Source organism: Clarias gariepinus, chromosome 22 (assembly GCF_024256425.1).
Source record: "Clarias gariepinus isolate MV-2021 ecotype Netherlands chromosome 22, CGAR_prim_01v2, whole genome shotgun sequence".
In the NCBI taxonomy this organism is placed as follows: Eukaryota; Metazoa; Chordata; class Actinopteri; order Siluriformes; family Clariidae; genus Clarias; species Clarias gariepinus.
The window spans coordinates 14,119,847-14,264,025 of record NC_071121.1 but is presented as its reverse complement, the minus strand read 5'-3'; the positions used below and the strand labels follow the sequence as shown (position 1 = coordinate 14,264,025).

The 144,179-nt window shown below is 36.3% G+C and overlaps 3 protein-coding genes across 5 annotated transcripts; 1 reads left to right on the top strand and 2 right to left on the bottom strand.

Annotated features, from left to right (window-relative positions):
• The first annotated feature begins 39,009 nt into the window (after window positions 1-39,009).
• snphb (syntaphilin b) lies at window positions 39,010-63,717 on the top strand. Of its 3 annotated transcripts, XM_053482164.1 has the most exons (7): window positions 39,010-39,147; window positions 50,307-50,447; window positions 53,533-53,607; window positions 56,603-56,719; window positions 57,245-57,352; window positions 57,528-57,677; window positions 59,643-63,717. In XM_053482164.1, exons 2-7 carry the CDS (start codon window positions 50,404-50,406, stop codon window positions 61,255-61,257), a joined length of 2,109 nt encoding a protein of 702 aa, XP_053338139.1. In that variant the 5' UTR covers window positions 39,010-39,147; window positions 50,307-50,403; the 3' UTR covers window positions 61,258-63,717. The 3 variants fall into 3 exon arrangements, with proteins under 3 accessions (XP_053338139.1, XP_053338140.1, XP_053338141.1); XM_053482165.1 differs by lacking the exon at window positions 53,533-53,607; XM_053482166.1 differs by lacking the exons at window positions 53,533-53,607; window positions 56,603-56,719.
• Window positions 63,718-64,060: 343 nt separating this feature from the next.
• On the bottom strand, window positions 64,061-86,031 carry sdcbp2 (syndecan binding protein (syntenin) 2). Its single transcript, XM_053482167.1, has 9 exons — window positions 85,873-86,031; window positions 75,575-75,626; window positions 75,309-75,399; window positions 73,628-73,728; window positions 69,996-70,154; window positions 69,372-69,547; window positions 67,201-67,372; window positions 65,407-65,498; window positions 64,061-64,789 (listed from the first exon to the last, which is right to left on the bottom strand). Exons 2-9 carry the CDS (start codon window positions 75,623-75,625, stop codon window positions 64,735-64,737), a joined length of 897 nt encoding a protein of 298 aa, XP_053338142.1. The 5' UTR covers window position 75,626; window positions 85,873-86,031; the 3' UTR covers window positions 64,061-64,734.
• A 10,935-nt stretch (window positions 86,032-96,966) lies between these two features.
• On the bottom strand, window positions 96,967-121,734 carry LOC128510283 (sodium-dependent lysophosphatidylcholine symporter 1). Its single transcript, XM_053482463.1, has 14 exons — window positions 121,168-121,734; window positions 120,458-120,577; window positions 119,006-119,130; window positions 117,527-117,659; window positions 115,895-115,973; window positions 114,306-114,493; window positions 106,810-106,900; window positions 106,560-106,681; window positions 104,595-104,678; window positions 99,416-99,499; window positions 99,170-99,282; window positions 98,496-98,639; window positions 97,716-97,892; window positions 96,967-97,449 (listed from the first exon to the last, which is right to left on the bottom strand). Exons 1-14 carry the CDS (start codon window positions 121,234-121,236, stop codon window positions 97,410-97,412), a joined length of 1,569 nt encoding a protein of 522 aa, XP_053338438.1. The 5' UTR covers window positions 121,237-121,734; the 3' UTR covers window positions 96,967-97,409.
• Between the last annotated feature and the right edge of the window lie 22,445 nt (window positions 121,735-144,179).

Genomic DNA, 144,179 nt, shown 5'->3' with positions numbered 1-144,179 from the left:
AATGTAATAATACTGTATGCCTGAACAAACCAAAGAGTATTTTGTATATATACAATGCATGTGTTCTGGTAGATATCTCAAAAAAAAAAAAAAAAATTCCCATAGTGGAACATCACACATACAATCACTTTGTCTTTTTTGCCATTCCTGTTATCTGTTTTTTAATGCAATAGCAAGTACCATGGAAGAGAAATGAGCAGTCACAGTAGTACAATTCCTGCAGTCTGGAAAAATACAATATCAGATGATGGCAAAAAGTGACTAAAGGAGACATCTCTTGTTGGTAGCAATTGTAAAGATAATAGCTGTCCTACAAACCCTGGACATATTTGTAGACATTTGAATTGTGTCAAATTAGTCTCTCTCTCTCTCTCTTTCTCTCTCTCTCTCTATTTCTCTTTCCCTGATGTTTAAGACCTGAACAAAACATATTCTTAGCTTTTATTATTACAATGAATACTGTAAATACCTGATCTGAATGTTGTTGGACTGCAGGAGGAAGAAGTACCCAGAGGAAAACCACCAAGTACAGACAAAACATGCACAGATTTGTGGCGCTAATTGAACCCCTGACCCTGGAGGTGTCAGGCCACAGTGCTAACCTCTACACCACCATGCCACTGTGTATTATTATTATTATTATTATACAGGCAGCTACTTAAAGCATGTTTATTCAATTCTCACTGCAAGCAATAAAAAGCAATGCTGGGATTCTGTAAAGGCTATGCCGAATAGGCAACTTTTTTCTGCTTCTCTGAGTTGCATCAAAATATTTTTACACTACAAATGTTGGTGGTCATTTGCATCAAAAATTTTAAGTGATCTAATCACAATGTTTTGTAAAAAGGTGAATTTCCCAACTGTAGATAACCACATCTTGAACTGAATATACTCAAGCATCCACGGAGCATACAAAGTCTCATCACCACTTCTCAGTTTATCTAATTACGTCTTATTTTATAATTATTCCAACTTACAAACAAGCAATCTGAAAAAGAACAGCAATTAAAAACATCTAACTTTGAAGAAAAATCGCCACCAATGCCTGTCTTTGCCTACATACACTTCTGCACTGAGCCTGTACCAACCACAAAAACCACCAAGGTGTTTTTAGATCATAAGCCAAGGCTGGATGGAAAAATCAAAAAAATCTTATTAGTCTGTGGAAAAAATCATGACAGACTTTCAAAACAGCACCCCACAGGTCATTGGCGCTCCCTGATCCTCTGAATAATTCTTTCTATTTTTTGATGACCAAAACTTCACAGTTGAAACGCTCATTAAAAGACCCATGCAGAAGGAGACTCTTGCACTACACACTACAGCCACGTACAGTAAGGTGAGATGAATTTGGAAAGACTGACATCACCAAAGCAACAGGACCAGACAGGCTGTCAGGCATGTCATATTCACTTAAACCCCTTTCCTGTTATATTGAACTTACAGCCTCATAACACATACTATGACTGCAAATTAATCCCTGCTACCTGATATCACTCAAATAAGGATGGGTTCCTTTTTGAGTCTGGTTCGTTTTAAGGTTTCTTTCAATCGCCATCTTCGGGGTTTTTTTTTCCCAACTGAATTCAATTCACTACACACATCTTTGACCCACCTGGAGCACCCGATATTATAATGCTATTTTTTTTTCATTTAAGTTTTGCTTTTGACACAATAACCCCTGAAGGCAAACTTGGCAATCTGTGTCTAAGCACCTCCTTCCTCTCATATATTATGGATGTCATATCCAATAGACAAACTTTGAGAAAGCACATTCATGCCTCAAAAACTACAGTAAAATTGCTGATGACACCACTATAATGAGACATTATTTATTTATTTTACATTGTCTAACATATTTATTCATTTATTTCACGTTGTCCCACTCCACCATCCAAACCATAAATAGGAATTGTCATGAAGTAGTTATACTACAAATGTTATAGTTCTTAGTAGTTCTGACAAGAAAAAACCTAAAGTGTGACTTTTAAAAATTTTAAACTCAGATTGGGTTGAATGTGCCTTATACCTTGTGAGTTCAAAAAACAATTAAAAAGATAATGCAAACAAACAACAGAGGTGATTTATATGACTGCAACGGCCTGTAGCACTGATTCGATGTCTCTGACCTTTAACTCCTACCAATCGGCTGCATATATTGACCTTCACTTGGAAAATCATTCATTTGCTAATATGCCAAAAAGGGGCATCACTGGCATTCAGAGACTGACTAAACCAAAGACAGATCCACGTGTGCATAAAGCTGAAAGGCCATCAGATATCAAATGTGGACTCCCATTTCTCTTGTGGGGAACCCACATACTGTAGATATGTAAAATCTACAACAGTACTAAGACCAAGCTGCTCTATTCAATTTACTCAAATTTGGATATTTTATAAATGAATATGGATTAACTTACACTGTACTAACACACTATGCCAAAAAACATAGACATTCTAAAGGCATGCTTATTGTTTTGCACGCAAGGGATGTTTAGCATTTTCACATCATTCATTTATCATTCAATATATAAATGATCTACAAAATTGGTTGTCCAAGGGCACTTCACAACTTCAGAGAATCTGGTGTAATTGTAAGCTTTTGCTCTTGCCTCTGGTGTTTTGCATAAACTGCCCATGTCATCTAAGATTTTTTTTCCAAACGTATACAGTTTTTTTTCAATCTCCCAAAAACATGCCAACACAATGATAAACAAAAAATACAAAAACAATTAATATCTGTCTCTTTAAATTCATTAGATTCTGTTATCTTTTTTAAAATATGACCTTTAATTTTTTTTTAAATAGGCCTTTCATAATATTGTGCAGGAGTGCATACAGTATACTGTACAAGACTTATACAATTCTAATATAAGCTTTATGAATGTAATAGTGCTCAAATCAAGTCTTACTGTATATTTTCCGTCAATGTAGAATGTTTCAAATGAAATATTTTTGTGAATGCATGGACATTTTAAGTACAGTACAAGTAATCATGGTGTTTTGGAAAAGAAAATCATCTCAGTATTTAGAAAACATTGAACTTTAAAGTGAATGTGCTACAGCAGCAGAACAGAGAAGAGGAGAAGAGACTATTATGGACACAGACTTACCAAAATCGGAAAATTAAAGAGTACAAGGTACTGTAAGTAACTTGAGTTTAATCCTCTTGTGGACCTTGAGAAAAGCTAACCTGTTACATGCACATTAAGACAGGAACATTTCTGGCTTGTAGTCTGACTCAAAACAGATTTTTGGAACTTTTAGATTTGTTTTATGTACTGTATATACTAAAATGTTTTTATATACTGCATTCTTAATGCTTCATTTGAGTTTCTAAACAGTTTTTGGCATTTATTATGGAAAAGACTGGTTGACTGGTTTCTGTTTTTTTTAGTTAAACTATTGTCAACTAATTACTAAAAACATTTTTTTTTAAAAAAAAAAAAATCATTCACCCCTTAGTGGCTAATACTTTAATCAGGGTTTGGATCTCATTATCACTCTAAGGGTATATCCATCCCTTTCACTTTCACTGATCATCAAAGGGTGATGTTTGGGATGTTTGGTTCCCCATATGAAATTATGTTGTCTTTTTTGTTATACATTTGAAACTGAATTACCTATCCAAGTAAAGGTTTCAGCATGGCATTAAAGATGTATTACTATATGTAATACAGAATGACCAGAAATTACCGTAAAATGTGTTTCTTGTATGTATGATCTACACTATTCCACAGACCATTACACAGCCAGACACATTTTCTGACACTGCATATGATTCCTCTGCTCTAAATAACCTTGAAGCCTAAGCTATAACATGCTCAATGCTGCATCAGTGCTGGAGAAGTGCATTTAGAGTACCAGCCTAAGAAATAAGCAATTGATTGCACACCAGTAGCAGACAGATCTCAATTTAGAAACTGTTCAGAAGAGATTATTGCATATTTTAGATAGCTTCAGCATTGTTTTACAATGTAGAAAGAAAAAAAAATTAGGAAAGATCATTGAATTAGAATGTGTCCAAACTTTTGACAGTCACTACATACAGTATATATAAAGTAGTGTATATGTTGTGACAGTGTATAAGGTTGTTGAAACCAAACCTAAAGGTGGTCCATCAAACCTTAACTCGATCTGTGATTTTTTTTTGTTTTGTCTAGGTTTTAATTCCTAGAAACACACCTGAAGATATGCTAATGCTTAATTGCTTTAGATTGTAATTGAGCATGCAAATTTCTGTGCATAGTTCCAAATGATAGACTGGCATTCCAAACAGGGACGCTTATTAATGCTCTTCTGCCCACCTAGACTTCTCAGATTAATTGTAGTGACTATGAATTCTCTATTCAGCAAATCCAGCATATTCAGCAAATCCAACTTGAGAATAATGATGAGAATATTTTTTTATCCAATCTGTGGCCTCATTAAATAATCATCAATAATCATCCTGGTGTCCAGCAGTGCCCGGAGTGGAAAAGGTTCTATGAGGTCCAAAACGGTTGATGGACACACTGTATTTTTACAGTGGGAATGGCAGAGAACATTATGGTGTAACCATCTGGAGTAATAAAAGAGTGGTGACAAGCTTACAACAAAGCAACACTATTAATAGGCATGCTTTGGGCAGCTACAGTACAGTCTCACATTAGATAAAAGCAAAAAGTAAAGAATTCTTTAGCAGGTTGAGTTCTTTGAATCTTGAATTTTAATACTGTATGGAGATTTTAACAGTAGAGTTGGAGGAAGTGCTTTAGTGATTGATGTTCTTGAGTTCGGATATGAAAACCGTAAAGATGCAGCACAAGTCCAAATATATTTTAATGCAGAACACAATTTAGTCATTTTCTCATCAATAAGATATGTTAACAGCATGATTGTCATAGATACTGTATATCTGATTATTTTAATTATATGGTCAGTCCTGTCAAAATGAAAAAATAAATTAATATTTTTAAAAAACTTTTGATTCAGAAGGATCTAATTAAAATTATATAATCTTTGCAAAATTATTTAATCTTACAATTGTTGGAATTCGGTTCAGAATTGTCTAACACATTATTAAGACCTGAAAGAATAGTGTTGAATTGTCAACTTTGCTAAAGTGTATTCAGGGAAAAAGCATGTCTGACCATGATTGGAGATCACTTAAAACATTTGCTGAAGTTGCATTAAGAAACATCAACTTAAGAAAGAACAGCTGGGTTTAACAGTAAAAGTAAGAACATTTCCACACACTTAATGTGACAAGCACTCATAATGTAGGATCGTTAGTCAGGCTAATCAAGAAAAGTGTTAATTTGCTTGGAAGCAAGAAACATATGTCATGCAGTCTAATGAGTCCAGATTGACCCCATTCCAAAGAGATGTGCATGTCATGATAAGAATGGAAGAGCATAAAGCGATGTACCCATCATGCATAGTGTCTGAGGCGAATTTATGATTTGGGGTTGCAACAACAACAATCTTTGTTCATTCAGCAACATTACTTAAATGTGCTGAATGAACAGGTTATTCCATCAATGGATTTTTCTCTTCCCTGAAGGAATGGACATTTTATAGAACTCAAATTGTGATAAAATGGTCCTGTGAGCATGAGGAATCACTGATGCATGTGAATTGCCCACGCATGGTAATAAAAGCTCAATATTCAAATAAAAAATTTAAATAAAAGATTAAATGAAATATTAGAGTGTATGGCCTGTGTCACTTCTTTCCAAAAGCTCAGAATATTTTGACATCCTCAAAGAATATGCTTGAGGCTATCAAACTCGGTTTTACCTTCCAAACAGAGAGAAGAATATGGACACAGCCTACTAGTAGCATAGGAGTACGATGCGACCCGTGCAATATTTTAAACTACAACTCTCTATCAGCATTGAAATTAGAGTCTTCCGATAGACATATCATTCTTGTATATTTGTTGTCGAAGAACCTACTGCCACCGTCTTCTAATATGCTTGTCATGATTGGGGTGTTGTGGCAAGGTGTTGAACGCCGTGGGCGGAAGGAGCAGGCATAGAGGCGGAGGGGGGTGTTAACCAAAAAAGAGTCTTTAATAAAGGTTAAACAAAGTATAAATAAAGATACAAACAAAGGAACAAACAAACTTAAACCATACTTAACTTTGTGCTAACAGGGGCTCTCTGGCAAGACACAGACAGGGGAACAAACACACGTCCTGTGACGAGACACAGGCAGGAGGAAACACGAAACACGTCCTGTGGCGAGACACAGGCAGGAGGAAACACGAAACACGTCCTGTGGCGAGACACAGGCAGGGGGACAAACGTAACAAGACACAAACGAGGCGTGGAGCTGAAACTGGACACTAGAGAGGACGGGAGACACTAGAGAGGACGGGAGACACTAGAGAGGACGGGAGACACTAGAGAGGACGGGAGACACTAGAGAGGACGGGAGACACGTAAAGACGAGACGAGAGACCAGGAGAGGGACAGGACAAGGGCTAAAGACATGGCAATCAGCTAGGCATGGCTTTTAGCTAAACATGGTTAAGCATTGCTTAACCATGGCAGTTAGCTACACATACACCTAGCTAAGCATGTCTTTAGCCCCAACATGCACTAAGCTATACTTACCTAATAGCTTAAACACACTAGGGAATAGGGGCACAGAAACACAGACAAAGACTACCCAGTGGCTAGGCGAGGCAGCCCTCCAAGACTAAGCGAGGCAGCACTCACAAGCTAGTCGTTACTCCAAAGCCCGGAGGGACCGCACTCTAAACCTAGGCACACTGAGACGCTAGGGGGAGAGGACACACAGACAAGGGATACCCAGTGGCTAGGCTAAGGGACCCATCAAAGGCTAGGCTCAGGACCCATCAAAGGCTAGGCTCAGGACCCATCAAAGGCTAGGCTCAGGACCCATCAAAGGCTAGGCTCAGGACCCATCAAAGGCTAGGCTCAGGACCCATCAAAGGCTAGGCTCAGGACACATCAAAGGCTAGGCTCAGGACACATCAAAGGCTAGGCTCAGGACACATCAAAGGCTAGGCTCAGGACACATCAAAGGCTAGGCTCAGGACACATCAAAGGCTAGGCTCAGGACACATCAAAGGCTAGGCTCAGGACACATCAAAGGCTAGGCTCAGGACACATCAAAGGCTAGGCTCAGGACACATCAAAGGCTAGGCTCAGGACACATCAAAGGCTAGGCTCACTGGGCAACTCGGGGGAGAGGAAACACAGGATAGCTAGAGACACAGAGGGGCTATGGCTAGAAGCATGCTAGTACTGTAACTGTACTATAAACTCAACATAGCATTTAGCTAATCATGCTCCTAGCCACACATACACCTAACTGCTTACCTGCTCTAGCTAACCACAAGAACACAGGAGGACAGGACTGAATCAGCTCCACTAACACAGACACACAAAACATACACAGAGACATTGCCAATAAGAGAGCCCAAGTCAACACAACTAAAATCAAAGTACAAATTAAACAGATAACAAAAACAAACCAAAATGCCCACATAACTGACAGTGGTATTCCCAAAAATGCTCGAACCAGTTTCCCAGTCTAAACAGCTATTTATAGATTAATTGATGGCTACCTCGGTTCAGGTGTGCACTGCATCACCTGACCGAGGTGCCTGCTGGGAAACTGAGTCGGCCAACAAAAACTACAAAATAAAAACAGTGACCTCTAGTGGAGGACCCTTACAATGCTTCATGGACCAAGTCTGTTTAAAATTAAATATCTGGTAAGCATTAGCATAGGTTGTGTGAGGATCTTTTCTAAGAAAGGCATATTTAATTCCTTTATGTTCTTGGGAAAAAATTGCCTTAATTCATCATCTGCATAAAGGGAGATTTTATTATCTTTATTCTTTGTATTAAAACCCTTTATCACAGCATGGGGTCGTGTTTGCACAGCAACAAGTTAAATAGCCAAAGCAAGCAGGCTCAGTGGGCAGCCCTGGCATGTACCACTCATAGAACAAGGGAACGCAAAAGTAATGTGTTAAAAAAATTGTCAACTCCACTCTGTCAACAGCTTTAAGCGAGTAAAGTGGAATCACTACTCCCTACAGTACCTGCACTTCTTTGTCACCAGGTGTATTATATTAAAGAGTATTCTAACAAAAAATAATTAAGTTTGTCTGCTTTGGTTTCACTAGTCTAGTTAAAAGGCTCTAGCTTTTGTGACACACTCGTCACCAGGTTGATTGCATATACTGTAAATTAAGTTTTAAAGTAAATGACATCCAAATTCAAAGCTGTAGTTATAAATTTTCCCTGGTTATAAGAAAAGTCTAAAAGTTCTAAAACTGTTATGTTACTGTATATTAAAAGGACCGAAACTTCCGAAAATTATCCACAACACTTTGGAGGACAACAACATACATTTCTTCACTTTTCTACTGTCTTATTTCTTCACTCAAAAATTTTCCTTAAATATCCTCTTTCTTATTCTTTCACCTTTATTTCTTAACACATTTTTTCTCTCCACTTTATGCTTGTGTTTTTTCTATCAATGTACTTTTTCTCAGGCTTTATTGTATGACTGGCCCTATACCGGAGTGACATGGATTCACTGGAACCAAGATCTGCACACCGAATAAAGCGTTTGACAGGCTCATGTAGATGCACATACAGGTGCCATACATTTTACCTCGCTGCCTTACTGGCAGCATTGCCTAGCAACCAGTGGTGTAGGTGCCTATGGATTTGCCTGACCAGCTATCCATTATTATAAAACCATTGTAAAATGAACCCACCTTTTTATATACCGTATGTTAATGCTACTGCATTTTTTTTTCTTCTGAATGGTTCTCCTAACACTCTCTGATCATCTTATTTAAATGTGTGAAGGGGAATTTTAGAGTACACCTTCAGGTTCTCTTTTGTACTATATCTATTTGAAGTATACAGTGTTCAAAGAAAGAGGTAATTCCCTTACTGTTCTTAGTATCAAATTATACCCCCCCCCCCCCCCCAACCCCACCACCACCACCACCACCTTCCTTTATAGTTGCAACTGATACAGTACTTTGCTCTAACATAAATTAAATAAATAAGCCAAAAATTTACTTGGTTTGTTTACCGTTTTTGTTAGCACAAATTTAAATGCCTTCTCCTGTAAAACAATAGTTTTTAATACTAAAATTGAACAATAGAGTTCAATACTAACCACATAGATAATCAGATTTGATCTTCTTGCATTAGTTTTGTAAAGTGCTTCTGCCAACTTTAGTTCCCTTTCCAATTCTTGCTGTCTGAGAAGTAAAATCTCCTGTGAGACAAAAAATGAGATTACTAAGCCTCACAAATATCTTTGTGGTCCTCCATAGACATTTCCAGACATTTTTACACAATTTTATACACAAACTTCTCTGCTGCTATAATCTATGCCCCTTACATTGTGCTTTCCCACACAAGGAGCTAATTTCCCCTATCTGCCTCAGGACAGATGTCTTCACCTTATCATAGCGGTGGTGGCTACAATCAGTTTGTTCCCATTCTATCTTGCTCTAGGTACATATACGTTGTCCTTTCACTATTTAACAGGCTTGTCAGCTAGTATTTCAGATCCTTCACTTGATGGCGAGAGCATCAGAATCTGTGGCTGCAGAATGGTGTTAGCTTTCTGCTCACGTACAGGATAAGATGTTCTTCATCACTAAAAACTTAAAATGGCACAGTGCCCAAACCTGTCTCTGATGTGTTGGTGTACACCAGGAAAGGCCGATTAAAATTGGGGTTACTGAGGCCTGGAAAGCTGGTAAGCTGCACTTTTAGCTTTTGGAATGCCTCTTCTTCACATGTGTGCATGCACAGTAAAGCATTTTTTAAATTTTGTGTCCAAATATAAGGACTGTTCTTTAGTAGCTGTACTGCAGGCCCCTGTTTAATGACAATACAACATCACATTTCCAAAAAATCCTCAAAAGGTGGCAAAAGCAAGTGTCATTAGAAAGGGTTCCTTGTTAAAGAAGTTTTTCAGCAGAGGCTCTCAGTCAGAGAAGAGTGATTCTGTGTGTGTGTGTGTGTGTGTGTGTGTGTGTGTGGGAGAGAGAGAGAGAGAGAGAGAGAGAGAGAAATTCAAACTACACAGTAGCCCCCCTCCTCCTCCTCTCCTCTCGCAACTTACTACAGCCATAATTCTTTTCGAGGGTAAAGTTCAGGTTAGTTTGTTTTATTTTTACTTTGTATTTTGTATCAATCATTTTTTAGGGTTTTAGGGTTGAAAAAATCATCCTTGTTCCATTTTTCCATTATTTCGCAATTCAAGGTTTAACTATACCTGTATTTTTGTTAGTGGGTAAAATCAAACTTCTTCAGTCTTCTTCTTATGAGGATTTAGCAAGCCAAGGTCAGTCTGACACCCCAGGGACTTTGCTTTGATCTACTCCAGGTGGCATTTTTTCATGTTTGTTTTTAGGGTGATTCATCAAAACTCTTCCAACACTTTTTCCAAGTGTTGCCGATGGTCGTCACAACATCACCTAAGCCACAGCATACTGTAAGAGTGATGATGGCAGAGGACAGTGTCTATTAGGCACTGGAACATAGCAAGACCTCCATGCAGACCAAAAGGGAGGACTCAATACTGCGAATGACCTCAGTCTGTACTGAAAGCAATTTTTTTTTCTTTGGCCTAGCTTTTAGTTGAACCGCCCTCTCCCCATGCAATTGACAGGGTCATTTACTCGAGAATAGGCAAAGGATAGGGAACAAACTCAGATATCTGATTGAGGCACTGGAAGTCCTTGCAAAGCCGAATATACCAATCCAGTTTGGGATCCACAACCATGAAGTTGGACCAGGATCTACTGAACTAATGTCTGATACCATTGTGGAACATTTTGACCATCTTCACCTCAATGGCATGACAGCAGGCTTCCAGTGCTTTTTAAGGTTGCTGTCATATAAAGACACAGTGGAAAAGATTAAAAGTGGGGGAGTTTAATATCATTTGATATCAACAGTAATGTTCTAAGAATATTAAAATCTGTAGGAGCACAAAACTAATAATTGGCACTATTAGTTACAGTACATGCAGTATGTCTTACTCAACTGTCAGCAGTCCTGGCAGCCTTTTATAATTGAGCTCGAGGAGAATTTCCCAGCTTTGCTCCTTGTCAGTGCACTGTGGAACTGGCCGTGGTGCTGAACATACACTTTATTTTCTGATTAGGACCAGAGTGAGTGTGAAGAGCTTTATTCATTGGCTCCTCCTCTCCTGATATCATGTAACTCAAGGACAAGGCTAGCTCTTTGCTTGTAGATATTAGCTAATGTTATGTGAAAAATTGAAGTAAACACACTAACTAAGATTGTTTGTTATATGAAACTCAACAAAAAATGATTCACAAACTCAGAATCTGGGAACCTGCAGGTTTGGACTTACATTATTTTAAAAAATTAAAAGATTGTACATTTAAAACATGGATCACGAGTCAGTTTGGATCATGGATTTATTTAAAGAAAATGAAACGTTAGAATAATACAGTAGTAAAGATAAAGATTTGTTTCAGCTTTTATTTCTTTTATCACATTCCCAGTGTTTCAGATGTAAACAGGCCTAGTTTGTAATTGGAAATATTGCCTTTAAATGGTTTAACTAGTATTAAACATTTTAGGTAGCATTCCTTAAGGTTCTTATTAAGTTGCTAGAATTTTAGCCCATTCCTCCTAATAGAACTGCTGTAACCAGTAAGCCTCCTCGCTTGCATATGATCTTTCCGTTCAGCCTACAAATTTTCTAATGGATTGTGGCTTTGCGCTGGCCACTCTAGTACCTCAACCTTATGGTCCTTAAGCCATTTTGCCACAAGATTGAAAGTACTCTTAAAGTCATTGTCATTTGGAAGACCCCTTGGTGACCAACTTCCTACTTGATATCTTGAGATGTTGCTTGAGACAATGCCTGAAAAGTAAAGAAAACACATTTGGAATAATTAAGGAAGAGTTTAAAGTAGTTTAAGAAAGTACGAGCAGAAAGAATTTAATCAGATTTACACCACAATTGAAGGGAATTTACAAAAAAGAAACAATTGTTCTAAATTATCTATAAATTAACTAACACATTAAAACCCAGGGCAAATGCAGTATAGGGCAAATGATGAAATGAACCTACTTGTCCGCAACAACTATTATTTTTAGCTAGAAAGAATATTGTGAAAAGTTTAATGATATGTTCTGAATGTTGGGTACTGTAGACCTTGCAATAGTTGAACAAAAATTGACAGCCAGGAAACAGCTGGCCTTATGCTCTGTTGCAGACAGAACAACCTGGAGCCGAAAACACTCCACAAAACCGAGGATGACAGTGGATTTTACAAGACACACTTCAGAACTGTTCCCCCTCACAATATCCCACCCACAATGACTTGTACTCTACAAGTATGACTCCTTACACCCTGGACACAACTTATTTAATCTCCTCCCAGATGGCAGGTGCTTAAAAAACCCGGTTTACTAAAACTGCCAAGCGCAGAAAACATTTCTGTCCTCATGGAATCAACTTTATAAATAACTGATCAACAATACCTGCCATCTGCTGTGCAAACATTAACATGCTCTTCACAAACGTGTCACATCCTACTTCGCCTTTACTGTACATATACTTTGCTGTATTGCAAGAACAATTACACATCAGTTGATTTCCATATGAGACAGATTATTGTTGTCCCCTGCATCTTGTACTACTGTATATTGATTATTGTACATTCATACACCCCATCTTCTTTATTACAGTATATGCAGTGCATAGTACTGGTAATTGTATGCTTTATGTAAATTTTTGCTCTCTTTAGATGTTCTGTATATTATTGTTTTTATTTAATCTGTATAATGCTTACAGTAAATGCTGTGTATTTTCTGTGTATTGTGTACTGTCTCTAAAAATACATGTCAAAACATGCTTAACAGCAAACTTTGAGGTGATCGTGCCTTTTCAGTAGCTGCTCCTCAATTATGGAATGAGTTACCCTTACTCATTCGACAAGCTCCATCAGTGGCTTTTTTTAAATCACGGTTAAAAACTAATTTTTACTCTCTGGCCTTCAACTCAGTGTGAAGCATTTTGAGATGTTTTGTGTTTTATATCTTGTTTCTCTTTTGATTATTATTATTATTTTATTATGACTATTATTAGTAGTAGATTATTGTGTCGCTATGTTTTTAGGTGTTTCCTTTTCTTGTTACGATCATTCAAAATTTTAATTTAAATTTTTTTATTCATCAAATTTAACTTTTTATTATAAAACACCCTACTGTTTATGTCCTGATTGTTGACTTTTGTACAGCACTTTGGTCAGCTTTGTTGTTGTTTTAAACGGCTTTAGAAATAAAGTGGTATGGTATGGTATGGTATGTCTTTATTTGTGTCCATACAATTTGAGAGTCACCAATGACCAGAACCAAATTACTTGCGTGTGTTAATATACCTTGCCAATAAATCTGTGTTTTTGATGGCAATTAGACTGTTCTTCATAAATTACATAAAATCTGTAGGAACATTTTGGAAATAAGATTGGGGCCAACAACCAGAACGAGTCTGTTTTTATTTCACAGCCTAAGAATAGACAAATACTCCAATATAAAAGCCATAAACCAATAGAATTAGTGTCTCCTGCAAATAAAATTCTTGTATAATTGATCTTAATGTAAATACAAAATAAACAACATTGAATTTGCATGTGCGGTAGGGGTGGCTTAGAGGTTGGCACTGTCACCTTACACTTTCAGAATCCGGGTTTGATTCCTGCCTGGGTTTGGTTCTCGCCTCTGTGTGAATGGAATTTGCATATTGTTTCTGTGCTTGGTGGGTTTCCTGCCACAGTCCAAAGATATGCAGATTAGGCTAATTGGCTTTCCCCAAATTGTCCATACTGTGTAAATGACTATGTGATTGTGTATATGTGTATCATGATATGGATTTGCTTCCATCTACAGTGTATAGACTCATGTATACAGGATAAATTTACATGTGAACAAGCAGGTATTGGACCTATCAGATCAGATCAACAACATCTGAATCATCCTTGAAATAGCCAGAGAGCACAATCACCCCTCATGTCCCTGCTTTATCAATTTCACAAAAGCTTTTGATATGATACAGCATGACAAATTATGATTCAGTATGCTGGACATGATCTTTGCACTATACCTTCTTCAGCTACTCAGTAGTTTTTACAAGCAGCAACATAGACTAGAAGGGGATATTTATTTAGAATTAAAAGGGCATTCATTAAGATTGCAATCTGTCTCAGAGAATTGAGGAAAATGAAAATGAATACAACATGCAAATAAATCTCAGCACAACTAAGGTGATGGCAAAAGCAACAGATACTGTATAGAGTAAAATCCGGAGTTTCAGCAAACAGTAAAGCTATTTGCACATAGGATATTAAGTAGGACTGGTAATGATCATACATTTCATTACAAAGTTAAACAAGATAAAATAAAAACTTGGCTGTTTTTTTCTGAGACGTGCGGAATGGACTATGTTACACACAACTGTAGATGTGATGGCCCTCAGTCAAGAGCATTGACTGATTTCCTTTTATAACAATTCAGGAGGCTAAAGGATGAAATCAACAATTCCCCTACATTAGTCAATGAAATAGGCCAACAAATAAATAATAAATTCAGCAGTTACATCAATGTCTGTAAGTAAACTTTTGAACAAATTCCTATACCAGGAACATTTTAGTTGTATTATGTAGTTGTAACTGCTCATAGTGGATACTAACTTCATGGATAAGTTGCAGAAGTCATTTACTTAGATTGTTTTGTCTACATTGATAAACAATATTAATGCATCAACAAATTTATGTTAAAGGCAGAATTTCCAGACAAACAAAATATATACAATTAATGTAAATAAATAATGGTAAAACAAAATCTGTTTTATGTGAATCATATTGACTAGACTTAAGTAGATTTATGAAAAATGTAATTTATTTTTAGTAAAAATATCAAATGAATAGTATATTTGCAAAAGCTAAAAATTTATGCCAACATTGAAATTTTCAGTGTAGCTCCTCTCAGAGGACATAGTGCCTGCATGCCACTATTGCGTATTAATGACCACACATACTACAATCACAAAAAAACACAATTATCTTTCTAGATTATTTTATTTGGGGGATTTACTAAAAAGTAAATGTATATTTCCAGTGTCAGAAAAAGCTAAGGCGCAGAGAATGCATTTTCATTAAAGCATTATAGTGTTTATGACTGTGTTTTTTTTATTTCACCTTTATTTTGGCTTTTGATTTGGCTTGTACCAAAGAGGATAATGCTTGGGAGAATCTTGCTCAATTATTGTTCCAATAGTAACTACTTCTTGCAAGACTAGGTTACAAATGTGTAATGATTCTTAGTCCAACATCTTAAAATTCCTTTTCATCTCACACAAAGGACCTGAGATACACTGCTTCTGTGCTGTTGCTATGTGTTACTAAGGATGATTATTTATTTGATAAGGATTAAGTAATACATAAACTATGACCTTGAGTCACGGAGAAGAAAGGAGAAGAGAGGAGAAGAGAGGAAGCGGAAAGGAGATAAAAAGAAGAGGAGAGGAGAGGAAGAGATGATAGTTGTTGGAATTAAGGTGTTTAATGACTGAACATGTGAAGCTTAAAAAAAACATCTTCATTTTTTAGTGTTTTGTGTCTTCTTTCTTAACATTTTCATAACTATATTCTGCTGTTTCTTTAAATAGAAATAGAAAAATAATATGCTGGTTACTATTGTAGTTAATTTTGCAGCGCAAGCTTTATCCCTCTGTCAAATAATACTTACATTTAATTAAACATAGTGTTAATACTCATTCGGGAAAAGCTAAAAGCCAGTAAAAATGAGTGAAGCTGTAGAATTTCTTTTTATTTTCCTACAATTCTATGTAATCATTGAGTATGCTTAATGCTAATATAATTATTTGTCAATGTTTGTTGATATGAATATCTATGTTCTTGAAGATGGTTTCTTCTCCTGGTCTTGGGCATATGGGGTCGGCATACCTCATCATAAAACTGATATAAGCACCAGTAGTTTTACAAATTGTGCTAGAATAGAGGCCCTAATTGGGTTAAGAGATACCGGGATACTGTAGCTCAATGGTTCAGAAATTGGACTATGGTTCAGCAAGACACAGGCTCAAATCCCAACACCACCAAATTGACACTGTTGGGCCCTTGAGCAAGGCCCTTAACCCTCAACTGCTCAGATGTATAATGAGATGAAAATGTAAATTGCTTTGAAAATCATGTCTGCCAAATGCCTAAATAATAATGCATTTTATTTATATAAGCGCCTTTCTGGTCACCCAAGGTCACCTTCCAGATCAAGTAAGAATAAGTTAAACAATAAAACAAGATAACATTCATAACAGAGGTAACACTGAGATGTTACAAAAAATGAAATATAAAAGGAAAGTCATAATTTATGACATTTAAAACAATGACAATTCAAAAGTTAAAGGAGTTAAAATTTTGTGTGCACACAATAAATCATATTTATCTTTGTTGTACTCTGGCCTCTGTCTCCTGATTTCTGTTCAGCTTATTCTCTGGTCAGCTGGTACTTTCCTGGTCAGAAAGATTTAAAAATTTTGAATTGAGCAAAAACAAACTAACGCTGCCAACTGATTCTTTTGATTTTAAACAATAGACAGGTACATTAAACAACATTACTTACAGAAAACTACAGATGTTATATTACTGCAATTTAAATAATTTGAAATATTATTAAACTTTGAGTGCACAAGGAAAAAATGCTACTGTGCAGGAACCTGAGGGAAAGAATGTCTTTCACATATGTTATCCACCACACCACCGAATGGAGAATGCAATAAGGAGCAGGCTTGCACTATGATAATATCTCATCTTTTTCTGGCTATTTTCTGATATTATTACACATTTTCCAAAACAATATCTAGATGCATAGCTACATAAAATGACACAAAAGAACCTAAGAAAAAACAGAGGTTGGTTTTCTCTGAAACATCAGATTGAAATAAATACAAAATAATATGGAACTACAATTATACAGTTACCCTGTTGATCAGAATGTAAAAATAGATTGTTATTAAACTTATTTTTCCACTAAACACAATTATAAAATATGGCAATTTTATTGAACATCATTACATGACATTATTATTATTATTTTTATTATTATTATTATTATTATTATTATTACACAGTATGGTGCAAAAGTCTTCACATTAAATTATGTAGATTGAATTAAAGAAATGGGAACAAGTGTGTTTTGTGACAGACTGCAAAGAGCCTAAATTTAACAATGGAGTGTTTATGCAAGGACTTTAGCAGCAACCTCATTTCTCTCTCATCTGTTTCAACCACGCAGCAATCACCAATATATTAATCACCAACCTAAACATCTGTCTTCATCTGCACCTGTTTCACACTGGTTCATGCCTTACATTAGGTGTTATTTTAATGCTTAAAATAATCATAGGCCACTTTGTGACTTAACAAAGAAAAAAAATCCTTTAAAATTGGTCAGGTACAGGGACTGCCCTGAAAACCTGTCAAAAATTACAAAAGTCCTTTTTGTAAATATTTAAAAGTCCTTCAAAAGAAAGCATGGATCTCCACAAGCAAACTGTGAAGAAATGATGGGTAACTCAAGCACAGTAGGGATAAATTCATAAATTTAACCTGAATGTACACATGTCTAAAAAGCAACTTTGTGACCAAAGTATTATATTAATAACATTTTATTAAATTTAATTCTTCATCTGATAACAAACATCTGCTCAATTATTCAATGCTGATTTCTAATTCTCTGCATAGCTGAATGTAATTATTATAATGTAAATAATTTATTTTGTTCTTTTGTCAGCCATATAAGAAGTGTCCCCTTTGTGTCATGATTGTTTCTTTATGTAGGAAAACCTTAAAGGGCTTGTGGCTCATTATATATCATTGATTTACAACCAAACAGTGCTTTGTATTGTTACAATGCACAAAGAAAACCCAAATACTAATGCAAATAATTATATATGTGCTGAAAAGATTTAGAATGCTAGGTGTGGGCATATTGGATTGAGAGTCTCTTCATCAGCATAAGATATAGATTTCAACAACATGTTATCAGTTTTTAATTAGGATTATTCATTACACCTTCAGATCAATGACACCACAAAAGACACTCACAAGCCACTTCATTAGGTGTGCATTGCTAGTCCTGAGTTGGACAACCATTTCCATTAAGAACTGCCTTTATTCTTTATGGCATAGATTCAACAAGGTGCAGGAAAAAACCTTTAGAATGTTTCCTTGGTCCATATTGACATTATAGTAACAAACAATTGCCAGATGCACATATATGATGCAAATCTCCTGTTCCACCACATTCCAAAGGTGATCTATGGGGTTGAGATCTGGTGACTATGGACCATTTGTGTACAGAGAGCTCATTGTCATGTTTAAGAAACCAATTTAATATGCTTTTAGCTTCTGTGGTCATAAAGGGATGTACATTATCAGGAACAATACTCAGGTAAGCTGTGGCAATTTTTTGGGGGGGATTTTTTCCAGATTTTCTCCCTAATTTAGTCGTGTCCAATTCCTCCCCATCACTAGGGGGCACCCACATTAAGGCTACTACTAGCATTCAGCCGGGAGGGCCGAAGACTATCACGTGTTGCCTCGGAACCGCCTGACGCTTCTTTTCGAACACAGTTGGAGGAAAGCGCTAGCCGCTCCTTCCGCGGGCGCAAGCTCACAGACGCCCCCTAATTGGCTGTAGAGCCGTGATTAATGTGGGAGCACAAAGTACCTCTCATCCCTCCCCTCTGAGAGAGCTCGGCCAATCAGCTCTCTCTCCGGCTGTGAGAGGTAACAGCATCACCCGGGGATCGAACCAGTGATCTCCGGATGATAGGACGAGCACTTTACCACTGCGACACTCGGAGGCGTAGGCTGTGGCATTTAAACGATGCTCAATTGGTACTTGAGCCCAAAGTGTGATAAGAAAATGTCCCCCACACCATTACATCACCAGCAGCTGAAAACATTGATACTATACAAGGCAATATAGATCCATGCTTTCATGTTGTTTATGTCAAATTCTGACTCTACTATCGAAATGTCTCAAGACTCCTCAGACCATGTTTCCATTCTTCTGTTGTACAATTCTTGAAACAAAATTTAAATAAAATTTTTATTAATCACCTGTAAATAGCCATAAGAAGTGTTTGAAAAGCACCAAGTGTAAGCTCGGCCGTGATCACTTGACTGCTGCTTAATTAGAAGATCAGATCGATCTGGTCTAAGCTCTTTAACATATCAATCACTATTTAATACTTTACCTAACAATCTGCTGTTAATATCACATGAGCCCAAAAAAAAAAAACTGTTGAAATCACATGAGCCCAAATATTTAAAAACAATATTAATTCGCTAAGAACAGGTGGAGGGTTTGAAGCGCACAGCGCTGTACACCAAGGATGATTTTTTAAAAATCCAAATAGAGCTCAGCGTCAAATCACACTCAAATCTACATAGACACTTTGTCCGGCGCCCCATGTACACAAACACAAATGAACGTAATACAGTTTAGATTTTTTTTTTATTGTAAATGAATTATATTAAGAAATACAGCAGAATATTGTGACTTAATGGCTTTATTTTATTATTAAAATAAATAATTATTATGCTAAATAATTACATGTTAAAGCAGCACTCTTTTCTGCCTAACTTTAAGGGGGCACCCCTGCGCCCCTTATTGACCATCCACCACTGTGTTTTAATGTACTAATATAATATATTATTCCGTATATTGTGAATATATTTTTAAATATGAATATCTTTTTTTCTGATAATTATTAGTTAATATCAATTAGTGTAGCATCGAGGAATATTAATATTGTAAAATCTTTTTAATTGATTAGTAGATTAACGGTTAATATATAGAGAAATATATTTTCTTTGTGTAAGAGTAGCCTTGGTTTCCTGCTCCTAGCTGAAAGCAGTGTGGTCTTCTTCTGCTGTAGCTCTTTAGCATACTTGTTGTAAAGAGATGTTGATTTACTGTTGCCCCTCTATCAGCTCAAACCAGTATGGCGATTTTCCTCAGAGCTCTGGCATCAACAAGACATTTTTGGTCAGATAGCTGATGCTCACTTGATATTTTCCCCTTTTGCAACCATTCTTTGTAAAATCCCAGTTAATCAGCAGTTTCAAAAATACTCAGACCAACCCATCTGTCACCAACAGCCATGCCACGTTGCCATGTCTAAATGCATTGGGGTGCTGCCATGTGATTGGCTGATTAGATATTTGCAAGAAAATGCTGTTGAGCAGGTGTACCTAATGGAGTGGCCTGTAAGTCTATAAGTATGTAAATCTGTTGTGGAGCAAAGTTTATAGTGGGATATGAAATGTGCTCATTTAATATATCAAAACATGCAGTTTACTCACTTAACATCTGCCATTAATTTTACAACCTTCTGCAGTTCCTAAACAGTTCAGTCATCATGTGAGAAAAACACATATATTTTAATAAAAGATGATCAAAGCCAGAGCAGCCTATGAAGAGCGGTAACAGGCAGCAAAAATCTTTTCATCTGTCAAAGCACTCAGCTGTCACAGCACACTGAAAAAGGAGAGTGAGCTTTTTAAGGCCATGCATTAAAGGAAATGCCATTATGCAGTGGACAAGAATACCAGAAATTTCATTTTAGATTCAGATGGCACTTAAAGCTGGTTCAAGGTTTGTTGAAACTTCTTCTGTGAAGTATCCACAGGAAGTCCATTAAACAATGATTTCTAGGTAGTGAAGAAGAATGAGCTATATGCTTTATACATTTTGGAAATAAATCCAATAGCCTCTTATCAAAAGTTCTATCCTTTTATTTAAGGTCTTTGTAACCACTGCAGGGGAATAAAATAAAATTTTCATTCAAATCTCTTTATTTTATGCACAGGCCACACAATGTTAGTAGTTATTAGTAATAATTAGATTTATCCCTTTGATATGTTACCTACGGTATTTACATTTAGCCATTTGGCCATAAGATGCCCTTATCCAGAGCGATTTATTATAATTTTTTTTATCCCATTATAGGGATTAAAAGGGCCCAACAGGATATCTCGGTGGTCATGAAGTTTGAATCTAGGACCTTCCACACTTTCCAATGCCTTAACCACTGAGCTACCCCTAACCCTAAATTATGCATAAAATGTAGCAAATTTAAATGGGATATTTGAAAATTTCTAATTTCACAAATGACTAAATGTGTCAGATTATGATCCATAGGAAAAAATACACCAAATAAAATAAAACCACCACACTGACTATAATTTAAACAGTATTATGGTAGAATAAATCGCTTTCCATCTGAAGAAAAATAATCTAAACCCAAATAGAATAAGGTATTTCTGCAAAAAAATTAATATATGTTCCTCTAGCACAGTAAACAGTGTCATGGGAAGGTCATGAAGCTCACAACTACATATTGTGTGAAATACTCATTTCAAATTGCAGCACGACAGTTCAGTGATACAATATCTTGGCTTCCCCATCTCATTTTAACATTACCTTTAAGTGCAGCTGGAGGCCCACAAAAAAAGCCTGGCATCCCACACACACACACACACACACACACACACGTACAGACAATTCTGACTAATGATGCCATTAGGGCCAGAGTACTAAGTGGTAGAAATGCCTGTGTGGAGAGCTGGGGGAAGGAAAGAGAGAGGTGGACAGGCCAGTTGTGTGAATGCCCTCTTTTTAATCTAATTATCTTTCTAAAAGAAAGCTGCAGACACTAATCAAAGTTCATCAACATACTGCCCTAGTCTCCTACTTAAAATAAAAAGTGCCTTGAAACATGACAAATTAGAACATTGTTCAATACGGTGTAATTTTAAAAGAAGAGGATTTGCTAGCGTGGAATAGTTATATTGATAGTAAAGCATACAGCATATTCTGAATAATTGAAATAGTGGGATTTAACAGTATGCTAATTTATTATTTATTGTTGAAATATTTTTAGACTTTATTTTTCAAATTGCAGAATAATTGAACATTTTTATTATTATTATTATTATTATTATTATTATTATATTATTATTACATGTGATTTCTGTAATAATATAACAATATGTAATTTTTGAACAAAAAACATAATTTTCCACTTTTTCACTCCTGAAAATCAACAGTAAGAAAGTATGACAAATGCATGCCATAAGTTAGACCCAGTTTATATTTAAACAAATATACCATGAATAAATATACCACGAACAAATATACCACGCACCCTGCGGCTGCACCCTCACCCATCACAACTGTGCTGATATTCATTAAACCAGCACTCCCTCGCCCTCTTATGTAATATTGCTTAAATATACACCAGGTTATAATCTATGTAATACATTTCTTATGGCATAAGATTGATCACATGAGCAACAACCTAATAATTCTTTATTCTCACTATTAACCATATATCTAAATGAGGATGGGTTCCCTGTTGAGTCTGGTTCCTCTCAAGGTTTCTTCCTATTATCATCTCAGGGAGTTTTTCCTTGCCACTGTCGCCCTCGGCTTGCTCACCAGGGACAAACTGACCATTTTGATTCATACAAATTCACATTTCATTAAGTTTCAAACTTAAATAATTCTTTTGACTGTGTAAAGCTGCTTTGCGGCAATGAAAATTGCTAAAAGCGCTATACAAATAAAATTGAATTGAATTGAATTAAATATCTAAGTAATTTTAGTAATTAGTTGGAAACACTTTAAAGTACACAAAGAGCAAAACACAGAGTGTTGCTATTATGAGAAATTAATAAGAAGCACAGTGGTGCAATCCATCTTAATTCAACTAATTACAGTACAATGTTGCCCCTGTTGCTTTACAACATATTTCCTACTATTTGAGCTAGAAAACAAAAGTATGTTTTAAAATCATGTACTATAAATGGTGTAGAATTAATAAATTAATGTATAAATTTTAAACAGTGACTAAGGCATAGATTATTAGGCATTTCCATACTATTTTTGCATGTAAGGGCACATATTTTTTGTGACGGTCTAGTAGAAGCAGTCAACAGTGGTCAGAAATGTTTTGCACATATTTTTCCCCTAAAGGGAAAATGCCTCAGACATAAACAGGATGTGGACTGCATTTAAATATTCCGCTCCAACTGCTCTAAAAACTGAGCCACCTCAGCTGTGATTTCAGCCATTTTTAAATATTTGCACCTTTTACTGTCTCATCAATGTAATTTGCATGAAGTTTTGCTTTAACAATTAATGACTATCTAATAACTAACTCACATGAAACACATGTGCAACCAAAAAAAAACCCTTCTCAATTGCATATTCTAACATTTTTGATAATTAACAAATAGGTTCACACAAAAGTTGCCATAAGTTTGTTACACAAAAGTTTCCTATTTTTTTTATTTACTGTAAATGGAATTATCAGGAATTGAAGCTGATTTATTTCACATGTCATAGTTTAATCTTCCATGTAGCAAAAGATTTGGCCTTGCTCTACAGTATCTTTTGTTAAATGTATATAAGGTAAGGGGTACGTGTGCTGCTACTATGAATGAAAACAACTCACTGTTAAATATGTCACATTTGAAAAATTACCTAACCGCGTTCAGCAAATTTTTTTGTCTTCCTCAACAATGTGGACACTGGTCATCTGTAACTTGTGTATAATTTCCAAACTTAATACATACCATCTCACCATCTGTCACTTGTCAACCTTGAGCTCATCATGGACAACCAATTATGCTTTTCATCGCATATCACTAAACCGGCTGTCATTCAGATTCCTTCTTTATAACATCAAAATGATCCAGCCATTGCTATCCGCAGGGGCCAATCAACTGGCTGTTTAGTCTATTGTCATTTCAAGATTACTGCAATTTGCTCTTGGCAGGTATGACACTGCAAACCATCCAACCCCTGCATCCAATCCGGAATTTCTGCTATTGCTACACTTTCTCTGAAGATATTGTGCAGTTTTGTTAGACCCATGCTTGTACCCATCACTCTTGGTACAAAGACACCATGTATGTGTGCTCCTCTCTGTTCCAGCATCTATTCCGTGGAATGAACTTCCAGCCTATCTTTGGCTGATATATATATATATAATATTTTTTTCTTAGAATTACTATAAATACTGAGTATACATATACTTTATTAATAAATATATATACAGTGGCAAGAAAAAATAAAAAAGTTTGTGAACTTAAATCAAAAGCATTGACAAATATAATGTGCCTAAAATAATACCATAATGACCTCAAAAAAGCTAATTGGAGTCAATGTTTGGCAGAAGTTTCCTGGGATAGGTTCCATAATATACTGTAGAGAGTAGAGAATATATTTTTGGAGTCTTGATAAGAAAATGAGTTTGGGGGTGTGGACTAGAGCCACTTTGACTGATTATAAACCACTCAAACTTTTTAAGTTTGCTCCGCACAAGAAGAATATGTTAATGTGAGCCATGTCTTACCAACAACAGCGTTCAGAGGATCTATGATCAAGAATTGTTGATTTACATAAAGCTAAAAAGGGTTACAAAGTGATTTTAAAGATTTTGGTAATTCATCAGTCTACAGTTAGGCAAATGGAGATACTTTGGGACAAAGTTAAATCTTTTGCTTTGGGACAAAAGATTTAACTAAACATAATTGTTGTTTTGAAAGTCTTAGTGAAAACGTTAAATATGAAAACACACACACACACACACACACGCACACACACACTAAAATCTGACTAAAAACTTAAGTTTATAAAATATATAAGTGGATAGATGGTTTAGTTACACTAATGCATCCTTGGGGTGAAGGCTAAAGTGTAAATTGAAAAGAAAGCTTTGAGAGAGAGAAAGAGAAAGAGAGAGAGAGAGAGAGAGAGAGATGGGGAAATTGAAAAGACTTGAGTTAAAGCATCACTATGGAAACCAAACCAAACGGTACTTGCGAGAAATGTTTTTTTTTTACAGGGTGTTGAAAAGCACAAAGTCCAAAATATTTTGTCAATGTTGTCTTGGTTATACAGTAGTGTGCCATTTTGTGTGATTTAAAAAAAAAAACTATAACTCCAACGGTTTTGTCACAATCAACCTGCAGTTGTGTTTGTGGTCTTTTAAATGTACAATTTAGATTCAGTAACATGTTGGTTGAGTTTTAATTTAAAAACAATTATTTGATTGTGATTAAATTAATTTATTAATTCATCATTAATTTACTTTATTCTGACAAGAGACCCACTAGGCAACAATTCTTTTTTTTTTTTTTTTTTTTTGTCCTTAGCTCCAGGTAAGATGCCTCTGAAGGCTTTGTTCAAAAGTGGCTTGACACAAGGAATGCAACAGTTGTAGCCCATGTCCTGGATATGTGAGTGCATGGTAGCTCTTGAAGCACTGACTCATGCTGCAGTCTACTCCTTGTGAACCTATTTCTACCACATTTTTTTTTCATTCAACTTTTCAATAATATGCTTGGATGCAGCACTCTGTGAACAGCTAGCTTCTTTACCAATGACCTTTTGTGTCTTACCCTCCATGTGCAGGGTGTCAGTGATCGGCTCCTGGAAAACTGTCAAATCAGCAGTCTTCCCCATAATTATGTAGTTTACTGAACCAGACTAAGAGACTATTTAAAGGCTCTGCAAACCTGCTGTTAGGCAGGGGACATTATGCTGCTTAAAGATACCACTAACCAACACCAACGACACCAACTGCATCTGCCAGCTTCCCATAGTGCATCCTACTGCCAGTTCTTTCCCAAGTAAATGATGCACACACCCATCCATCCCCAGGATTAATATAAAAACATGATTCGTCAGACCTGACAACCTTCTTACATTACTCTATGGTCCAGTTTTTGCTGTTTATGTAATAATTGTAAGTGCTTTCGCCAATGAACAAAGGTCAGCACAGGCACTAAACACACGAGGTAGCCTTTAATCTCCACACACATTAATGAGCCCTAGGCAAAAATGACCCTGCCATAAGCATTATCATTTTGACAATGTTTTGACCCATTTGTCTAGCCATCATAATTCAGTGCTTGACAAAGTTATTCAGCTCATTATACAGTCCCCTGCGTCAAACACGTGGACTTTAAAAACTGACTTCATTTGCTGCCTAAAATGTCCCACCTTTTTGTTGTTACTAATTGATAAGTATGTTTGACCTGGAAGACATAAAATATTTTGAATAAACATTTGTGGCCTATTTTAATGTTAATCTTTCTTTTTTATCAGAATGGTATATTTTGGAATCGTGAAATACTTGTGAACAGATTCAAATGTCATTTTATCCAGATAAAAGAAATATCATCTGATCAGCATTCTGATTTTTTTATTTGAACATTAAGTGAAGCTCTTGGCCTGTTTACATATCATAGTTTTGCTGCCACATACAGTAATTGACTAATTAGATAAATGTACAAATGTACAGGTGCACAGTTGTTCCTAATAAAGTGAAGAGTGAATGTATATTATGACTAACATATATTTTCAGTGTAATGATCAGAGGCCCACTATGATAAAAACTAATTTAGTTTAACTCATATTTACATTTTTGGGGAAACACAAGAGTACCATCATAAATAATTATAAATACTAGATACTAATACCTCCTTGGTCAATTCTGTAGGATCAGTGTTTTGTGTATACAGTGAAATTACGAGTAATGCGGTATGCGAGTGTGTCGGAAAATGAGCAAAGATTTTTAGTAAATTTTGATTTGGAAAGTGAACAAGTCTTGGTTTACGAGTACCATGTATTATGTATCATGCATGCGCTTCTTGTTTTGACGCCGCACATCACAACTGAGCCAACAGCTTTTCTCTTTCTTGCGCTACAGAATTGTGGGTAATAATGGGGCTTAGTTCATGTCTCTTACTGGTATAATCAACATCCATGCACGTGTGTACTGTTTACTACAGTATAACACTGTGACAACAAAATATTTGATTTTGTGTTTGTATGCATGTGTGTACAAAAAATTTAAAAACCATTTTCTCTCTCTGTATCAGCCTGCTTTTTGTGTCTGTGTGAGCGTGCGTCATTAGACACCATGCCACACACACACACACACACACACACACACACACACACACAGACTTCTCTTACTTTTACCTTTACAGACACACACACACACACACACATTTTATTTTTCTCTAGGGATCTACACAGAAACACTGCTCTGCCGTGATTCTTTTCACATGATCACAACTGAGCCAATGGGTCTTTTCTCTCACATGCTCAGTCTCAGTGCGTGTGCAGCACTCGTATAGTCAAAATTTATTTGTATAACGTTTATTGTAACATTGTAACCACCTAACGGAAACAATGTTCTGTCTGACTTCTTTTCAAAGGTAAAGTGCAGGTTAATATGTTATTAAGGAGAAATTCTCTTATGGAGAAATTGGCTTTGATATATGAGTGTTTTGATATACAAGCACACTTCCAGAAGAAAAAAAAATTGCTCGCAACCCAAGGTTTAACTGTATAATTTGTAAAGTAATTTTGAGGAATAGATATTCAGGCTGCTTCCAGAAGGACTTTTCTGCCTCTCATTCTTCGCCATTTTATTGTTCTCATTCTCGGTCAAGTCCATGTACAGTACAGCACATGACCAGTTTCAGAGGAATGTTTTTGTTTGCTAAGTAACACAGTGACCTATGAACCATTAGCAAACATCTAATTTAAGACATAAAACTGTGAACAGGTGCAGATGATGACAGATGATCAATTCAGTGATTAGTATAATGGCGATGCTAAATGCTGAGTGGTTGCTGATGAGGTTCTTACATAAACAACCATTTTTTTTATAAACAAGCACTTTGCAGCCTTTCACAGTAAACCGGTTGTTCCAATTTTTTTTGTTAAAGTTGTGTTTATCTTGTTGAATATAATTTAAAAAGGAAATGACAGTTGGCTTAAGACTGTACATGAACCAGTTACATTAAAACTTTTACAGGTGATGTGAAAAAAGTTGTTTATCTTATTACAATGACACCTCTTAAAAGATGGGACAGTTCTTTCAAAAAAAATCTGTTGCAGTTTGCAAGAAACTGGGACAGAAGTTCACATTCTAACAGGACAACAACTCTAAGCCTACTGCCGAAGCTACACATAAATAATGCAAATACAAGAAACTGACTGTTTTATAATGTCCCACTAAAAGCATGTAACTCAAGGCACTGAATCTGTATCAAGAAATAAAAATTGCTTTTCACCACTGGTCCCCATATACAGTATTTTTTCCAAGAAAATGGGCAAAAATATTAGACATCATATGTGCAATGGTGATAGAGACATATCCTAGAAGATTTTCAGGTGTAATTGCAGGCATAGGTGGTTCTGCTAAGGCCTGGCCCAGTGGGTAAAAAGCAAATGTCTGTTTTATTGCCTATTTAATTAATAATAAAATGCTCCTTGTGACAATCATATGGTAAAAATTAAGTCAATTTTAATTTTAATTTGTAATCATTATTATTTATGGTAAAATATTAATGTTTTTTCTTTTTTTTATCCATGTAACTTTTACACAGGATTAGATGAGCCACACTATGTGGATGGGATAGAAGTCACTCCAATAATATAACACACTCTAATGGCAAGTACATAACAGTGAATATTCTCGCATATTAGATTTAAACACAATTTGCATCCATGTCAAACTCTAGTATGCAATACAAATTTAGTAATGTTAAAGGGTATGTAAATTAATTCCAGCCCACAGCATTCGCTGAAGAGTCATGACGTGGTAGTATAGTGCCTTTCAATTGAATTCAATGCCTCTCAAAACAATGACACTAGGGTGCTAAGGCTACATAATAAACTCTCCAGACACTGCTTCAGGCTGTAAACAAACCATGTTCAGATAAGGTTCCAATCTCCTTGAACCAAACAACATCTTTGTTTATGACTAGAAGTTCACACTGTGTGTCAGAGCTTGGTACGATTATCAGATTAAATTTTTGCACCAAATCATTGGTATTCATTTTATTTATATATACTAAACTATAGTCACTATAGAGCTTCTTGTGTTTTTTTTATTCTTATTATTCTTTTTTTTAGACTGAGGTGAGTGAGATTTGCTTAAATAAAAGATAAGGTGTGTGTGAATTGACAAGGAGTGAAACATGATAATCAACAAGCAAAAGGCAGTTTTGTTTTTCAGTGTGTGGATCTTCTTAGGTTTTATGTGCTCCAATTAAGTTTTTATTTATCTTTTGTGTGACAACCTGACACTTATAGATGTTCCTATTTGGATGTGATCAGTTAAAGGCATAATGTCTAATTAGCATTGCTATTTAGGTTCTGTCTTTGGTGGCGCTCTGTTTTAGTGTTTGTCACACTTATTTATGTATTCGTGTTCTTATTTGTCTAGCTGACATTCATAGTTTTTGTTTTTGTGTGACATAACTCTATTATGGATTCAGCAAATGTGTTTTGGTGAAGACCAAGCAACTCTGGCAACCTCTCCAACCCAGCCAACACCATAGGCCAGTGGGGCCACCTCTTCAAGGCAGCTAAAGCCAGAGGCCAAAGGGATGGCCAGAGATTGATCAGACAGCTGCCTAAGAAATGGCCATGCCAGGCCACAACAAGGAAGCCTACATTAACCATCAACCCCAGTGCATTATGAGATCACATGCACCTGACCCATGTTAATGTTTAGTGAGCACTGGTATTTTATATTATTGCAGCATAATTGCACTATTTATAGTGATTGTTTTTTAATTATGTTCCATTTGTTTTTGATTAAAATGTTATTTGCTATCATAATTCTTTTTTTGATGTGTTGGTAGTGTTTTCAACCTTTTGGACCAAATTTGGTCTATGGCTTGGTGTTTGGTTATTTATATGAATAAACTGGTTTGTCTGAATGTACCAATTTACTATTTCATTGATAACTTTGCGTTTCATACATGGGGGAACCCAAAACCAGTCTCCGAATGTATTCTGTCTGTATGCCTGTATGTCCGTCTAGCCAGATTTTGTCAGATCATCTCAAAAAACTATTTTAATTAAAACTATTATCAAAACATTGTGTAGACATGAGGTTATGAGCAGTTATGTGCAGGGAAAATTGTTAAATTATAGTTTTTAAATATTTAGGGGTTCATCTTTGTTGCAGGCAGACATGTGGGCTTAAATGTAAATAATAATATAACTGAGTAAATTAAAGCTGAACAGACTCTTTACTTGTCAATGATAGGTACTTCACCTTGTTTCTAATAGGGGCCTGCAGTAGTTTTTTTATGCTCCTGCAACTATCATGGAAATTAAAATCTTATTTATTATTAGAATCCCATTATTTATAACTGTGCTTATTTATTTTATTATTCGACAAGGTCTGGAAAAGTAACAGACATTACTTTAACAGACTTTTCAACACTTTGACAGACGTTCAACAAACTTTTCAACAGCTTTTATAACAGTCATTTTATAATGCTTCTTTAGAATCTACTTTTTTTTTAGTGTACAGAAAGAACACCAGCTTATCAGGACCCCATGTTCTCAAAACTGTTTATTTTATATAGATACTTTTTATATTTCTTATTTTTAATAAATTTACAATTTTTATATTTAAAAAATATCATGCCTATAGTTTACATCACAAATGTGCTTCCTACATTTCAAATAAATTCATGTTATTGATATTTTTTGCTGTATAAAATGGAATGGATGAAGAGTAAGATCTTCTACTACCATCTGCTGGTGGTAGGAAGACAAGTCTTATCCTGTACCCAAGAACCTATATTGGCTACAATTTGGGACTTAGCTGGGGTGCTTAGTTCTTCTACTTCAGCCTTAGCCAACTGTGTCTTCATCGACCTCACTTTTGTTTATATAGTTCTTATATACAGCCTCTGTATTAAATTCCCAGACATTTTCAACATCATGCTAGAAGTCTGTGATTGGCCATTAGCATTGTAGGCTAAATACCATCCTACTTTTCTGCACCTAAAATGTGTTACCACTGTGTAAATTAAATAATGTTTCTAAAACAACAAAATAAGTTTAGTAGATGCAAAATTGAATGTACTGTACGCAAGCTTTTTTTAAATTGGCGCTGATTACAATGCCTAGCTTTTAAGTTTAGAAGTATAGCTCAAGATGGAGCATCATGACAACTAGTCTGTGTTTACACACCCAAATGCCTAAATGTAAATGTAAATCCATCTCAGGACACACACTTACACACTTATACACTACAGGCATTTTGGGAAAGCCAATTAGCCTAATCTACATTTCTTTGGACTGTGGGAGGAAACCCTCAAAACAGGGGGAAAACATGCAAACTCCATGCATGCAGAGGTGAGAATCAAACCTGGCCAGGAATCGAACCCAGACCCTGGAGGTTCTATGTTTGTCTGACTGATATCTTGGTTGATATGGACAATCATGGCAAACTGAGCAAGGGTCTTTCTAATCAGCAACCAAAACCGTTAACCCTTGAGCTGCCAAAGCTATTGCTGTAGCTTTAACAATGTGTAGTAAATTCTACTTGGGTTGAGCGGATGTGGAGCAGTAAAAGGAAGTAAATGATTCAATTAAAATATTAAAAATGCTCTGATTAATTGCTTAAATTTGTTAGTTTTTTCTTGTTGTTTTTTTAATATATATATATATATATATATATAGCCACTACAGTGACTTTAAACATTACATAACTGCAGTTGAAGTAAGAGGTTTACAGACACTTACAGTAGGTTGAGTTAATTAAAAACATCTTTTTAACCACTCCATATATTTCATGTTAACAAACTACAGTAAAGTTTTGGCAAGTCAGTTAGTATAAGTATTTTTTTTTCCAACAAATGTTTGGGATAGATTATTTCTCTTATAATTTGCCATATCACAATTTACTTTACATTTACAAACTTACTTCACATTCTGTACAAATGTCATTATCAATTAAGAACTAAAATACAATATACAAAATATTTTTATCAAAAAGTGAAGCAACGAGATAATGTTTGTGTTCAGTAATTTCTGTATACACTTACTATATCTTATCCTATAGTGTAATTTAAAGCCAAGTCTATTTTTGATTATACATTTATGACAGAATGTTCAACATTTTCTCATGGCCAACTCAATTAAGCTTACAGTACATATAGATTCTAATAAAGACATAATTTTCCACAAATTCCCCCACACATTTCCTAAGCCTGCGAATGTTTAAGTGGCCATTGTGTTAGAGAAATGTGCAGGACATTGCCAGGCCTCTGTGTCAAGTCAGCTAAAAACATTTTACCAAGCGTCGTTCCTCCAGCACCACCTACTTTGCCTGCTGCAGATCAAATGAAGAAGAAAACCAAGAAGAAAACAAAGCAGCCAGTGAATGTGGGTTTTACTTTTTGCACCAAATTTAAAATTAAGTGCGTAGTTATTAAAGACCAGTAGTCAGAATGTAAAAAAAAAAAAAGATAAAATGTTAAAAGTTAAAATCATAGAGTCTGTGGTCAAAAAACATGTAGTATATTTTAGCTGAAAATTACACAGCTTATGTTTGTTCTTAACTTGCTAAAGGAATTTAAATTCTACCTGTGGGTGGTTTAGCATGTCTAGGAAATTAACATTAGTCCTGTCACATCAACACCGTGGTAAAAAAGGCCCGGCAGCGTCTGTACCAGACTCAGACTGCCCTCCAAGGTGCTCAGGTGCTTTCTATTCCTGCACCATAGAGAGCATCCTGACGGGAAACATCACGACCCGGTTTGGAAACAGCACCATGCAGGACAGACGAGCTCTACAGAGGGTGGTGCGATCAGCTGAGCGCATCATTCGCACCGAGCTCCCTGACCTGCACTCAATCTACAGCAGGCGGTGGTGGACCAAGGCCAGGAAGATCGTGAAGGACCTCAGCCATCCCAACAATGGACTGTTCTCTCTGTTGCGGTCTGGGAAGCGATTCTGCTCCCTGAAGGCCAACACAGAGAGACTGAGGAGGAGCTTCTTCCTGCAGGCGATAAGGTCTCTCAATCATCACACCACCACACAAGACTAATACCATCTCTTTGAAACTCCACGGCACAAATCACTTTAAAGAAGACACTTTACAAAGTCACTTTTTATGCATACTTGCACACCACAGCCATTAAAATATTATTAATCTGTTGACAAATTTCTATTTTTCTTTCTATACTTTTATACTTGATATATTGATATATTGCTTTTTTATAGATATCTTGTTCTTATTTGTAAAGTTTATTTTACTATTACTTTGTACAGTACATTTGCACTAGTTAATCTTATTTTTTAACGTACTTCTCTTATTACAGCATATTTTACTAGTTAATTTTATTTTTTAAAGTATTTCTTTTATTCCTATTTTTTCTTATGTATAAGCTTTTACTATTCTTTTCCTTTAAGGTCACTAGCAGTCGTATAAGCATTTCACTGCACATCGTACTGTGTATGAATGTGTATGTGACAAATAAAATTTGAATTTGAATTTTATTTGAATTTGAAATTTGAAATTTGAATTTAGTGATGTTGAAAGTTGTTTTGTTTTTATTTGTTTGTTTTTAATGGTAAAAATCAGTCAGCTGATTACAGTATTATTATTATTAGCCTGGTCCTAAGTTAACCAGTGTGGTTTGACATATTAAGTTACTTTTTACCTTTTCTTTAAAAAAAATAAAAATTGTAAGTTAATGTTACTGCATGATCAATTTTTGCAAACTAGTAGTTTTATTATGAAGTGTTCAGTGTTTAACAATAGTTACCGGAACATGTATCTTAATAATTATATACACTTTGCTTTAACTGGGTTCTTTTTAGAAGCATGGCACCTCAGAAACTTTCGAGGTGCACAGAAATTTAAACAAATAAATTGCAGTAAAATGTTTCGGAGTCCCCATCAGCACCAGATCATCAGTCAGTTAACCAGCAGCTGACAAGCAGCCTCAAGCTCACCTCTCAACCTTCAGACAGTTGTGAATGGAGTAGCTGAATAGTGTTTAGTTACATCTAAAATGTTTTAACACATTTATTGTTCCAAAAGATACTAAGCAGCTTCAGGAGTTGCAGGCTTTGGACAAACTTGTTGGACTTCCACCATAAGAGAAGACTGATACTGTATAGCTGATGAGAAAAAACTTTTCCAGCCCTGTTCCCGTAACCCTTACTGTACATACAGCAAGCAACCAATTTTCCCTTTAAAATTTTCATCTCCCCTTTTTGACTGATTCTTTTCACTGGAAGATTGTCACAATGCTGTGGACTTTGTGTAACTCCTGTATAAATCACACGTTAAGTTTAGCAGTGTGACACTTAATATCTTTGTCAGGTTGTGTGACATTTTGTATCATTTAGTGTCTTGATTTGCCAGATTTTGCTGATGTCTGTTATATTGTGTAATTTTTTTAATTTATTACACAATTAAAACTGTATATTGTATTTTGCACATTTAAGTTTATTTAATTTGTGTATTTATTTTTACGCATGGGCTCAATCAGTGGTACTAATTAATTTATTTTTTTAATATTGTTAACCTGCTGGTTTTAATGTTGTGGTGGACAGAGGTCAGTATGGACACTGACTGATCTCAGATAGTGTTTGTTGTGGTCCATCACTGTATACTGCTAATTGAGGGTTTTCAATATGTTCAATAAAACTATAATATTTCTCATTTGTGTTTCATGCATCTCATTTATATCTAGCTTGAATCTTATTATGGTCTTGTATATGACTCATTTGCTTATGCTTATTGCTTAACCCTAAGCATATTGCATAATCATATTATAAAAAATATAAAGAAATAGATACTTTATATTTAATAAAATGTTATATATCATGGAGTGTATTGTTAAATATGAAATTACAGACATAAACATATATATATTTAAATATATTTCTCAATACAGTGGAACCTTGGATTATGAGCATAATTCATCCCGGAAGTGGGCTCGTATTCCAAAGCAAATCAAAGCAAAGCTTCCCATAAAAAGTAATGGAAAATCTCATTATCCCCCCCAAAAAAATACATAAAAATAATTAATACAAAATATTAAGTAAAAATAAAACAAATTAACCTGCACTTTAGCTTTAAAAAAAGTTTTTTTTTAATCCTGACAGATAAGTGTTTGTGTATGTGTGTGTTTGTGTATGTGTGTGAAGCTAAAGTAAGAGGAGACTCTTACTGTACTTTCAGCTCCTCCTGTCTCCCCCTTCTCATCTTACACAGTAAGCCTGTCTCCTCTCTTATTTAAATTTCACACAAACACACACACACACACACACATTAATGAAAAAGACAGTTTTGTTAGAAAAATGAGCAATGAACTTTGCTAATGACACTTGTGTGCGCGCATACTAACAGAATCAATGCTGTAATGTAAAACAAACAAACAAATGAACCTGCACTTAAAGTTTAAAAAGAATCGCGGCAGAGCAGTGTGTGTGTGTGTGTGTGTGTGAAACAATGAGAGGGTGTGGGGGATGTGAAGGTGAGAGAGAGAGAGAGAGAGAGAGAGAGAGCAAGAGAGACAGTGTGAAGGAGCATGGTGTCTTCCTGGCTGAGCCAGGAAGGGAGAAAATGGATTTTTAACCTCTCTAAAGAGACTCTTTTGCTTTACACACACCCACACACACGTGTTATAAGAAACAGTAAACGCGCACTGTACACATGCGCTTACAAACACAAAATAAAATGTGTTTTTCGTGCATACACATAGTCACAGTGTTATAGTAAACAGTACACACGTGCACGGATGTTGATTATACCAGTAAGAGACGTGCACCCAGTAAGACCCAGCAGGGGAGACGATTACCCACAATTCCGCAGCGCAAGAGATAGAAAAAAGGTTGGCTCAGTTGTAATCACATGACGCTTGGCGTCAAAACAAGAAGCGCATGCATGATAAATGATACTCGGTACTCGTAAATCAAGACTTGCTTGTTTTTCAAGTCAAAATGTATTAAAAATCTTTGCTTGCCGAACTCGCAATCTGCGGTTTTACTGTATATGAAAAGCACCAATTTCTTATTTATTTTTCAATGTATTGTAATATAATAATACAATATATTATTCAGTATATTGTGAATATATTTAGATCAGAACACTAAATCATTCAATATATTGACAGTTAATATATAGAGAAATATATTTTCTTTCCGTAAGGGCAATGTATTATTATAATGTTATTTTTATAGGTTTTACTTAAATTTTAAAGGACCATCCATTTCTGAATGTACCTGACAGTTTGGTTAAACTTTACCAAGTAGGTCTCTTTCAAAAGGAAGCTTCTATCCTATAACTACCATATGATTTCTTCATGGGTTCTTCATGCTCAGCGTTTTCCTACCTTGTGGGACATGGCCCAGCTTCTACTCCTTGCTTTTTCTATGTCCTATCTTCTTAAGCAGAAATTCAGTCAAGTAATTTTTTTTTTTTTAGTGTAGAAGCTGGCTAAATCTGATAGCCTCAGGTAGACTCAGGCTCAAGTTAACATACTTATGACAATCCACAACAAAAATTATCAGCAAATCAACAGGGCTCTCACTAATAATACCTACGCACAAAAAACTCTTATTTAGCCTAACTGCTAGCAGGCACTGATTAGTTTTTTTTATGCTATTTTATAAAGTCTGTACAAAATGTTATGCAACGGTGTGAATTAAAAAAAAATTTCATGTAATTGTTCTTAATTTATGTTAAAGGTGATCCTCAGTGCTGTCCATGTGACACAGGTTATTCCTTATTTCTATTCCTATTTCCCTGGGAACATATATCGTATTTGGCAACAACTGGCACTCATAACAAATGTGTGTGTGTGCGTGTATATATATATACACGCACACATATATATATATACACAATAACATAAAAAAAATATTCTATATATATTTGTCTTAAAACCTAATAAAAATCATCTGATCATGGTGGGTCATAACAACATATAATTTTTTCCCTTTGCCATTGTTCATGTTTTAAAAACAATAATAATAATAATAATAATAAAAAAACATGTGGACAATATTAAGAACCCCCCTTAATGTTCCAAAGGATTTACAGTAAGAGGGTAAATTTTAAATAGGGGAATTTGCTAATTATAACCGTTTGAATAATTAATCATTAGTAGGTGTGGAGATCTCTATAAAAGTGTGTTAACAATGCCAATAGGAAAAGACATAAGCAGTGGACACAAGCAACTGTTTCTGCACAACAAAGGGTTATTAAACCATTTAGCTGTAATGTCCAGCACCATGATTGGTGAAAAACAAACAGCATTTCAGCAGAAACACCTTATTCAGATCATTTGGATGGGTTTTGCAGCCACAATACTGGAACGATTTGGAGTTGATAAGTTAACCATGAATTCTGTATACCATAGTATTCTAAAGTCAATAGTCTTACATCTAAAGCTTGGTCAAATTGCATCATGCAACAAGACAGTTATCCAAAGCACACCAGTAAATTTCCATTAGAATGGCTAATGGCTAAATAGTATTTCTTATCATCAATTTATCAGCAACTTTGTATTAATCCACAATGATGTGGGAGATCGATAGTCATACATGAAATTATTAATTCACGTTATTGCTGCTAAGGTGGATCTACAAGATCATGTGGGAATCATGTGGATCCTTAATATTGCCCATGCACATGGAATTCCTGGGAGGCCAGTGTTTTTCAGAACGCACTGTGTTTTCAATGCGGCTGTGTTCAGCTGTATAAATCTATATATAGCCCTAACACTCAACACAAAATGTAAACAAGAAGACATGCAGGACCTCTGGTTACTAGGCAGGAAAACTATGACTAAGAGCAATATTAAGAGATACAAGAAACATGAAGAACAGACTCTACTGTAGACAAAAACAGGCTGCACAAATGGTGCTTAAATAATAATGGGGGTTAATAAGACAATGATTTACGGGTAAAAGTGAATATGGACATGTGACTGGAGGCTAATACTGGAGGTACTGTAGTTTAGTGCTTCTCTAAGACCATCTTGACAGTTATGTTTATTTATATTTTACCTAAATAAATGTCTCTGAAACCCTTAGATAGGCTATCAAATGTATATACTGTATTGTTTAAACACCAAATTTATATATTGATATACAATATATTGTATATCAAATGTAGCTTCAGCCTTATCAGCTAACAATGTATACTGTACATAATTCAGATCAAACACTGAAAAGCCTATTGCATTACAGAGATAAAGTTGTAGTATCTAATAATGTTGGCAGTAAAGATATTATTTGACAGAGCAATTATGTCTTACTGTGCAGTTAATTGGAACCTATTGGGAATGCTCTCTGGAATCTATGTAAATAGTTATTAGAGTAACTCACTCATTCATCATCTATACCGCTTTATCCTGTATTCAACATACAGTGCAATTTTCATTGCGGACCAATAAAGTAATCTATCTATCTATCTATCTATCTATCTGTCTGTCTGTTCAGGGTCATGGGAGGCCTAGAGACTATCCCAGGAGACAAACACAAACTCACACCCTATGGGCAATTTGATTTGTGAACACCAAAAAGCAGTTGTACCTGTAATGATTGCATGAATAATTTAAACAAGCTTCCTTTTATGACATCAAAAGAGTAATAGAGATGCAGAGGGATTGGAAATATTTTGTGTTTATGATTGCAGTAGCGTCTTAGCTACAATCATAATATTATTCTTTAAATAGCTGGAACAAGAAATGCCCTATCCCAATCTCCTGGGAAAGGCTGGTATAGGGGATGAGTGAGTGAGCCAAGCTTCAGTGATTAGTGATGCAGATAAATTAATAAAAAAAATGCGTCATACAAGCCATTAATGCATATCCTGTACATTATTTTACCATTGCATGATTAGTTGGGGCTGAGCAGATGCCAGGTTTCTCTCTTTGCAGCTGGATTGGCTGTTTTGGCTTTCTGGTGAACTCTCACTCTCGAATTGGGTTCCGTTCCCCTTTAAGGAGACCTGACGTTAAATTACGCGTCTGCTTTCGTCTCAGCTGTGCTCGTTGTGCCTCACACGGGTTGCAAACAAACCTCGCGCTCAGGCGTCGCTTCCTCCGCGCGCGTTCGGTGCAGCGCGAGGGAAACACGCCACAACGCGCAACGCCGCAACGGCTCCTAAAGGAAACGCGGGAATCCTGCAGCAGAGACGGGAAGCAGTAATCAGGTAAGGGGACGTGTGGCAGGGGCAGACTTCTGATCAAAAACATGATGCTGCACTATTCCTGCCTGTAGGACAGACGAAGGACTGTATAAAGGACACATGGAACACAATCGGTCTTATTTTAAATGCACGCAGCATGATCTAGTTTGGTGCCTTCATGCCTGTAGCGATGGCTTTGTGATGTGTCAGATGCAGCTGTGACTGCGCACTACAGATGTTTGGGTGCAGAGGGTACTGTATGCGGCGCGTGAGTGCGGGTCTGTGCGTTGTTGTTGTTGTTTTTTTTTTTTTCAGATGCTGAACGTGCAACATCGTCTGAAACGCGTTTGCATGGACGAGCAAGATTTTATTCCTCGCTGTTTTGCATAAAGATCCATGTATTTATGACAGATGGACGTGTGCTGGGTTTGTGCCTGCTGAGTCGTGACAGGTGCAGGGAGCTTGTGTGATAGGGCCTGGTGTGACCTTGCACATTTTAAGTCCTGTCACAAACATCAGAATTATTACCGATTGTCCTGAAGCACTACCTTTATCCCTGCTAACATTGTGTATATGCAGAATCCAGTTGTTCGCTGTATAAAATCACTGGGGGAAATCCTTATACATTTCTGTCATTTAGAACCTGTTGTTTTCAATATAAGGTTTTACATATAGTAAATTAAAAAACATTACCCAGCTGAGAACATCCAACATGGTCTGACCTGCTACACGTGCCAAAACACAGGCCGATCTGGTGAACCTGGTAGACCATTTCACTCACTCAGTCATTTATCTACACCGCTTTGTCCTGTGAATAGTGGCGCATTAGGCCGGAATCCTATCACAGGAGACTCAGGGCACAAGGCAGGTACACTCTGAATGGCGTGTCAATCCATCGCCAGGTGAACACACATACACACATGCTCATTCAGGCAAACACAAATACACACGCTTATTCAGGTAAACACACATACACACAAGCTCATTCACACTACGGGTAATTTGGAAACATCCAGTGTTATCGGACTGTGGGCGGACACCTAAGTACCCGGAGGAAACCCACCAAGCACAGGGAGAATATGCAAACTCCATGCACACAGACCCAAGGCGGGAATCGAACCCGAACCCTGGAGGTGCAAGGCAAGATTGCTAAACACTAGGCCGCTGTGCCACCTGGTAGACCAGTTTTGCCTCTTTTTGACTAAACCAGCGTTCAGTCCAAGGGCTTTTGCTGGCATCAGCAGGAGGAGGCTTGCCAGTTCAATGGTTCACACAAGAGACGATGTGATTGTAGACAGTGTATAGGTGGAGGTCGGTAGCAACCTGCAAATATATTCTACTAGGTTGATCAGCTTTGCTTGTGCTTTATTTGCCAAATATAATTGAACAAATGATAAAAAAAGAGGAATTAAATAAAAATAAATACATTGAAAGTGAATAACGTTAAATGTAAAAAAAAAAAAAAGGTTTGCTGCTGAGTTTTTCACTTTCGTTTCTCATTTTTCACTTTCTTGACTTAATTGTTTAGGGTCACTACTGATATTTTACTTTTTTACTTTTTACTATATGTATATAGTACTATATGGGTTTGTGAGTGCTGTTTAAATCACTAGATTCTCAGTTCACTGGCGTGCTCCAGTATACCTGGATAAAAAGCATTTTAACATTTAGATTTCCCAGTGGTTGTTTTAATTTTTGTAAGGGTTAAGATCTATGCATAGACCAAAAAAAAGTTAATGTACAGTGATTTAGAATCTCAAAAGTTGGGAATTAATTGCTGTTTCATGCATTTAATGCATAGAGGAAGTGTGTTTTACTTAATAGCTGTGCAGTACTGTACATTACAGAAAGTAAGCTTACATGAACCATATCCTATTCAAGAAATGTGCAGAAAAAAAATACAGTACCGTGTAAAAGTTTTAGACTGTTCAAGTAAAAATGCTTTTTAAAAAATTGCAGGGCAGGAGAGTGGTACAATAATGACTGTCATTGCAAGTTTGGGGCTGCATTTCTGCAAATGAAGTTGGAGATTTGGTCAGGATGAATGGTCTCATCAATGCTGAAAAATGCAGGCAGATCATTAGTCATCATGCAATACTCTAAGGGAGGCATCAGACTGGCTCCATCAGAACGACCCCAAACATACAGCGAAGTCAGTAAGAACTATCTTCAGCGTAGAGAACAAGGAGTCCTAGAAGTAATTGTTTAGCCCTCACAAAGCCTGTCTAGTACAAAATAAAGACACAGAAGATCTTAATAGGTACTAAATAAAGACACAGACACAGATAGGCTACATCCACTGTGGTTAGTTTTCCAAGATGTTTGGAACAACCTACCTGCTGAGTTCTTTTAAAAACCCATGAGCAAGTCTACCTAGAAGAATAGATGGTGTTTTGCAGGGAAAGGGTGGTCACACCAAACACTGAAATGATTAGGATTTTTTTTTCTGTTCATTTACTTTCCACTTTATTAATTGATAAAAATCTAAACTAATAACACGTCTATATTTAAAAACATTTTTACTTAACAGCATTTTTCACATACATTACCAGTCAAAAGTTTAGACACACCTTCTAATTCCATGCTCTTTCCTGATTTTTTTTCTACACTGTAAAACAATCCAGACATGCAATCATTTCATTTGAACAGCTGATATAGAGATGCTGTAAGTTGGATTTTTTAAGGCTTCTAACTCTAAATGAACTTCTCCTCTGCAGCAGAGGTATGCATGGATCTAGCCAGTTTCATCATGCTTGTTGGGTTTCGCAAATGAACTGTACCAGAAAAGCTGACCTTGACACCTTTGTGTCTTAAAATAACAACTAAATGTTATTGGTACATAATTACATAATGCCATATGTGTTAAAAAAAAAAAAAAAAAAACTAAATCTAAAGCTTAAAATAGAAAATATATCTTAAGTTGTGTCCAAACTTTGAAAATAAACATCTAAAATATACAGCTCTGAAAAAAAAGAAACAATTGCAAAATAACCTATTTGTTTTTTTCTGTTACAGGTGCGTGTATTAGTGAGATAAACAGTTTTGTTTCATTTTTTTTTTTTGTAAACTGCTGACAACATATCTCCTAAATTTAAAATATATCTTTTGTTATTAAGTGTGTATATTTATAGGAAATTACAAGATCACATAAAAATAACCCAAGATCATGCAGTATTTGCAGATTTTCATAACGCAAATAAAACAAAATACAATTAATATGTGTTATTTTGTAAACAAAATGTGTTAAAACTTTGGCTACATAACATTAAGAAATCAGTATTTGGTGGAATAACCCCGATTTGCAATTACAGCTTTCATAGCCAATCCAGCTGTTTTAGAATGCTCTCCCCCAGATTTTTGCATTGCTGTTAGGTAATTTATACCTACTGTATACAACTCTTTTTGCAAAAAAGAAGACAGCTCAGCTTTGCTTGATGGTCTGTGACCATTCATCTTTCTCAAGATGACATTCCAGAAGTTTTCTGAAGAAAATTGCAGTGGTCTCTTATTTTTTTCCAAAGCTGTATTTCAGTCGGTCTGTTCTTGTATAGAGTGCCATCTAGCAGGGATGCCCTTTGTCTATTTACCTAAAAGGAAAAAGGTTTTGTCTGTACATTTGTCAGAACTATCAATGATTTCAATGATATCTTTACGTTTCATACATTTTCTGTCTGTCTGTCTGTTGAGCCATATTTTGTCACAGCATCACGCAAAACTGGCTGGACAAAATTTAATGAAACCTTTGCAGTACTCAGATATCTGCCTGAAGTTTAACCTGCAGTTTAAGTGCAATCAAAAGGTTAAGAAATTAACGATGTTATGTGGCAGATTTAAAATAAGCTACAAATAAGTTACTTGCTCAATGTAAACAAACATCTGAACCCATAGATGATAATTAGAAAAGCTTAACTGGATATTTTTACTGGGATTACTTTAAATTTTCACAGCTGAAATAACAGTAATGTGATTAGATGAGTAAAGTGATGTAAGTGAATTTTTAGTAATTTTTCAATTTCTCATCTGTGATTTGCTCTCCTATTACAGAACAGGGAGTGTATTTGGTTGACAACAAAAGAAACTAGGTAACTTTTGTACAATTCCCTAATATTTAGCCACCGATTTAGTGGACACCAACACCATATTATGTTGTTACACCAAACAAAGTTTTGTAAAATTAAAGTTAAAAAATTAAGGGGTTCATCTTTGTTGCAGGCAATATTACTGATTAAATTAAAGCTGATCAGTAAATTTTTTGAGCTTTAACCATTTAACTATTTCTACAATCTCTTTTCCCATCAATGATGGGCACTTCGGCTAGTATTTGATAAACACGTGTACCTACAATTCCTTATGACAGTGAATGATTATGCACCACGACATGTTAACCAAACCTACACAGTTAAGAACCTCCTCTGTAAGCATCTAGCAATGATTATAGCCTACTGTAGCCTTTACCATTCTGAGTAACTGTACTTAAAACCTCTACATGTAGCTCATAGACCCTTAAATATAAAAACAACCACTTAAGAAATATGAACATTAAATTCTAAATGGCTTAATGTTTATCCAGAGCAATCAAAGCTTGCCAGTAAATTCTGAGAATCTAGTACACAAGACCATATTCAGCAGGCCAATGAAAACGCAGTCCTGTTAGATAGGAGCTGGCCAATGAAGAAACGGCCCTGTAGCTCCGGCATACAAATCAAAAGGGCGAACAAAACTCCACAGCAAAACTTGTGAAACCTAAGAAACGAAACTGAAAAACTCAACAGCAAATCTAAAAAATTGAAAACTCAGGAAAACCTCCAATTTTTTATTTTTTTTTTTACACCAAAGCACAGGCAAATCTGATCATACTGGTGGAATATTTTTGCATGTTGGTAAGTGCTGGAAGAAAGGAAACCGTTTCTGTAATGTACTGTACACTATTGCTATTTATTAGTAGGCATGTTGTTTTTGTTTATTTAATGCAAAAATAATACATCACAAGTAATAACATCTACATTAAATTGCATTCAATGTCAGTTTTTGTTTGCAGTTGCTTTTAATGTATTGATTTTTGTTTCATTCTTTTATTTTTATTCTATCCTTTTTTGGCACAAATCTATTTCCATACCTTGGCTGGTAGCTGTTTAAACTAAGCTGGAGGTAAGCTGATTACTCCCTCTGTCTTTTTTTCAGCAGTGTATCACTCCACTAGCACAGAATGTTGAGACTCAATCATTACAGTTTGGGATTATCACATAGTGCCCGTCTCCATGGAGACTTCTTTTGCCCTGTTGGTGTGCAGCCTCATGTGTCTTGTATTTCTGTGCATGTATTGTTCAGTACATTTCATTGCCATCCATGGCAACATACTGTTTTTCTGTAGTAATTATTTATACAACATTGTTCATAAAACAATAAACAGCTAGTCTGAAACTGATAAAACTGCACTAAGTGACAACTGAGCACAATTTCTAGATTTCAACAACTAAGATCTTCACAGTCTGAATAAATTGAATTGCACTACAAATGAAACAGGTGACAAATTAAAGGATACAACAATGTAATTTGTCTTATATAAGTAACAGCCTTAATTCAGTTTACATTTATGGCATTTGATAGACATCCTTATATACCAACTTATATTTTTATCCCATTATACATCAGAGCAGTTGAGGCTTAGGGCCCTGCTCTAGGGCCCAACAGGGACAACTTTGTGATCACGGGGTTTAAACTTGGGACCTTCTGAACCGCAGGCCAATGCCTTAACCACTGAGCTACCTCTGACCCCTTTTCTTTAAATAGCAATTTGTACAATGGTTATTGTCGCAAAGAGTTATTACAGATTAATAATAACTCTATTGGCAGGATGGAGCACCATAATTCTATTAATCATCACCCTGTTTAGTGAGCCCTTGTGGCCTGTGGATAGAGACATTTTCATTCAATCATGTTATGAATATTTTATCAGAAGATAGAGGTGAGCAATAATAACAATTTTGTATTGATTTGTAGTGATCCTCCCTCTTGTAAGGAACAAGTGAACAATACTACTTGTTTGTCCCTTGGGTGCTCACGCTGTCAATGAACAGTGTAACACCTCTTAGAAAAACACTGAAAACCACCTGGGAGATTCCAAATTACATTACTAATTAGACAGACTTAAAATGATAGTTTCATGATAGTTTTACATTTGTTACTGGCCGTAAAGTATGTTTATGTGACCTGTTGCCACAAAGTTGGATGTGCACACTTTTCTGTGTACAGGTCTTTATTCTGTAGCATTTCAATTTCCCTTTAATAGAATTAAGGGGCAAAAACATGTTCCAGCACTTGATAATGCCCCATGTGCATCTTTAGGATTAATGGGAACACAACATCAGTATCAGACCTCACTGTTGCTCTTGTGACTAAATAGGCAAACTTCTTCAAGCCATGTTCCCATATGTAGTGGAGTGCCATCCAAAAAATTGTGGAGGTTATTATAAAATAAAACACACCTCAGAACATACAACACATAGAACAGGACTGAATTAAAATTAAAGAAGCTCCGGTCAATAAAATTTTCTTTATATTGAGATCTGAATTACATGTTTGTGTTCGGATCCAGATATCTGTATATGTAGTCATTTTTTTATAGTCTATCTTCATTTGCTGTAAATAAATGTTAAGGACTCTGGTTGCTCTGTCATACTGGTTTTTTAGTTCTGGTATTTTAACATGTTCTCATCTTGGACTGCTGATCTACCTGCTAACTTTAAAAAAAAAAACTTGGAATGAGATTCTAAAAATATAATCATTGGACAAAGGACAAGGGAAATTAAATTTTTGTATGGAGTTTAATCATACACAAATAGACGTATAATTATTTACATTCATAAGAACACTCAGGGGCAAACATAATTGATTAAAAGAAAATCCAACAAAACACATGCAATATGTGAAATGCAGCAATCATGCACTCGTATTGCTAAAGCTTAAAATCAAGCCACAAAATAACAACATAAATGAGTAGATTACAAACCAAAAACAAATAATAAAAATATAAACACTTTAGACCGTGCAGTCGAAGTTACACAAGTAATAAAAAATCCTGGAAAAGAAGGAACATAAAAGTAATACCATTAGTACAAATACTAAAAGTAGTTGTTGTAGTAGTTGTAGTTTTACCACATTTTTGAGCATGTTGAGATCTCCAAAAAGACCTGGGATGCAGGAAAAAAGCATCACCTACGTTTGATGTCACTCAATATAATCACTTAGCAAGTTACTATATTAGTTTTATTTCATAAATTTAAGGCTTTGCCACGACTGAGCCAATAGAAATATCAACAATCCCTTCGCAATCTTGCATCCTCAGTGTCTGGCGATCATATTGGAGGAGTAGAAAATCAAATTCCACTAAGTGTGTCTTGTAAACAACTCTAAATAACTTACTTTCTGTTGAGTAAAGCCCCAAATGTTTACTAGGTTTCCCATGCAAGTATGCATGAGCTATGCAGCAAAATCTCCAGTGAAGGCCCTGGCCGTGGCCCAGCCACTCAGGTGCCATAATTGGCAGCAGATTCCTACCTGTGTGCTGATTTTCATGACTTTTTGAGCACTTGAGACCCACTCAACAGCCAAGGATGCTGGAAAAAAAAAATCCTTAGAAAAATAAGAGGTTCTTTCACATGTATTTCACCTTTTAAATAATACCATGTCACTTTGCTGCAGTAAATGCATCCGGACCGCAGTCCACCATTTAGTGATTAATTAGTAATCATCAGCTAAAAGGGCTACAACAGAATACGACAACTTGTTGGAAATTTGCTTTTTTTTTGCTGGTTACAAACTGGAATATTAAGGTTGAACCAGTACTTTGGTCTTATCTACGTAGTTTAACAAATGAATGTACTGTATAAAAGAGGATCAGTTGCAGTGACAGCTGTATGTTATATAGCACTAAATATATCATTATATGTTCAGTATGAGAATAATAGCTTTGGCCTTCTCCCTTCTGCAATAATTAAAACACAAGCAATCTCACCAGCAAATTCACTGTAGGATGTATATTATCCTACTAAGTACATGTTAGCTCTAGTGTTTATTCATTATTAAATGGTATTGGATTAAAATAATTTCACACTATTGGATTGAGCATGAAATAATCACACTTCAATTCATTTGCAAGTCTTAATTCTGGTCCGCCTTTCCTGAGTGTTCCAGACCAACTGAGGTCGTCTCAGTCACTGTAAAATAGGATGATACAGCATTTTTATGTTTAGTGATGTATATGACCTTGGAAAATAGAGGTAGAGTCTGTATTTTTGTTACAAGAGCTTAATAGGTAAAAACATATGGAACAAAGCTGTGTCCTTTAATTCTTTAATTTTAATTTGTGTAATTGGGAGTGAGTATGGCAGTGATTTTGTTTGTGTGTGTGTGCGTGTGCGCGTGTGCGCGCGCGTGTGTGTGTGTGTACACTTGTGCACACACACAAAAGGGGTGGGGTTAGGGGATATGGGTAGGGTGGAAGGGAGTGACTCACCTTTTCTCTGCATGGTATTGAGTCATGTGTGAGGAAGCCCCAGGGTGCGTTAATGCACTTTCAGAAAGATGCTCCATAAAACATCCCTCAAGGTCATTCTATAGTTTGTACAATGAAAAACTAAGCAAAATTAAAGTAGTTTCTTTAAAACGACGCAGTAATATCTACTGTCCTCCTATATACAGTATATTCTTTGAGCTGAACATACCATTAACACAGAAGCCTACAGTATAATAGATAGTAAAACTGGACACTTTTATCAACCAGATGTTTCTCATGTTTAATAGCAGCCCTAGAAAATATTTAGATAAATATTATATTATGTTGATTTTCTGAAAGATTGCAGTGGATGAAGAATTTATGTAGTATTTATCCCTTGATGAAGCCTTGATGAAGCTACACACTGGGGTGTAGATAATTAAGAGAATGCAAAGTCATCAAGTAAACTAGATTTAGCATTTTGGCACAGTTAGGGCATGCCTTTGCAGAAAATGTATCGTGTGCACTACAGTACAGTAGAGGTATAAATTCCCTAATGCATGCTTTTTCTTTGGCCCATCAGCTTTATACAGCATTTTGTGTTTAAACTTGCATGCACTGAGGTGTGTTGTATGTTTCTCTTAGGGATGTAATAGTTTGCCAAAGTCACAGTGCTTTAAAAGGAGAAAAAAACATGAAAATTATTTCCATTCATTATGACTTTTACTTGTAAACATATAAACTTCTTCTTGTAAGCAATGGAAAACTGACCATAATTTATTAAACACATAAGGCTGCACATAAAGGCACATACTTTTAATAGTAATAATAATAATAATAATAAATTATGCAAGTGTTATATGCATTTACAAGAATACTTTTGAAAATGTGTTACACAGGTTTATGTACCATAATAGTATTTTTTATAATATGGTTATCACTGTACCTACAGTATGTAACATTTATAAAAACTACCATATAGGGTGAAACTCTTAAAATTACATACAATAATATCTTATAGTACAGGCAGTATCATATCAGTATTATGTCATGAAATATATTTGGTACTGAGCTGTATGTACAAACATACCATTTTAGATGTCATAGTATATTACATATCCTGGCGCTCTGTAAAACACCTATGGTGCCTACCATGGTAATTTATAAGGTACCACATTAGTGTATATAGTACTATAGTAATATGTATGAACTATAGTACATATCATAGCAAACTTTTTATGGGTATTTTTTAGGGCTGCAACAACTAATCGATAATTATCGATAATGAAATTCGTTGTTAACGAATGCCGTTATCGATTAGTTGTGCTGCTCACGTCACTGAGGAACGCAACCAGAAGATGCACAAATACACACAGATACACAGCCGCTCGCGCAATGGAGGTTACAGAAGCGTCTGCAGGAAAAAGCGTGCGCCCCAAGTTCTCCAAGGTATGGGAGCAATTTACATTAAACGCCTCTAAGAAGACGGTAACCTGCACGCTATGCAAAACCGAGCTTTCGTGTCATGTCATGCAATGAACACTTAAAAAGAAAACATGTTGGCGTTACAGATGGCGTCAGCAGGGTCAGTAAAAACTGTATCTCTTTATCGTGTAAAAGTTGTATAGTTTAAGTGCTTTTGTTTAAACTGTTTGCTAACTTCGGGACAGTCACGCTAGATTTGTTCACGTGCTACTCGCTAGCATCACATCGCGCAATCACCTCATGAGCAATAGTGATTAGTTAAATGGCACTACTTTAGATTAGCTTAAATTACGTGGTGCGAATAACAGTAGAATATTACATTTAGTGATTGTTGTAATTTTCAGCGAATGCAAATAACACTACAGTTGTGACTATTAGCTTTTTGCATTTCTACAGTTTTTTTTTATAGTCCACTACAAAGTTAACTTGTAACAAACGTAATTTACTGTTGTTTTACTTATGCATACATCATTTTATTATACAAAACTACATTATTTTAGCTGTTTATATTTTAACAATGGAATATGTCAGTGTATTTTTTTAAACAATATATATATATAATACATTTTATACATAAATAATACCCTGATTTATGTTTTTTTGTATAGTAATAAGCAAAACATCAAATTAAAGAAGCGTTTAGGTTTTATCCGATTAATCGAAAAAATAATCGACCAACTAATCGATTATCAAAATAACCGTTAGTTGCAGCCCTAGTATTTTTGCACAACTATTTCTGAGCTCTGTTAAAAAATGAAGGGACACAGCTGGCTAGACATTGTGTTAGCAGACATTTAGTGGTATAAATGCTAAAGATATAGGTTGCTATTCTGTTGTTTTGAGACTGTACTGTATTTGCAGCATTGTAGTATGGTCATTCATTTAATGTGACTTTGCAACATAATGCTAACTACTGTATATAACAATGTTATGCTCACCTAACAACTTAAAGTGCCATTGTACCCTATAGTAAATTTTGTATCAATCAAAGGTAGAAATGAAAAAATCTAAATAATGTAGCCGCCCTTACAGAGCATCTTTTACAACTTTATAACTTTTAGTTACAGGTTTTAGAAACTGTCTGTTATAAAGGTCTGAGCAGTCTCCTGTATGTGACGTCTGATCTCTGAATTACAGTATAAATGCAACATTGTGGATTTTAAACATATGCTGGTTGTTGATGTGTCTTTTTCGTTTCTATCAGGCAGGTTGGACTTAAGGTGTTTGTGCTGTGATCTGGTCAGAAAAAGACGGATGATAGGAGCAAGACACTGATCTACAGTGTGTGCTAGCTCGTCTAAATGACTTCACCTGTCAATAAGAGATCTACTTCTGGGTCCCGCAGGTATGGTGCTGACCTGTATTTATTTCTTTATTTATTTACTTACTTACCTAATTATTTATTTTTTGGCTCTAATTCTCTGTAATTGGTCTACTGTCTTGGCTACTCACCTACACTATTTTACTTCATTATTATAATTTATTTTTGTCTTTCTTGCTTTATATATCTCACCATTTTTTTTTTTTTTACATGTGAGTGAAACTTACTATACTCTATTCTGTTTTGTTTTATTATATTCTTTGCCTAGCAGAGGTGGGTAGTAACAAGTTACATTTACTCTGTTACATTTACTTAAGTAACTATTTAAAAAAATTCCATGAGTAGTTTGACTTCACAATACTTTTTACTTTTACTTGAGTAGATTTGCGAAGAAGATACGCTACTCTTACTCCGCTACATTCGGCTACAATCTGCTCGTTACTTTACTAACCATTTATTCTACACATTAGCTATTCTTTATTTTTACCAGAGAAATGCAGCCGGTAAATCTATCACATGACTGTGTTTCACCAATCAGATGTAGCAACAATAATCACATGACTGCGTTTGACCAATCAGCCGAAATAATTATAACCACATGTAGTCACATGACCACACATGACCACACACAAGCCTGCTGTATGGCGGGGAGAAAAATATTCAGCCTTGCACAGCGAATGAAAAGATACGAAAAGAATACGCTTTTATACGAAAGAAAAGCGATAATACGGTGTCTTCTCAGTCAGCCAAAACAGATATTTCAGCATATAAAAGCTCAAACTTCTAACCTGAGGAAAGAAGTCGCGGTTAGTTTAGCTCTTTTATTTAACGTTGCAATGTTAACATATATAATTAGCAAATAAGCTAGAGGCTAAAATGTTTCCTACATTTGTTCTGCTGGACACAGTTTATGGTAAAGTGAGACCTCTGGTACATCTGGTTCTAATGTTATTTTTTATCTACTGAGCCATTTTAAGCGCAACTGAATATACAGTACAGTATATCATACACTGGAAATAGTTTACGCTGTTCGAACATACATACAGTATGTATGTTGTAAAGAAAGTGAGATTAGGAAGTTCGTGTTTCTTCTTTCCTTAATTTGCTATTTTCTTCATTTTATTTATTTAATTATTTGGAAATGTCAGAATTTTTACATTATTTGTAAAGATTCTGGCTGCTTTGATAATTTCTAAAAAAAAAAAAAAAATTGGACATTACAATGCAACAGTTACTCAGTACTAGAGTAGTTTTTTTCACCAAATACTTTTTTACTCTTACTTGAGTAATATTTTGGATGACTAAATTTTTTTTTTGTAATATTACTTAAGTAATATTATTTTGAATAATACAGCTACTCTAACTTGAGTACAATTTTTGGCTACTCTACCCACCTCTGTTGCCTAGTTTGTAAAACGGCATACAGAATTTCTTGTTTAAAATGTACAGTGCATCTTGAAAAATTGTAATATTATGAAAAAGTATTTTAATAAGTTTTCATAAGTTCATATTTTTTTAATAAAATGTATATATTTTAGATTCTTTACATCTAAAATTAAATATTTTAAGTCTATTTTTATCTTGATGATAGAGATCATCGTTATTATAGATGAAATAGAGCTTATAGCTCATGAAAATCAAAAATTCAGTATCTCAAAATAGTAGAATATTTCCTAACTTCAATCAAAAAATTATTTACAAAACAGAAATGCCCAGATTCTAAAGATTTTGTATAATATATATTTATTTAGTCAAATTTTATCACAAATTATTGCATAAATGTGCCCTGGCGTTAAGGCGATCAGCCTGTGGCACTGCTGAGGTGTTATTGAAAACCAGGTTGCTTTGATAGCAGCCTGCAACTTGTTTGAGTTGTTGGTGTTTCTCATCATACTTTGGACAATGCTTTTTGACATCCTTTTAAATAGATTCCTTATGAGGTTCAGGTAAGGTCAGTTGGCTGGGCACAGTAATATCAGGGACAGCAAACTGGTTAGTGGTAGTTTTTGTCCTGTAGGCAGGTCCTGCTAGAAAAGGAAATTGGCACCTCCATAAGGCTTTTCAGCAGACAAAAGCACGAAGTGCTCTAAAATCTCCTGGTGGATGGCTGCATTGACTTTGGACTTGATAAAACACAATTGACCAACACCTGCAGATGACATGGCACTTCAAATCATCAGTGACTGTGTTAACTTTACACTAGAATTTAAGCAACTTGCATTCTGTGCCTCTCCACTCTTCTTCTAGACTGTGGAAGCTTGATTTCTAAATGAAATTCAAAATGACGTTAATCTGAAAATATGACTTTGGACCACTGTATTCTTTACGTCCTTAGGTCAGGCAAGACACTTTTGACGTTGTCTCTGGTTCAATAGTAGGAATGGAACAGTTTTAGCCCATGTACAGTAAGATGAAGCTGTGTATGTGTGGTGGCTTTTGATGCACTGACTCCGGCCTCAATCCACTCCCTGTGAAGCTCTTCTAAGTTCTTGAATTGGCTTTGCAAACCACAGTTTTGCAATTTAACAGAAAAGGCTTGAAATATTTTACTTTACATGTAATCTAGAATATATCAAAGTTTTTCTTCATAAAATAAATTACAAAATAATTTTTACATGATATTTAAATTTTTTGAAAACATTCATTTTTTGAGATGCACTGTGTATCTTTGTTTCATATATCTCTAAATGCCACATGTAATGTGCTAAAGATAACTAATCTCGTTCATTCTCTTTCTCTCTGCTTACCTATACCAACTCTTTATATTAACTCTTTAACACACCTTTTCCCCAAGAAGATGGATGATTGCCTTGAATTCCAATGCAGAGTAAAAGATTTCAATCCTGCAAATTTGGCAGTGATCGTAGCAATAGCTTCTTGTATTACATGCTTTAATGTAATTACTGATTATAAAAAATCTGCCATTGGATTTTATAAGATTATGATTGAAAAAGATAAAAATCTGTTAATAATCTATTCTGTATTGGATTTGCCATTTCTTTTGATGGTCTTCAAATTAGTAAGGTATGTTTAAACACACTTTAGAAAAAAGTAACATATTTGCTTGGTAGAGCCAAGCTCTCTGCCTCTTTGTCTTGTCTCTCCTCAGATACAATCCTCTGAAGTCTCTGCAGCCCAAATGGCGCTTGCAGCAAATACTGTCCTCTTCTGCTGCACCCCCTCCGTGAGCCTCAGACTCAATACCCTGCATAGGGCATGTTTATAGTAGAGCGCTTATATTAGTTCTGGAAAACAGCAAATCATCCATGAAGCCAGGCCCAATCTAAAACCATTCCTTAACTCACACTAGGGATAAAATAATAGGCAAGGTAGAAAATTTACTTCTGGTCAGTACAATTATTATTTCATAATTAATGTCCCATTGCTGTAATGTCATCAAAAGATGGTATATCTTTTGATGACAAAGGATTTGAATCCCAGTGGTGCTTCAACTCTTCATGTTGATGGCCTTGCTCTCAGATTGGGAGAGATGGCATGAATTCTCTTCCCTGCAACACTAGTCAGTTGTGGACATCAGTGAGCTCATGTATGCAGAAGAGAGCAGACAGCACTTTCCTCTTAGTGTGTTATGCTGCCCTGTAATGCTTCATGAGCTTCATGTCCCTTAATAAAAATGCTATTGACTGACTTTATGTGTTTCAGAGAAAGTGTGTGCTAAACATCACCTTCTCTGGCTTATAGCTAATGTATGATAAGAGGGAGCTAGACTTTGGTGGGGAAAAAGTGTGGCATATATTCCTAGGTTAAGTTCTCTGTTGCACTGATTTTAGTGCAAGTGCAATTCCTAGGTTATGTTCTCTTCGCCCAAAATGTTAGTACAAAGTACAGTAATTAGGGACTGGTTAAGGGTTGGGCCAATAGATGGCTTCTACTCGCACCCCTTAGTGGCTGTTCTGTCTATAGCTGTTGCTTCTGAACTTAAGCTGTGTGACAGAGATACTGAAGTTCTGCAAAAAAAATCAGTCTTCATATGAGTCAGTCCATTTTACAGAACACAGTATGATGGACAAACCCTGGTGTCCACTGTCCCTGGCTTGTCTTACTGTATGTCTGTATCCTTTTGCGTCAGCTTATCATTTTTTTTTTGCATCTTTGGAAATACAGTACCTTCACATCTATCCCCTTACCCAGACTCACAGTGTTTGAAGAAGTATGCTGGAGGAAAAGGCATATGTGAATGGACCATTGATTATGAATGGCTTGTTGCTGTTCAATAATCATTCTGGGTTGGGAGATAAAGCTAGTGATAAAACACTGTGGCTAATTGAGCTTTTGGCATTAAAACACTTTTGACCCACATTAATAGTATTCTGTATTAGGACCTTGTATCAGTATTGTATTAGTTGCAAGTTTTTTGCATGAAAAACACAGATTTGCATACGACCAACATTTAGCATGATCATAATTTCTAGTCTTCTACTCATGTCCAGCCTGGGGAATTAATTCACCCCTGGGGTAAAAGAAATCAAGAGCATTTTTCTATTAAGCCTCCCTTAGCCACTGTTTGTGGGATTGGTCTACTGTTGCTTGGTTGATTATTCTCTGCTTTTGGGGACACATAGGTTAGAAGTGATTCAGTGTTATCTAAGAATAAATTATACCACAGAAGGAGGGATTTAATCATAATGCATTTATTAATGCAAGAAAGAGCTCATTGCTAATAATTGTACTTTGAAACACTTACCTTGTTATGCAATTAAAAATAATTATTTAAAAAGCTCATCAGTCTCTTCAGTTCATTGCTACTGATGCACTACAGATTTAGACTATTCATTTGCCAGAAGTGCATCTACTGTGTACTTGATAAGACATCTATGGTTCTAGTCCTGCCTGCCATGAGGCTGAACTCGGTTAAAAAATTAGGTAGTTGAAAATTGGGAGAGAAAAAAAAGCCAATGTTTTTGCAATATTTACCTGTACAATTTCAGTGAGACTCTCCCCACCGTAGTCTCAGATTGCTCAGTTTTGTTGACAGGAGGCGAAACCAGTGTCTACAGTACATACCTGAACTGCTTTTCTGCTCACCACAAATGTAAAAAGTGCTTATTTAAGTTACAACAGGCTTTCTGTTAGTTTGAACCAATCTGGCTGGTGTGTTTTAATGGCAGCCAACACACGTACACACCTGCTTTTACCTTTGATAACTGTTTCTTAATGGAGCAAAACTCATTTTAAAACTAAAACATATAAAACAATTTAAAGGAAGATTCTTTTAATGGGGTGTTCAAGTCAAATGGGTCTTTTGATTGTGCAGAATAGAAGAAACGGTTATATAAGCAAAAAACTACCTTTATTTCTTTTTATAATCCCATGTTACACTATTGCACCGTATCCCAGCATTTCACTAGTGCTTGGATACCATCAAGGTAGAACTTTTCTTTATCAGTTTTTTCACTGCCTTACATCTGAAAGGCTGGCCTTCAAGGAAGTCCTTTAAATCCCTTTAATTCCTGCAATGTCCAAGTGGTATTCATAAATGATTGCATGTATATTTCACACAGACAGATGCATCTCTTCTGCAAGTTGGTTATCCGTTGATTTTCCAGGATCACGCATTCCACTCGCTGAATGTTCACAAGAACAACTGCAGTGAGCTCCAAGTCACCTTGTCTAGGATTGCCATTAAGGGCTTTTTATGCAGTAAAACAGCATTGAAACATTTCACTGCAGCTAAGAGTCTCATCACTATAATGTGGTTAAAGTCTTCTCTAAATGTCAATCGGTTCTACACTATTAAAAATTTCATTACAAGTCCCGGCTTGACTTGAATGCCCCTCAGCCCCATTCAGTAAACAAAATATCAGCAGTTATATTTCTAAAAAATTTTTTTTTTTTTTTTTACTGTATAAAGTAGAATCATGCATTCAATGAACAGAAATTTGTCAAGTTAAGTATGATTTGAATGCATGTTGTTTATTTAGTTATTATCGAAAATTTATGGAAAGTAATATAGTTGGCTACAGGTGTAAATTAGGTAAATTTTTAATCAATTTACCAATTTATGGGTATTCTTAAAACATATTTTTTTAAACTATCCGCCTGGGACAATGAAGACATTCATATAATATGCATGATTAGATTAAAACATGACAGGTGTGTAGGTGTATGCAGTTATGCGTAGTCCCATGAATAATGGTCTGTTCTTCTATGTGGGTCAGTTTTGATTATTGCAGGTTTATAGAGCTAGACTACACTCCCATGGAGGCAGACATTATGGTCTCTATGAGGCAGAGCCGAGGATTTTTGACACCCAAGTCTCCAGATCGCCACTGTCGGTCAGAGCATCATCCATCAATTGCCCAAACTTCCTGTCTGACTTTCCTCTCCTTGTGCTGTTTCACATTTTCTTTTACTCCGTCTGGCATTCTCTAGCATGAATTTATGTTCCTCACTTTATCATTTTAAATTTGACTGGATTGCACATCCAGGCCTTTATCAGCTATACTGCTTTATACAGTATGTTACTCACAGGACTGCTTGCATAGTCTGAAATATTTTTGGTTTATGGTTTTGCTAATAATTGCCCATAAATCAGCTTGCATTTCAGACTTTTGTTCTTTTGTATCTTTCAATTTCTTAGCAGTTGGTGTTGACCATTCCAGTTACTTGCCCTGTCTTGTGGCATGTTAGTGATGTTAGTGTAGATGGGCATGTGATTATGGTCTTCAAGATCGTAGTTCAAGTTGATTTTTAGTTTTGTATAAATAGAGACTATGATCATCACAAAATGTTCTTTACTATTAGCTTGTGTTACCTTTGTCAATTATGTCAATAACGTTTTCTTTTCTCCTGTGCTGTAGGCGGAGTCCAGCACCTGTAAGTAACCGTGATCCCTATGGCAACGCCTCCCTCAGCAGCAGCAGCAACTCAGGATCATGCAAGGGGAGTGACTGTAGCCCAACCCCAAGGTTGTATGCATTTAAGAAATGAAACGAATGCTTTCATTTTAGAGTTGAAATTATAAAAAAGGTTTATGGCATTACTGTCCAACTCAATATCATGGTTTCACAGAATGTGCTCTGAACCCCACATAGAAAGAGACAGGTTTATCTCACAATTTCCTTCCCTACTCCTCTTCCCCAGGCGTCACATGAAGTACACTTCTTGCACAGATAACCATGGTATTAAGCCACCTCCTCCTGAGCAGTATCTGACTCCTCTGCAGCAGAAAGAGGTATGCATCAGACATCTGAGGGCACGGCTCAAAGAGACAGTTGAACGACTCCAGGACAGGTAAAATCCCAATGTACAGACAACTCAGTAGTACAGGAAACTACAGTAAGTCCCCAACATACGAACGAGTTCGAGAGCTTGTTTGTGAGACCAATTAGTTCGTAAGTCCAACAAACATTGTTTAGGTACTAAGTAATTAACACATTTGGCTACAGACAGTATATTACAGTACAGTGTTCTTTAGATTTGTGCCGATAGTTAAATGATTAATGTTAAAAGAACTAGCAGTGTCTGCCATCTTTTCACCTCGCTCCATTCTCCTAATTATACTTACTTTTGTCCCCATTGTTATTGCTTGCCGTTTCTAAGCAGTATAAGCTTCATTGGCGCTGCTTTTATGCTTGCTTCCGGACTTCCTGGTATACATGCTGCATCCATGTGACCGTGTAAGCCGGACATGTGACTTAACTTCTGCGCTTGGTCAAATCAGGGTGACATTTTATTGTCCAGGGACTGCAGATAAAAAAGAGCCGTTTGGCTTATTCTGGTACATTTACAGATATTTGAATTAATGTACAGTGTTCCTTTCAAACAAACTAACAAATAAATAAATAACATGCACAAACATTCGCAGCTTGAATGTTCATATGTAGGGGACATACTGTTATGCTATAATTAAAATTTGCTGAACTCTGCCAAATACAGTAGGTTTGCTCTTACTCATAGAATTAAGCTTTAAACAGGCACCTCAACCACAGTTACACACATTTATCATCAAAAACACAATTGTACAATTATTAAAATAAAAAATGTAAGAAACTAACCTTAAATGCAAGTAAATATACAATCCCTTCACTATTAGCATTACCACTATTCTTTCACCAAATAGTTTTTTTAGTTTTGGGGGGGAGGGGGGGTTTGGCCACACATAAAATGTAAGGAAAACATAGCGTTCTCATGCTTTGATTTACTTTTGTAGTCGCTTGCAGCAAATAATATTAAGGATATAAGTATTGAGTTTGTTTATTAAAAAAATATATAAACAGAATAAAAACTTGATGACAGCACCTTATCAAACATACAGTACTTAAGTTTTGAGCCACCCCACATTTATTCATATTAAATTATGTAAATTAAGTCCTATTAAGTGCTAAGGCACTGAATTACTGATCGGAAGGTCGGTGGCTCCATCCCCAGCTCCACCAGGTTGCCACTGTTGGGCCCTTGAGCAAGGCCCTTAACCCTATCTGCTCCAGGGGCGCTGTATCATGGCCGACCCTGCGCTCTGACCCCAGTTACACTGGGATATGCGAAGAAGGAATTTCACTGTGCTGTAATGTATATGTGACGAGTAAAGGCTTAACCTAATTTAATTTAAAGAAATGGAAACAAACGCTGTACAGCAATAGACTGCAGAGTGTCTAAAGATAACATTTAAATGTTGATTGTTTTTGCAACCTCATTGCTATTATCGATATTATCAAACGAATTATCATATCTGTTCCAATAGTCATGGTCTTGTTCTTTTCCAGTGTTTATGGGAGATTAAACATCTAAAATATTTCTATTATAATTTCATATCTAAGCAACTGAAAAAGTTTACTATTAAAATTAATTACATTTTAGTTATAATTTTAAACTATGCTTCTGGTCCATTGTGCTAGATAGATGCTCATACTGTTACCTTCAACGAGCAACTCAACCAGCCAGTAGACCTCCATAATATCTAATCCAATGTGTAAATTTGTAAACTTTTTGCACAATGTTACTTTGGTTATGGATGTGTCTACAGATATAACCAAACCTCAAAAAGAACTGGACCACATTTAAGTGCTGATTTCTTTTTAACATTTTCTCCATTGTTTTCATTTAACATGTTTCATGTCATCTTTCATTTTAGTTATGTTTGTCTTTCGTTGTAATGTTTTCAACGCTCCTCACGTAAAGCACCTTGAATTACTAATATAAATGTCTTATACAAATAAGCTTTACTTGTATTGGCTGTCTCTTATGCTTACTACTCAGAGATACAGAGATAGATGAGTTGCGGACTCAGCTTTCTCGGATGCAGGAGGACTGGATTGAGGAGGAGTGCCATCGTGTTGAGGCCCAACTAGCTCTGAAGGAGGCGCGTCGAGAGATCCAACAGCTGAAGCAGGTCATCGATGTTGTACGCACCAGCATGGGTGAGGCAGACTCGGGTGTGCAAAAGTGCTTCCAAGACATCACTGTCCAGAACCACAAGTTAGACACTTTGCTTCAGAGCATGGAGATTGCACAAGCAGGGGTGGCAAAAGTTGTGGAGGCGTCAGGTGGGGGTGGGGCAGTGGGGGCAGGGCCATGGGTTGGTGAGGGGTCAGTGGGCTCTTGTGAAGGCTCGCCGGCCCGCTCAGTAACCCGCAGCTCTACCTACACTAAACTGAGCGAGATGGTACCCCCTGAGCACAATGAAAGTGGCAGTGGCTCAGATGTGGCGTGCTGCCTATCAGCCGAGGGTACTCAGGATAGTGGTTTTGTGTGCTGTGGGGAAATGGATGTGGGCAGAGTCACACGGGCTGAGCTGCTGCTAGAAGCTGCTTGCTTATCCGAGGAAACGGCATCACTGCTGAATGCTTGCTCACACCTTCCACACTCAGCTACCTACGAGGAACTGTGCTGTGGAGAGACAAGAATGTTACCTCTGCGCTGCAGCCTGGGTAGAACTACTGGAGGAGAAGCAGCAATGAGCATCAGTCACCCGTGCTTATCGCATCACCACTTGTATCTGCACCACCTAAGAGAACAGTCAATTCAGACAGAATGTGACTCAGGACCAGCCTCAGCTCCAGTCCACGGAGCTACATTTGGCTCTGACCTAGACACTATTGCTGAGGTTCGCACTTTCCGCTCTCAAGCGTGCAGCCCCACCTCCACCTGGCTGTCAGATGAGGGTGATGATCTAGACTCAGTCACCACTGAATCAGTTATCACGGCTACAGCTGGAGGGAAACCTATTTTCACTGAGACTGTCTCTACCGAGTCATCCCTCACGCTAGGTGCCAAGACATTTGCTGCAGCTGAAACATGTAATAAATTATCGACTACCACAGAGTTTGCTGGTACAATGGCTGTTGTTGATGATTCTGTTGCTGTGTTGCCCACTGCAACAGTTATGCCTGACGCTGATTCCGAACTGAATTGTTCTACTCAAGGTCTACCCACAAGCCCTGATTCTGTCTCCTGTCCTGTCCCACTGATGCCATTCGTGGAGAAAAACGGCGAACCAACCCCACAAATTACTCAGCCACAGCATGAAGCCTCACAGGTCAACATCAGTGGGGTCACTATTGTAGAGGTAGATGATGATAATGAAGAAGACAAAGATGAAGAAGCAGCAAGTGCAAAGGACTCTGGATGTGAAGTGCCTGTAAAGAGTTACTGGAGTCGCCATTTTTTAGTGGATCTCTTGGCTGTGGCAGTGCCAGTGGTGCCCACGGTGGCTTGGCTGTGTCGGGGACCACGGCGCGTAGGCCAGCCTATGTACCATATTGGGGCATTGCTGCGTGGTTGCTGTACCGTAGCCTTGCACTCCCTGCGCCGAGGGGGGGGTCTGCGCCATTATCCAGCAGGGGGAGGGGGGCCAGGAGGTATAAATATATGAGATCAAACTTAAGCACCAGAGTGAATTCTTAAGCTGCTTACAATGGTGTTTGCAGATCAGACTGGAAGAGACTGTGGGAGCAATTGACGCCAAGACAGGAGGCAAGGTACGCACTGCACCGGGGTCATTAGTTTAATTACAAGTATCAAAACTCGGGTCCTGATATAGGATGGAAAAAGTGGGACAGGTGTTTTATCAATAAATCTTTATTGAAAACATGTTAGTCCGTGGTTTTATAAAATGGTACCCTTTATCTTGAAATCCTCATCTGTGTTCGTTATCCATGTTTAGTTGGCAGGACAAGAAACTTCTGAAGTTTATCTGATAGACATGAACAATGTTGTATATTTAGGAGTGAGAACAAAAAAGAACAAAATGTCTAATTCTGTGTCTTCCTGCCTTCTGTTCTTGTGATGTACTCTTCTGGTTTAATCAATAAGATGAGGGTTAAAAAAATTATGTCAATACATGTGAGTTTGTGTTGTGTCATTGTGCAGTGTAGCTGAAGCACCTGAACAACTGGATATGTCTGTTGCTGCAGCAGTTGTAGGTGCATGGTTAGTTCTCCCATTGTAGTACTGCTAATCTATTTATATGCTTCACCTAGACATAGACTGGTGTTCAAGGTGGCTTCTCCTGCTAGAATGTATTCCATAGGCAAAAAGTACCTGAAACACATAAGCTTTATTGTGTTATTTTAAACCAAAATGAGTGTGTGAAATACAACGTTACAGAACTACTATCAAGGGACATATGGATCTCTAGATGGACTACATTTGCAAAAATTGAAGCATTGAAGAATGCATGAAAAACAAGCAATCATACAGTGTCTATAGTAATAATAATTATTCTTAATTATGATAATTAGAATTTAAGAACAGGTCTATATTAGATTTCTATAGAGGTACCATTTGTTTCTTTTGCACTTTAAGGAATTTGTTAATGTTAGTGGGCCCTGTAATAGTCCCTATACGCGTAGTGTCTCATTTTTCAATGTTTTGTGTTCCAAAGTGTCCCCATGAAAAAGGTACTTTTGACTGACTCCGCTCTATGTGGTTTGGCATTTACTGATATCACTTGCACTAAAATTCACTTTATCACCACGTTACTTGAAGTGTAGTGCGTATGCAATGTTCAATGTTCCTAGGGCAGATATTCACAAAGATTACAGTCTCAACTCGATCATGTACACTTATGTATACAAACATATTCTTAAAAATAGAAATGTTGCGACCATAAGTGCTTATCAGCTATAATTCATAAAGCACTGGATAATCAGTTAATATAATTAGAAATTGCTGTTTTATTATCAATGTTTCTCAATATCTTTGATTACAACTTTAATTAGTTGCCTTTTGCTCTACACCACTTGTGTGGAGTCATCGTGCTGTCAGCTGGCTTTTGTGAATTGTGTTGTATGATCACATGTACATCGTGAAGTCATCATGTGATTTTATAACATCCGTTTTTTTCCTCCTGAAACCACATGACAATCTTTGTGTTGTGCATTGTGAATTGAAAAAACAGGACTGTGGGGTTCAGTTTTAAATCAATATGCTAGTCTCATTGCGGCTGTTTTCCCATTTATGTGTGATTGTAAAACATTGAATGTGGCATGAATGAAAATTGTTTTTTAATAAGTCTATAGTTTAATATTTTAGGTTATGATTGTTTTAGATAATGAATGTGTGGCCGTTTGTATTATTTGTTTTGATACATAGTCAAAGGATATTCAAGGAATGCCATTTTTGTCCAAACTTGACAGCAATCCATTACCTCTAATTTATTAGCCAGTAAAGAGCCATTTAAATGATGATCAATGCTGTTGATTGCAAAATGTTTGTATTACAGTGATTACCAAGGCATTAAAAGCTTTCTGTAAAGCCATATTAGTCTGAATAATGTAATTTAATGAAGGTCTCCTCATGTGGTTGAGTGGGGACTTTAATGTGTGTGTGAGGGTCTGTTAGGAAATGTGTGCTTAAAATGTTAAATTCTTCTTTTTATTCCAATCCAAGTTTTGTTTCCTTTGAATGTTTGGTTCAAAATCAAACAAGATATATAAATTCTAATTAACCAGAAAAACTCATATTTACACAACATGAATAAGGGGCCCGATTACTGCAAACCATCATAGGACCATGAATAATCATGGAACTGTATAGATGACCAAGTATTATTAGGTGCTTCACCCAAAAAAGCTTTTAGAAAATAGAGATCATCATTGCTTATAACCCTTTAGATTTGTCATTTTTTCACTTGGGCCTAGTATAACAGCTGTGCTTTAACTCATAAGCTTGGTATTTATCTCAGAATACAATAAAAGAACACAATGTCGAATGAATCACATGCAATATGTGTTAATGACAGCACTATTTTTTTAGGTATGTGTAAATTATGATACAATTCCCAACGATGTATAAAAATGAGATAAAATGAACAATAAAATTGTTTCCTTCACTGATTGTGATGTCATTTATGTCAAATTAAAAATATGGGTAAAATAAGTCTATTTCCAACTGTAAAACAACTATTTTTTTTAATAATAATATTAGAAATGTCCAGGAATTCTTGTTCACAGCTGCCATTTCATTTTCATTTACTACTCTGTATATAAAAGACTATATTAAACAGCATGGTGAATATACTCCCTATTTTTGTGTTCAAATGTTTGTCCTTTTAGGGATTTAAATGTGTCTTTCACTGTTCTTTTTGCACAACAGAAGGTTTTCACACTAACGTAAACATACTTACAGGTAGTCAGGTCTCTTTGAGGGTTGAGCTAGTCAAATATCACACCATCTTTTATCACTATAATTATTTATTTGCTTTTATTACAAGTATGTTGAGGCTATAGTTGAATACATTGCAACCATAATAGAATTTACATAATTAAAGAAAGTGTCATCAATGATTTATATATTTCAAAAGGACAAATAAAAGTGTGTGTGTGTGTGTGTGTGTGTGTGTCAACCTTGTTTACAGTCTGGCAGTAAAAGTCCTTATTGGCACATAGGTGTGAATGATAAGCTCTTAACAAGAGAGACTGATGAAACCTGTGCATAGTGAATGACTTTCCAAAATTTTTAATATTAGAGTACTGAGGTCAATGCCCACAATCCTTATCTGTCTCCGGAAGCCCAGGAACAAACCTATTCCTTGTTTTTTGTTTGCCCAATAACTAATCAAAAGGTGCAATTAAAATAAAACCAAAAACACAAAGGCAGTAATACTCAGGGACAGGTGACGAATGATTATTTTTGTTACTTATAAAATACAATTTAACAATGCAACAGTAACAAGGAAAATAGAAAAAATAGATATACAAGAACATCTAAAGTAGAAAAAGAGAAACTTTATATGTTATACATGAAAATGATTGAAGACAGGATTAACTCTAACACAGACCAGCCATGTGCTAGAAGGGCCTGATGTAGATTGCAGATGTTCTGGAAGAAGCTAAAGTGTGTAAAAGGCTCAAACCTCAGGCACAGAGTGATCCATTGCTGACCTTAGCAGGCCACTTGACATCCTGCAATAAGCAGTAAAATCCATTTAAGCATTTAGCTCCAATCATTTTAATAACTAATAATGAAATATTTAAAAAAAAACTAAATGGCTTGTTAAAATGAAATAAACACTTATATGAACCTATACATTTAATCAGGTACATGCTTCTAGCATCTGTAAATTTAATGCAAGCAAATGTCAGTTTCTGCTCATTTTCCTACTTTTCTGCTAAAGCCTTTTGGTAAAATCCATGATTAAAACTGTCACGTTATTCTAAATTTCATCAAGTTCCATCCACTTATATCTACACCAAATCACTCGTGTCAATACGTGTCTTAATACTTTAAAATCTTTACACATGATTTTAGTTTCTATTTAGTTTTTCTTGTCTCTGCTAGCCAGCTAACTAGGCCACTTAGTTAGCTAGTTTAGTTTCTCTGAATTTATGTTGCATGTAGCACCTTGGTCCTGGAGGAACGTTGTTTTGTTTCACTGTGTACTAACTGTATATGGTTGAAGTGACAATAAAGCCTACTTGAACTTTAAAAAGCTCAGAAGGTAACATGCAAAATTTCGTGCTGTATTACCAATATACCTTGACTTATAACATTAAAAAAATATTTTCAGCTGTGCTCTAACCTCTTAATCATATGCTCATAGATGATCTTGGGCATGATGGTGATGGTCATGGTAGTAGGAGATGAGGTCAGGATGTCTTTAATCTGAGGATCCTGCAAACACATAGGCAATTATTTTTTTGAACTGTTATCATTTTAATAAAAACATATTAACCATAAGCTAAATACACTAAATTGATTCAGGGATGTTTGTTTTTTTTTCCATACAGTAGATCAGTTACACAAAATTTATTACAAAATTACACACACAGGCAAAATTGTTGGTACCCTTCCATTAAAGCAGTGGTTCTCAAATATTTTCTGGCATTCCCCACTTAAGGGGGTGGGCGAATTTTCAAGCCCCACTTGTCAACGAAAATGGCCAAGTTCACTATATATTGAAATATTTTCTAAACCAATAGGATCAAATAACACCAAGTTCAAAACATAAAATACACGTGCAATTGTTATAACAGGCTTACTTTGTAACTTATCTAGAGCTATCTTTCAAAGAAGTCGAGTGGCTTATTAACGTGACTAGGGAGTGTTGTCTCTAAGTGTCCTCCTACTTTGTTGGGTCTCGTGCTGTCTGCTGCCAGCGGTTTAAGACACAAAAACACACAGGTCTCTTCTCTGCCCCCACCATCCCCACCATAAATCCAAGCGCAACATAGGCTTTATCCTGTTTTCCTTTCGGCTGGCCTTTTGATTAATTAGGCTGATGATGCTGAATCACCTGCTTTTTTGTGGTCCATGTAACAAATGTATCCATTGACGTTATTATGCTCACTACAAACAGTACGCTACTGACCCGGTTTGTGACGGCGGTAAAGTTTGTTTTATATTCGCATCTCCGAATTCAATAGCTGCGTAAATAAACCCACGAATAAGATACACACATATATTTCCTTTTTACATTGTCTTTAATCTACAGCCGCCTTAAATTATACATGTTTAAAAGCATAAACACCATTATTCTCTACGGCGCAACGAATGATTTAGGGATCATCGCAAAGTGCCGCACACCAACAAAAAGCGTAGAACGATATTGATCTTCCCTTCTGTTCAGCGCCTGAAGGATCAAAAAGCAACTTTATCGCCACACTAAAAAAACTGAAATGTCAGACTAGTACTGCCTAATAAAATATGAATTTTTAACAAAAATACAGAAACATCAGCATACACATTGGAATAAATGAAATTAAATATTTAATACCGAATGTTTCCTTATATATTGTTCCTCTGCAATTAACATGCCGGCGTTAAACCGTTATTGTTGCACTATGGTTCCACTTTTTCTCCAATGTTATTTTAATTTACTTGTATTAATGATCCATTTCTTTGCGTGTGATTGTTTAATTTCGAGTGTCCGGTCTTTATTTTCAATAAAGAAAAGCATGAATTAGAATAGGTACTTTCCAATTATTTTCCACTAATTCCCTTCTGTTCATTGCGCCCCACCTGTCACGTCTGTATTCCCCACTAGTGGAGCGCGCCCCACACTTTGAGAACCGCGGCATTAAAAGATGCAAAAAACCCACAGGTCACTGCAATAACTTGAAACTGACAAAAAAATAATAATAATAATAATAATAATTAACATTGAAAATCAGACATTGCTTTTAAATAATGATTCAGCAGACTAAAGTTAAAAATAAGAAACAAATAATGAAACTGGCAAGGCCAAAAATTATGAGACCCATAACCTAATGTTGTTGCACAACCTTTCACTAGTGTTCAAATAGAATTCATGTTAACGTACTTCAACCATTCAATTACTCTAAAAAGTATACTTATGAAATTCCTACTCAGTTACCTTGAGTCCAATGACATTTTGTCCATTGATCTCACAAATGTTGTGATCAGTGAGAAGGCCGTTGCGGGCAGCAGAACTATCCTTCACCAGAGAAGTGATACGGCCAGACTTAAAGATAAAGCCAACATGGCCAGTGCTGTCCTTATGCATGGTGATTGTGCGCTGGAAGGGTCTGAGAGAAAGGGAGGAAAAAAAACACACACACACACTATATATATATATATATATATGTATATACTGTACATATATGCACTGTAGGAATAGGTATGTTTCTGCACCAGTATCAGGCATGATACTGTACTTAACCTATTTTAATTTTAACTATTATTAAAGTATCTTTTCTTTTAATTAAAGCAGTGTGCCATATTGTCTAGGTTAATAAACATCATTATTCCATGCATGATAAAGATGTCCACAGGATGGCGCCAGAGACACCATGCTGGACATTAAAAGGTGAACAGCATCTATCTTGTTTTGTAAATTACACTGGCCGATATAAACGGGCCTGACATGCACACTGCTCTGGAATAAGGTCTGCCTCGAGTCATCAGACCACATAAACTTTTTCCATTTTTCCAAAGTCCAATCTTTATGCTAACTAGCCAATTCAATCCGTGTTAGTTTAGATTAGTCTTACTGAGAAGTGTTTTTATTTTGTGGCCACACAGAAATTTAGTCCAAATCCTGCTAGTTTTCTTTCTTTCGTACTGTTTGGAAACACTCTTACTTTTAATACTACACATAGCCCTTATTTCTACTGTCTAGTTTATTCCTATGCAACTTCAAATGTTTAAGTGATTTCTGATCACACTTACTCATTTTTTGCCCAGAGATTACTACAAACCAAATATAAGATTATTAAGCTTATTTGTAATCAAGCAAAAAAAAAAAAAATTGTTCTACTGGCTGAACATTTGGTTTTAGGATTTTTTTTTCTTTAAAGAATCAAAATTTCTATACCATTAGAACAAGAAATAAGCTTAACAATCTTATATTTGGTTTGTTGTAAACTTATTTTGAGAAATACATAAATAATTACATCAATTATAGTTTGGCTAGATTAAAAAATAACTTCACCAGCCACAATATCATTGCCAGTACATGCCTGTACTCACTGCATAAGTTGGGGTTAAAATAATTGTTGCTAGCTAAAACATATTAATCACCAAAGTAATTATCCAACTAAATTATCTTAATCCAAATAATATTCTTCTTTGAATGTTTAAACTAAAATTTCGTTTAAACTGATAATTTAGTAATTTCGTTTAAAGTAATAATTTACTAATTATCTTAATCCAAATAATCCAAATAATATTCTTCTTTGAATGTTTAAACTGAAATTTCGTTTAAACTGATAATTTAGTAATTTCGTTTAAACTGATAATTTACTAATTATCTTAATCCAAATAATCCAAATAATATTCTCCTTTATATGTTTAAACTGAAATTTCCCAGACAGCAAAAGGACCCATAACACTTAATCACACACTGCATATAATGACTGTATTGGGAGCAAAACTAAATGTGTCATTAACAGCAAGCTATTGCAATCGATTGCAGTCTACAAATAGTCAACCACTGTGATCTCTGTGAGCTCAGACTGTGACGTCTGGTGCTTGCCTTTCACCTTCACAACCTAGCTAATATCCCCCTATTCCTTAATTGAAGTGGGTTAAAGTAAGAATCCAATAAAATGTACAAGGCGAGGCATTTTCTCTGACCAAGGGTTAGATTATGGAACTGAAAGGTCACAGACCAAATGCAAACAGTCAATATTTTACATGCATTGAGCACTTGACTAGAAACACTACATTAGTTCTGTGTAGGGCCTTCCTCTGCTTTCAGTTATTTGTAGGACCTATCCCACCATATGCTGGATTATAAAATGTTGAGATTCCACATTCTTGCTGCAAATCTCTCATTCTACCACATCATAAAAATATCTTATGGGATTCCAGAACAGATACAAATGTAAATGTGGCCATAAAGGGATGCACTTTTCAAGCTGTACATTCATATAATGTTTACATTTGGTACAGTTAACAGACTAATGTATCACAGTTTAACAAATTACAAGAACAAAATATACTGAGTTATCATGACAGTTGAGTTATCACAAAGCTTATTTTATACTAATAGTATAGAGTGTAATCTTTAGTTACTGGACTTACCTATCACGGACCACAAGCTCAATGCGCTGTTCAGCTGCTGCCTTAAGTGCCTTGTGGGCTTTGTCTGTGCTCCAACCAGCACAGTTCTGCCCATTGATTTGAAGTACCTGGTCTCCAAAACGCAGTCCAGCCAGAGACGCAGGTGAATTTGCCTGCACCAGCTGAATGAACACACCCTAGAGGGAAAAGGCACAAAGTTTAATAAGTAGTTTCTTTTTATAAGCTTTTTGTTATGTAAGACAGCCATGAGATGAATCAGATATAAAACCCACTAGTATTAGCCCTCACATCACACCAGCTTTTTATTTTATTTTATTGTTTGTTTGTGCACTACTTGTGTAAATACGATCTAATGTGTAGTCTTTTATTGATTACATTTCATTACTGTATTTATTAAAACTGTCACTAAATTAAAAAAAAATACTTTTTACATAGTTAAGTTTAAGTGTAGCTGCTTTCATTTATGTTGTTTAATCCTGGTTGTTTTATTTATCTTATCTTTGTACAGCACATTGGTCAACCTCGGATGTTTTTTTAAACATGCTATAAATAAATTTTGACTTGTCTTAAGTCACCCACTAGGTCACTGCACGATAGATTGTATTAAGTATTGAATGTACTCACATTGTCAACTTCTCTTAGCCTCAGGCCAACCTTGCCATCCTGGTCCTTGCAGAGGATGACCTCCCTCAGACCTGGGCGAATTTCAGCTCTCCTGATGCCCACATCAGCACCCGTCACTGGTTGCACCATGCCCCGTAAACTTGAGGGCACGGCCACCTGCTGCAGAGACCAAGAAAATGTAGTGTTACATTTCATGTCTCAACAAGTCTATTTACTTCAGATATTATTTCTTATGTGTATGTACATATTGGCCATAACATTTTCGGTACACTTTTCCGTACTATGTAATAGGGTGCAATTAAAAAAAGACCCAAGATAAATGTTAGAAGCCAGAATCTGATATAAATGTTACATGGGTTTCAACCATACCTTATTTTTTGTATTACTCTAATAATTATCCCAAGTGGGTAGTATAAAAAAGTAGTATTTTCTTAAATCTAAAACAATGAATATACATTTTGTTGTTTGAGAAATAAGAAAATACACATGATTTATTCAAGTTAGGTGCCTAAAATGTTGCTAACAAAACCTGAACATAGGGGCACATACTGTAGTTTCCCCACCTTGTCTGTTGAACACATTAAAGTTGTAAATGAAGTTAATCCAACTGGTGCATTACCACTTGGGCTGTATGCTGTATTACCATTTACATAAATGTGTTCACTTGACTTTTAAAAACCTGTACAATGGTTATATCTCTGAACCTTTTGCTACTGATACGTCCTCAGCAAAGTGCCACATGTTTATCTCAGCAAGTCTGGGAGCAGTGTAGGCTGTAGGAAACGTTGAAAAGGTTATGAAGGCTGGTGTTATCCGTTGTGTTGGATTAAAATTTATAAAAATGCATAATCTTGATTAGAGCATTTGGAACATCACATTAAAACATTAATTTGAGTTAACAGAAATAGTGGAGAAAATTACCCAAATTTTGGTAAAGCTATACTGTATTCACTGGGATCACAGAGAAAACTGACCCAAATAGTACTTTGCGATATGGATACTGTTACACCCATAATATTAAGAGGAGCTAATCCGAGGTAAGCAGAAGTGTTTCATGTCACATTGTCCAACTAAGTCCAATGCAGCAGATCCATCTTTGGAGCTGGCACAAGTCTGAAAGATGCTGGTTGTGTGTGGGTCCGAATGTATGCAGCCCAAGACTGCAATCATGTGGGTGTAAACACCCACACACCCATGTTTGCTAATCTTAATTGCTCTAGGTTTATGAGTTTATGAGTAACCCTAGAGTTTGGAGATAGTGATGAAATACAACATCACTAAATGTTTCACATAACTGAAGATGTTAGTGTACTGCTGTATTTTATTTCCCAAAAGAAATTATATGAAAAAAATATAACTTACTGACAGTAAAATTTTCCATGGCTTTTGAAGTTTGACTTTTTTAAATATAAAAAAAATATTAAATGACTTTATTTGCTCAAAACATGACTCAGTGTTTCCTGCACATAGAATATACTTGGGCGAGTGGCCAAGGTATATTGACGGCCGCCCATGTATATTTACTGTACCTAGCCTTTTTAAAAGTCTGTCCGGGAAAATGACGCCATGACAAATTGAAAGAAAACAACTGCTTGTACAGAAGTCCTACCAGTGGTGTGTTGACGGGGAAGGCTTTAGACATCTAACTGTGCATTTGGGTTTTCTGATATGTTATATAGAACCAATGTTATCATTTTTTTTTTTTAAATGTGTAAATTTTACGGCTACAGGAATATGGGAATGACATCGTAAATATGTTGAAATCTCAAGATATGCATATTGTTTTTATTGATATTATTAATATTTGGTCACAGAAACAACCGAAAACAACCATAAAACACATGATCTGTGCTACAGTGGGGCGAAAAAAGTATTTAGTCAGCCACCAATTGTGCAAGGTCTCCCACTTAAAAAGATGAGAGAGGCCTGTAATTTTTATCATTGAGAACTTGCACAATTGATGGTGGCAAATTTCTTTGCCTATATAAGGTATTTTTTATTTAGTATTGTTTGTAAGCATACAGCTTGCAGAACTTTGGGTGTTTAGCTGTGTTTGCTTTTGGCTCTCCATTTTACTTCCAAAATTCATTATGATTGTGTATTGCAACAATGACAATTGTTAAAAGCGCTATACAGTACAAATAAAATTGAATTTAATTGAATCTTAGTTATGCTGTCATAGTCCTGCCGGAGTCTCTGCTTGCTCCGCACTATATATACATTCAACTTATACATCATGTGACTGTGACCATACCTAACTGTTATGTCTTCTCTCTTTTCTTTTCAACACTTCTCTCTCTCTCACTCTCACTCTCTGTTGAGCTACACATGCCTCTCTTGACCTGCCAGAGACCCCCTCCGCCCTCTGGCCTGTCTGACTCATCCTGGTGTCCTGCTCCTGATTGAAGATCCATTGGGCTCCATATTAACTTAAAGACATCAAATGATATATTGAACTTCCAGCCACCTAACAACCAGTATGACTGTACGACAATTCCTTCTATCGGTTATTATCTAAATGAGGTTGGGCTCCCTGTTAAGTCTGGTTCCTCTCTAATTTCTTCCTATTGCTATCTCAGGGAGTTTTTCCTTGCCACCATCGCTCTCGGCTTGCTCAGTAGGAACAATTTGACTATTTTGATTCATACAACATTTTCTCGCATTTGATAAATATTTCTATATTTTCTTTTGATTTTATACAGCTGCTTTGCGACAATGACCATTGTTAAAAGCGCTATACAAATAAAAGTAGGAGGCGAATAAAGAGGTAAGACAAAAACATTTTGTGGCAGGATTATCAAACAGACCCTAGTACACAACAATTTAGAGTTAGGTTTCTTCATAGTTCACCACATCAACTTTCCTAACATGCTTCAAGTGAGCTATCTGAGTAAAGGACAATTACTGTATAAGGACAATTATAAAACAGAAAATTTAATGTCAGGTAAAGAAAAAATAAATCACTCTGTTTAATGGATAACCATTTTATATTTTTGAATGTGGGGACACACATTTGCACATCTTGAAAAAAAAAGGGAGGTTTAATATGGTTCACTCATTACAGACTTTTACACAAGTCTCTTAAAACACCACAAGCACTAATTAATCAAAAATCGTGTCCGCCAGAAGTGCCGTTTCCAGGTTCCTCATTAGAAGCTGCACACACCCACACGCTCGCAGCCACTCAACCCGCGCATTCACTGTCAATTTAAGTTTTGAGACTTTGGGGGCATTTTAGGAGGTAAATGTTGCCATTTCTTTATAATCCTAAGGAGGTCTACTGAACTAATTGCACATTTTTATCCCCTTCGGTAGGAGTAAATTATTTGCCAAGTTTGTTATAATTATGGCGGAGGACGGATATGTGCTGCTCAGTAAAACTTAAAGATTTAAAGGTTTTTTTTGTATTGTTTAAATGCTGTGCTTGTTTTTTAGGTGAGAAAAATAATGTTGGAATGGGCTACATTGAATTAAACATTAAACCATTTTTAAAAATTTAACAAAATCATGGGAAAATTTACTATCGAATCAGGATATTTATAAAAATCTTTATACTTTAGATTTATATGGAATAATTCCCATCCCTTCTAGCATACAGCCCAAGTTACTAAAACCCACACATACAAACTTACATTATCTGCAGCTGGGATGACAGCCAGGTTCTTCTGCACCTCATCACTGGTGAGACTTAGCCCCATGTAGTCTCCTAGCTCCTCCAGGTTTGGGTACAGACCTTGAAGATCCAGAGAAGTAAAAACAAATCAGGGCACGAGTTTTCGTTATTTTGCACATAGGCAAATAACAGATCAAAAACATGGAAATTACTAGCTTTAAGTGTCTCATATGGGATAAAAAATTTATAAAAACCAAATTACTTGCATTTCCCTTTATTTTGTCATAATATTTTTAGGTTTTATTGACCAACAAGCATACATATTTGCATGTAGAAATAAATGTTCTGTAGACTATACAAATCACATACATCATAAAAAAATAAATAATTACTAATAATATACTGTATTATTATTATTGTGTAAATCTTTCACTTCATTTTCTTTTCAAACTGTTCTAGCAGTATTAGCCTAAATTTACACAGGGCTGATTACTGCAACATGATTATAAGATGCTGCTGGCACATTTTGCTTTGTCGTTTTTTGTTTTGATAAAAAAAGAAAAACATTAATCTAATGTCATTGCTGAAGTTTTACAGTGGTAACCTGTGATATACAACAACCCCTTTACTATTTCTTGTTGGTTAAACACAAGATGTTTAAAAAATGTAAAGTAAGAGGACTGTGGTTGTTCTGTGAAGTTTGTGTATGACAAATTAGAAATGTTCAAATTTCTTAGGGGAATCCTCCAACCACATAGTTATTGGTCAGGAACAGGAAATAAAATCAGGCTAGTTCCTTGAGAGGAAAATACTAAATGGGTTTCTACAGTGTATGTATTCTTCCTCTTAACCCGCATTCCCACATGATCCCATTACAATTCTAATAGTGTAGCAGGCAAAGAGCTTTTCTCAGCCTTATAAAAGGACTAAACCAAAACATTAACAGCACTGACTGAATAATTAACATCCAGGGTCACATGGGAGACACTGATTAGTAGAGTGCAGTGCTGTTATGGGTGGTGAAAGTGAATGGATCACAGCCTGACTGAACGGCAAGAAAGATAAGTATGAGAAAGTGAGAGGTTCGGATAAAATGGTATCATCCCCCTCCTTCACTAATCCAACAGTACCAACACTAACCCAAAAATAAAAATAAAAAAAAAACGCTTTGTCCTTTATACACAGAGCTGCCAAAGAAGTCTCCATGACTACATAGTTACTTCAGCTTAGAGTCAACAAAAGCTCCACAGTGTCTGATGGCAACCAACCATGTGTGAAAAAGAGAGAGAGAGCGAGTGAGACAGAAAAAGAGAGGATAGAAAAAAAAATAGATTCCCCCTCATATTCCCACAATCCCTTGATCTCACTCTCTCTGAGTTTCATACACCTTGATATAAGTGGACTCTAGCAGCACACATGGCTCTAAAGGAAAGTGAAAAAAATAACAAGGAATGCATTTTTCAGGCTATTATTTTATCTGGGGCATTTTAAATCCATTATTGTGTAACCCCTGCACAACTATTTCAGGCCTTTCATCTCAGTTCCTTATTCAGACTGCACAAGAAGATTTCAATCACAAGGGAAAAAGAAGGGGGGTGAGGACAAAAAGGTCAAGCATGCATTCAGCTGGAATCTTAGAATGCAGGATATTAAAAAAAAAAGAAAAAGAAAAAAAAGTAAGTAGTGAGCTGCTAACTTACTTGAGCTTGGCATGCCTTGCACAGCAGGCTGGTAGGTGCCCTCAGTGATTGCTGGAGCAGTGGAGGTGGACTGGGCAAACTGGGCCTGTGCCTACCAGAGATATTCATTTACAAAGATATCACTTTAAAGACGTCAAAAAGTATAGCTGTTGTTTCAGATCTTCTCTTATTTACAGACTGCTATTTTAGTCAGGTGAAAAACTAAAATCCAGAAACACAATTCCTTTGTTTGACCTATCGTTAAAAAAAACTTTTATAATACTTACCCTCATGACCTTGTCCACCTTCAGGTCCTCCAGAGATGGGTAAAGCGACATCCTGACAAAAGATTAAAAAAAAAAGGTTGATACGGTGCCTATATTCTTTAAAACATAACATGAGCCGATTAACAATGAATAAAGTCTTTACATGAACTGGTCATGAAACAGTAGAAAATGTGCATTTTATATATTTCAACAGTAAAATACTGAAGTTAGTTACAACGTATCTGTGTACCAAAAGCTAAAAATCATTGCTCCACCAAAACAGACAGCGTGTTAGCCAACCTCTTACACGGATCCCGGCTCAGATGGTCCTTTGAACTTACACAACGATTAGCAACACTCTTCCTGTTTCCGCTTTCTTTACACAACTTTGTACACAAACAACATTTTCATTTAAATGCCGCAGTTTCATGTAGCCATTTTGTCTTTATCGGAGATTATCTGACCACTGATTGTGGCAGCATGCCATTCTACCTCATGTGGCAGCATGCCGTTCTGCCAAATAAATATCATTTATTTTTACACAGCTTTTAAGCCCAAATCCTGAGAGTTGTGCTGTAGGTTTTTATGATGCAACTTCTATCAAGCATTTTTCTGATCTCTGGTCATTCAGGGTTGTTTTTTCCAAATCACATTCCTTCCATAAACTTGATGATCTAATACTATACTTTCAAGTTATAATAACGCATTGTACAGTTATTAACCCAATTCCAGAGTTTCTTTTGGCTTGGTGCAGGCCAATAAATTGGCCCTTCCGAAATATGGTAAAAAAAATAATAGTAATTAGTTGCAGGATACATCATCTTTCATGGTTGTTTAACAAATGCAAAGATACTCCTTACAGTTATGATTAAAATACTTGTTGTAGCTGAAACATATTAATCACTGCAGTAACTATAGTCTCTTTAAGAGTATTTCTTATTTAAATCCCTTTTTTTGGCCAGACAGTATATTATTGTGAAGACCAATAAAATGAGTATTAATAAATGAATTAAGTTTGTGCAAAATAATATCATCATTATCTCTATATATATACAGTGCATGTCAAAAAAAATATAGTGAAATTAATGATGAATTCGAGGCTTACAGCTCATGAAATATATATACACACCAACAATTGTGAGGAAGACTGCTGACTCATTAGGTGTTCAGAAGACAATCACCCACATGCTTCACAAGGAAAGTAAGACGGAGAAGGACATTGATGAAAGGGTTGGCTGTTCACAGAGTGCTGTATCGAAGCATATTTATGGAAAGTTGACTGGAAGGAAAGTTGTGGTAAGAAAAGGTGTACATGCAACAGGGATGAGAGCAGCCTTAAGAAGATTGCCAAGCAAATCTGAGTCAAGAAGTTGGGAGAGCTTCAAAAAGAGTAGAGAGAAGCTGGGATCAGTACATCAAGAGCCACCATGCATAGATATATTTAGGAAATTGGGTATCATAGTATGCACTCCTGAAACAGAGACAAAGTCAGAAGTGTTTTACTTGGGCCAAGGAGAAAAAAAAAAATACATCATTGCTCAGTGGTGCAAAGTCCTACTTTCAGATAAAGGTAAATTCATTTGTATATCAAGGACCCAGAGTCTGAAGGAAAAGTGGAGAGGAAGAGAATCCAAATTGTCCAGTGTAAGCCAGGAGATTTCAGAGCACTCCATGCTTCTGTCTGCTGACAAGCTTCCCAGCAGAACTAACCACCTGCCCACAGTGCCACAACTACCACTAACTGGATCGGTGACCATGATATTACTGTGCTTGTTGGGCCATCCAACTTGCTTGACCTGAACCCCATAAAGAATCTTAAGAATATCGTCAGGAGTACGATATCTTTGGACACTTCCTAACATGTTCAAATGCTCGTGTCAGCAATAAAATTCATTTTAAAATGTAGACATGGTAAAAGCTATAGTTTTGGTAAGCTGAGGTTCAACTCAAGGATCAAAATTGGGGGGAATGGGATTTAAGTGACTTTAAAATTTAAACTTGGTATGGTTGTTGATGCCAGACAAGCTGGTCTGAGTATTTTTAAAACTGCTGATAGTTATTTTCGCTCACAAAGTTTATAGATAAGTTTTTTAGATAATTTCACCAGGTAAAAATGCCTTGTTGATGCCGTTGTTCAGAGGAGAATGGCCAGATTGGTTCAAGCTGATAGAAAGGCAACAGTATCTCAAATATCATCTTGTTACAACCAAGATATGCCAAAGAGCATCTCTGAACACAAAAACGGTTGACCTTAAAGTAGATGGGCTACAGCAAAAGAAGACCAGCCCGGGGGGTTACTCCTGTCAGCTAAGAACAGGAAACTGAGACTACAATTCAGCATTGGCTCACCAAAAAAAGTATTCACTGTACTCCACAGTCGCCAGATCTCAATCTTTGTGATGTGGTGAAACAGATTTGCATCCCTGATGTGCAGCCAATAAATTGGAGGCAAACTGATGCTATCATTTTAATGCTGAACTAAATCTCTAATCAATGTTTCCTCCACTGGGTTGAAACTACGATATAAAGAATTTTGAAAGCAAAAGGGTACAACCCTTTAGTACAACCCAGTACTACGAAGGTGTAACTAATGAAGTGGTGGATGAGGGTATATACACCCTTTTTGGTAATAATATGCCAGAAATGCAGTCCTCAGGCTAACTGCCAATTCCTTTAAGACCTTACATATAGGTCCCTCAGTTTCCATGAAGGTAATGGAGAGAGTTCACAATGTGCAATAGATTCTACCACAGTGTATGTCTTTCTGTACCACATATGTTCTGTATGTAAGATATGTGTTCTTAAACAAAGTAAAATGTGTTATTGATGATATACAGTAAGTCCCCGACAATCAACAATTCTTTGAATTTATAAATTTCCCCAGATACAAACATTCATAGATGCAAAGAAATCACGGCTTTACAAAAATAGACACTACTGTGCACCAGAAACCAATATTTACAATTATATACAATACTTTCAGTGTGTAAGTATAGGGGTGTGTCGAGATGTGTCAGCCTCACTGGTTTAAATGAATCAGTCCGGGAGCACAATGATAGAAAATGGCTGTCCTATAAAGCTGTCCTGATAGTGAATAATCCTAATTTTCATAGTCCAATACAGTGGAGAACAGCGCCGGGATTCCCCTCACGATTTAAAGGCACAGCAACAACACTGGTACATTCGATATGTAAAATGTATTTTCTTAGGCGCAGTTACAGTTTTTAGCCACATAATGACAGTGTGGTGAAAGGGGACAGATATTTAGTCAATGGATCAGTATGCTTTACATTGTATATACGTAAAAAAGACGTACAAGGCTCACTTTGTCGAACGTGAGAATAAGTTTTACAAACTTACGAACATACTCCTGGAATGGAACTCGTTCGCACGTAAGCGACTACCTGTATTGACATTTTTAGGAAAGGTTTGCTTCCCAATTACAAAAGAATCTGCTATTGCCAATGTTAACAGTTATTGTGCACTGAAAAGTTTTCCAGCAAAAGAAAGTCTCCATTATAGATAGCAAGGAATCTATGCTTGCTGGTTTCTTTGTAAAACAAGTCAAGAGGTTATAATAAAAATAACCCTGGTTTGCCAGGGTTGCTGTAGAACTTAAGCAACCTAAAGAGAGACCTCATCCCAACCTTGCTGAACAGTCTACTGTTCTATTCCAGTCTACTGGAATACTGAATGCGCTGCAAATCTTCTCAGGCCAAATCAATATCGGATGTCATTAATAACACGTTCCAAAACCTAATGGAACATCTTAACAGCAAACAAGGACTAAATATGGAATGAGATATATAAAAATCATATATGGGTATGGTGGTCATGTGTCCACAAACATTTGGCCATAAAGTATTTTAGACAATCCACAACAACCCCATCGAGCGCACCATCCGATCCACACAAAACATGGCTCAGGTTTTACACTGGATGCTCTTCCTGACACAACCTTACCGGTTTATCTGGGCTCTGGACCGGCACAGCATCCGGTAGCTGGGAATCTAACTCAGGCTTTCTTGCATGGCAGCCAAAAAACCACTGAGCTACCAATGCCCCAGACATTTCCCAACAACAAATCCAAATAAAAATTGGTAAAAAAGAAACAGCTTCATGTTCATTAATATAGAAAATGTTGTGAACATTGCCAAGTTCCTGTGATTTAAATGGAAATAATGCATTCTAAGTGGTAACACCACTTTATATAATGCCACACAACCCTGGTTTACTAAAGTTATTAGTGATGCCACCAAAAGAATGGTCAAAACAAGCTATTTCCATTTTTAGCAATTTCAGGTCTGAAATTTAACCATAAAGATTAAAGAAGCCAAAAAAACATGTCAAATCCATCACTTCACAAATAATGGTCTAAAATTATTAGAATTTAAATACAGTAAATGTGCTTTTTCTCCTGAGCACTCCTTAACAGTAAGCAGTATTAACAATGGAAAATTTAGTCATGTGAACACTAGATATCCTATTTGATTGTGTAGAAATGTGCTGCTATGCTTTCTATTTTTAACTGTTTACTAAGTAATACAGCAGATTCACATATTTGCACACCACCCAGCTGAGTTTTCGTGATTGCCACATTTCCTGGCTACCCAGCTGCTAACATTAGTACACCTTCTTGTACTCTCCTCTACCCTGAAATGGTGGACATACTCATTTTCCTGGATTTTCTATACTACACTACTGAATGATTTAATAATTTATTGTGAAATTCAGAAATTGGAAGTCACAAGCATGGACAAATAATTACAACATTCCACACAAGCCAATTACAAATTGGGTTTTATTCTGATAGAACTATTTGAAAATTATTCGTAGTTATGTGAACAGGTAAATGAATGGGGAGAATGGAAAAATTCCATTAAGACAGACAAGGTTTAAAGAGATTACGAAAATAAGAGATGAGATGAGCTTGGAAAATACAAAGAATAAGGCAAATGTTTACACAAATAAAAGTTTACAGGAAATGACTTAATGGTCATTGTATCATATGACAGCAAACATTAAAATTGACCTTTCCTGAAACTTTGCACTAAAATACGCTAACACACGCCAACGCTGACAACAAGTGTGGTAAAAATATAAAAAGAAACCAAAATTAGAAGCCAGCAACAAGCCCTTACTTCCAGGGCAAAGGTCGGTCTCACTTAGTTTGAACTCAATAGAAACGAAAAACTGACTTCTGGTTAATGGTTGTATTATATTATTAAATCTTTATAGTTTGCTTTTCACCCTGTCAAACACATTATACAATCACATTAACTATCATGAGATCTGTAGCTAAACAACTTTTCAACTGGGCAAATATAGAAATTCCACTACAATGATAAATAAGCTGAGTCATTCACCAGGACTCACACACCACTCAGGGAATGTCTAGATGTCATTCATGGGTATGTTTGCCCCATGTCCATTTAGGTGTCCTCTAGGTTCCTCTTACCTCTGCAAAACATTTCAACAAGAGGGATTGGCTACCTTTAATTCCCCCAAGTTGTGAGTGTGTGTGTGTGAATTTTTAGATGCATGGCATCCCATTCAGGGTGTGTTTCTGGGATAGGCTCTGAATCCAGAGCAACCCTGACCAGGACAAAGCAGTTACTGCCAATGAATAAAAAGAAATGAACACGCAAATCGTATGCAGTGTAGCTTTAATGTTTATGAGTGCTGGTGCTGTATATGACGTATTGCAAGAGCTTATTTTTAAGCTTTAAATCCCTATTGTTGCCTAAGCTTCAATGGAGACTGAGGCCACTGGTGGGTTATGCACATGAAACGGCTTACTTGCTTACTGCATTAACTGTCATTAAATATGGTATACTTGGGATTTGGACCACTAACCAAGTCACTCTTTCTCCTCTGTGTAAATTAAAAAGGTGTTGTTGGTGATGTGCCCTGTTATCATGTTTATGATTTTAAGGACATACTGTTGAATAGAGTTGCACCAAGCTTTTAAAATGACTACAAATAGACAATTAAACAAACAGTTAAATTCTAAGTCGGCTACACTAGAGCCTACTGTCCATCCCTGACCATCCAGGTAACGAGTGAAGGACAATGGAGCCTCTTAAAGAAAAAGTTACAGGTCTGTGACATCTGTGAAATCTTGCCTGTTTGTAGGTGACCAAAAACTTATTTTCCACTATAACTGGCAAATAAATTCTTAAAAAATCCTACAATGTGATTTTCTGGATTTTGGACTTAATTTGTCTCTTATAGTTGAAGTATACCTATGATAATAATTACAGGCCTCTCTTATCTTTTTAGGTGGGAGAACTTGCACAATTGGTGGCTGACTAAATACTTTTTTGCCCCGCTGTAGTTCATGAACAGATACAAGTTTTAGGTTAATTTTTTTCTCATGAACCGATTTGTTAATTCGTGAACACACACACGACTGGGGATCATATTAGATTTCCAAAACTGATACTGATACTTGAACTTTGATACTAATTCCTGCCTCTCAAAATACAACACACGTGAGATCTGTCTGTAAACACTGTAATAAGCAGGATGCGCGCGTATTGAGACATATTCCTTAAGTATCAAAATTTGGTACCAAATGACGACGCATTTTTCTGTACTCGACAGTATCGAGGCAACTCAATCAGTGCCATAAAAGGATTGAAGTTTGGTACCCAGCCCTACTGATTGTCCATGCCTGTGCATCATCCAGAACGGAAGGCTTTAACACAGCAATGATTCAGCATACTGCTGTCTGATGCCATTTGATTTACTGGTATGCTGCACAAGAACTACATGATCAGCAAAACCTCAATAAAAAGCATCAAATTTTCCATAAACGGATGTAGGAAGTGTTCAAGAGGACAGATAGAAACTCATCAGGAGACCCACAGTAAATTACGGCTGCTCGATTATGGAAATAATCATAATCACAATTATTCTGGTCATGATTGAAATCACGATTATATTACACGATTACTCATTGACTTTGAAAATATGTTGCATTTATTGAACAGAACAGTGAATTCTCCTTAAAACAGATTAAGACAGAAAACAGATAAAGGCAAACAAGATCAACAATGTAGTGCACTTCCACAATCTTTTGAAAACAAGTAATAAATAAAATATAAATATTTAATAAAATAATAAATAAATTATAAATAATAAATTATTATTAATGATGTCGAGATAGCAAAGCATAACGCTTGTCCAGAGTATTTATCATTTTCCTGAATACTTCGTTCTCAACCGTGCTAATAGGGCACATGTCTTTGGCTAAAAAGTATGCAACGGCATCTGTTATTTTTTTTTGCCTATCTGTGCGGATGACTGTGTTGCGGAGGATGTTGTGGGGGTTGTTCGTCGTTCTTTCTGTTTCTTTATTAGATGGTCATAAGTCGGTCTGTGTTTAAATTTTAAATCGTTAAAAAGATTTGTGGTGTTACCAACCGTTGCCGACCAACCGCGTAGCAAATCTTGCACCTAATGTGTTTTTGATCCCTGTCGGCTTCTTCGAATCCCAACTGTTCCCAAACAACAGAATTGCTTCTACCCCTTTTCTTGACCAAAGACTTCTATGGCTGCTCTTTTTCTGCCATCTTCACCGATTTTTAAATGCGATTAGATACCACATACGCAACTTCTTCGCTGACCGTATAGAGTGAGAGAGTTCGGGCTTCTGGAAGGGCGAAAGTGCGGATGCGTCAAAACGCAGGTCAAAAAAACATTAAAAAAAGTGAATAATTGTTTTTCTCGATAACACCATTTTTGTGATCGTTGAGACTTGAAATCGAAATTCGATTAAGCCCTACAGTCAATCACCATCATCATCATCTAAAGACCACTGCATACCATTATCACAAATGGATGAAAGGTTTAGTAAGATACAAACAGCATACATGCATATTTAATTATAATATAGAGTCTCTGGGGTTAATGGTAATATTGTTTTAATGCACTGAACCACGTCACAGCGTTTTTTTAACATCAATACAGCTAAAATAAGGTTTGCTTAAATCTAATGCAGTAGGTAAGGAGCACTTAGACAGAGATAAAATGAGTCATAAGCGATAGGGAGCACATTGACTGTATATTCCTGCAATATTTAAAAGCACATTAGCTAAAACAACGCAGCGAAACACTAATCTGACAGTATAGGCACTCCTCTAATCTAGCAAACAACATAATGTGCATTAGACATTGATTATGTTAAATTTACCGAACATTTATTTCACTATTATGCTGTCAGTAAAAAAAACAGTCACTACACAAGCACCAGTGATCATTAACAGGGGCTCATCTTCAACCAAAATTAGCCTCGTCTTGCAGCTGGAGGGCTGATAAGCACGAATCTCTTTTTTTGTCAGTGGAAAACTGGTGACTATCTTCAAGGGTTTTGACCTCATGTGTTGTAGTATTCCCCATGCGTGACAATTGTCCAGCATTGCAAAACCACACAGACAAAATGGTGGCTGGTTAAGTTTTGCATCAGGTCAGCTTTCCAAATTGGAAAGAAGAAGTAAGGAGTCACTGGGTTCATTTGAAAAATTTAAAAAAGAAAGGGGAAAAAAATGTACAAGAGGTAAAATGTGGATATAAAACACTGACAGTATAACAAATCAAACTGGTTTTCTTTATCAATTCCATCCAATAAAAATAAATTTAAAAAAAAAACTGTAAGGTTATGTGCCAGCAATATACACTACGTAATTTATAACTGTAAGTGTAAGTGCTCTGAAGTAAGCGAGGCACAGGTACATAAAAGTAGATTCCCTGTATCCTGATTAATTAAGTACAACAAAAAATATTTGCTCAGATGATTTTGAAGCTTTGTTAGTAAATATTTTAATCATAAAATGTATAATTTAAACATATAATATTAATGATGTAGGTTTGGTTATATTATTTAGGACACCAACAGCACACTGGTAACACATACATAGTGGTTTTTAGTCTTTACGCTTCTCCCATCCAGGGGTCGCCACAATGGAGCATCCAATCTGCATAACAGTTTGGCATGGGTTTTACACCGGATGCCCTTCCCTGATGCAACCCTCTCGTTTAATCCGATCTTGGGACTGGCAATGCATCCAGTGACTAGGGTTTGAGTGAGAATCTAACCAGTGCCCTTCCCTGATGCAACCCTCTCGTTTAATCCGATCTTGGGTCTGGCAATGGATCCAGTGACTAGGGTTTGAGTGAGAATCTAACCAGCGCCTTCTGCATGGCAGGCGAGAGAAACCGGAGCCACCAGTGCCCCCTTCTATAGAAGGTGAACGATTTAAATGTATTTTGTAGTCTTCTGCCATACCAGTATAGTAATAACTGTTAAAGAAAAATCTAACCTAATGTCCATTTCAAAAAGGTGGAATGAGAGACTTTTATGACAAATGGTTCTCATGGCATAGGACAGAGAGTAATGAAGGACAAAAATTACAAAAGTTACAAGTCTTTTCCCAAACAACAACTTAATGTGAGTCATGCAATCAAGTCACAGGAGCTGATGATGTCACTGTGGGAAAGTCCCTTCCTAGCCTTCTGCAGATCTAAAATAACTTAGGAGCAAAAACCTTAAACCACAGACATCCAGAAGATATAATGCCTATATCAGCTTATTTTAGATACCTGTAAAATAGCCTATAGTCTGCAGCTGAGACAACACCTTCTGTCTAGCACGTGACTGGATTTATTCTTTTGTTTTTCGTTGTGAAGCTCACGCCCCATCCCTAACAAAACACGGCACACACGCTCAACTTTTTCCTACATTCTTTACCTACAGTTTTCACAAAGAAACGCCCAAACACACACACACCATAACCAAAACCAGCGAACTGTTAGTCGTCTAGCGATTACATATGCAGCTGGTATGGGGTTTAGTTGGCCAGCTGGGTTTTCCTGTGGTAATACCTGGTTAGTTAACTAGCACAAACAAAACTCATTCCATCCTTGTAATATTTAAGCCAAGTATTTTTTCTTCACAAAAATATATCCGTGTTACACGTTGTAAAACCGTAACAAAATAAAATACTAATGTTTCTGTAACGTTAGCTGTTTAAATTGGCTGGGGGTTACTAACAAAAAAGGGTAATGTTATATCTTAGTAGATTAATTGCTCGCAGGTTAGAAAGATAACCGTATTTTCTTTCAATATAAAACAAAACCTAATTTCTCTTCCTAGCTGGTTAATTAATCTCGGTTCGAGTTTTTTTTTCCCCTTCCGCCAGCTGTATTTACTTGCTAACTAGCTGCACAGTTATCGCTAGCTAGCGGACACGTTACGTTACGCTACGTCGTTAACTTGGCTAACTCAACATGACATCAAATAAATTAAAATATCTTACGTTTTTAGTTCCAAAGATGCGATTCCAGAAAGAAAACTGTGAGGGATGTGGATATGAGACGAGGTAGACGCAAACAAAGCCTTATTCAGTTTTCTGTCTCGGAGGAGGAATGGAAACTCCACCGTTAACTTCCTGCTCGGGTGTGTGACGTGTGTGTGTGTGTGTGTGTGTATTCACTGGCCTGTCGGTGCCTACAGTAAGCGTATTACTCACTGCTGCAGGAACAGGAGTTTTATAACTTTATTGACTAGAATGATTTATCATATATGGAACAGAAGAGAACCTAACTAACAACATTTATTCATCAGACAAATTACTCCATTTATAACTCCATTAGGTGCGTCATACGTTACACACACACACACACACGCACAGATAATTTTATTTCCTGGAAATTTACATTACAACACAGAGTGTTTTCAGTTCACACAGAAATGTGATTTACTCATAACGGCAAGAGTATTGGCAAGGATAGAAACAGGGAGTGAAAGAAAGCTACATCCATGTTTTGTTTTCTTGTTTTTGTGTTTTGTTTTGTTTTATAAGAAAAGTAAATGGAGGGCAGGGTTGCTGTTATGTCTAAGGACGATTCCAAGGGCCCCTGCCCAGCAAACATGCCCATACGGGCCCACAGTGTGCCATCAGCAGGCCCATGATCCGCTTACACTTAGCCGACATGGGCTGCCACACTGGGGCCCCACCAGAGTTATTGCCTGCAGTGGGCCTTAATGAGCCCGCACTGGCATGTTTTCTGGGTGAGTGACAAGAGGCATATTATGTTTTCAAGGAGTGCCCATAATCCCAAGTGGTTGCCACGCTACTGTGTCCCAACTTTGTTCCCATTTTGGGGGGTGTCTGGGGAAAAACCTTTAGAGGAGTATATTACCATAGTATACGTTAAATTCAGCAATCCCAATATATCTGACATTGCACTGACAGCACACAGAAGGAGTTACACTGTTAAAGTTAAACAGTCATTAAAATGTATAAATAAGGAAGCATTTGTGATGATATAAATTGTTGCAGAGACAGGAAAATATTAAAACCAACTAGTCACTAACCCTTTTAACGTAGGCCTATCACTTTGAGATTCCATTAAAGACATATGGTCAATGAGGTCATCAGTGCTTAACTATTATTATTATTAGCTGTTTTGTTTCTCTGGTTATTTCACTTAAAAGGTCTACAGTTGATTTCATATGTGGCATCTGCATTTGGAATCTTTTGCTGTTAACTCTCAATTTGAAGTTCAAAGAGCTTTCACTTCTGGTGAGGCAAGGTATTAGTGGGCTGATAAATTAAAACGGATCTATCAGAGAGATTAAGTGTGGCTAAATCAATTATCCCTATATTTTAAAAAGAAAGAATGCACTAGTGAGTTCAGGAACACCAAAAGCCAAAAAATAACTGTGGTGGATTCCATAAGAATTCTTCCCCTAATGAAGACAAACACTTTCACAACAGCATGCCAAATCAAAAATAGCTTCCAGAAAGTTGGTGTATCTATGTTAATGTCAACAATCAAGAGATGCCTTAACCAGAGTAAATATCAAGTGTAAATAATCAGTAAGCACATAACAGTACAGATGGAGATGGGCCAAAGCATATATTGAAAGCTGAAAGCACCCTTTCGAAAAACTAGAAATAAAAGAAGTGGAATGCTCTGCAATGACCAAGTCAGTCACTTGACCTAAATCAAGCAGGAATTTTACTTGCTTAAGGCAAAAAGAAAAAATTAGGGCAAAACACTCAAAGAACAATAATAAACTGAAGATAGCTGCAGAAAGGCCTGCTTCTCTAGGTAAGTGAAAAACCTAAGTAACTGGTAATGGCTATGGTTTCCAGACTTCAGGAAGTCATCGACTGCAAACGACTTTCAACTAAGTACTGTATAAAAAAACAATTTAATTTGTGATCATGTTAGTTGTCAAATTACTTTTGGTCCCTTCAAAAGAAGTGCACACAAAAAAAATGCTATAATTCCTACAGCGTTCAACCAATTTGTGTGTAAAATCTTAATTTAGGGCTCACATTGTTTAAATCATGTACAGTCTTCCCTGTCTTTCGGCTGTTCCCTTTCAGGGATCGCCACAGCGAATCATCTGCCTCCATCTTACCCTATCCTCTGCATCCTCTTTTCTCAAACCAACTAACTTCATGTCCTCTCTCACTGCATCCATACATCTCCTGTCTGGCAGTTCCAACCTCAGCATCCTTCCAACGATATATTCACCATCTCCCCTCTGAACATGTCCAAACCACCTCAATCCGGCCTCTCTGACTTTATCTCCCAAACTTGTAACTTTCAGAGGGTTGTCCCTCTGCTGAACTCATTCTTGATCCTATCCATCCTTGTCACTCCCAAGGAGAATCTCTACATCTTCAGCTCCGCTACCTCAAGCTCTGCCTCCTGTCTTTTCTTCAGTGCCACTGTCTCCAAGCCGTAGAGCATCGCTGGTCTCTCCACTGACCTGTACACCTTTCCTTTCGTTCTTACTAATACTCTTTAATCGCACAACACACCTTTTCTCCACCCATACACTACACTTTTCTCCACCCATTCCAACCTGCCTGTGCCCGCCTCTTCACCCCCTTTTTACACTCTCCATTGCTCTGGACCGTTGACCCTAAGTACTAAAAGTCCTGCACCTTCTCTACCTCTGCTCCCTGATGCCTCACCGTTCCTCATGGGTTCCTCTTATTCACACACTAACCTTCATTCCTCTGCTTTCCAGGGCATACCTCCACCTCTCTAAATTTTCCTCGACCTGTTCCCTGCTCCCACTACAAAGCACAATGTCATCTGCAAACATCATAGTCCATGGAGACTCCTGTCTAACCTCATCTGTCAACCTGTCCATCACCAAAGCAAACAAAAAGGGTCTTAGAGCAAATCCTTGATGCAGTTTTTAAATCATGTACAGTACATAATTTAAATCTCTAATATATTGAGGCCATCCACCTATCTATTTAGGAACCTCTGTAGTCCAACTAGGAACCGTGGAGTCCAATGGGGATTACATTGTACTGTATTTATTCCCATTTTTTGACTGTGTAGGACCTCTGGTCAACATTTACACAATACAGTCAATTTGGGAATAGTTGGGAACATTTGGGAACGCCATTTAACCTAATCTGCATGTCTTTGAACTGTGATAGGAAACCCACTGGTCACGGGGAGAACATGCAAACTCCATACAAACAGACCCTGAGAAGGGAATCGATCTTGGACCCTGGAGGTATAAGGTGACAGTGCTAACCAATAAGGCACCATGGACAGTATACAGTATCACAATAGACAGTATATTAGGGCGAGACAGGAATGATCGCTATCCATAGGGGGTGAAAGATACATGTACCAATGACTGCATCCATAGAATATACTGTACAGGTGGGAGGTGAATATTAGAAAAGGTTAACTGGGAGAAATATTTAGAAAAAGCAGGTAGAAACAAAGTCAGGCTAAAGAGGAGCTAAGCATAGAAAGAATGACAATAAAATCAAACAAGGCAAAATATAGGCTGTGATTAAGAAGTTACCATGAATGAAGGCACTAATGGTAGAAAAAGGTACAAAAATGAATAGTACAGTATAAAGGGAGCATTTAAAGTAGTCAAGAGGCATCACAATTCTTAAAGCATAATCCAATATAAACTAACCCAGGCAGTAGTAAGGAGAACAAAAAGACAAGCAAACAGACAGTGATGCAACAGAAGTGCTTCTCTAAAATAGGAGAGATATGGGGGGTGATTAAAATAAATAAATAAATAAATAAATAAAAAGATGAGAGGGAAATCATTGGGAGTGAGAAAGAAAAAACCAATGGCATTGTTAAGTCCGCTCTTTCGGGGCATTGCCACCAAATAATTTCACCTTGATGTGGAAGTGTTTTATAGACAAGCATCAGAAAGACTTTAGCGTTACAGAGACTAACTTACCTTACACTCAGTGTATGAGGGAGTGGGGGAGGAGAAATTAAGCAATAAAAAGATAATTAGTACTGTATTGGCAGAGCACATAGGCTAATTTTCACACCATTTAAGAATATATGGAAAAAAAAGAGAGACAAAAAAATAAAGAGAACACCCGTGTAGTAAGAGAAAAAGAACAGATTCAGAGGATACAGATTAGCAATGATTATACTGCAGTGGATTAACTGTTTGATGTTGGTATAAGCAGGGATAGTGCAATTTCTCTTTCTCGCTCACACTCTCTCTCTTTCTGTGTCTATTTGTGTGTATGTAGGAGAAAGAAAGAGAGAAAGATAATACAGTGATGGCCATCACTATATTAAGACAAAATATGCCATTTATTATATTTGTCCCAGGCGATTTCTAAGTCACTAATAAGTTGTCCACTTTTGCTGAAAAAATTGCTAAAACAACTTTTAAACAAATTGCGATCTTCTGTGGCAAATTTCTGTACATGATCTCCAGGAAGCATCAAGCAGGCATGGAGCAAGTGACACCAGAGAGGTGCAGATGTCTTTTCTGACTCTATGCCCAGCCAGATCCAGCAAGTTTTAAAGAATAAACTTCATAGGAAATATTAATTGTTGTACAGCAATTTCATTGCATAAAATAACAAATGATTCGTATCTTGATTGCCGTTATTTAAAAAAATAATAAGATTTGAGATTTTTGAGAGTGTCATTAAAACAGTTTTAAAAAATGTGAGCCAAATGTCATAAATGAAGGAGAGCATTGGAAAGTTATTGAAGCTATATAATAAAGTGTGTGAGAAGAGGGAAACTACCAGAAAGCTATAAAGAGGCAGTAATTATACAGATAAGAAAGAGAGGGAAAGATTAATATAAGTGCTGGAGAAAAGAGGTATGCTGGCCCCCAACCAAAGTGAATTCCATGAAGGATAAAAACACCATGGACCAAGTGATTTGTTTAGAAGATGAGATAAGGAAAGCCTAAGTAAACAAAGATACAGTTACTGCAGCATGTTTTGATATAAAGAGAAGCTAGGATATGTTTGGGAAAGAGGACTTATTAACCAAGCTGTACATAATGTGACTCAGGGAGCATGTTTAATTGGATTGTGGATATTTTGGAAGAACAATTCAGATGGAAAGAGTTTAGCTGTTTTTGGTGAAGTTGTGTCCACTGTAGTTTCAGATTTCTGTTCTTGGCTTCTCCATTTATTTTTTTTATTTTTAATCTGTGAATGGGAATGTATTCCACGTTGATAGGATCAGAGATATCAAATCAATATAAAATGGAAAATGGGACACTGCAGGGGAGTTTTATCACATTGATAAACATTTTTTGCTAATGTGTCAAAAAATTTAAGACATTATCCAGAAATTGCAAGAAGCAAATAACCAGGTGGAGGAACAGAAACCAAGCTTGGGATAAAATTTTTTAATGAAAAAAAAAAAACAGATTATGTAGTTTACAAGAAAAAAAAAATCGGAGCCTGTAATTTGACAATCTATGGGAGGAAAACAAACTAAAAGTTAAGACCTTTCATTTTCTGGAAGTGTATTTTGATTCAAAATCAGCATGTAGAGCATGTAAAAAATTTGGTAAGAAATGCTGGAAGGTAATAAAAGTCATGAGGTGTTTATCAAGATTGTATGTAAACCAAGATGTATATACTGTACTGTATGTGGTGTTACGTATGAATCAGCAGCAAACAGTATGTACTGGGGCAGTCAAAACTTCTCCGGTGTATCCAAGATGCAGGTAAAACGCCATTAGAGTTGAAATGGAAACAGTGTAGTGGTTGGCATTATTGCCTTGCACCTCCAGGGTCCGGATTCGATTCTCGACTAGGCTCGATTCCCTGCATGTTCTCCCTGTGATTGGTGGGTTTCCTCCGGGTACTCCAGTTTCCTCCCACACTCCAAAGATATGCAGGTTAGGCTAATTGGTGTTCCCAAATTGCCCGTAGTGTGTGAGTGAGTGTGTGTGCCCTGCAATGGATTGGCACCCTGTTCACTGTGTACCCTGCCTCGTGCCCTAAGCCTCCTGGGATAGACTCCAGGCCTCCTGCGAACCTGAAAACAGGATAAAGCGGTATAGAAGATGAAGGAGTGAGTGAGGTATGCTGGGAGAAAGAGCAAGGAACACTGGCAAGGTTACCAACAAATGGCAGTCTATAATAGATGATCTGGTTACTGGAAATATGAAGAGTAGACCTAGAGTTTAGGATTATAGGACATTTTACCTAGTCAGTTGTATTATAATCATAACAATAGTATGTACACTACCAGTCAAAACACACCTTCTAATTCCATGGTCTTTCCTGAATTTTATTTCTTTCTACATTGTAAAACAATGCTGAAGGCATCCAATATATGTAACAATCTTTTTGGAACCGTTGATAATGAGATGTGTCTGCTACTTATGCTCTGTAAAGCCTTCATTAAGTCTCTGATGTGAGGTGATGTTAATTGGTGATTTTTGAGGCTGATAACTCTAAAGAGACGGTTGAAAAAAAATAGAGAAATATAAATTATTTTAAACAAATTTTGAAAGGTTTTTTTTTTTTGAAAAGGCAAAGGGACAAGAATAAAGGCTGTAGGCCTTAAAATGCATTTTTAGCCATTTTTTGGTTTTGCTGTTTTTTAATAAACATACACCCACCTAAAGGACTATTAGGAACACCATACTAATACGATGTTTGACCCCCTTTCGCCTTCAGAACTGCCTTAATTCTACGTAGAATTGATTCAACAAGGTGCTAAAAGCAGTATTTAGAAATGTTGGACCATATTAATAGGATAGCATCTTGCAGTTGATGGAGATTTGTGGGATGCACATCCAGGGCACGAAGCTCCCGTTCCACCACATCCCAAAGATGCTCTATTGGGTTGAGATCTGGTGACTGTGGGGGCCATTTTAGTACAGTGAACTCATTGTCATGTTTAAGAAACCAATTTGAAATGATTCAAGCTTTATGACATGGTCCATTATCATCAGAGGATGGGTACATGGTGGTCATAAAGGGATGGACATGGTCAGAAACAATGCTCAGGTAGCCCGTGGCATTTAAACGATGTCCAATTGGCACTAAGGGGCCTAAAGTGTGCCAAGAAAACATCCGCCACACCATTACACCACCACCACCAGCCTGCACAGTGGTAACAAGGCATGATGGATCCATGTTCTCATACTGTTTACACTAAATTCTGACTCTACCATTTGAATGTCTTGACAGAAATCGAGACTCATCAGACCAGGCAACATTTTTCAGTCTTCAACTGTCCAATTTTGGTGAGCTCATGCAAATTGTAGCCTCTTTTTCCTATTTGTAGTGGAGATGAGTGGTACCCGGTGGGGTCTTCTGCTGTTGTAGCCCATCCGCCTCAAGGTTGTGCGTGTTGTGGCTTCACAAATGCTTTGCTGCATACCTCGGTTGTAACGAGTGGTTATTTCAGTCAAAGTTGCTCTTCTATCAGCTTGAATCAGTCGGCCCATTCTCCTCTGACCTCTAGCATCAACAAGACATTTTCGCCCACAGGACTGCCGCATACTGGATGTTTTTCCCTTTTCACACCATTCTTTGTAAACCCTAGAAATGGTTGTGCATGAAAATCCCAGTAACTGAGCAGATTGTGAAATACTCAGACCGGCCCGTCTGGCACCAACAACCATGCCACGCTCAAAATTGCTTAAATCACCTTTCTTTCCCATTCTGACATTCAGTTTGGGGTACAGGAGATTGTCTTGACCAGGATCACACCCCTAAATGCATTGAAGCAACTGCCAATTGGTAATTGTGATTGTTGATTAGATAATTCTAATAATCCTTTAGGTGAGTGTATATAGGGCCCAAGATTGTGCAGTACATTTTTTCAGCGCAACCTAGGCAATATGATGAACTAAATCTGACTGGGTCAAAAATGGGTCTTACAAAAAAATAGCAGAAGTACTCATGATCAAACATTTTTCGGGTTGTTTTTTTAACAAAAATCTTATTTTCAGAGCTATATATTTTTGCAATTTAAAACCCAAATGCACAGTTTAATGTCTGAAACCTCTCTATTAACACACACTAACAAGGCTTCCATAAAAGCATGCACACACACATCTATATAAATGTGCATTCGTCAGAACTCTTTCAATGATTGGAGGACCAGAAACCAGTCTCAGAAAAGTTTCTGTTTGAATGTCTGTCCAGCCGAATTTGTCACAGCATCATGTGAAACCGGCTGGACAGAATTTAATAAAACTTCTGGTCTGTCTTATTTGCCTGAAGTTAAGTCTGTGCTATAAATTCATTTAAAACGTTAATTAGAAAGAATATTATTATGTGCAGTTCCAGATTATGTCACAGCAGCCATTGTTTTTGGGGGGAATATAGTGCTTTTGCAAGTGTGTGTGGCTATATGCCTCACCCAACAGAGCCAATCACAGATATACACAGAGTACGCGGAAGACAGAAATTACTTTATTGCATCTACAAAGCGCCCAAATCCTCACGAAACACAAAAAAATGCATGACACAGCATGCCTTATTCCAAAAAAGGTATGTAACTTTTAAAAAACAGCCTTTAAAGATCTATGGACAGATCAATGTTTATTTATTGTGCAGGAAATTGAAAACCAGTTAAACTCAGATGTTTCTAAACCATGGTAATTAAAGCAGCAATGTGAAGCGCCGCTCTGAGATGAAACACGGGTCGTTAGAGCAAACTCTGAGGTAAGGGGGTGTAAAATACCCGAACTGAGACTTCAGTGTTATGCGCTTAAAACTAAATGTTGAGTAAAAGCAACAGTATGGACAGCTGTTTGCCGGATTTCATAATCTACTTTAAACAGTAGGAGTGTATTTGGCTGACGACAAAAGAAGTACAACTTATTGTAAACAAGGTGCAAGTATTTTGTATTTAACTTTACAAAATATTATTTTATTGTATTAATAAGTAAACAAAGGGTTTATGCTATACAGAAAGACAGGAAAACTGGAAGACATGTACGTGACGCTTCAAAGCTGATCAGCCTATTTTTAGCTTTAACCTTTTTATTAGCTTTTTATTCATAAAAACTCTTTACACGTCAACGATTGGTATTATCCTTTTTAAAATATATATATATATTTTATTGACCTATGCTGAGTTGCCGGCACAAATCTGTAGATCTACAGTATGCCACTTACTGGAGAGAAGATAATCGCTATCAGGACCAGAAGATGGCAGTAATGCAACACAATGGATGTCAATCATGCCAAATGAGAAGAGAAGGGAGAAAAAGTATGGCTCTGTTGTCATGCTGTTTGTGTAGTTCACCATTATGCTGTTGTTCTACTATTTGGTTTACTGATAACATTAAGCCTAGTCATAGTTTAGCCATCGTCATAGTTTTTCATGTTGCTGTTTGGATTTTGTTATACTTTTTGTTCATAATGTTTACACTTCACAGTAAAGAATAATTTGTACCTGCATCCTCCCGAGCCTCCATAATTACCTAGACTCCTTATTAACATCAATTAACATCAACTGTTATGCTGAACTGCCTGCTACCTAACACACAGTATGAATGCAGATCAATTCCTGCTCTCTGTTTCACTCAAATGAGGATGGGCTCCCTGTTGAGTCTGGTTTCTCTCAGCGTTTCTCCCTATTGCCATCTCAGGGAGTTTTTCCTTGCCACTGTCACCCTCGGCTTGCTCATCAGGGACTATCTGACCATTTTGATTCATACACATTCACATTCCATACAAACCTAAATAATTATTTTAATTGTGTAAAGCTGCTTTGCGACAATGACAATTGCTAAAAGCGCTATACAAATAAAATTTAAATGAATTGAAAACTATTCCTCACATTGATGGTACCATCACACCTATTTGTTTGTGGAAAAAATAGCTCTGCCTTATCCTCTAATCAGAGTTGTCAACAATGACACACTTCACATTCAGTATGTTACACAAAGGTTGCACTGAAGCTGCATGAAATGTATATTTTATATGGTATTGTGTATGATTTTTTAAGCAATTTTCAGGGTTAAAGGACACTGCATACAGCAACAGTCAAAAGTTTGGATACCTTCTAATTCAATTGTCTTTCCTAATTTTTATTTTATTCCACATGTAATATATGGCTGTTCATTTTTTGTTAGTTGGTAAGTTTTGAGGCTGGTAACTGTACAATAACTTTTCCTCTGAAGTGGAGGTAAGTTTTGGTCTTGCTTTCCTGGGATAGTCTTCATGAGAGCCAGTTTCATCATGATGCTTGATAGGTTTTGTTCCATTCCAGAACAGGTGACCGTCATGTCTTAAAATGTCTCTCTCTCTTTCTATCATGTATCACGCATGCGCTTCTTGTTTGTGATCACATGATCACAACTGAGCCAACGGTTTTTCTTTCTCTTGCGCTGCGAAACTGTGGGTAATCATCTCCTGGGTCTTCGTGCGCATCTCTCACTGGTATAATCAACATCCGTGCAAGCGTGTACTGTTAACTGTAACACTGTGACCATGTGTGTGCGTAAAACATATATTTTATTTTGTGTCTGTATGCGTGTTTACAGCATACGTGTAAAGCAAAAGCAAGTCTCATTAGAGAGGTTAAAGATCCATTTTCGCTCTCTGTATGAGCCTGCTCTTTGTGTCTGTCTGCGCATCATTGGACACTGTGCCACACACACACACAGAGACCCCTCCTACTTTCGCCTTCACAGACATACACAGACACACACACACACTCTTTCTCTCTGCTCTACACAGAAACACTGCTTTGTCACGATTCTTTCTCAAAGGTTCAGGTTAATTTGTTTTATTTTTACTTTACAGCAGTGACTCCGTTAGTGTGTGGCTCAACCGAATGTCATTAGAAAGATTTCTTGTTTATTTTTCAGATAAAACAATGTTTCCGTTGTGTGCGCATGCATGTGTGACAAGAGTAGAGGAAGCGTAACTGTGTAAGACGAGAAAAGGAAAAGGGGAGGGGCTCCTCACACACACACACACACACACACACACAGTGCCTGCGCACACAAACGGAAATACTAATCTGTCAGGATTTATTTATTTGTATTTTTTTAAGGTAAAGTGCAGGTTGATTTGTTTTATTTTTACTTAATTATTTTATGTATTTATTTTTTTGGAGCTATGGAACGAATAATTAAGTTTCATTATTTCTTATGGGAAAATTTGATTTGGTTTATGAGTGTTTTAAAATGCGAGCCCGCTTTCGGAAGAATTATGCTTGTAATCCAATGTTCCAGTGTAAATATAAACATGCATAACAAAGTTAGTTATGTACAGTATATGTGGACACTGCACACATACATAATCTAAATGATTATGCTTTTAATAGTTTATGTCAAGGATCTCTGTTTCTGTCTCTATTACACATACACAAACACAAACAGATGACACACAAAGTGCTTACAAAACTGCATAGAAAGTAATGCCTGTCTATGCCAGTCAAACAGGTTTGACAAATATTAAATTCATTTTGGAATATATTGAATAATACATCCTGAAAATAGTGAAAACTGCTTGAAATTCATGGCAGAAATGCTGAATGTTGCGAGGGCTACGTGAAAAGCAAAATCAGCCAAGATCTTCAGCATTCTTCAAAGAACCATCTCCTCTCTAGTATCTTCATTTTCTGCTCTGTATAACAAAAGGAGAGATTATAGTCACATAAAAAATGTTCATACTAGACCTTTTAATTGCCTAATGTTAATGTAATATGTAATATGCAAAATTTGATGCATATCTTCAATCTTTGACTAAACAAGGTCTAAGGAGAGGCATCTTATTAATATTTTTTTAAATAATGTTCATTTGAATTTTATGAGCAGTCATTCTGAAAGCCTGTAAAAAATAAATCACCAGTACACCATGTGTACGAATGACTACACCATGTACACACTTACGCTGCTTTCTGCAGGGTGGCCTGGATCTGTCGGCGCCGCTGTTCATTTATGGGATAAAGGTAGAAGAACATCATTCCTATGAGCAGCAGACAGATGGGCACTGGGGCAACTAGAGCCTGCAATGTGATGATCACTTTAGGATCATGGCTACAAGCACCTGGCTGGTACCCTGCAAAGCTGAAGAGGTGGAGGTGAAGTATTTTGCGTGATCGAAAGCAGTGCTCAGCTGGAGATATACCATCTTTTTAATCCATACCTAAATTATATATATCCAAATATATAATGTCTATTCACGTAAAAAAACAACAAAATTGCCCACCCCCACTGTATAAGCCCATGCTGTGCACTTTGACAACTCAAATCTTAAATATACTGTTGTTTATTTTTATTTATTTTCAAATATTTCTATATACTGTATGTGATTGCCTCACATAGTGAATAACAGGCTACATACCATTCCACAATAGATAGACACTTAATCAAATCAGTTTTTAATAACATACTAGCTGTTAAACTTTTAACTTTTTGAGTAATAATATTTTAAAATCATTTAACTTAATGTTTAGTTAAGACACATGCAAAAGATAATTATATTTTAGTTCAGCAGAGTACAGTATGTAGTTTTTAAAAAGAAAATGACAATTATTCACCATGTGAAAGTTTGCCACTGATATAAGTTCATCCACTGAACACAATACATTTTTATGTTTCAAGCATCTGTACAAGTCATCAGGGAGTAGTAAATGATACCTCTAAATATGTTTACAAATGAATCCTTACTGTAGTGCAAGTGTAGAGACACCATGTGCTACACCTCCACCAAACTTGTTAAAAAATACATAGCAAGAGTAAAACATGGGCTCCAGATCGGTACATGATGGATTCTTCACTTTAAAGTCATCCACCACATCTGGCAGCATTGACCTAAAAATTGAATAGACAAGCAGTGCAAAGAAAATCATTTATATGATTTTTCTTTACCATTATCATTTATATATTACAGGTTAGATAAACCAAATTTCTGTGAACTGGCAACTGCCAGGCAAACAAGCTTTCCTTTTTATCTTTTGGCTGTTCCTTTTCAAAGGTCGCCACAGGGAATCATCTGCCTCCATCTAACCCTATCCTCTGCATCCTGTTCTTTTACACCAACTAACTTCATGTTCTTTCTCACTGCATCCATAAATCTCCTTTTTGTTCTTCCTCTAGTCCTCTTCTCTGGCAGTTCCAACCTCAGCATCATTCTACCAATATATTCATTCGCCTCAATATATTCATCTCTCCTCTAAACAGGCAAACAAACATCACACCACTAATAATAATATATAATAGTAAATATAATGTCATTTATAAAAAAAGAACCATAAAGTTGAATATGTATGTGCATCTGTTTTCGATTATTTGACTTTACAGAAGAATATATAAGGATGATATTTTGCCTAATGTGAACTTACCATGGAAGTAGATATAAACTTGCTAGACTGGCACCAGCCAAAATTGCCACCATGGAAAAGACAATGAAATTACCCTTCACACAGGATAAAATGATGAGAGCAGGAATATAAACCTGTACAGAAATAAGAGAAAATCAATCTTCTTAATTTTAAACACTTTTTAAACATATTGTTAACATACCATATGTATTGTATTCGCAATGTTAATGCACATATGGGAAAAAATTATTTGAAATACAATCTCACTGTTAGCCCAATGAAGATAGTGGTCTTCTTGCCCAGCCTGACCAATAGCATCTGCCATAGTGGAATGGACAATGTGCCTGCAATCTGCACACAAAATGAGAGTTTTAAATTTTTGTAAAATAAAAATGATTAATCTACTGTATATACATAAAAAAAGGTTTTGTCTGTACATTAGTCAGAACTCGCTCTTTTAATGATATCTTTACATTTCATACACTGCAGGACCCGAAACCAGTCGCAGAAAAAAATTTTCTGTCTGCCAGTCTGTATGTCAGAATTTAATTAAACAACTAGTTATGTATTAGCCTGAAGCTAAACCTGTGCCATAAGTGTTGAATAGAATGGGAAGTTATGAGCAGTTATGTGCCAGATTACATCAAAGTATTTAGCACTTTTTAGGACACATTTTTATAAACTCAGAAACAACAGTAACGCACCTACAAGCCGCCACAATCCTCATCAAACACGAACAAAATGCAGCATGGATTAACCCCCAAAAAAGGAAAGTAGACTATGAAAACTGAACTTTCAAAGATGAATGTAAAGATCAATGTATGTTTATTTTTCCTGCAGGAAGTTTAGAACCATAATTTGGCATTTGGTTAAACCCTTGCCATAAATAAAATCAAAATGTTGAGTAGAGCTGAAGTTATGAGCAATTAGGTATGTGCCAAATGACAAACCAGAAGTTTTGACATCGTACTGCGCATGCGTCTTAAAAAGCACTAAAGTGGTATAAGTAATTTTTTTTTTTACATGCTGGAGTTGTTTTTAAGACTTTTTTCATTTGTCATATGTGATTCACTCTCTAATTACCGAACAGGGAGTGTATTAGGTTACATGGTATTTGTTTAAAAAAGTTTGAGAAATGCTAAGAATTAGGTCCTGAATCCACAGAGAAAGACAAAAATGTTTTCAAATAGTACCTTCCTTTATTAATAATAATAATAATAATAATAATAATAATACAATGCCTTACCAAAAATGCATTATTTAACTTTTAATCCTTTAGCTTTATTTACAGCACACCATTACCATGGCACTGTTTAGATAAACTTATGCAATGTTGCAACATTCTTTTCTATACAGAGTTGCAATAATTATTGTCCAAAAATGCCCTGCTCATTTAGTACATTCAGGTAGTCAGCTGGCTTCATTTTATTGCAACATAACATGGCTGAGCTGAGACCTAAACAATTGAAACAACCCACAGATCATAACACTACCTTCAGAGACTGTGCATGATGTGTTCATCACTTTATACACTTCCCATCTCAACCTGACATGCCTACCGCTCGCTCTAATAGGATCTGGAATGTTCCTGACACAAACACATGAGACTCCCCATAATAATCCCAGTACAATATTCCTTCACAGAACTGATCCAACCATGTGATAGTGTTGGCAGTAGTCCTACTGCTTTTTTATATTATTATTTTATTTTGTGCATTTCTGTAATCACCGATCATGATCATTCAACATTTTTTCTAACACATTTCTTCCCTGAATAATATGTTAGACAGTTTTTAGCCCAATTTTAGTATATTTAGCAATATAATTATTTTTTTCTTCAAGATATGTCTTCTGACATGGTTGTTTAATAAATAGGAAGGTACTCACTGCATTAGTTAAGGGTTAAATAACATATATGGTGTCAGCGGAAATATATTTACAGCAATAATCATTCAATGGAAGGCTCTTACCTATTTGTTTAGTTAAACTTTAAGCTGTTTGGGGGGCACTTTGTCAAAAACATGGAATACCATAGTCTCGAAATGCTAATTACCTGTGGTGTTCTGTTTTTGTATAATTGTGTTAAACTTGTTTTGCATAAACACAAATTGTATTATTGCTCATGCAAACTCTGTCTCGTGTGCCCACTCTCTAATTGACTGGTTTTGTGGCATATTTGTTATGCTTTGCCAAGTTGAACAAGCATCTGACTTCGAAGCTAAGAACCCATGAGAGACAGAGAAAAATAAAGTTTGCGTGCAGGCAAAAACAGAATTGTAAAAAACACTACTTTTAGTTTTAGAAGCAACACATACAAAAAGTTTAGATTTAGACTATGTGCAATCACTACAGAAGATCGTCCATGGCACGCTATCATACAAGTAAGCAGGTCTATTACAGCGTACGCAGTCTGGAAAACTAATGAATAAAGGAATTCCACACAGTCAAGAAGTATGCCATGATATCTTTGGAAATTACGTAGTGTGGCTTAAAGTTCACAACAGTTTAATGGCAGTACATCATGATTTTCATGTTGTGACCTGCTTATATTGGCCACATGTCAAAACTTGCTATACTTTTAAGATGTGTTGAAGATACAAAGAAGGTGACAGAAAAATGTGTTCTGCATAGTCTAAATCAAGCAATGATTGCATCACACTGTAAATCTTATCATCATGAATAAATGGTCTAAAACGAAACTTCTGGCAAAAGGCAAAATTTTGAAACATTTTGTTTGGACACACGCATTTTCAAGTGAATAAAAATACTGGGACATATTGATTTACAGGTGTTTATTATTGTTGTTATTGTTATTGTTCTTAGAGAGATTGTTTAATCAATTGATAGCTCTAAATGTCTACTCTTGTTTTAAGGCCAGAAGATCAGAAAAGTGTCTACGACAAAAAGTAATCCATATTTAATTTAAAAAAGGGGAAACCTTTTGATTGATCAGAGCCATTGCTTAAGCACTGAGTATATCCAATGCAGCAATTTGGAATGTCATAAAACTTATACAGGGGTACATTCTTATACATCAAAATAAACAATAAATGCAACAAACTATAAAGTATAAAGGCCATATGACAAGATGCTAACCACAAAATACACAAATTCACAAAAAACACATAACTAAAAATAACTGCAAGTGGTTAGCTAATTACCATCCAGGTGTTAGTGTTGGCAAACTGTACATCTCAAGTCAATCAGAATGTGGCCTGGAGGTCACATGACTGATAATGTTGTCATGATAAAAATACAAATCTTTCCAGACGGTGGTGAAAATCAAATGCATGCTAACACATGCAAAGACCTTTGCTCTGAAATTTTTTTCTGAATCATTCATTGATAAAAAACATAAATTTGCATAAGTAACGCCTCCTGTTGTATACATGTGGCAACAGTGAGTGCAAGTTCCTACCGTGATAGCAATGTCCCCTCACTATCATTATACAGGTGGGGTGAGTAAACCACAAACTGCAGCAGCCAGGTAAGAGAAAAGCACTAATCCTTATCATGTCAATGTGTTAAAAAAGGTGAATAAACCATTTTAGCTCTTGTGACTGTCTCTTCTGAGCTGGTCCAATAAGGCAAGGATCTCATGCCGTTCCAATACCAAGAGCTGAACAAGCTGGTTATCAAAGCAAAGATGTGTTCTTGACTGAACTGAGACTCAGTCTCACCCACATTTACTCTTGGCAGGTATAATTGTCCGTTTGCATTCCCACAATACTGCAATCATGCCAATGAAGTACAGGTGGCCAAGATGCTTCATGATGGCATCATAGAGGAGGCCACTAAACCCTGGTCCAGCCCTATTGTCGTAGTTCCCAATCTCTGAATTCAATGCCTATCCGTTACCCTGTGTGGACGAACTCATCAAATGGGTGAGAAAGGCCAGCCTGATTTCTATGCACAACATAATCATTTGGCAGGTGGTCATTTTTATCAATTTTCCTGCTGTCATCAGTTGTTTTTAAACACTTATCTGTGGAGTGTTGCTTACAATTTTCTCTCCAATTTCTTATCTCCCCAAAATAAGATTGCTCTAAAAAGCTCCTCTCTATGGGATACATGATCAAGCAGAGATCGCCACAAAACCATGAATGCCTCCTCTGCATTCTTCACCTCAGCCTCACTGAAGGCCCATGAAATGCACCCTCTACGCCTTTAAAAAAAGAATTTGTGTGCATCTAAAAGCAGAGTTATAAGCTTACTGTGGCATAATCCTACTATACAACATGCATTGTATGCATACAATAACAATTTCTAGAATAAAATCGAATTGCTGAGTCCGTCCTAAGGTTTTCATTAACAGATTTTGACAATGTACATCCTGTTAGATGAATCAAACTTTACATATATGACCTGGTAAATAATATCACCTACATGCCTACACTTGCTATATTCTTAACTTGTTTTGAAGATCCATAGTTCATAGGAAAATAAGATACGTAGGAAGAACGCACGTTTTGAATGTCTAAACCAAACAACCATTGCATAACACTGTAAATATTATCATCATGGACACACAGTCTAAACAGAAACTTCTGGGGAAAAGCAAAACACAATTTGTACCAAAGGTTTGACCTGTTTATGCCTGTTTCGTTCGGGCACACCCATTTTCAAGTGATTCAAAATAGTGGAAGAAGTAATTGACAGGTGTTTCTTGTTGATCAGGTGTGCTTTGTTAGAGTGATTTTTTTTAAAAACAATAAACAGCTCTGAATGTCTACCTTTGATGTAAAAGGGCTGCCTGAGAAGACTGCATTTGTTTTGATAGATCATAGAAATTGCTAAATCACTGAGCATAGCAAATACAACAATTTGGAATGTCCTGAAGAAGAAGGAAATCATACGTCTACTAACAACCGGCCATCCAACAATGTAAACAGCACTTCAGCACCGAAATACTGTAAGAGCTGCAAAAGCTTTTAAAAACTTCCACAGGGATTGAGGTATTACATCCAGTGTTCAAAATGCAGAAATATAGAGGTCATACCACAAAATACACAAATTTCCAAAAAAAAAAAAAAAAACAGTTACACAAAGGTTCTGAAAGCAAGACTAACCTTCACCAAAGTGATGTAAGGGGCTTGTAAGGCTGCTTCTTAAATAGACTCACTTATCTTTACAAAAGAATAGTTTTAATTCAAAATAAATTCAGAGGTACATAAATTCTACAGATACATTCTGCTTACCAATTTACAGAGAAATGTGTCATATATAATCGTGATAAAACCCATCGACCCAAAACACACAGCCAACACAACAAAGGACCTTATTAGGGGAAAAAGTGGAAAGTTAAGCATTAGACCACTGAACATGTCTTCCACCAAAGTATCTTTGATTACCTTTCATTTGTGTCCAGTGCTTCCTCAGTGGTACAGGTAAATGTAAACCTGATGAAAGTGCCATATACATAAGCGTACAGTGACGGAGCACTTACCAGTAATATGAGTACAAGGTGCTGGAAGTAAGCACCCATTCCAGCTGCATATGTACAGAAAAGAGCAAAGTTTCCCTGGCCCATCTACATAAACAAACAAACAAACAAACACACAATAAAATAAATGGCACAGTATTGATTATACCCAAGCTCCCTATGCGACAAATTTCTTCTGATTTTACATCAAATTATTACTAATGTGGGTTGCCAGTAAGGTACTGTAACATTTACAGTGAACAACATTTATATTTATGCTGCTGTATTGGCTGCATCACTCTTGACTCATCACTCCCAGTTTGATCTGGGTTTGGGATCAGCACTAAGGATGCCCTGCAACACCAGTAGCTACTGTAGGTCACAAACCCAAACTTTTTGCATGGCAAACAAGAAGCCTACTACTAAGACACTCTATAAATCTAACAATTCTTGGCACTAACTTTGTTTGGGGCACATATTTGCCATGAAGTTGCTTTAACAACCTTATGCAACATCTTAATATAAGATCTTTTTAAAGTTGCATTGATTTTTGTAGTTGTTGATAACCAAGATCTTGTATAGTAGAAACCAATTCACTCCATGAAGTCATCTTAAGCTATGTAGACAAATAACTCAGCAAATAAGCTTAGACCTGACCCATTAAAGCAACTTCAGATCAGTGGGTTGTATGCATGATGGGTCATTTCGTACATTATGCAAACACATGCAGAAGGAATATATTTAATATGTTTATTCCTTTTGCATGTGTTTGGGTAATGTACAAAATGACCCATTCAGATTAAAAATTCATCCTGATCAGGCTTGACTGGGTCTGACTGTTCCAACTGAGGTCTTTACATAATGCATTTTTTTATTCTGTTTGGGCTATTATTCTGAATATTTGGGGAATATTAGGTCCACGTACAGTAAATGCACCTACAGTAGCATTTTTTCCATGGTTTGCTACATGGGTGTTAAAGAAATGAGAAACTACCCACTGCAACAGTTAGAGTTAAAGAATTGTTGCCAAAATTGTTGATAAAAAATATTAATCACAGTAATTTTCCAGTCAAAGGCTCTTAAGTTTTTACTTATGTAATTCAAATAACTTTTTTTATTTGACCAGGCATTGTATTTATAATAATAGCCTAATCTTGTATAAGAGAATGCACTGAGCCACCACAACCATAACATCAACACAACGAGCTTGGATTAATTTATCATTGAATTAAAAATATTTAGAATGTAGTGCATACAAAAAATGTAGGGGTGTCAACCATAAGTATTTGGTCTCTTAATGGACGTAATTGTCATTATATGGCATAGATCTATTAATTTGATTAGATAAATATCTATGCAGCATGAATGAGATCAGTCACATCAGAATGTATTCAACTATAGGGCACTGACATTATCAGTCAGCACTGGCATTGCAGAGATTTCATAGCAGTGTTAGCAATATAGCTAAGTCTGGCTTTCTTCCTTTTTCTGAGCCTCAAAAAATACAGCCAAGTAACTGCTTTCCACCCGGCAGAGCAAATTTCCCAAGCATATTTTGGCTAAAAACACATCCACTGTTTAAATTGTATGAGTGGTCAAACAAATATAATATGCTTTAACCCAGATGGTCCGTGCAAAGACATAACATTGTGCGTAAATGTGCCGTTTCAGAGTACGCGTCTATGCAGAGATGCATCTACATTAGTCATTTAAAAGTTCATTGTAATTATGAATGTAAACTGTCATGGTATGATTATCAAATTTAACCAGGTTCCATCAGCTCAGTTAAGCACATCCTATCATTCCAACTGTATCCTCCGTCAACCAAAAGATCAGGTTCACTGCAAATATGACTTACACTTTTTTAAAGTAAACTGTATAGAAATTTATTGGTAACCCACGTTTATTAAAAAATAAAAAATAAAAAATTACAATGTGCCTAATAAGGCCTATGTCCTTTATTTGTATATTAATGTTGAAGGTTCTAACCTGAAAAGCAACTGAAGTAAAGAGAAATCCGAGCACAAGTTGGACATATGACTTATGTCTCACAAGCATTTTCATACCGCTCAGGAATGAGACTTGTACGCGATCCAGCTTACTCAGTGGAGCTGATAAAGAAATTAACACAATAGGATGCAAGCTAGTCAGTAAAAGCCAACTATGGGAGATTGTATTACCCTGGTAAAAATAATTAACACACTTGGTTATTCCATTAAAAAAAGATTCTTTCACTTACCTAATTGCTCCTTCACTCCGAGGAACAGCACAGTGCAGGACAGGAAGTAGAACGCTCCTAACACCAATGCAGCAATCAAATAAGCTCTCCTCTGCAGGATTACAACACATTGGCACTACTCCTTAAGTCACAAACTTAGTGTAAATTATTTTTAAATAATAAAAAAATGTGTATGAACGTGTTTTTCATTGTTTTAACACTGTGTGTCAGTAGATGTGTTCAGCTGGTGTAACAGGGTTTAGGTATAAAGTACACTTAAATCTTCTACATGTTTCAGTTTCAAATAACCTTTTAGGAAGCTTAGATCTATTTGAGGAGCTCTGTATACCATATAACAGGCTGCCGCACATATACACATACGAAATAAATGAAATTGATTCATGCTGTAATTAAAGCAAATGCAGTCCAATGAAATACTAGAGTGTGGGTAGGAGGTTTATGGCTGGGCAATGTATTTTAATATACATGTAACAAATCTAGAATATATAAATTTTATGCAGAATATATTATATAATTAGTTTTTATTTTATTTTAAAAAAATATTTAGTTTGTTTTTTAAAAGTAAATTTATTAAACATTCCACCTATAACAAATATATCAAATACATATTTTTACATTAAAATCAACAATAAAAAACAATAACTATAATACATGTTTTTATTCCTATTATGCACAACAAATAGATTTTAAAATTCATTTTTTATTTAAATATTTTTTTAAACCACCTGGTTAGAAACGCTATATGTAACTAATATACAGTATGTTGTTCAGGGCCATACAGTACATACATTTCTGTTTGGGCTCTTGTGGATCATAACTGAATTGAAATATAATACCTCTATAATACCAATCTCTGCTGTTCCACAAAGGGACAAAACAGAACAGTAAAATAAGAGTCAAAAACATAGCTACTAATAAAATGTACTAAACATTAACTCTTTATTAGCAAGTCAAAAAAAAAAAAAAACCACTGCAACCATGTCTTTTCCAAAATAATACATTTTGGAGTTTCACAGCAATGGGGTACTTGCACAGATTTATGCTGTATAATGACAATTAGATATAATGCTGTATAATATCAATTTAGAGGCTAAATATGTACAGACAACAACCCTACTTCTTTTTTTGCAATGCAAAGAAAAGCTGTGTATCAAACTAATTAGTTTGAATCATCCCACTTGACAGTGAAATGCAGTACAGTACATGTAATGAGGCCCAGTTTTAAAACCTCTGTTACAAATTATTCTTTTACAGTAAAAACATTATCAGCTACCTTTTGCATGTAAATTTGCATTGTATATTTATACTGTTTCTGCATGCATTTTTTTTGCATATTGAAACTTAGCACTCATTTCACTCCTCCTAAACAGCTTTGTGCATAGGTTATATGTGGTCTCATCATTTTGGATTAAAGCATCTGCCAAATAAACAAATGTAAATATTTGGTGCAAATGTAAATGTGTTATTCAAATAAAGTTTTACAGTACTGTTTATGTTAATATTACATGTTACAGGATACATGAGTGGTGTGAGGTCACTCTTTATCATCTTTACCGCTTTATCCTGTATACAGGGTCATGAGAACATACAAACTCCATGCACATAGACATGAGATGGGAATGGAACACGGAACCTGGAGGTGCAAGGCAACTGTGCTAACCATTAAGCCACTGTGCTGCCTACTGACAGGTATACAAGATGTAAATGTATTGTTGCCAAAAATAGAAATGTATTTTCCTCCAGACGTTTCCCTGACAGTATATTTGACTAACCATCAGGACATTTATGAATTATCCTGGAGGGCCGGTCTTGTGATGGCCAGTCTTTTTTTCCCAGCATTATATATCCTATATAAAGACAGGTCATCTTAGCTGAAGTAAAATTACTAGTGCAATCTATAATAGTAGGTAGTAGTTTCCATCACAACCGAAAGTATCTAGCACTCTTTTTAAAAGTATCAACCACTCGTTGACACCCATTTTAAACCTTAATGTACTGAAATCACTATAGTATGCTATAGTACAATTACTATATGACTGTATACTACAGTTATGACATTGTGCAGTAAATTACTATAGTAAATACTGTACTACTGTACAGTATACTACAATATGCAGTACTATAGTAATTACTATAGTAAACTATAAGTTTGAGAAAGTGTGAGAAAATGTGTATTATTATAAAAGATTGAGATTCAGATTGTCCCTGTGCAATGTGCTGGTGATAATGAGTACAGTGGCAAAAAAGCAGAAACATCACAGAGGAGTGAGCATGGAGCAGGTGCTGTGCAATGCGTACACGTCATGTGCTATGAACTAGCGCTGCTTGATTAAGGGCAGAAATCATATTCATGATAATTTTGGTCAATATTGACATTGTCACTGACTTCGAAACATCATGGTTTTACTAAACTTTTTAAAATAATTTTGTTTTCAATAGTGGATTTTCTTAAAATATTATATTACCTAATATTAACTATTTTAAAAAGGTCACAGTCTGGCTGAGAGTAAGTTTAGGCTTTGAGGGTTAGAGTGCACCACTTTAAAGCAAATGGTTGCACAGACTTTATAACACAAACTGTGAAACTCATGACTATAAAATGACAAAATGACATGTGGCAGAATAATTGTTGGGTCTCAATAATATTTTCATAATCTTCAATCCAAATCTGTAACTTAAATTCAGACTAAAAAAGAATTCTGAGAAATGTAGAATTAATTAATTTAATTTCAGAGTCCTACTGTGAAGTAGCTAATTGAGCAAAAAGAACAAAATGTTTTTCTTAACACTGGTGTTTCAGTGCCAGATTACTGCTGCAGACTATTTGAACAAATATTTCCGAAAGTTAAACTAGTCAGAATAAATTGAACAATATTTAGAGAAGTTTCTGCCAAATTTCTGTAAATTCTTTTTTACCCATCAACTTCAATTGTTAAAAGTTAAATTAAGGACTTCTCATCCATTCTTTTTTCAAATCATAGCCTACTAGGCATATAATACAGTGGAACCTTGGATTGCAAGTAACTTGGTCTGCGATCATTTTGTAAGACGAGCAAAATTTTTTATTTAATAAAACGAATGAGTCATTCTACACAGTAGCCCCCTCCTGCTTTTACATAAGTGTTTTGGGCTGTGGAACGAGTTTCCATTATTTCTTACACTTCCGGAACAAATGATGCTTGCAATACAAGGTTTAACATATTTGTATTTGATAGCCAGCCCAGCAATAAAACTATTTGTTAAATATTTACTCTATATCTAAATAAACAGGATTCCATTCTTCCACATAATGTCTGAATATTGCAGCGGCAGAAAACGCAGGTGATTATTTGCAAAAATAAAATTGAAGCACGGAATCTGTGGCTAACATGTCGGATCCTACGACAGAAATTCATACATTGTTTGTCCCTCCATATCACCCACTTTTTTGGTGATAAATAAATCACTTGTTGTCTTCTAAACTGTCCATTAACGGTCTATTTAAGAAACGCTACTAATCAGGGAGAATGAAGTTTATATAAATTGTAATTACTACTCCCTACACCCTACTCCCAGCGCAGGAAATGTCTGATAATGGAACTTCACTCTACAAAATTCCACAATTCAGAACACCATGCAACGTCACTTCCTCCTTGCTTTACCATGGTAACACAAGCACCTCGGATACCTGTCGCTGCTGCTGTGGAAATCTCACGCTACGGACATTAAATATAGAATATTTATCGAAAAAAAACTGATACCATAAAAAAATATAAAACGTATTGAAACATTTATAACTTACGAATAAATTGATTAAGGTACATGATGTACGGAGATGTGTTTATTTATTTATCTTTTTTTTTACAGATTAATAGCCTATTTAATTAGTACTTTAATCACTGAAGTTTGATTTAAGCTTATACGGCGCCTCATAGGTGTTGCATAATACACCATTTAAATTAAAATGTAAATTATTGTGTCCTATTTATATTATAAATATATAATTCAATAATAATTATAATAAATATAAAAATTATTTTTCAAGTTAAATTTTTTCATACTCCAGCGATATGTAATGACCTATAGGAAATTATTCATTCCCTTTTTCAATAAACTGAAGATCAGTTGTTTACTCATTCCCTACACCGCTACAGTTTGCTTTGTGCGCGCACGCGTCTCATAGGTGTGCGTGCACGAAGAGTATGTATGTGTGTGTGTGCTGAGAGTACGTATGTGTGTGTGTGTGTGTGCGCGGAGAGTATGTATGTGTGTGTGTGCACACATCTCAAAGGTGTGTGCGCGCGCATTACATATGTAGGTGTTAGAATTATTTTATATATAAAGGAGTTATTTCTACTCTCTTGCTCTTTTCCTCATGGATCTGATATTAACGTGTTAAATCTTTCCTGTTGCTATCTTCCTGTCTCCTCTTGCATCTGCTCCTTAAGGTGTGAACGCTCCCACGCTCACCTTCCCATTCTCTCTTCATGTCTCTCTCCCCCTCTCTCTCTCCCCCTCTGTCTCCTTCCCCCTCTCCCCCTAACTCGAGCCAACATCTTGTGATCTGTCTCTGGACGGACACCTCTCTATCTTCCTCTCCTTTGATTCTTCAGGATCTCACCAGGACATTTACAATGGTTCATGTTCTTTGTAGTAACATATGTATATGGTACAAGCGTTTGGTCAAACATATATAAACCCCATCTTTTGCTGTTAATAAACAGAGACCTTTCTGACAGACAACGTGTGTGTGTGTTTGACTGAGTCTCTCCTGGCGCCAGAGAAGCTTATCGAAGCACAGCGGACAGACCGAGCAACTCGCCTCTCCTACTACGTAACTTTAGAAAAACTTAACAGTAGGTTTTTGAGCAGTTAGTAGTATATATGTATGTGTGAGTGTTTCATATATGTGTATGCAAGTGTTTCATATGTGTGTGCATCAGTGAAGTTTGATTTAAGCCCTATACGGCGCCTCATAGGTGTTGCATAATACACCACTTATTTATTTTCCTTTATCAAGGTTAGACTATTCATTATTAATTTAATGAATGCAAAATATGTCATGACAGCAAAACAGTCCTCATAATGTGTGAATTGTTAACAAACAAATGTACCTGAGTTAGATGTTGTAGACATGGAAATTTTTGAGGAAGTCTTTACAGGGACCTCTATGGACAGTGTGTGTGCCTGTGTGTAGGTTAAAAGTAACTGAAGCATAGATACTGTCTGCACTCTTAATGTATATGCTCTTCCTGATTTAATATTTACGGCATTTGGTAGATGTCCTTACCCAGAGCAACTTGAAGGTTAAGAGCCTTGTTCGAGGGCCACACAGTGGTGGTGCTGGGTTTGAACCTGGGATTTTCTAATCAGTAGTCCAGCACCTTAACCACAGAGCTGCTTACACCACAGAGCTACTCCTGCCCTAACAGCCTATATAAAAATTTAGACGAAGTCAGAAAGAGAGAGTTTGTGTAATCTGAATATAGCGTGTTCCTGTTGTGTCAGCCAGTTCTAATTTAGTTAACTGTTAACTATTTTGGCTATGTCAAATTAGGTGTCAGATGATCAATAAAATACTTCAAGGTTGAATTGTTGCTTTCTGTATGTGGAGATAAATTAAGTTGAAGGATAATTAAGGAACCCTTTACTTATTAACATTACGAGAAAAAAAAATAACCAAGTGTGTTGTTAGTGTTGTTTTAGTTAATTCTTTGATAAACAAACATCTTGTTTCAGTTTTAATCCAGTGTAATAAATTGGGTGTGCTTGACAGAACATTCTTGAAAAACTTTTTGTTGCCAGTCTGCCTCTGGGGACAGGTTATTATTTATTATTGTCCAATAAATTTGAATTATAACTGTGCTAGAGTGAGGCTTATAAATAGTCAATGTCAATATAATTAAAAGGGTGTAATTGGTTAATGGTAAATGGTACTGTCCGGACCCACCTGAAGTACTCAAACATGTTGCACTGTATAATACTACAAATCATAAAGTATAAAAACAAACCCCAAAATTTTGTCCTCATTCCTCCTTGAAATTAATTCCTGTTTATGCCACTTTTTACAATGCAGAAAATGATACATATCCTTCGCCAACAGTTAATTACTTCTGGGGCGTGCTGGTACATGACAACGACAAAAAAGTACTGTCCTTCGCCCTAGTGATCTAGACTTCAAATACATACTAACTATAATAAAGCATTAGATACCTTTGTGGTTTATTAAACATAATTAAATTCCTAATGTTTTTATGTCTTTTGGACTTTATTTAATATTCATACGTTTTTTTTTTTTTAATATAGTACAGTATTCATCTCCAGTGTTGGGTGTAATGCTATACAAAGTAAGCCGTAAGTACTTGGATTACTTTTTTGATGAAACGAGTAATCTAATGCGTTAGGTCCGCCATTTAAGTACTCAGTTATTTATTCCTGATTTTCTCCCTAATTTAGTCATGTCCCATTCCTCCACGTCAATAGGGGACTCCCACAATAAGGCTACTACCACCACTCAGCGCCAAAGACTATCACGTGTTTCCTCCGAACTGCATGACGTCAGCCGAACGCATCTTTTTGAACTGCTTGCTCACACACTGTTGGGGGCGGCGTAACAGACATAAATACGGATTAAATTTCCCTAATGAATAAGCCCTAGGTAACAGTGGCAAGAACAGAAAATCCCTGAAAAAACATGTGAAAGAAAACTGAAACCATATAGCCTATATGGTCGTTGAGTATGGCTTATTAAATACATGATTGGACAGCTTTGAGTCATGACTGCCTGAGCTACCATTTGCTACAGTAACTAGCATACAGTATCTCACTCACTTACTCAGTTACTCATCGCCTTTACCACTTCATCTTGTGTACAAAATAATAGCTAAGTAGCTAAAGTAGCTAATGTAAAATACCAACTGAAAACATACTGGCAGTCAGCAGCCTATTCCTTGTTTTGTTTTTTAGGACTTTCATCTACAAGAGTTCTGACAGAAAGAGTGTCTGGGATCCTTTTATGCTCCACTCTTTTGTCAGTTAAGTGTTGGTTTATGCCGTCAATACTTCACTCATGTCATTTTGCTAATTATATCAGTACAACAAGCTAGGTTAGACATTAAAATGTACTGTATCAGAAAACAGCCAAAGACCTAGCTGTCTTCAAAAAAAGACTAAAGGCTTAGCTATTTACCAAGATATCAAATTACCTCAGTTTATTACATCCTTTAAAAAACATATAAAACTTGTTTTGTTTTTCATGCTACTAACCTTTTTTTAAGACCCTAGCCCGCTCTCTAGCCTAGTAAATTAGCAGGGGACTACAAAGCCTTTCCGTCACTCAGTAAGTTGTACAGTAAATATAAATGAATAGAGAATGAAAAGCACTTAAATATTAGATAAACTTATATCCACTCTAACTTTTGAAAATGTCTGAGGACCAATTTGACTGACCTGTGAATTGGAAAATGTGTTTTTAAAAACAGTACATTATTTGCTAATGTAATGTATGCATGCCTCACCGTATCCTGTAGTGTGTCTGTAAAAAGAGCGGTGGAGCTGTTGTACAGCTCAGATGAATAGTTTCTCGTTAGTGCAAGAGTCTCATTGAGCTCACTACATGCTTGTGCTTTTTTAGCATGATACACCCCAACAATCTGTCCCTGGATGGTGGCTCCTGCCAATGTCGCAAACATCTCCATTCCCATCCCTGCAGAATGAACAGAATGAGGAGGGCCAGAGATAAAAAGGTAGACCAAAAACATAGATGAAAAAATGATTAAACATAGATTGAAAAATGCCAATGTAAGCTAATTTGAATTTTAAAAATAACCTTTTGACAATTACTATACACTAGTACTGTACTTAAGTACATATTTCTGTACATAAGTATATCTACTGTATACACTACATATATATATATATATACAAAATACAAAATCATTCAGTATTTCCATATATAACATTAAAAATTTATAAATAAATAAAACATTACAGGAGAATATATGCATGGCTGTAAAGGAAAAAAAATAGTTCAAATCAGACCAGTTTTCAGATGGAAACAACAAACCTAATGTTCGCTCTTGGGATTTTCATAAAAATAGAAAGGAGCGAGTGTGACAAAGTTACCAGAAGAATTCATATTGTCCAGCAAACTCAGTAAAACCTAACAACTATTTTACTAATACTAATGTACAAAAGTCTTGGGCACATACAATAATATGGCATAAGCAAAAGATGCATTTGAAAACATTTTTGCACAAAAGAAACTTCTATAAAGAGCAATAAAGAGTAATAAAATAAATAGTCAATATTTGGAGTGAAAACTCATTGCTTAAACTTTGATTGCTTTGATATGCCAAAATGAACTGGCAAATCAAATCAACTAAGCAAATAAGCAGGGCTTTTTTTAAATTCCTTTTTTTGTTTTAATTTATGGTATAAATACATATTCTATTTTATAGGCATTGCAACGATTTAAGCATGATGTATACTGACATTCAAAGCAGTTCTTTGTGTTGTCTGGATTTTTACATGGGTACCACATCCTCGTGGGCTGTCTGGGATTTCCCCACCTCCCAAAAATATGGCAGTACATGGATAGACTACTCTACATTATCCTGAGTGCAATTTCCTGCATGATCTTTCCCCCCTATTTGTTCATCTGTTTGTCAATTTTCACCCATTAGCCAGCTCTCCATTATCATATGAAACCTTCCAGCTTGGGGGAGTGAAGGGTAGTAAATGCTTTCTCAGAGACACATGTCCTTTTTGGCATACATGCATGAGCTCACAGGTTGGCTCATCCCTCCCACTGATAGAGAAACAGCCTATTCTGCTCCATAGACACATGGCCATCACTGAGATATAAGCTTACATTCTTCCAAAAAAATAGCATGAAATCTGTTTTATTATGCCCCTCAGGTGCCACCCCATGGTGCAACTGAGTGTGTGCATGATGCCATGCCATTTATTAGTATGTAATGGAAATTATTAATAGTTGCATTGAAAGAACACAGTTGAATTAAAAAAAAAATTTTAATTGATTTTAAAACAAAATAATAATAATAATAAAGAAAATATTTATATATGTATGGATTTTATTTCTTACTGTAGCCAGTAGCTGAGTCTCTGTCTTTTTGGTTACCACCCAAAAACATGTTTAGAGAACTGTAGGGTACATGGTAGCACTAAGATAGAGGGAAAAAAAGACAAAACATTTTAGGTGGATCATGAAAACAGGGTGTTTATCTGTTCTTTTAAAATTGTCTTTGGAACAAAATAGTATATTTACTACATATTATATTTACCACATCATACAGAGACCATTCCCATTGGCTGTATTAAAGCAAGTTGCTTCACATAAAATGTTTCACTCACTCATCGTCTCTACCGCTTTATCCTGTATTCAGAGGCTCACGGGGAGCCTGGAGCCTATCGTCATCTGTTTTATTAGTCACATATAGGTACCTTAACACTAGGCAGGGTACACCCCAGACAGGCTGCCAATCCATCGCAGGGCACACAAACTCCTTCTTCTTCGTCTTTCGGCTGTTCTTTCAGGGGTCGCCACAGCGAATCATTTGCCTCCATCTAACCCTATCCTCTGCATCCTCTTCTCTCACACCAACTAACTTCATGTCCTCTCTCACTGCATCCATAAATCTCCTCTTTGGTCTTCCTCTAGACCTCCTGCCTGGCAGTTCCAACCTCAGCATCCTTCTACCGATATATTCACAATCTCTCCTCTGAACATGTCCAAACCACCTCAATCTGGCCTCTCTGACTTTATCTCCAAAACATCTAACGTGGGTTGTCCCTCTGATAAACTCATTCTTGATCCTATCCATCCTTGTCACTCCCAAAGAGAACCTCAACATCTTAAGCTCTGCTACCTCTAGCTCTGCCTCCTGTCTATTCTTCAGCGCCACTGTCTCTAAGCTGTAGAGCATCGCTGGTCTCACCACTGTCCTGTACCCCTTTCCTTTCATTCTCGCTGATACTCTTTTATCGCACAACACACCTGACACTTTTCTCCACCTATTCCAACCTGCCTGTACCCGCCTCTTCACCTCCTTTGAACACTCTCCGTTACTCTGGACTGGATGGCACACACACACACTGGGCAATATGGGAACACCAATGAGCCTTATCTGCATGTCTTTAGACTGTGAAAGGAAACCAGAGTACCAAGTAGGAAACCCACCAAGAGTGAACATGCAAACTCCATGCACACAGAGACCGGAATCGAGCCTGGCCGGGAATCGAACCTGGATCCTGGAGGTACAAGGCGACAATGCTAACCACTACACCACCGTGCCGCCCACATAGGCTACATTTAAAAAAAGTAAGCTTAAAAAGTGCACTTCTTTTTAAAAGCTTAAAAAGAAGCACTACTGTAAGTCACCAGGAGATTAAATCCTGATAATGCCCCAGTATTGGTATTGCCATATGAGTAGAGAGGAAGGAAAAAAGGAGAAGAAAGCAAGACATGCCTGGGAAATTTTACACAGTCTAGAAGAAATGTAGGAATCCTAACCAGCCGTTTCTGTTCAAGTGTTCAGAGAGTGGCATTAGTTTATTACAAGATGGTATCAGTCAGGTTTAATTAATTAATTATTAATATAGGAACTAATTAATTAATGAAACGCTTTAATTTATTGTCACTACAACTAAACCCCAAACAAGCACTGTAGAACATGTAGGAGCAGCGCAAAAAATATAGTCGCAATAAAGGTCTTACACTCATGAACGTGTCAAAAAGACAGCACCAACCAACGAACCAGCAAAAGCTGAAGGCAGGAGACATGGTGTTCTTAGGAGTGTACCACTGCATAATGTAGGAGATCACTCCCAATGGCATGGAGTACACAATCCTGTAAAAGAGAAAATGAACAGAGAAACACTGCATGCAAGGAAAGTCTTCCTGACCTAAGACTTAGGTAATAGGGAACTGTAATTAATGGTTGGAGGGGGAAAAAAATATTAAAATAAATGTGTGTTGGTCCAGACTTATTCACCAGGCAGTTGCTTTTTGTACAGTTTAAACATCCTTAGAAGTACTAGACATATTTCAACCCAAAGCATTAACAGAATAAAAAAGCAAATTCACTTGCTGCTTTACTATGATTATTGATATGATGATTTTACTAAAAAATCCTGACGTAAACTTCAATAAAGATATAGATTTTTGAGCTAAACCACAAATCAATATTGTGATTTTTGATTATGATTACACGTATGCTAATTACAGCAAATATCAGAGTTTGTGTAAGAATCCTTACGTTTTATGTCAAATCTTTCATGACTTTTTCAATAGTACCCCAAATTTGTATTCATTTCATGTATAAAACCTACATTAGTCATATATATAAAATAAAAAAACTTTTTACAATATCTAGAATATCACAAACTATTTAATATATAGTCTATTAAATAATGAATTACAGCATTTTTCATAAAAGTCTACAAAGTCTGGGTTGAACTGATATGCCTAAACCCCATCTTGATTCAGCACATATCTGTAGCTCATGGGAATAACCCTGTATTTTTAGGTTTGTGAAAAAGATAAAAAAAATAATCTGAGGGCCGATAAATGATTTGTATATTTAGAAAATTTAGGGCCATGTAAACAAACTGCAGGCAAAATTTTAGAAAAATTATATATAATATAAATTATATATTATGTAAATAATAATGTTTTTAAATGAATTATTGCAAACCAATAGAGAATATTTTTTATATATTATTTTGGTCACAATGTTGCTAAAAAGCACGAAAGTCAATATTACTCACTCACTCACTCACTCAAAGTCCATCCCGCTTTATCTTTTATACATGGTCGTCTGTAGGCTGGAGCCTATCTCAGGGGACTTAGGGTACGAGGCGATAAATTAAATTCATGCAATGAATTAAAGACTAATTAATATGCAAGATTATTTATTTTTAAATGTACAAATTAAGATTTGTATTGTTTTACACACTATTTCGCACTCTAAAGGCTTCCCTAGTTAGGCCCTAGAAGAGAAGATAAAGGTTCTATGAACATTAGATTATGATAGAATTTGCTTTTTAAATCATTTTAAAGCTCCCATGCACCTTTAAATAACAGGGTTTTTTTTTTCATTAGAGTTGAGACTTTACAGCTTAAAGCTGAAACTATGTACAACATTTCCCACGAATTCTTCTTATGTTTTGTGTCCTACCCTATACTGTACCTTACCAGGGAATAAGTTTGCCTAAGCGAGTGCGGCCACTCCTGCTAACCATGTATCCCACTAAAGGGTCTGTGATCGCATCCCAGACTCGGCCAAGGAAAAGATGCATAGACACATAGAACGGAGTCATCTGAAAAATACAAAGGATTGAAATATTTAACAATATCTGTTCACCACATTTGAACAGTCTGTGAAAACCCATTTAAAGTCATTTTTGTGATTCATTGTTTTCTTCATAAAATCATTCTATAATATTTTATGTAAAAAAAAATAATAAATAAATAAAAAACAATAAGTCACAAAAAATTACTTTAACTGGGTTTTTACAGCCTGGGTCAAAAATATCATTTTGAAGGTTTTAAGAAGCCCTGTGGGCTGCCTTTTCTCCACAGAGTTACAAAGGAACTTACCAGGATAAGTGCCAAATACCTAACTAAACTGGCAAATGAAGTACGGTGCAGAATGTTAGGACTAATAAACACTAAAAAGTGTATAAAGTGTCACCTATGGGATCTGGCAACTGTGCAAATGTCTTGAGCCATCCCTGTCTTCATATTTAGCTTCCAAAGTGCTAGACTTTCTTGATTTTTATGTGTTCTTGAAGAATAGTTCTCCATGCCTCCAGAAAGACTTTTTTTTTGGCAAGTTTTAGGTTTTTATTTTTAATTCCGACCTGACCAGTTTCATAGAAATTTTTCTTTAATGTAATCTACATAATTTAATTTATTATGAATAATACTGTTGCAGCACAGTACTTAGATCACTATCAACATTTAACTCAAAAATTGCAGATAATGTCACTTCTTGCATATACTTAGGTGATAAATTTAACTAAGTCAAAAAATGCATATTGCATTGATTTCAAATAACCCACATTCATGTTAACTAATTATTTTCCTAATGCATTTTATAAATGTTTTAACAGATTTAAATGTTTGCTCCAAAACATGTATACTATATATTTCTGCTTTGCCCATAAAAGTTATAGTGTTGTACTGTACATTTTTAAAATATAAGGTAATAATGGTGCAATAATAGTACAGGATATCAGTATAACTGTTTCTAACAAGAAGTCGGGCAGTGTTTCAGTGAGCTGCTTCTGAGACATGTCAAAGGAAGCAGGAAATAGTTGCAAACTAAATGATAAGATTATGACCCTGTTTAAACCACATGTCTATCCTTTTAACCCTTGTCTGAAGTCTGAAGGCGTTTTGGGGTCCTAAAGAATTTCTGACATGTCCTGACATTTGTGTATTTTTCAGTTACTTATAAACATATAAATGTCTAAAGTCTGATTACACTGTATTTAGCACAAACTGGGCTACAGTAATATGTAAGCAGCATGTATGTAAGTTTGTATATTAGGGAAAAAAAACAGTTATGCGTGATTAGTTAAAACATGTAAAATACAAGTCTGCTGCAATGTTTGCTTTACAAGAAGCATATCAACATCTGACCTGCACAATATCCAGTAGGAAGATCTTCATGAAAAAGCCTTTGGCATTAGATGTCATTTGATAAGGCATCCCTCCAATGCCATAGCACAGTTTCTTTTTTAGTGGAATGCCTGGCTCTTTCTGCAAAAGAACAACATCTGTGCAGTACATCACATCTGAATCCACAGTTAAACAATGCAACAACAGTAGTAATGCCATTTGACTAAATAAACGCTGTACTGAAAAGAGTGTTTAATAGCATTCAAACATAAATAACAAAATGGCTAAAATATTATTATTATTATTATTATTATTATTATTATTTTATTCTGAGTGGAGTTTCTGTGCTTTTGATACATTTCAAATTATTTCAAGAGTCACATAGATTTTAACATTCCAACTGTGTGCTTTGAGCAACACAAATGACTTCTTTTGCTCTTGTGAAAAAAGAAATACCTCTCAGTTTTATGTGCAGGTAATGATGGTCCAACCAGATATTAGGTATGAATGGGTATTGATTTTTCACAGGAGTGATATGGATGTAAAGTATGTGAGTATTTTTTTATTATTATTTTTAATTTACAATATTGCTTTGGGTTATTCTTGTAGTTCTCTTTGTGCAATATTACATGTTGTCTGAAACTTTGGAAGAGACAGATTTCAGAGCATATTTGTTGTACAAATCGGTGGGGAAAAAACAGATATTCGACATGGAGTATTTAAGAAACTACCTGTTGCTCGCAGTTTGTTTCCTTAGCACACGCGATGTCCGCGCGCTGTGTGTGTGACTCCGGGCGCATCCTCCTCGCGCGCCTCCACAGCAGCTGACACTTTCACACACTTGGGGTTTTACAGGAAAAAGACGAGCGGTCGGAAACAGTTAATCCTGCGGCACGGAATAACTTTGCGTCGGATTCTTTCGTGAAAAGCACAACTACGAAAAAAAGTTTATATCCGGTGGCCAGGCTTCATGTCTTGGTCAATGTTTGTTGTTGATCCCAGAGCGATTTCTTTTTCTCTTTAAAATGAAGGATGAAAGAACACTCGCTTTCGTGTAGCCTATCTACAAACAGCCGCAGCGGAAATCTTGTAAGTAAAGAAAAGTAGGCGGTTACCCCTGAGGGCTGATTGTACACGCTGCAGGGCGAAGCACCCCGAAGTGCCTGTCAACTCCCCAAGTCTACGCCTTCCTCAAATGCAATGTGCAACTTGTGCGCACAAAAATAACTGAATAAATATCAGACCACATGACCAAGTACAAACGACCGTTTTTCATTAACATTTTCTCCCGTTAAGGCCCACTGAAGCCAACCTATCATAAGCGCACACCACCAGCGCTTTATAGTAGTAGAGTCAGTCAGGGACTGTCGAAAAAGTGCAAGACCTGGGCAACTGTGTAAGTATTTCACCAAGGTTATAGTCGTCTACATCGCAGCATTGCAATATTAATATACAGTATGGGTACAGTTTCATATTGTGATTAATTGTACAGTATGTATGTATGTATAAACAATTCTAAAAGAAAAATTGCAATGCTAAACTTTTTGACTGTCAGAGTTACACATATAAAACGAAATCCACTATGATGCAACCTAATACTTCTACTAACTTAAAAATAGATTTGTTTAAAAATAGTAAAAAGAAATTTATTAAGACTTTAATTGTTGGAGGCACCGCTGTAAAGCATATTATCTGTAGTATTTACACAAATAGATAATAAATTCAGTTTTAAATTGTTTATTTTTAAATTAAAATATATATTTTTTAAATCTATCTTTTTTGCTCGTAGCATTTACATTTGCAGCATTTACAACCAAATAAACTACCTTAGAATGTATTATTCATAATCATGATGGCAAATAGGTTTTAAAACTAAATGTAAATCATTTCAAAGTAATTTTTAAAGACCTATAAATATAAATCCAGGCCTTACTCTTTTTACAATCTAAAAAAGAATGAAAAAATATAAAACAATGTATCTATATTATTAATCTTAATTTACCGTAAATGCATTTCATAGACTTTTTTTGTTTAACATTTTGCAAAGAAGTTGTTACAGTTCTTACAAATACAATTTATACTATGCTTAAGATATCTTTAGAAAAAATACCTTTCTTACATTTCCCATGGAAAGTTCATATTTTTGCCTGATTTCTGAATTTAAATATGCCAAAGTTCATTAATTTTCATTCATCTCCTATACTGCTTATCCTGTTATACCATCATGAGAGGATAGACCCAATCCAAGGAGACTTTGGGCACAAGGCAGGGCACACACACACACACACACACACACACACAATTAGAGAGCACTAATTTGTATGTTATGTCTTTGCATTGTGGGAGAAAACCGGAGCAACCAGAGAAAACCCACCAAGCACAGGAAGAATATGCAAACTCCATGTACACAGACCTGAGGCAGGAACAAAATCCAGACCCTGGAGGTGAAATGCCACACTGCTAACAACCACGCCATCATGTCGCCCACATACAAACTTATTAGTCCAAATTTAATATTGGGTTTTTTTACAGTGTAACTTCTGTTGTATGTACTAGTAAAACAATGGCTTGTAAAATATTTTTGCATAGTATACAGGTTATGATTTAATGACTTAAATAAGAAAAAACAATATTTTAATAATTATAAATCATGTAGAAACTTGTTTTAATAAATAATTTAAGAGCCTTATTGAAGATAGTCTTGCATCTGTAGGTTCTATAGTTAGATACCATCAAACTTATTTATTATTATTAATAATAATAATAATAAGAAGAAGAAGCAAAATAAGAATACAAAAAAAAATATTTTTGCTAATTATATTTTGCTGCATTTGTAATATTGAAAACATAAAAATACCTGCAAGAAATGCAGTGAAATTTTTACTATTTAAAAATCAGAAAACTAATTTCTTATGAAAATCATGCAGATACAAATAACAGTCTGCAGGGGACAATATTATCACTGAAAATACTACACACTGTGGTTATGCAATGTGCAAATGTAGTAAAGTAGAACGTACATTCTAATCAGTGGCGGCCGGCCCATAGGGGGCGCTGGGGCACCGCCCTCCCTGATAAGAGGGGCTAAAAATAAAATAACAATATATTAATATATATATATATAATAAAATAAAATATATTTTTACAAATTAAGTTTTTAAATTCGGTTTACCCACCAGTATGTGCCTACATGCGATATGAATAACATATACAACATTTCCCACCTAGTGAGTCTAATATATGCAAATGTAGTATGCAAATGTAGTAAAGTAGAACATACATTAGGATGTAGTGGTGTGAAAGCAAAAAAAGTGTCCACTAGTAAAATTACTCCAGAAAAGTACATGTATGTGAAAATAATATTTAAGTAGTTTAAAGTAATGAAGTAAATGTACTTACGGTACTGTACTTACCTTCCACCTCCGAAAACATACATGATGTAAATTTGTAAAAGGTACAAGAGGCCAGAATCCATTTTTTTATCTTGAGTGAAAAAATAACATTACACTAAATTTCACTGAAGTTTCTTGCATAAACACTAGCTGCATTACATTTGTCAATTTGTCCTCAATCTATAAATATAAGGCTGTGTTCAGTTATATTTTATTCTGACTGACTGCATTTCAAAACAAGTAAAAATTGGTAGCAATAATATACCCTCTTAACACATACTTTAAATAATAAAGCCATTAAGGAAAAAGACATGTGACCTGGTTGCTGAGAATGATAATTATAAATATTAATGTCAGGCCATACAGGGTCATTGTTTAATCTTGGCAATAAATGGTACACAAATAGATAAAACATATTTATCAGCTTGTGTCTCTATAATTAATCATATATAAAAATTATCAAGCTAACAGAAAATATCAGGAAGTTACAAAGATTTTCACTTTGTTCTTGGAGCTGAACTGTCAGTTCTGTAGCAGCAATTACATCAGCGGACAATGTAAAATTCCATACACAAATAGTGTTATTTTACACTTGTGACAATGCCTAAACCCAGTAAAACAACAGAAAGAAAACTTTTCATTAATTCTAAAGGCATGATGAAAAAACTACGACAAGCGACAAACTTCACCTTTAGGGTGCTTTTAATAATAAATAGGACTGTTAAATATTAGATCTCTCGCATCTACAGCAGTTATAGTTAATGAAATTCAAGGATCAGGAATTTGATATACTCTGTTTAACAGAATTCTGGATTAAAGGGATCATCCAGAAACATTTTTCATTAAATGTTAATATGATCTTTAGGGTCCTAATGAAAAGTTTTTAATATATTTAATTAAAAATTCTCAATGGTTGTGTAAAAAAACACTACTTTTAACTGGTAAAAACTAGCTCTGTTCTCAGCAACCTATTTCAGTACATGTTCCCTTAAATGCTTATGATCTCTGCTGAGCCCGCCCCCCCAGTTCTGTGGGGCGTGTCTTCACAACACACGTGGGGTATAGCCACAGGAGTGTAGTCCAGTGCGGGCAATGCTTTGGACTGCATTACCCACAAAGCATTGCCCACAACGCAGTTCAAACTGGAAAACGCTAGAATATAGAGCCTGAGCCTGTATTCTTAAGTAGTTTTTGGTTTGATTTAAGTACGGAACCTACGCGGAAGTTTGTAATACTTAAGTTTTTAAAAATTAAAAGAATGGACATGCATCGACTCGATTTGTCTTTCTCATCACTGCATGGGCATGAATTAACAGGCTGTTACGCTGCCGCACGCAACAACTACAAAAGCAGAGAAACTTACTGAGTGAGATACTGACGCGATGTGTTTACTGATGTGTTTACATGACTTCTTAATCTTCGACAGACATCGTTATAAACCATTTAACGTAACAAAGGTAAGCATAATATAGTTTTCCGACTACGTACACAATTTGCAACTAGACAATCACCTTAATCCATTGTTTATTATAAACGGGCGATTAGGGATTATATAGAGACGGATGTACACAGAGAAAAAGCCATAACCATGTTTTATGAGAGTGTATGTTAACTTACACTCCGCATTCATCGTGATTATTAGAAAAGGCGATCTGCAAAGAGTCATAGAGAAAGAAATTACTCACTGAGCCTGGTGAAGATGAAGCAGGAACACGGAGTTAGTACAGATCCCTTTTTAGGAGCAGCTTTCTAGTAAAACCTGCTTTATATTGACCCGCGAGTATAAAGCAGTCTGGTGAAAATGAGTAGTGCAAACATGAACGCATTTAGGTAAATCGGCAGGGACGTTAGCTTTAAAAACTAAATTCAGCCACTGCGTCCTCAGCGGCACAGATGTCGGTAGTGAATGACGACTGCTGTGTTCGCTATTACACCCAACAACTGTACACCACACTCGCTTAGGCGACATTTTGCTCCAGCGGCGAAAAACAATGGCTGACAGCTTCTTCTCACTCGGGGCGGGTCTTTGCTAAAACACCAGTGTCAATCAACTATAGTAGAAGCGGCCTCTGTCGGTGTGGCGTTATATCGACAGGCATTTGCGATTGGCCTGATTTCAGAAGGGGCATGTTATTGTAATAAATGAAAAGAAAATCACTGGGCGGCTCTTTATCATCGTAGAGTGGTTGTGTACACACTCTCCTAACACACAGTTCAGTCCGAACAGCTTAAAAAAGTGCATGTAGGCCTGTATGACCCCTTTAACATCAATTGTTATGCTGAACTGCCTGCCAACTAACACATAGTATGAATGCAGATCAATTTCTGCTCTCTGTTTCACCCAGATGAGGATGGGTTCTCTGTTGAGTCTGGTTCCTCTCAAGGTTTCTTCCTACTACCATCTCAGGGAGTTTTTCCTTGCCACTGTTGCCCTCGGCTTGCTCACCAGGGACTATCTGACCATTTTGATTCATACACACAACACAATTTTTAACACAATTGTTAAAAGCGCTATGCAAATAAAATTTAATTGAATTTTACACGAGCGCCCCCTGGTGGACAATCTTCAGGATTATGAGTAATTAATAAAATAATAATCTAAGGGCTAACTTGATTTTTTTGTAATTATTAAAAATATATATTTAAAAAAATATTAAACCTTTTACAATTTTACCCTTAGTTTTGTCCTGCACGGTTTTCCGTGATAAATAAAGGAAATAATGCATGTCTTCCCAAAACACATTTGCATTCGTAAAATAAATAACAGACTCATTATCTTTAATGAGTCAAATCTTTAATGAAATAAAATCTTTATTAGACTGGATTCTGGTCACTCATACTCTAAGAATTATTGAGTCAGGAGTTTTATCCGACTGTTTTAGTGATCATTCCATGGTGTTCTGTGTGTGGAAAATTAAATTACCTTGCCTACCTCCCAAGGTAATCAGGGTAAGACAAAGCAAACATTTTAATCCGGAGTCTTTTATACAAGACTTGTTGGATATAAATTGGAACAGGCTCCATCTTATTCCATTTATTGAAGATGCATGGCATTTTTTCCACACTGAAGTCCTTAAAGTTATTGATAAACATGCCCCTTGGATTTCAGTAAAGGTTAAGGGCCATCATTTACCATGGGTGGATTCTGACTTAATATATTTATTTAAACAAAGAGACAAGGCGTGGGTGAAGTACAGACATTCAAAGGACTCAGCAGATGGGGCTGTTTACAAACAACTTAGAAATATGTGTACAACTAAAACAAGAAATGCCAAATCAAACTATTACAAAAATTTGTTATCCAATAATTTCAGTAATCCCAAGAAGTTTTGGAAAAATATAAATTCTTTACTCAATAACTCTACTAAAAGTACTGCTACCAAAATTAAAGTGAACAATGACATTATTAGTGATCCTCTTGCAGTTGCCAATGCTTTTAATCAACATTTTCAAAATTTTTCAACATCAAAACCTCTATTTCTAGCTCACAATTCTCTAATTTTTCTTATTCTGGTGTGGCAAATGAGCGGCATAGCTCTTTTTCATTTGTTACAATAAACCCTACTGATGTTCAGCAGGCTATCTCTGAATTAAAGTCTGGTAATGTTGACCCTAATGGCCTGGAGATCAAGTTTATTAAGCTTGCTTCTCATGTACTGTCATTTCCTTTATCAGATTTATTTAACTTATCATTATCCACCTGCGTGGTTCCATCATTGTGGAAGTCTGCTAGAGTCATACCAATATACAAGGGTGGCAATGTTCTTGATCCTAATAATTATGAACCAATTTCTATTTTGCTATTTTGTCACCCAATAAATCTGGTTTCAGGCCAAATTTTTCTACATCCACAGCTCTTTTAAAATTTACAAACGATGTTTGTAAAGTTATCATCTGCCATTGATAACAACATGTCTACTGGGGCAATATTTATAGATCTTTCTAAGGCCTTTGATATGGTCGACCACTATTTGCTTCTCGATAAATTACAAGCAATAGGTCTTTCTAAAGACTCTCTTCTTTGGTTCAACTCTTATCTTCACTGTAGACGTCAGCGTGTCTGTCTAAATGGTTGTATATCTCAGTACGTGATAATGGAGAAAGGTGTCCCCCAAGGTTCTTCCCTGGGGCCTTTTCTTTTTTCCTTATTTATAAACGATCTTCCACAAATTTGCTCAGACTGTAGTATTCATTTGTATGCCGATAATACAGTGATATACTCATCTAATGTCTTGGTTTCTAAGACTCAATCTTTACTACAGTCTAATTTTAATACTATTCAACGTTGGTTCCAGTTGTTAAGATATAAGAAATAATATGTCCTCAGTTGTTATTTTTTTATTTGTGTCACAAGAGGGCGCAATAGCACATAGAGTGTATGTAAATGTGCATTGTGCATTTCTTTTTTTTTTGTTGTATCCCTGGCTGTTCCAGCGAGAAGTCACGTTTTTCTCTGCTCTGTTCTTAAAAATAAAATTAGCTGCGAAGATGGCTAAAGAAGAAATCCTGCTCCTTCTCTTTCTTTCCAAATGTATCGCGAGAAGCACAACTCTGCGATCAACCTTAACAGGTTATGGGCCCAGGAAACATTCGGAAGAAGAGAAGTAAGTCTACGTTTCCCAAGAAATAAAGAAAAGTTGCGACAAACCGTGTACTGAGGAGAAAGCTAACATGGCGGAGCAACGAATGACAAGTAGCAGCAGGTTACATCGACCGACGTTCGACGGAGATGAGATTAAGTATGAAATCTGGGAAACTAAACTTTTGGGATATTTTCATTTATTGGGACTTAAAGACACTGTGTTAAAAGAGCCGCGAACAGAAGCTGAAATAGCAGCAGATCCTGCGAAAAATGCGGACGCGTATGCGGAGTTGATTTTATTACTGGATGACAAAAGTTTGTCTTTAGTAATGAGAGATGCGAAGAATGATATAGAGAATATTATGCAGGGAAGGAAAAGCCCCGTATAATCAACTTATACACCACGCTGACATCACTTCAGAAGGCAAACGACGAAAGTGTAATGGTATATATCATTAGAGCAGAGACCGCCATAGCTGCGCTGAAAAATGCGGGAGAAACTTTGGGAGACGGTTTGCTGGTGGCAATGATTTTGAAGGGATTGCCAGAAAGTTTTAAGCCATTCGCAATTCATGTGGCACACACGTATGACAACATAAGTTTTGCAGACTTTAAGACCAAGTTAAGAAGTTTTGAAGAGACAGCGACTTCCCAAGACAAGTGAACGTGGGCCGAGCAAAGATAACACCGACATTGTGTGCTTCAAATGCGGTACTAGAGGTCACCGAGCGAAAGCGTGTCAAAGGAAAACATGGTGTAGTGTTTGCAAAAATGACACACACAAAGATGCTACATGCAGACGAAAAGACAGAGACAAAAAGGATGGTGTGAGTAAAGTTTCAGAAAATGCTGAGGTCGAGGAGGACTATGCGTTCAAGATGGCGGATGGAGAGGCCAGTGTCCAGCAGCAGCCGGTACGCAACGTTCAGGAGAGGGGCCTAATGGTGGACACGGGAGCCACATCTCACGTCATCAACGACATCGCCTTGTTCACCAGTTTCGACAGCACCTTCAGGTCGGAGACCCACAGCGTCGAGTTGGCTGATGGAACCAGATGCAACGGCGTTGCTCAACAAAGAGGCACTGCAGTTGTTTTTCTTATCGATAGCAGTGGACAACGGTGCAAAGCAAGACTGAAAGACGCTTTATATGTACCATCGTATCCACAGAACATCTTCTCGGTGAAGGCAGCAACCACGAACGGGTCTACTGTCGTCTTCAAAGAGGACAAAAATGTTCTGATAACCAGAGACGGCACAAGGTTTGACATTCATGTGTATGGCAGGTTGTATTACTTACATACTGAAAATGAGTCTAATAATGACAAATGTAATGCAAGTCATGACATCCAAGTATGGCATGAGATACTAGGCCACTGTAACTATGATGACATACTTAGGTTACAAAATGTAGTCGATGGTATGCAAATCAAAGGAAAAATGAGTAAGCCTGAAAAAGAATGTGAGGTGTGTATTCAGGGGAAGTTTACTCAAACTAGAAATAGGAATCCTGATGCTAGAGCAAAGGCTCCCTTACAATTGATACACACAGATCTTGCAGGTCCAGTAGCTACAGAGTCACTAGACGGATACAAATATGTGCAGTCATTCACTGATGATTACTCAAATGCAATGTTTGTGTATTTTCTAAGGAAAAAGAGTGACTCAGAGCAAGCAACTGAAAAATTCCTTGCAGATGTATCTCCTTATGGGGAAGTGAAGTGCATCAGATCTGATAATGGAACGGAGTTCACATGCAGTGATTTCCAAGCTCTGTTGAGGAAAAACAGAATTAGGCATGAGACGACAGCTCCGTATTCCCCACACCAAAATGGAACTGCTGAGCGTGGTTGGCGTACTCTTTTTGAGATGGGTAGGTGCATGCTAGTTGAAAGCGAGCTACCAAAGTACCTATGGCAGTATGCAGTGCAAACAGCAGCAATAGTACGCAACAGATGTTTCAGTAGGCGTACAGGGCAAACTCCTTATGAGATGTTAACAGGCAAAAAGCCTAATGTGTCCAGAATGCACAAATTTGGGTCTGTTTGCTACACATATAAACAAGAAAAAGGAAAGCTTGACTCCAGATGCGAACAGGGGTGTTTTGTGGGATACGACAAAAACAGCCCAGCGTATTTAGTCTTTTTCCCGGATAAGAACAAGGTGCAAAAACACAGGCTAGTGAAGTTTGTGAACAAAATCACTGTGGAAGAACAAACGCAGACAGACAAGCCAGATTCATATGGTGATGACAGTGTAGGACTCGAGACTAGTGAGAGAAAAAGGGTTAATAGGAGTGTAGGAAAAGCTCCAGAGCAAAATGAACCCGGTAAAAGTTCACAAAGCAGTCAAAGAGAGTCTACTGAGCAAAATGAAACAGGGGAAAGTTTGAAAAGTGTTGAGCCTGAGAGTAAAAGGTATCCAACTAGAGAAAGGAGGGCACCAAATTACTTAGGAGACTTTGAAACTGAAAACTATGACAGTGATGCTGCCCACATCACAGTAGATTACTGTTGTAGAGCAGTATGTGGCATTCCACAGACATATGTGGAAGCAATAAAGTCAGACAATTCAAAAGAATGGAGAAAAGCCATGGATGAGGAAATCCAGTCCTTAAATGAGAATAAAACCTTTACCCCGACAACACTACCTATAGGCAAGAAGCCAGTGGGGGGTAGGTGGGTTTACACAGTTAAGACTGGTATAGATGGGAAAGACCAGTACAAAGCGCGATTTGTGGCTAAGGGCTACAGCCAGAAAATGGGGATAGACTATGGGGAAACATTTTCACCTACAGCAGATTTAACGAGTGTAAGGGTGGTTCTACAGAAGGCAGTACAGGAAAATCTACTTGTGCACCAAATGGATGTGAAAACAGCATTTTTACACGCCCCCATAGACTATGAGATATACATTAATCCACCAGAGGGTTATCAAGAAAAAGAGGGTGTAGTCTACAAGTTGGAAAAGTCACTTTATGGACTTAAGCAGTCTGGTCGAAATTGGAATAGGGTTTTGCATGAGTGTTTAACTGACAATGGATTCACACAAAACCAAGCCGACCACTGTGTATATTCCCAAGAGTCAAAAGAAGGAAAAGTGATAATAATCATATGGGTTAATGATTTAATTATCACTGCAAGTGATGAAGGGAAACTAAAAAGGGTAAAAAGAATGCTTGAGGAGCAGTTTAAGATGAAGGATTTGGGGCAACTCAAGTATTTTCTTGGTATTGATTTTGATTTTTCAGATGGATGTGTAAAGATGTCACAGGAGAAGTACACTAACAAGATTCTACAACGTTTTAACATGTCAGAATGTAGGATTAGAGAGACTCCTTGTGAGCAGAAGCTTGAGTACAATGGTGATGCAGTTAAAATGAAAGACATCAGGATGTACAGAGAAGCCGTAGGCAGTCTGATATATCTGACAACCTGTACTAGGCCAGATTTAAGTTTTGTGGTGAGCAGGCTGTCACAGTACCTAGCTGAGCCTACAGAGGAGCAATGGGTTACTGTGAAGCATGTCCTAAGATATCTTAAAGGTACAGCCGATAAAAGGTTAACTTTTAGGAGAAACACTACTGAGAATCTAGATACCAGAGATCGCCGCAGTACCACAGGGTATTGTGTGAGTCTCAGTGAAAACAGTACACTCGTTTCTTGGAAGACTAGGAAACAACCTACTGTTGCACTCTCCACATGCGAGGCAGAATACATGGCACTTGCTTCTACTATTCAAGAGTGCCTATACCTAAAAGAATTACTAGGGGACATGGACAGCTACAAATACACACAAACAGTCATACATGAGGACAATCAGGGAACAATTGCTCTCGCCAGAAACCCAGTGAAAAGGAAGCGATGCAAACACATAGACATAAAGTATCACTTTATTAGGTCTACTGTAAATGAGGGTAAGGTGATTTTGACATATTGTTCTACAAGTGAGATGGTAGCTGATGTAATGACAAAACCTGTCAATAAGTGTAAACTGAAGAAGTTTGCAGGTTTTATTTTTGGGGAATAATGTTATGTACCAAGGGTCAACATTTATTCTATTTTTTTGTTGTTGTTGTTAATCATTTTTACAACCTGAGTACAAGTGGGGATGTTAAGATATAAGAAATAATATGTCCTCAGTTGTTATTTTTATTTGTGTCACAAGAGGGCGCAATAGCACATAGAGTGTATGTAAATGTGCATTTCTTTTTTTTTTTGTTGTATCTGAGGGCGTGTGCGACCCTGGCTGTTCCAGCGAGAAGTCACGTTTTTCTCTGCTCTGTTCTTAAAAATAAAATTAGCTGCAAAGATGGCTAAAGAAGAAATCCTGCTCCTTCTCTTTCTTTCCAAATGTATCGCGAGAAGCACAACTCTGCGATCAACCTTAACATCAGTCTAATCATTTACTGATAAATAAGAAAAAGTCATATAGCATGCTGAACCAAAGTAATAATTTTTCACTTAAATTTTTAGACGATACTTTACTTGAACAAGTTGCTGAAGTTAAATATCTGGGCCTCTGGCTTGATTCACAGCTTTCTTTCAGGTGTCACATCAATTCTGTCGTAAAAAAGATTAATTGCAACCTACGAATACTGTATCGCTCTATTAATTGTTTTACTCAACTTACTAGGCTGAGAATTGTGTCACAGTTAATATTTCCTTTATTAGACTATGCAGATGTTGTCTACCAAAACACCTCAGAATCAAACTTGAAACCTTTAACTGTTGCTTTTAATAATATCTGTAGATTTGTCCTGAGATGTCCTTTTACTACTCACCACTGTGTATTGTATGACTCATTGAATTTATTATCACCAGAGGCCAGAAGACAGTATCATTGGTACCAGTTTCTTTTTAAATGTGTGTATTATGATTATCCTTCTTACCTAAAAGAATACTTAATTCCATATAGATCTAGATATAGATTTAGACATACTGAGTATCCCTCTTTCACTGTGCCAACCATTTCTAAAGAGACTGGCAGACGTACCTTTAAATTTAAAGCCCCCTTAGACTGGAATAGTCTGCCTGGGTCTCTAGATTCTAAGATCTATCACTTCTTTGTATTCCTTCAAAATATCACTATTTACCTATTTGCAAGCAAAGTATTGTTGTAAATGTTTTTCTTATGTGTGATTGGATACTTTATCATTACTTATGAGTATATGTTAGCATGGGGGTAGGTGTGTGTATGTATATTATATGAATATGTGTAAATACATATGTGTATGGGCTACATGTTGTCATGCTTCCTACAGTAATACTTACATACTATGTTTTTTTTGTTTTTTTTTAACATGTATTTGTTTTCAATAATGAGTATGTAGGGCGGGTGGGGTGGCTGAGGTGGGATGAGGGAGAGTTTGAGTGAGTGTGAATGTACATGTGTTGTATTGTTTCTGTTTTATGTCTTGAGGACCCCCTCGAAAACGAGATGTTCCATCTCAAGGGGTTATCCTCCTAATACTAATAAACTTCAAATTTAAATTATAGAATAAACAATTATTGTTTTTCCAGACCAAACCTCAATATTAAAACATCTTCGGAAGGATACTTATTTAGATTTTTCATTTATTCTTAGTTTTTCAGTTTCATCCTTTAAAACTTTTTTTTTAATGTAGGCTATTTAAACTAACATTACAATATCTTTCTAAATTAAAAAATAAAAGTTTGATTACACCAAAGGTTTTGCATCTAGTTTATGATGACCATGTAGAGTAATAAAACAGAAACCTGAATATTCTGTGATGGGCAAAAAAAAAAAAAAAAAAGATTTAAAAAGTGAATTTTGTATTAACTCTGGTTGTCTTGGTGTATTATTAAAATTTGTGATCTAAATTATTTGTGTGACAAATATAAAAATAAAAAAAAGTTTGATGGCACTCTACACCACCTGGCCAAAAACAATTGCACACAATTCTTTTTGTTGAACCACCTATAGCTTTGATAATAGTGCCAACCATGATACCAATAAAAAAAGTATACAGCAATGTATGACTGCAAAATACTTAGCTTTATTTCTATGTTTTGTTTCTTGTTAAAAACTTTAAATTCACTTTAGTTAATGCATTTTTTTAAATTATTTTATTTTTGTTTAATTTTTTTTGACATAAATGTAAGTACTCCACTGAGCGGTTCTGAAAATCACACTACTGTGCCAGACGTGATGCTGATGAACAGAGAAGACAGCATTACTTAGAAACAGATAGAGAAGTGAAGAATAGAAAGAGGGAAGAAGAAACGGCCAAAGGACCTCAGTGTTTGAGAGCAGTGTTCTGAGAAGTGCCAGGAAAAAGGAACTTGTGGGATTAAACTTCACTTCAGTTAGCCCTGATTCTCCTCCCAGACACGAATCTCCAGTAAGCTCTCACCCACAGATGTCAAGGTCATAATGTAAGCATTTTCTGCCTAAAGTCACGTGGCCTTCAAAAGGAGATTCTACCCTCTTTGAGGATACAAAGGATATTTCAAAAGTGTCAGCCGTGATTACATTGAGTAACACACACAAAAACATTCATATATCACCCACATACACACACATTACAAATGTTAACACTCACATCTCTCTCACACTGTTACATTCCTATCCCAGTCTAGGGGTTGGGGAGGAAGCAACAATATTTTTGCTAACGAAAATAAAGATAAAAATAAAATAAACAAATTAATATGGCCCGTGAGCACAAACAGGCGAAATTAAAGGCGGAGAAATCACCTTTCTCTTATCCCAAAACAACTTCACCACTATTTAGATTAACACCACTTAACACACGATTTAAATTCAAGCATGAAGTGTTTTTATTTTTTGTCGGCTTAGACAGGCCGGGTAAATATTATTTACAATGATTAATAAACAAAAAAAAACAATAACCCAATTCGTCAGGAGAGGGAAAATGCCAAAATAATAAACAAAACCAAATCTTCCAAAAGGGTTTAAAACAATATAATTTACCTACCCAAAAGAAAGCAAATAGACACTTCTCTTACCTCTCTCCCTGACTAACGAAAAAACAGGAGAAAACTGAAAGGTGGTAAAAACCCAAAATAAAAACCCAAAATAAATAGGCCCCCGTCTCCTTACACGGGTTTACGTTTAAACTTTCAGCTTAGTTTATCACTTCTTATGTACACCACTTGTTCACAATCTACACATTGTTGTCACTACAAAACACTGGTTGGGATAAGTGAAGGGGATCTCTGCTTTGCTGTTGTCTTATACACTGCCTGTTCCACGCTCCTAATTAGACTCAGCTGCTGATGATTTGAAGCGCTGCATGGCAATAGAGAGAGAAAGAGCAAGAGAGACAAGCAACACAATTATCTTCACCCAATCACCATCCTTTTACGTCAAGGGATGTAACGGGATTAGTTTAACACACTTAACAAATATTTAGGGCCCAAACTGACCCCAAGTAAAAAAAAAAAAAAAAAAAAGTATATTAAATCCTAGCAAGCCAAAGCATACTTAAGTGTACTTGCTCCAGATAAATGACTAGTATACTTGAAGTTTGCTATTTTGGAACAACTAATTTTGTACTAAGTGTATTCAAGTTGTAATTAAATTGTACAAAAGCACAATTTTAAGTGTATTAAGTATAATTTTGTGTGCTAAAGTGGAACAACTTTAAGTATACTTTGCTGTGTGTGTACTAACGTACATACCTGACAGTAATTACAGTACACAGAGTAAATATACGGTACATACAACCTTCTATACTGCAAATGTATTACCAGTACACTAAAGGTGTTTAGGATAATTTACAAATGCTAAATGCATTTTCTACACTATAACATGTTTTTGAAAAGCATTACATCAGTAATTATGAGGCAGATTTTATTCATGAGTTCAACAGATTTAATTTGCACAAGGTTACAAAAAAGTAGCACTATAGTTTATTTGTGTTTAACAAAACGTGTTCACAAACTAAAATTTAAACTGTAGTCTGAACACAGACAGACATTATTAGAATATACAGGTACAGTATTAGTTTAAACCTGGTGTGTTGATTCTAACTGTTACACAGAGACTGAAAACAGGCTGAGAGCTACGGATTTAGCAACAACACATTAGACAATACATTCTATAGCTTAAAGTAAATCAAATTCAAATTTTATTTGTCACATACACAGTCATACACAGTACGATATGCAGTGAAATGCTTGTACGACCGCCGGTGACCTTAAAAAGAAAATAAAAACTATATATAAGGAATAAATATTAATAAAAATAAATGAAATACAAAGGAAAATAAATGTAACTAGTAAAATAAATGTAACCAGTAAACTGTACAAATAAGGGCATGTAAAAATATCACAAAATATAGAAATATAGGAATATGGGGGGAAATATATATATAATTTTTTTATGTTTTAAAATGTTTTAAAGTGGCATTAAAATGTTTTAAAGTGTCAAAGTGTCATGTGCAATGGCAGATAAACATGTATTGTATAAAGTGACTTATGAAAAGTGACATGTGCAGTGGTTTCAGATATGTAAATATGTATTGCATGAATGTGTCCATGATTGTCCAGTCAATGTCAATGTTTAAAATATATTACTCCTGTGTGGTGGTGTGATGTAATTAAGTATGTACTTAATTACAAATTACCTACAAAAAACATAAAATTTACCTTATGCCGATGAAAATAAAATAATAGTGATACAAACTAAAACACGCAATGATGCATCTTCCAGCCGTTAATTCAAACTAGAAGCGAAGGACTGGGGAGCCAATCAGGAAACAGACAGTCCGAATCTGCCCGCCTCCAGTTTCTTATTGGCTGATGTTGCGCCGATTCTAGTCTCTGGTTGGCTGGAATAGTTGCAGAGTTATAACGCTGCTGCAGTTTGTGCAAGTGTAGCTTTATGTAAGTGAGCGCACATAAGAGTGAGAGTGAGAGAGTGCAAACATAAATTATCTTGAACGGACAAAAACGAGTTTGAGAGAGCGCGCTGGAGAGAGAGATCCAGCATGAGAAAACGAGTCTAAAAGCACGCACGCATGAGAATAGCCGTCTAAATATAAGTACATAAGAATAAGTACATTTAAATTTAACTGATAATATACTGAGACTACCGTATAGTAAAAAATTTATTCCAATGTATACTTTCTGTACATTTGTACAATGATTATTTCAAGATTTTTTTATATACCAAAAATACATTGAAAAACAAGTTTAAATAAATATACTTTGGAAATTAGACCAACCTTTCACTTAAAGTATATTTTCCAATAATATATTTTTGGAATGTGTACTATAAAACAATTATTTTGAAGTATATTTAAAGTTTAATTCCGAAATTTGGTAAAAGCATGATGTTAGTATACTTTTTATATATTAACTGATGGTACAACTTTTTGTTAGTATATTTGCAATGTACTATCGAGGATTTCAAAATGTTTGTAATACACTACAGTGTATTTTTTTTTCCCACTGGGGTGGAACCGTCCCCAGTCACCACACGCATCCCAGGCAGACCTCATGCGACAAGATCTCCAACCAGAAGCAGGACACCAGGACGAGTCCGACAGCTCCAGAGGGCAGAGACGGTCTGGGTCACTGGCAGCGCAGGAGCAACATGTAGAGCTCGACAGAGAGACTGGTGGAGGGAAAAAGAGAGAAGAGGAGAAAGCAGAAGAGGAGAGAGCAGAAGAGAAGGAGAGAGTGCAAGTGCAGCGTGCAAGCATGGACTCCGTCAGTACTCAATGTTTTAAGACCCGACGGTAAGTTAACTATGACGTAACAGTATAGGTTCAGTGTATGACATACTGTGTGTGAAGTCAAAAGACTGCAGTCGGTAACACGCAAGACGGAAAACGCATTCGCTGCTGCTCATCTCAGGGACACTGATGGCATGATAATACCACTCAAAACTTATCTGAGGGACTGATTAACACTTGGGTATGAGTTATTTAATATTTAATTACTATAGTAACTTAGTGCGGGGCCAGCTGTGACAGCATTGACAGCAAGCGACAGAGCTCATAAACATGTCAAGCTCAAACTGTAAATACTGATATGTACTTATTCTTCATTTTCTTCTCTCCAATGATGATAGTTCTTTGATACTTATTTGCGCTTTCTCCATTCAGTATTATAATTATTATTAGTAGTGCTCCGTATTTATTCTTCTTATTATTGTTATTATTATTGTAATGCCCCCGTGCATGTGTGCAAAAAAGACGAAGTACAACAAACAATACAAAAATGTATAATACGTTTGCCTAAAACAACATTGTTTCATTGCGTAAATGCGCTTTAAATATACACTAAACAATAAACACTGCCTTTTGCAAAGTGAAAGTGAGTTGCGTGTGCGTGCTTTTTGATCAAACGGCTGATAAACGCGTGTGCAGATATGAGCAGATTTATCGATAAAAACTGCAGACATACCCCCCAATACAGTAAATAAAAAGAAAAGTATAAAATCCAACTATTAAGTCTAATTTAATTGCTATCTTTTTTATTTATTTTATGTTATCTTAGGGAAATAAACTTTAGGCAGATACGTCCGCTCGGCCTTGTTTAATCATCGAATCCCCCCTACAGTATTTGCCAACAGCGCACACAGCTTGATAAATCCACACCTATCGTGAATGAAAGGTGTGAAGAAATTCAGCAGAATCCTTTGACCCAGTGCTTGCTCTGAAGAACTATACTCAACAAGAATATAGAGAATAGGAATCATATTTATAATAAGATAATTAAGGAAATAATAAAATCCTTTCTCCTTCACTGATGAAGTAGTTAAATATGCGTATACTGTAGATACGTAGGTTATATTTACAATTGTACAATTGCAAGTAAAATACTAACTGCAGGTAATGTAAAATATGAATAAAACAGTATTAGGCACAAATATATGATATGAAAGTATATACAATGAGAAAGCTATTTACACAAGTGCTTAAATGTAAATCGAACGCAATTATTAATTTATTGTGTATATTTAACTTTATTCAGCCGTTTAAGTTTTATAAAAATTAACGTTCCTACCAGCCCACTATTATTTTCTGTTCAAATTTAAAGTAGGCCTGTCGCAATAGTCGATATATCGATTAATCGCACGATAAAAAAATGACCTCAATAATTTTTCCGGCCGCGATAATTTCATTTGCATACTTGTTTGTTATCCGCGACTGAATGACAACTCTCGTTTCCTTAGCGTAGGAGAAGCGAACCCTCTTGTCAGTTGCATTGTCTTTTGTGTGGGAAGGCGACGCTTGTCAGTCACATGGACTTTGTGTGGGAAGGCGGGAGTGCTTGAGGCGACTGCAGAGAAGCGCAAAAAGACGAGACGCAAGTTGTGACATGGAATTGGTTTCAAAGCCAAACGCGACAGCTGCCGTGTGGGAGCACTTCGGATTCAAACCGAATGACCGTGGTGAACCACTTAACCTGAGCGAGCCGGTATGTCGCATTTGTTGTAAAACAGTATCGACTTAAACCGGTAACACAACAAACATGCACATGCACCTAAAACACAATTATCCGTTGCAGTTTTCCCAGATGGGGAAAAAAAAGCTACAATAGACGGGCCGTCTTCATCTTCCCGACAGTGCACCATAACTGGGGCATTTTTTTTTGACAAACAAAGTACAAACAGGACAGTGCAAAATGGTGTGCACTCACCGACAGTGTAGTTGGCTTGATTGCTAAAGAGATGCTGCCCTTTAGTATCGTCGAAAAGCCGGCATTTCGACGAATGCTGCAAACATTGTGGTCAAGTTCAAACATGACCCCCTATATGAGCTTGACTATACACTATATAAGTGCTGCACTCCAAGTGTTTAGAGACCAGGTATGTCCCAGATAACCATACTGCTGACACCCTTGGAGAAAACCGGAAGTCTGCTGTAGCAGATTGGGAACTGGATGAGCACAAACTAGTTTGCATCACTACAGATAATGGTGCTAACATTGTTGCTGCAATAAGGGATCTTGGCTGGCCATGGCTCAATTGCTTTGGTCACAACCTCCATCTCGCTGTGTCCCATGGTCTGGACAGCAACAAAGATCAGACAGCACGTGCCATAGGACTCTGTAAAGGTTTGGTTAACACATTCAAACTGAGCTGGCTTAAGAGGAGAGACCTGAGGAAGGCACAGAGTGAGGCTAATCTCCCCCAACACAGTCTAATACTGATGAGTGGTGTTTAATTCATAGATAAAATATTTATATAATATGCTCATTTCGGTTCATTTTCCCGACCGACACCTGCCGCTCATTATACGATTTTTATCCGTTAATATTACGAGATTGTAATATTGAATTGGCATTAAGTAAAAAATTTAATTGACACGTGTCTGTGATCCATTAAAAATAAAAATCATGGGTTTATTTTAACGTGCAAACGAAACATGCAGAACAGATCAACAACAGAAGTTACAGGATTCACATAAAATTCACGCACCTGCAGCATTTCTGACAGTGACAACAGAAAAAAAACAATAAAATAACATAAATAAAAAACATAAGATAGGCCTGCAATAAATATATTTTATTACCTTAAATAATTAACAAACTATGATGACAAAAAGAAAACACTGAATCAATTTAAAGCTTTAAAAAAAACGGCATTTTTTTCATCAAATAAAAATAGCAGGCCTACCTTAATCCACAGCTTGGGTTATATATATATATATATATATATATATATATATATATATATATTTTTTTTTTTTTTTTTTTTACCATGCAGCAAAAAAACAAAAAAGCAAAAAAAAAAACCTTTACCATAGTATTATAATCGGTCAAAATGTTTACTTTCGTTTAACGGTTAAATGGTCAATATGAGCATTAATAAAAATAATGGACACTATTTTATTTTAGAATGTTGATAGACAAACTAATGAACAAGAACAATATTATCTTTCACACAGGATGTTGTCACACGATGGGGCACTAAGCAGAAGATGGTAAAGAGGGTGCTGGAGCAACTCCCAGCCATAAGACGTGTCCTGGTTGAAGACAAAAAACATAGCCACCTCAACCCAACCTGGCAGGATGTTGCTGTGTTGGAGTCTATCAATGCAGCAATGAAACCACTGGCTGACTTTACAGACATCCTCTCAGGGGAAAAGTATGTCACGGTGTCCTCGGTTAAGCCTGTGTTTGAACTGATTAAAGACGACCTCCTCTTTCCAGGCCCTGATGACACTGCACTAACAGCCAGTATTAAACAAAACATGTGCAGGGTACTGACTAAAAAATACAGCTCACCTGCAATCAATGTCCTACTTCTTGGATCCAAAGTATCGTGGCAGCATTGAGGAGGCAGGTGCATTGGATGATGTCAAACATCAGCATGTGCAAGAGCTACTGGACTTAGTACCAGAAGAGAGTGGAGAAGGTAAAAGTGGTGAGAGCTGCAGCAAAGCCACTGGAGGAAACGAGGATGAACCTACTGCTGCCGCACTCACCAAGAAGAAGAGGCTGAGTGACCTTCTTCAAAACAGAAGAGCTCGTAATCTCAGCCAGGCCCAGGCTGCATTTCCAAAAAGAGTGCTGGCTGATGCAGAGCTGACTAAGTTCCTCCAAGAGGATGCAATTGATGCATCTTGTGATCCCCTGGTGTGATGGCATGACAATCAAAGAAGATATAATTTGATGGCCAAGTTGGCCCATTGCATTTGTGCTACAAGCACCAGCTCTGAGAGAATGTTTAGCACAGCTGGCAACATTGCTACTCCTGAGAGATTCTGCCTTAAGCCACACAAAGTCAACATGTTGGTATTTCTTGCACGGAATCTGCCATACAATCACTATCTCTCTCTCTAATCATTGGTGTACATAGACTGCAATTCAATTTTTTTGCTGGAGAAATTTTATTTTTCAAAAGTTTTTTGCATATGGCTTGAGGCTTTTTGTTTGTTTGTTTACAAAGGTCCTAACAGGCAGTTTTGCCTGTTATGAAATGCATGTTGAGCCTATTGTTTAATATTTTTTGAAATGCAATTTTGTTTACTTCCATTTTATTTATTGTTTTTGGTATTTATTCAAGTGCATTTTTTGTTAACAGAGACTGAGAGTCCATTGCTTTTATTGTTTTTGGTTGTTTTGTTCATTGTTATTGTGGATATTTAAAATGTTTTCCATTTTCAGTGTTAAATAGTCTAAAAATAAAAGTTTTTGAATTTTGAAAGGCGTATGTGCATTATTATGCCATTATCATTATTCTAGATGAAAATGGTCTCAGATCGACAATATTATCGTTTATCGCGATAATTCCTTGGACAATTTATCGCCCAGCTAAATTTGTTATTGTGACAGGCCTAATTTAAAGATTTTAATTTGAGGCCTAATTTGAAGAAGTACAACAAAGAATACAAAAGTGTATAATCTTTAATAAAGTTAGCCTAAAACAATATTGTTTCCAATGCTGAAGCAAACATGATTTTGTTTTTGTTTTAGTCTATTATTTGAATACAACGTGACACAACACTCCGAGGTGAACACCCACATAACTCCAGTTACTGTAATCCCTCTTCTGACCTTTCATTCACAATAGGTGTGAAGTTATCAAACCGGTTATATATATATATATATATATATATATATATATATATATATATATATATTCGGATATTCGTTTTTAATTAAATGATTAAATCCTCGTTTCCTTGTGTTTATGCTGTAATTCGGTCACGTTCACCCATGGGGTAAACATTTGTAGCATTTAATAGCATTCACTAGTTATCAAGCTGATATACAGGTCAATTTGAAAATTTATCAAAATGAGCAAAATCAAACAAATCAAATCAAAGTGTGTATTTTTACACATGCATGCAGCATGAGAGAATGTTAAAAAATGGAAAAAATTGTTCATGGTTAAACTGAAAATATTCTTATCTTATGGACATGCTCTAGTGCATCATCCAGATGATACAAGAAATAACGTTCCTGAGTTTCATTAAAATTCCCGATATTAATGTACCAGCTGTATTAAATGCAGTTTTAGGCTTTGTAGACATCAGAAACGTCACATCACTTTTTATAGAGAAAAGCTGGAAGCCTCTGCATATGATCCTGGCAAATTCCACAACATCTTCTCCCTACCACTCAACCCACCGACTCCTACTGCCACTTCCTTTTTGACTGCTGATGACTTGCCACATTCTACGATGGGAAAATTGCAGCAATCCGCCAGTCTTGAGGACCTTTCCTTCCCTTCCTTAGCGAAAATCTCCAACCTGTCATCTGATGAGATTCAGCAGATCATCTCGTAACCCAACCCCACCACCTGTTCATTAGACCCAATCCCTTCCACAATGCTCCAGGCCATCTCACAAGACCTCCTCACAATCATTATCAACCATTGGATATCATCTGGTCACATTTCTGCTGCTTTTAAGGACGCATGGGTTATTCCCATCCTCAAGAAATCCTGCCTGGTCCCAACAGAAGTTAACAACTATCGCCCAGTATGGCTTTTCTATTTTATTTCCAAAATTCCTGAAAGGACTGTTTATAGCCATATCTCTCTTTATCTCTTACAGAACAACCTTAATGATCCCAACCAATCTGGATTCAAAGTGGCACATTCCACAGAGACTGCCCTTTTGTCAGTCACATAGATGCTCCATGCGGCTAGATCTGCTAAACTGTCATCTGTACTTATTCTTCTGGACCTGTCAGCTGCATTTGACACAGTGAAGCACAAGATTCTATTATCTATTCTTACAAGCCTTGGAATCTGTGGAACAGTGTGGCAATGGTTTGCTTCTTATCTAGAAGATAGGTCATATGAGGTGACATGGAGGGGAT

What these genes read in the sequence shown, in the direction of transcription:
- LOC128510283 (XM_053482463.1), bottom strand. Translation starts at nt 121,236, where the DNA reads ATGCGCCCGGAGTCACACACACAGCGCGCGGACATCGCGTGTGCTAAG. An exon ending in CGGAGTGAAGGAGCAATTAG is followed by an intron (nt 106,682 to 106,809) that starts GTAAGTGAAAGA and finishes TTTCTTTATCAG; the next exon opens with CTCCACTGAGTAAGCTGGAT. An exon ending in TTACTTCAGTTGCTTTTCAG is followed by an intron (nt 104,679 to 106,559) that starts GTTAGAACCTTC and finishes TTGTTTATGTAG; the next exon opens with ATGGGCCAGGGAAACTTTGC.
- sdcbp2 (XM_053482167.1), bottom strand. Translation starts at nt 75,625, where the DNA reads ATGTCGCTTTACCCATCTCTGGAGGACCTGAAGGTGGACAAGGTCATG. An exon ending in GCAAGGCATGCCAAGCTCAA is followed by an intron (nt 73,729 to 75,308) that starts GTAAGTTAGCAG and finishes TGGATCTTCAAG; the next exon opens with GTCTGTACCCAAACCTGGAG. An exon ending in GGCTAAGAGAAGTTGACAAT is followed by an intron (nt 69,548 to 69,995) that starts GTGAGTACATTC and finishes TTTTCCCTCTAG; the next exon opens with GGTGTGTTCATTCAGCTGGT.
- snphb (XM_053482164.1), top strand. Translation starts at nt 50,404, where the DNA reads ATGACTTCACCTGTCAATAAGAGATCTACTTCTGGGTCCCGCAG. An exon ending in TCTCCAGATCGCCACTGTCG is followed by an intron (nt 56,720 to 57,244) that starts GTCAGAGCATCA and finishes CCTGTGCTGTAG; the next exon opens with GCGGAGTCCAGCACCTGTAA. An exon ending in GACTGTAGCCCAACCCCAAG is followed by an intron (nt 57,353 to 57,527) that starts GTTGTATGCATT and finishes CCTCTTCCCCAG; the next exon opens with GCGTCACATGAAGTACACTT.